This window comes from Populus trichocarpa, chromosome 5 (genome assembly GCF_000002775.5).
Source record: "Populus trichocarpa isolate Nisqually-1 chromosome 5, P.trichocarpa_v4.1, whole genome shotgun sequence".
In the NCBI taxonomy this organism is placed as follows: Eukaryota; Viridiplantae; Streptophyta; class Magnoliopsida; order Malpighiales; family Salicaceae; genus Populus; species Populus trichocarpa.
The window spans coordinates 22014755-22144702 of record NC_037289.2 but is presented as its reverse complement, the minus strand read 5'-3'; the positions used below and the strand labels follow the sequence as shown (position 1 = coordinate 22144702).

Sequence of the window (129948 nt, the reverse complement as noted above, 5' to 3'; positions counted from 1 at the left end):
CTTTGATGCTCTCATTCTCTTTTTCTATAAATAGACTACTTGTTTTGTATTCTAAAAATCAAAAAGATATATATAAAAAAAATAAGTTTATCTTTTAAATTTTATTATGAATATATATATTCTTACTTATTTTTTATATTTCAATATGTTATCAGCACAATCATTAACTCCTATGTTAAGTGACTTATATCAATTTCAATATTTTTTTTCTTTTTATTATTGTTCATACTTTATAGAATATATTTGGTTCTGTAACATATTTTTTATAAATTTTCTCTCATTTTTATTCATCAAGATTTAAAGTTCCTGAAAAATCAGTATTGTATGTTCTCGAAAAATTATATAAATTAAATACAGTTCTTGAAGAACTAGTATTTCTAGAGAATTAAATAAATAGCAGTCTTAAAAGACTCATTTTTTTCTTGATTTTATTTGTCGCACGTGATAAAAAATCCGCGCGGCATCGGCTGGCGATTTTATCTTTGTTACGTTTGCTTTGATTGGTTCGTTGGAGTCGCCACCTAGTAATTTATTGAGGGCTACTAGGAAACCTGATGTACTGGTCTTGTCAGAGATTCACGGGTAAGGGACTGGTTGTGGTTAGGGAAGGTATTAGCACCCCTAACACACCCTACCTGAGGTAAGCTGCTTTGTAGACTTGATGTGTTTTAAAAATAAAATCTTAGCACAATTCTAAGGCTTTGATAAATCAGTTATTAGTTCCCAAAATATATATAGATACATGTTCTATATTTTTATGAGAAATACAACATGATTTTTATCTATCCTTTAGATATTTGTACATTAAAATATTAAATTCATTTTTTTCTTTAATTCAATAACATACATAAAAAAAATACACAAACACACACACACATCTCTTTTTTTATCATTGTTTTATCTTTCTTTCTTTTCTTTTACATCCACAATACAAAATACAATTCCGAAACAAATAAACAAAAGAATTACATTAAAATTACAATAACATAATCTAAAAATTACAAAACAGTCCCTAAAACTCCAGAAATTGCAGGGAAGCCCTTCTGCAAGCCAGAACAGTGGCGGCGCGTCCTTGCATGCGCCACCACCACTGGCGGCGCGTGAACTCACGCGCCGCCACGAAAAAAAACTCATCAACAGGGGGGCTGGATCGACTTCTTCCCTCTTTTTTTCCTCGCCGGCAGTGACCTGCAAAATCAACCAAAAACGCAACACAGCAGTTGATTTTAGTTGTTTTTCTTTGTTATTTTAGATCTGTTCTCGGGTTCTTCTCCCGGATCTGTCCCGTTCGGGTCTGCTGCTATGGATTTCATCTCCTCCTCTGCTTAGGACGGCGCTGCTAGCTGATGGTGGATCTGTGGCCGGGCATGGAGATCGGAGGAGAAGCTGTCGTGGCTGGCTGTTGTGGGGAGGAGCGGCTGCTGTTGTGGTGCTCGCTGGAGGCCGGCGTGGATGGAGAGAGAGCTGGATATGTAGGCTGTGGGCAGAAGCTGCCGCTGCTGGAGGTCGGCTGCAGGGCGATTTGTGAGGGAGGAGCTGGAGAAGGAAGGCTCTGCTGGGTGCTGCCGGATGAAGAAGGCGCCGCTGCGGCTGGAGAAAGGAACAGCTGAGAGAGAGGATCTATGGAAGGGGGAGCTAATTCGTGGCTGTTGTTGGTCTATGGCCGATTGATGAGTGAAGATCGGAGTAAGAGAGGAGGTGAGGGGCTGTCTTGAGTGGGCAGAAAATTGGAGATGGAAGGATGGTTTTGGGTGAAGAAGCTGGAGGGAAACGGTGCTGTGGGAGCTGGTGCTGGGTCTATATGGGTCTAGGAGGGCTGGGCTGCTGCTTGTGCCGGCTGGGAGAGGGGAAAAAAATTAGAGCTGGGGGCAGCGGCGGATAGTTTCTGTGAGAGAAGGAAGTGAGATTGGGGAGCCGTGGGCCCCTGCCCACGGCTGTCAGGAAGAAGAAAAATCTGGCCTCTCCCCCCCGGTGTGTAGCTGGAGATGACAAGAAATAGGGGTTCCTCCTTGTGAGGAGGGCCTGTTGTCGGCTGGAAAAAAGGAAAAGAAGTGGGGAGCTGAGTTCCTGCTTTTCAGCCGAAAGAGAGGGATCCAATGGTCTTGGGCCAGGGGGAGCGGCTGGTTGCCTCCCCCTCTGATATTCAAAATTCCGCAAAATATTGTTTGGACCTCAAACTTGATTCCTCAACTTTCCTTTTTTTTTTTTAAATTTGATTTTCTTTAATTTTTTTGTATTTTTGAAAACGAGCAATATCAACGTCGACTCAATGAGGAAAATCAATGATTTTAAAATTAACGCGTTAAAAGTTGAACGCGTTCGAAAGACCTTTGAAAATTTAAATTCTTTTTAGACGACGCTGAAAATGCTAAAAACGATGCAAATATATAAAAAATGTATTTTTTGGGTTTTCAATGTTTTTCGCTATTTTTGAATTTTTCTGAAAATTTATCAAAACATGGGTCAAAAATTGGGTAGCAACAGATGCCCCCTCTTTACAATGCTTACGAAGCAAAACTCCTCAATGTTTCGCATAGTAAGCTTTGTAAAGAAAAACTCTAAATGTTTCTTTTTTTTTTCGTTAACTTGAGATCCCATCTGGCGATCTCCTTTTTCAAAACCAAAGAATGTGTGTAGCTCGGTCAACCTGAAATCCCATCTGGCGATTCCCTTTAACCAAAGCTACATGAGATCCCATCTGGCGACCTCATTAAACCGAAACAAAGAATAAGTGTGTAACTCGGTCAACCTGAAATCCCATCTGGCGATTCCCTTTAACCAAAGCTACATGAGATCCCATCTGGCGACCTCATTAAATCAAAACAAAGAATATGCGTAACAAATGGTCTCATTGTATGGGTGACGAACCCCAGAAAAACGATGGTCTCATTGTATGGGTGACGAACCCCAGAAAAAAATGATGGTCTCATTGTATGGGTGACGAACCCCAGAAAAATGATGGTCTCATTGTATGGGTGACGAACCCCAGAAAAATGGTGGTCTCATTGTATGGGTGACGAACCCCAGAAAAATGATGGTCTCATTGTATGGGTGACTAACCCAAGAAAAAAATGATGGTCTCATTGTATGGGTGACGAACCCAAGAAAAAAATGATGGTCTCATTGTATGGGTGACGAACCCCAGAAAAATGGTGGTCTCATTGTATGGGTGACGAACCCCAGAAAAATGGTGGTCTCATTGTATGGGTGACGAACCCCAGAAAAATGATGGTCTCATTGTATGGGTGACTAACCCAAGAAAAAAATGATGGTCTCATTGTATGGGTGACGAACCCAAGAAAAAAAATGATGGTCTCATTGTATGGGTGACGAACCCAACTGAAAGATGTGATGTGACAAGTGTGAAAAATGAGACTTACCTGGCGAAGTCCTGAAGGGATGGTAGAAGAAGGGCCGGAAAACTTGGTGCTTCTTGATAATTCTTGATCGCAGGGTTTGAAAACTCGATGCTTCCTGATTGCAAGGTTGATCTTTTCATTTCTTTGAGATTTTCCTAACAGTAAGGTTTATCTCATCTTCTTCCCGTTTCAAGGTCACAACCATGGTTCTCTGTTATTATTAGCTCAATGATTCTCCCTTTTTTTTCTTTTTTTCTTCTTCTTTTTTTTGTTCCCCAATCTTGCTAAACTACATTGAGGATTTTTCCTGCAACAAAAATAAAAAATATGTGCAATGTTTTAATGTTAGATGACATGCATGCATCCTTACCTGATGTGAAATATAGGTCCCCCCTCTTTGATGATCCATCGTCATAGGGTGCCTTTGTTTGCATTCCAAAGCTTTATTGGTTCTTTCGATGCATTGGCTTATTCATGTGCTAGCCATCCACTCAGTTGTAAGTGCAGTGCCCATCCTGGGCTGTCCACAACAATTACTGCTCTCGCTGTTTATCAAGCTTGACTCTGCCCCCAAGTGTGGTGTTGCTTGATTCATCGTGAAGGATTTTCCCTCCTGGATTCTTCTGAGAATTATCCTCTGATTGGTTGTGTGCATCATGCCAACCCATCAAGATTGTTAATCAGTCATGAACTTGCCTCTAGTTGAAACAATACTTTTCAAGTATATGTTATTACCAGCCTTTTTGGAACTGTCAGGTCGTCCAGACATGCATCTCATAGCTTGCAGTGAAAAGTTCTTTGTTGTAAGCTCAATGTTCTTTCTCATGGATTCCTCTCAGCTTGTCAAATCAGATAGTGGAAAGAAATGTCTCGACATCATCAATGATGTTCATGTTATCACCCATATTCATACGGTGAAGCGCATCTTTGAGCTCCAAAACATATGGTCCCACAGTCAGTCTTGGTGGTGTGCATCTTTCTGACATTCATTCTAATGCAACTATGAGATAACATCTGTTATAGCCATGTTTCAAAGGGTAACCCCAAGATGAAGATAATAAAATGCCCTTCAAGTGCAGCGTTGCTCATCAATTGCTGCTGAAGTTCACTAAATCACTGACTGTCTTTGAACAACATTGCCCCCAGTAATGATCTGAATGTGCTTGTTCTGCTGATTAGCTTTCTTTAAACACCATTGTCCTCAGTGCATTGATTCATCCTTTGATCATCTTTCATTGCCCCCAGTTGATCTAAATACTGTTTGTTTTCCTACCCATGATCCACTGTATTACCTCCAAGCGGTCAACTTTTCAAGGAGTGTCGAGAAATGTTGTTGTCATTCTTGTCAAGGATTTTGCAAATTCGGTCGATGTTCTTGTTGTTTAACAATCTTTCTTGTTCTGGAATCAACTCTCATATTTCAAAGATCATGTCAATTCAAAGTCTAGTTGTTGAAATGAAATCAGAGAGATGTTAGTTTTTGAAAATCAAGTTTCTTCAGCCAAAGATCCAACACACGTTATTCGAAATATACAGTCCTTTGATTGTCATGTATTTTGAAAACAGAAATTGACCCGTTGTAAGACTAAAATGGTTTTTTTTCATGGTTCTTTGTCAGTTTTAATCTTTGATCTTGGGTATATCTTTTGATGGTCTGCGATGAGGTGACCTTCTGTGAATTTCAAGAAACAAAAGGCTCAAGTCAAAACTTGAGGATTCATCAAGAAAGATTGTTTTCTTTTTTTTTTAGCACCAATTTTATCAGCATGCATAATAACCAGTAGCTTAATCCATGAAGCTATGACTCTTATGGAAAACTCTTTAAGTTTTGAGATCGTCATTTATCGGTTCAGATTGCTTACTTGATCAAAAAGGGCTTTTAAAAGCACGTAATGCAGGCTATGGTTCATGGCTTATGAAAGAAAGGAAAATTCAGGCTCAAAAGGTGTTTGAGGGTTTCAAAGACCTAGGATCAACATCAACTATTCATCAACTCTCTTTCTCTTGTTGTCATAGTAGAGAAAGTGATATATAACCTTGTTAATCTCAAATATCGGAATTCTCTTAACATAGGTCATAATGCAAATCCAACTTTTCTTTGATGAATAACCAATCTCAAACTCTTTGAAGACATTAGAGGCTTTATCCTAGACATTCCAAAAGACATGAAGCTCAAATTTTTTTTTACTTTTGGCATTTACTGTGTCTTTCTTTAATTGAAACCTCTTTTGCCCCTCTTAGAATTGATAGGCATCCTCCTTCCATTCCACTCTTTCTTTTTTCTTCTTTTTTTCTTTGTTTTTTTTTACATAGCCTTCCTCAAAGATTTCTTGGATGGCCCTCAATCTATGGCTTTTTCCTTCTAGCCCTTTCTTAATCATTGGACTTTTGTTCCAAGCCTTTCTTTTATCCATTAATCCAATCACTGTCTTCAAAATATCTCTCATTTGCCCCCAGTGTAGGGTGTGATCCTAGTCAGGGTTTCTCTTTGAAAGAAAATATTTTACCAGGCTCAAAATGGGACTGCAAGGGATAATATTTCAAGAAATGTGAAAGGATAACAAAGATGGCCTTTTCTCATTTCAAGCAAGGTCGGTTAGAACCGATAAATTTTGACCTCGTCCAGTGTAATGATTTGGACTTGTAAGAATCATGATTCACGAGTCCATAACTATTGAATCCACTACATGTCATTATGCATACTGCTAAAACTTGCTATATGATGTGTGGTTCAGTTTCAGGAGGTATGAGTTCAAAATTGTTTGGTCACCTCATGTCATTTTCAAGCATCAAGTCATTTCTGCAATCAAAACACTTTTAATGTTCATGATTAAACTTTGCATGTTGGAGTTTGATCAAACATATTTTGTCAAAATACCCTTTGGAAGAAGCATCTCATGATTTCATAACAACAAAGAGACAACGAAAAGACATGTTTCGTTAAAGGGTGAGATGTGATCCCAAAACAAAATGCAGAATGGCAAAAATTCCATAACAACATGATTGACAGTTCAACGCCCTTCTTGGATCAACTATTCTGGCAATATCTGTGTTTTGCCAAGCAATTCCGATCACTCGTCATTCTGAGGATGTTCTAGCGACAATTTAGCCAATGACACCCTCCTTCGCAAATTCCACTCGTCTCCTGCTCACCAACTTCCGGACTCGATTCTTGCAATTGTTCAATTGAAATGGCTGAGGACCCCACCATGACATCACATCTCTTATCTGGATTATACCACCTAGAAAACGGTGGTTGCATGGGATCTGTCAGAGTCAGGAAAAAGTCTGGAATCTGGCAGATGCTGGTAAATAAACCCACATGGCAAAGGAATGACTATCTTTGGCAGAGACATTGGAGTAGTTGATGCTTGAGCGAGACTTGACTAGGCAAAATAACTGAGGTTTCTCAATTGAGAGTCATCTTCTGATTCAACTCTCTTCATAGTTCTGGAATCCATGGCAAAACCTTCAATCTTTCCTCTCTTTATAGCTTGTTCAATTCTTTTGACAATCTTCACACCATCATGTCAATCTTCCCCTGTTGTTGTGGTCGTTTGTGGATTGTTGGAAACCTTCCAACAGCTAGGTAATCTTGGTAGCACCCGGAGACTTGCAGCATTGCCACTGCCGACGTGTGGAATCACACATTGTCAAAACTGGAAGAGAACTTGATGAATCTAAAACTCCTTTGTCTCCTCTTTGATTCCTCACTGATGGTGCAGCAAACAGACACCTGTAGAGGGAGCTCTGCTCTGTTGAAGTTTCAATCTTCTTTCTATTTTTCAGCCGAGGTTTGTCTCTTTTCCCTTCTTTTGCATTTTCAAGCTAACACCGATGAGAGAAAATTATAGATGATCAGAAACTACTGCATCCCTTCTTGGATTCTCCACTTGCAGATCTACAAACAGGTTTCTGCAGAGAGAGCTCTGCCACGGTGAAGTTCTATATTTGCTCCTGTTTTCTAGCTCAAGTCTGGCTTTTCTGCCTACTACGGTGTTTCGATGCTGAAGCTGGTGGGGTAACTTTTCACATTTTCTGGAACTACTACATCCCCTCTTGAATTCCCCACTTGCAGAGCCATAAACGGGTTTTTGTAGAGAGAGCTCTGCCACGTCAAAGTTCGACGACTGCTCATGTTTTCAGACTAGGTCTGACTCTTCGGCCTACTCCAGTGTTTCAGTGCTGAAACTGATGAGCAAAAGTTTTGTAGCATATGAAAGTACTGCATCCCCTCTTGCATTCCCCATTTGCAGAGCCACAAACGGATTTTTGTAGAGAGAGCTCTGCCGCGTTGAAGTTTAATGACGGCTCATGTTTTCAGACCAGGTGTGACCCTTCTGCCTACTCCAGTGTTTCGGTTCTGAAATTGATGGGGCGAATTTTTGTAGCATATGAAAATACTACATTCCCTCTTGCATTCCCCACTTGCAGAGCCACAAACGAATCTCTACAGAGAGAGCTCTGCAACGTAGAAGTTTGATGTCTGTTCATGTTTTTCAGACCAGGTTTGGCTCTTCAACCTACCACAATGTCTTTGTGCTGAAACTGATGAGAGATTTTTATAGCATATGCACCTAATAAATCCCCTCTTGCATTCCCAACTTGCAGAGCCATAAACGGATTTTTGTAGAGAGAGCTCTGCCACATTGAAGTTTGATGACTGCTAACATTTTCAGACCAGGTCTCACCCTTCTGCCTACTACAATGTTTTGCTGGTGCCACTGGTGAGAGAAAGTTTTAAAGCATATGAAACTACTACACCCGCTCTTGGGTTCCCCACTGGAAGATCCATAAAGAAATATCTACAAAGAGAGCTCTGCAACGTAGAAGTTCAGGGTCGAATCATGTTTTTTTTTTTCGGGGTTTTTTTTTCATGTTTTTTTTTTATTTATTTTTTATTTTACATCTTGTGCTGTTGAACTGGAATTGAGCTCACAGTTGGGGTAACTTCAAATAAGGCTAACACACCATGCACAGAAGGCTAGCAGTTATTTGGTGCCATTGAAAGATGTGGAGGCGATGGACAATTAACAGGGCAGTTGACCAAGAACAAAAGTTGTCATTAGTTGCTGACTGAAGACATTGCTGTTGTTGTTCAGGACTGAAATGGAGAGGTGTAACTTCAATGGGACATGGACAAGCAGTGTTCCCACAGAAGACTGTGTAGACATTCCCTTTCCCTTTGATGCTCTACACTTGTTCAAGCAGATCTGATTCTGGCTACTTCACCTCTGATGCTCTCAACTTCCTTTTGACAATGAGCCTCTCTCCGACAACTTTCTTTGCTTCTATCATCTTTCTTCATTCGCGCGTAGCACAGCTTGTGTGGGAGAACCTATCTTTCAACCCGGTACATGCATGATAAATGTATGGACATGTAAACTATATGATGAACTCGCCCTTCGAGGGGTGACATATGGTCGTAACTCTTGTATGATGAAACAAGAATCTTGATTCTTGTCCAAGCTCTACAATGAAAATTTTCTGAGTGACGGCCATTGGGTCACCCAAAAGTCTTGAGTTCAAGATGCTTCAAGAAGGGTTTGCCCTGATGCAAAACAATATATACGGAGCACACATCCTAAAGGCAGGTTCTAATCTTTTTAAGTGAGACAAAAGGTAGGTTTACTACTTGGTCTCTAAAAAGGGTCTCTTGTTGTCCCAGTGATTGCCCTCATGGAGGCAATATGGGGGCTTGTAGGCAATGAGATGGCACATGTCCAACTATTACCAGTCTAAGCACTCAACGAAGAGTTGGGGTTTACACAAACTTAAACCTTGACTAAAAGTCATAAGGTAAGCTGCTAGTCCCCCTCCTAACCTGAAGCTTGTGTGTGCTTTAAAAAATTAAAATATGTGATGCATGAGACAATTCTACAAAATGCATGAATAAAACAAAAATAAAACAAGACAAAAATGCAAAAACATAAACACATCAAATACACAAAGCTTAGTCCAATATCGTCAGAAACAATACCTTCCCCAGTGGAGTCGCCATTCTGTCGCACGTGATAAAAAATCCGCGCGGCATCGGCTGGCGATTTTATCTTTGTTACGTTTGCTTTGATTGGTTCGTTGGAGTCGCCACCTAGTAATTTATTGAGGGCTACTAGGAAACCTGATGTACTGGTCTTGTCAGAGATTCACGGGTAAGGGACTGGTTGTGGTTAGGGAAGGTATTAGCACCCCTAACACACCCTACCTGAGGTAAGCTGCTTTGTAGACTTGATGTGTTTTAAAAATAAAATCTTAGCACAATTCTAAGGCTTTGATAAATCAGTTATTAGTTCCCAAAATATATATAGATACATGTTCTATATTTTTATGAGAAATACAACATGATTTTTATCTATCCTTTAGATATTTGTACATTAAAATATTAAATTCATTTTTTTCTTTAATTCAATAACATACATAAAAAAAATACACAAACACACACACACATCTCTTTTTTTATCATTGTTTTATCTTTCTTTCTTTTCTTTTACATCCACAATACAAAATACAATTCCGAAACAAATAAACAAAAGAATTACATTAAAATTACAATAACATAATCTAAAAATTACAAAACAGTCCCTAAAACTCCAGAAATTGCAGGGAAGCCCTTCTGCAAGCCAGAACAGTGGCGGCGCGTCCTTGCATGCGCCACCACCACTGGCGGCGCGTGAACTCACGCGCCGCCACGAAAAAAAACTCATCAACAGGGGGGCTGGATCGACTTCTTCCCTCTTTTTTTCCTCGCCGGCAGTGACCTGCAAAATCAACCAAAAACGCAACACAGCAGTTGATTTTAGTTGTTTTTCTTTGTTATTTTAGATCTGTTCTCGGGTTCTTCTCCCGGATCTGTCCCGTTCGGGTCTGCTGCTATGGATTTCATCTCCTCCTCTGCTTAGGACGGCGCTGCTAGCTGATGGTGGATCTGTGGCCGGGCATGGAGATCGGAGGAGAAGCTGTCGTGGCTGGCTGTTGTGGGGAGGAGCGGCTGCTGTTGTGGTGCTCGCTGGAGGCCGGCGTGGATGGAGAGAGAGCTGGATATGTAGGCTGTGGGCAGAAGCTGCCGCTGCTGGAGGTCGGCTGCAGGGCGATTTGTGAGGGAGGAGCTGGAGAAGGAAGGCTCTGCTGGGTGCTGCCGGATGAAGAAGGCGCCGCTGCGGCTGGAGAAAGGAACAGCTGAGAGAGAGGATCTATGGAAGGGGGAGCTAATTCGTGGCTGTTGTTGGTCTATGGCCGATTGATGAGTGAAGATCGGAGTAAGAGAGGAGGTGAGGGGCTGTCTTGAGTGGGCAGAAAATTGGAGATGGAAGGATGGTTTTGGGTGAAGAAGCTGGAGGGAAACGGTGCTGTGGGAGCTGGTGCTGGGTCTATATGGGTCTAGGAGGGCTGGGCTGCTGCTTGTGCCGGCTGGGAGAGGGGAAAAAAATTAGAGCTGGGGGCAGCGGCGGATAGTTTCTGTGAGAGAAGGAAGTGAGATTGGGGAGCCGTGGGCCCCTGCCCACGGCTGTCAGGAAGAAGAAAAATCTGGCCTCTCCCCCCCGGTGTGTAGCTGGAGATGACAAGAAATAGGGGTTCCTCCTTGTGAGGAGGGCCTGTTGTCGGCTGGAAAAAAGGAAAAGAAGTGGGGAGCTGAGTTCCTGCTTTTCAGCCGAAAGAGAGGGATCCAATGGTCTTGGGCCAGGGGGAGCGGCTGGTTGCCTCCCCCTCTGATATTCAAAATTCCGCAAAATATTGTTTGGACCTCAAACTTGATTCCTCAACTTTCCTTTTTTTTTTTAAATTTGATTTTCTTTAATTTTTTTGTATTTTTGAAAACGAGCAATATCAACGTCGACTCAATGAGGAAAATCAATGATTTTAAAATTAACGCGTTAAAAGTTGAACGCGTTCGAAAGACCTTTGAAAATTTAAATTCTTTTTAGACGACGCTGAAAATGCTAAAAACGATGCAAATATATAAAAAATGTATTTTTTGGGTTTTCAATGTTTTTCGCTATTTTTGAATTTTTCTGAAAATTTATCAAAACATGGGTCAAAAATTGGGTAGCAACATTATTTAATAAGTTTTTTCCTTTTTTTATATAGATAATGTGAATCTGACAAAACTTGAGTTTACCGCTCTTGATACATCTAGGAATAATTAACTGTTATGATCCTTGACGATGAGATTTATCTAAAAGCTATAAATCTTGAAAAGACTATCGAAGAAGAAAATAACACATGCAAGATCGCACAAAAACAATGATTTTCTTTCGTCATCATCTCTACAAAGAATTAAAAGTTAAATATCTCATAGTAATTAAATATCTCATAGTAAAAAATCATCTTATTTTATGTGTGTGTGTGTGTGTGCGCGCTCTTAATTTTACTATCCTTTTGGAGCTGCAGCAAAATTAGGAGAGAAAAACTATAAAAAATAGTTTTTTACTGTTGGCTGTTCATTTGGCTCTCTAAGATGCCCCAATAAAACAATATGAAGCAATAAATTTATAATTAAAAATAACATTTTAATAATTGAGTACGAATTGTTTTGGATTAATTGAAGAATTTAAAAGAGAGAATAAATTCAAATCCAATTTTTGAATACAAGGTTGATATACACCCGAAGAACTCATTCAACTCCTTTTGAAAGGTAAGAAAAATTTGTATCATGAGTTCTTTGTTCCCGTTGGATCAGACATAGTGCCTCGATCTCTCTTTTTTCTGTATAGCAGCATACATGATCGGCAAAGAAAAGTTAAAGATGCATGATCTCGTGCAGTGCATGTGATTGCAAAGACTGCTCTTGTGAGCTGTGAGAGATATTTTACACGAATTCCTCATTTGCATTTGCAGGATATTCTTTAATTGTTGTCAAAATTGAGCAAATTCACAACCCAAAACTCCATCACATGCATAACAAAACAGTTACATCTAAGGCATTTGCAACGAATCAAGCATGCAATAACAGAATTCATCATTTGAGAGGAGGGTATGCTGTCATGAAATGATACATCTATCCAAAAATTTGAGGCTTCACCATTATAACAAATTTATCATTAAGTGAAAGTTCTACATAAAAAGTTTCTGCAACAGCTGATGCTATAAAAAACTATGACCTTGCAATTATCAAATGATTCTGAAAATTGCACTAAAACAGAAAACTTGGATGGTTGGTCACTTACCTTGCCAGATCAAAAGATACCGCTCTTTGCAGAAATACATGCATTCCCCGTCTGCGAATTCCCTAGGAATCTCAATCAGGACAACAACTGGTAGACAAAAATGATATATTGCTGAACGCCCTTCTAGCATAGAAAATTAAGCTTCATGAAATGCAGCAAGAAAATCACATCAAGGGAATCAAGAATCCCAGTGTTTAAGATATCCTCTATGCATGGTCATAATGATGCAACTTGTATAACAGAACTTTTCCGGCAGCATTTCCCATGGCCATGAAACCTCCACCAGGACTGAAATCCAAACAACGGGGATAATGTATGGCGCTGTTTGCTGGAGGCCAGTTAGAAAAGACAGTAAATGATGGGACATGTATCAACTTTAAACTGTTCTTCTTCATGTGGGAACAAACGGCCAATATTTGAGCATCATTATTAAATTTCAAAAAGTCCACCTTGGTGGTCAAATTCTCGATTGTCTTGATAGGTTTTTTCTTCCCACCTAAAAACTCATCTCTATTGTAGATATTTACTATACCACTGTCTGAACCAGCAGCAAACAAATTTCTTGTTGGTGAAGTGCAGAGAGCTGTGCCATGAATACAACCCTCATCAACAGCCTTGTGGATGCAAGCCCTTGTCCTCAAGTCCCAGTGGTAGACCTGCCCATCACCTCCATGGCTCAGTAATTGCTGCCCATCGTCAGCAAAAGCTAATGAACGAACAGTTCCATTCATCTTTAGAGTCCCAACTAGTTCCTTTGTTTTGGATGACACCAGAAGGATATAACCTTCATTGCCCACAAAAGCAATCATACTAGAATCAGGGGAAACCTCAAAAACTTCCAAGCTCTTCTCCTCCCTTCCAACAAGTGGGCCAATTTTATCAACTTTAGCTTTTACTAAATCAAAGCTATAAAAGAACTTTCTTCTTCCAGCTATGATAACCTTAGAACCATCAGGTAAAAATGATGCCTTTCTAATGGGGCAATCATCAATAAATATACTTTGTATTTTGGTATTCCGTTTACCATCAATCTGAAAAAACCTAAGCCTCCGGTCTAATCCAGCCGCAAGTAACAACTGAGCATTCTGATGGAACTGAACCGAATTTATTGGACCATTTGAAGGATCCTCAGCATTTGCATCCACAAGTCTTGAGTACTCAAGAAGACCAGGCAACAGTTTTGCTCTGCTCTTCACCACAAGATCTTCATTAGTTCGGAGAATATCATCATAAGCATTATCATTCTTGTAACCACGAGCCAACACTATGCCATTTTCTTCATCGGACAGTTCATCATCGGACAAACCATCATTTCTAGACTGCGAATCAAGTCTGGCCCAATCAGTGCCTGGATTCATCTTAGCATGCTGAGCCCTTAACCTTGAAACATACTGAGAACCAGAAATCAAACTCTCATCCTCATCCTTCCTCAGTTTCCTTAATCTATTAACCTTAGCAATGTTAACTTTGGTCTTCTCCTCTTCCTCATCAAGCCACACAGCTTTCCGTTCCTCTTCTATATCGCTTTCCTTCATCAATTCCACATCTTCTTCATGACCAGGCTCTACACTGCCCACAGACCGGTCCAAAAAGAACGAAAGAGAATCCTTTTTCTCTTCCTCTTTCCCGAATTCAACAGGAGAGTATAGGGAACCAAACAAAAAGTTCTCCAACTTCTTCATTTCCTTTCCTTCTTCAATTTCCAACTGCTTCTCTAGCAGCTCATCCCTTTCTTTACGTTTCTTCTTTGTCTTTGACAAGACCAAATCAGATTCTATTCTACCCTCATCATCTTTATGCACCCCCAAAAAAGCAGGCTCATCAGCATTTGAATTATTCACCCCCAAAAAAGCAGGCTCATCAGCATCAGCATTTGAATTATTCACCCCCAAAAAAGCAGGCTCATCAGCATTTGAGCGCTTAACTCTATTTTTTGAGCCAACATTTTGAGATATCAAACTCATTTTTCCGTAAAATAAATCCTGATTGTGCAAAACAAAACCAAATTTCAAACAAATTAATTATCTTCAGCTATGGAGGTCATACACATGAATTCATGTATACTTTTTAACGATAAATACCAAAATCATAACCACTGCATATCTAACAATTCCATGAGATTATAAATGCACAAAAATCAAGTACCAAGAAATCCCTTGTACGTAAATTCCTGGTGGCATCACTACATGCACTCCTAAATTTACTAAAACAATTCGAGCAAGATCTACAATTCGAAAGACAAAAGAGACCCGTAAAGCCACGGAAGCTTTAATACAAATCAAATTTACAAGATGGGAAGCCTAGTTTGGGATTTAAGGGGGGAAGGGAATTGCAAATTAACTCGGGAAAACAGAGTGGGTTTCAAATATCAGGTAAAGATTTCGATTTTACCTTAAGAAGGTGAATGAAGCTGTCAGCTTCCACGAGTAGAGACGGCGAGGAGAGGCGGGAGGAGCTAGCTAGGGTTTAAGCTTTTTCAAAGGTTTAGGGTTCTCTGCTTTAAGTTCAGCAATTTGGTTGTTTGTCCGGGTTGACAGTTGAGTAATACCTGATTTTAATAATTAGGTGTGCCCGTTTCATTCCGTTCTAGATCATAGGCCTAGCTTCATTATTTTAGTTGAGCCCGGCCCATTTATTTTATTTTTTATTAATAAAAAATAAAATAAATCCTGATACAGATTTATTTGAGGGATCATACACCCCAAAGAAAATAAATACAAATAGGATCTCATGATAATACTAATGTGGGATGTTATTTTTATTAAATAAATTATTAATAATAAAATGAAAAGATATAAAAACCCATTTTGCAATTAAATATGATTTAGTTGTGAAGGAAAATAAAAGACTAATCAACGAGATCAAATTTGATTTACAATTTTATGTTTAATTTTTACTTTGTTAGTTCTATAAATCTTATCCTTGACTTCAGTTTAATAAAAAAAATAAAAAAAATATTAATGAAGGTTATGAAATGGGAATAGCAATAAAAGAATTAACGCCACCCTATAATTTTTTGTGTAACCCATCCTGTTGTGTAGGGAGTTTTTTTAGTGCAAGGTTTACAGTAAGGAGAGGATTGTGCAGGTTTAACCTTTCTGCACTATAATCACAGGCATGCATGGACATGAACCTGTGATGGTCTAATGAACTGCATGCTCGCATTTTAATTAATATGTGTTGTAGTTTATACAAGTAACATGAATTGAATTACTTTATAAGAGGAAATAAAAACATTAATATGGACGGTGATATATAATTAAGAACATAATTTTTTTAAAAAAAAATTCATCCATTTGGGTCTGGTCGCTAGAATTTTAGCTCGATACCAACCTCAATATATTTAATTATGTTGCCATTCCATGTATTTTTTTTCTGGTTTTTAATAAAGGTTACGCACAAACTTTTCATACAAATAATATTTTTTACTTATATTTTTTTTGTGTTAATGATACTATCAATTATCAACATTTTCACCATGCACAACAGCCAGCCAACTAGATCACCATTGCTAGCCAATAATAATAATAATAGCACATTAATTTCTCTACTAATAATATGTATATATTTCTTCATGAAAAAAATGCAAGATCTTGGTGTATATATTCAGAGATAGCCATCACATTACCGAGCAAAATTCACATCACATGCATTCCTGGATATTCAGAGATATATAGCCATAAAAGTCAAGTCACAAGCAACCAAAGTCAGACCAACCATTACCAAGCTATATAATTTCTAGCTAACACATGCACACACTACTCCCATGCTTTTTTTACATTGCATTTTAATTAGTTCTTTTTTGTTACAATATTAGATTCAGTTTTAAACCATTGTATAAGTTTTTTAGAAATTTAATGAATTTTAAGATCGGCTCCAAGTAAGTATACAGAGTAAAAAACCATAGATTAAAACTACCAATTTACTTCTTGTTTTTTACAATATCTCCGCTGGCTGTCCAGAAATTCCTCCTTGACACACTTATAGCTAAAAAAATAACCACACCAGCCAACCCATTGCCTTGCTGTATGTCAGGGAAGTGGAATTTTTTAGTGATCGGATGCTAGGCCTAATTTCCTGAGATGGTCGTGCGTGTCGAGAGGGTGTTCATCGAGTTTTGGGCGTTCAGGTTGCACCCAACGACCGTCGTTATTCCTTATCATACCCTTGTTCTCATCTTGCCTCCAGTTTGGTGGAACCAGATGATGATCTTTCAAAAAATCACATGCCTTGTTTACCAACGCAGGGTCCCTTCCACTTGCTAGTACAAATCTGTGCCCCTTTCCATGGTACCTGCAACACGTAAACCAAACAGAAATCAGTGAAATCTATCAGCTTTTTCCCAGGATACTTTCGCCTAAGTTAATTGTTTATCATCACTTTCTCCGTTTTGCAGATAAATTCAAAATAAAAACACCACTAACAACAAGACATATAGACAATAGCAACTACTCCAGATGAGATATATCACTGGGAAAGAACTTGGAAATTAATGGAATGGAAAACGTGTAATGCGTAAAAATTAGGTCAGTTGGGCTGCTCGTGATTTTAACAGGCTACCAGGCTAGAATTCCTGGCAAGGGTTAGACCTCGAATTCAAGTGTGAAAATTAACAAGTTGCTGAACGTGACTTGAACAGAATTGGAATTCAACAGCTTTAAAATCTACACGTTACACGCCTCATCTTCAAAACTGAAGTCCCTTTTGACGTTGTCCATTCGAGGTCGATGAATTGTCTCGATGTTGACTTTTTAGCTACTAGTCAACTGTTTTGGTTTCTCATAATTGTACACTGAAAGACTAGCTGGCTAAAACAGATTCAGATTATTGAAGCACTCTATCTGTTATCGGCAATCTTTCATTTTTATTACTGTTTGCCTGCTAAAAAATAGTTTTTTTAATTGGCTTCTTTAAAAAATAAATTCCTGAAAAGTAAATTATGTTTTTATATTTGGTAATATCATAAAAAATAAATTAAAAAATATTTTTTAATGTTTAGCTATGTAATAAAAAATGAGTTAGAAAATAATTTATTAATATTTTATTTTTATCAAGTTTATTAAAAGAATAAGAAAAAAATCTTACAAATTTAAAAGTTGAATGAAAATGAAATTAAAAAAAAATTACAAATTATCTCAAATAAAATAAATAATAATTAAAAGAATAAGAATCAAATCTATAAATAAAATAAATTCAATTAATAAAAATAAAAAAGAAGTAAATAACAATAAAAAAATAAAAATAAAAATTAATATAAAAATTAAATTAAATCAAATTATAAAAAATAAAATTCAAAACAAGAAAACAAATATCTAATTTCAGCAAAACACTTTTCATGATGCGTCTTCATCTCTCCCTCTCTATCGGGAAACTTGCATTCAAAAGAAAAGATGAAAAAATCAACATCTTTCATCCTAAGGGTCCCCTTTTTAATGCTACTAGCTATCAGTACTTGTCATCATCGTGGCCGCCATTGATGGCAAGTTACCTGAATCGTTAACAATGGCTAGCTAGAAGCAAGCAGATAAGAAATTGGCTAGGGGCATGATGTTAACATATCATCTTCTTTTATGCATCTTCCAGCCGAATCCTAGTTCTTAAAACAATAAATTGCATGCCTATAATATCAACAGAAGTGGTTCGGCACGTTATGACAACCTAATAATATCATGTAAACGTAAAATTTAATTACAAATTAAAGCAACCAACATTGAACTTTAACTTCATAGAAACAAAACAACAAAACAGAGAAGGGGTGAATGTCCCATTTGATAGAGAAGTTGAATTGATTTTTAAAAACATCTTTCACATAATGTTTTTATACAAGTTTCATGATCAGAAACCACGAAAGGTCAATAATCAAGGAATTTAAATTATTTATAGGCTCTTCCAGTAAAGAAATCCCTGTGGATAATATATTAATGTTGTTGATATGAGTTGATAGAAAAGGAAAAGGAAAAAAAAAGAATACCATGATGACCAGAAAACATAATCAGGCATCAACAATGAATAAGAAGAAGAAAAACTTACCCATCAAGCAAATGCAAATGAGCCTCCAAGTTATGGGCGCACGCCGGGTCGCTCGTTTGTTTCAAGAAAGGTGAGTTCCTGTGATCCAGAGCCAGCTCCACTCCAACATGCGAGTAAGCCCAAGGCAGCCCCTCAGCCAACTTCATTAACGGAGGCGGCACTTGTTCATTAAAAAACAATCCAGGTGATTTAGGCACCATATCCTGCACGTTAACCACCCTCAAAACCTTGACCCCCAATGACTCGATCCTTTCCTTGAACCTCACATTCCCGACCCGAGGACCTGAAAAGGAAAACACAGAAACGGGCAATGCCCGGCCATCTTGCATCACATGTAAACCCGTTTCCGCAATATCGTACGCGCTTAGAATAGCCAAAGCACTGCCTAAACTGTGCCCGGTAATTGTAATGCTCATTTCCTCATCGGCATACATCTCAGTTAACCTTTTCACCTCCGATAAAATCTGCTCTCTAGCTGAATATTTACAAAATCGACAATTCTCATCTTTGTCCGTGTAAAGATCCAAGAATCCGTATTCGACTTTGACAGTCGGATCCGGGCAGGGGATTTTATTACCATTGATTGGCTTGAGAAAGTCCATTAAGTCAGAAATCCACTCTAGATGTGTCACCGTGCCCCTCCACGCAATACTAATGTCACGGCGGCCTAAACATTTTGTTGTTTCATCGTCAGAAACGGCGACGTATCCAATCCAGTTGGCCTTGTTGCTCCAGACTTTAGGCCAACGAGATTTTTTGAAAAAATTCGAAAGGTCGATGTTTGATGTGGCATACAAGTACCTGGTGACCTCGTATCCATGGTGTGCCATTCCTAGTGACTCCAAAAACCTGCGACGTATAAATCTGCAGCTGCCACAATATTTTGAGAATGGATCAAAATCGAAAGCATCGTAGCAAGCTTGCGCCATCTCGCCATATCTGATTAGTTCCGATCGTAAGAGTGGGTCCATTGGGTCAAGAAGGCCAACCCAATCATCTTGACCCTGGATTTCTCTCCACACATCAGCCAGTTTTCGCTCTGGTTCTTTGGTGTTCGTATTGGTTTCGTGGTCTTGTTCCTTTTCGAGCTCTGTGATTATGGAAGTTAACGACTCGCTTGTTTTGGACAGGACACAAGGTATGGCACTGGTGGATGTTTTTCCTGTGATATCTATGGATCTTGATCGGCCGAGTTGAGAGTTTTGGCTTGGAAGTTGCACAGAGGAACATTTTCTGGATTGGAAAATGTCTTGTTTGAAAGGAAACTGAAGAGTGCTGGATAGAGAGAGGTTGGCCATTGTTGTTGAAAGGGAGGCCTGTGAAGCAAACTCAAGGTGGTCAATAAATAATATATATGCAGGGTGTGGCCTTCTGGGTACCTAACAATGACAAGTCAGAATAGGGCGTGGTCTGGAAGCCAGCTGAGTTGAAGATTCCAACTTAAAGAACTTGAATTGTTTAATGCACGTGATTCGCATGGGTTGCTCGGAGTCATGGCATTGGCTATTTTTATGTGGCTAGTTCATGAAAGTTCTGCCTAGGTGTGGCACTCCCGTCTTGTAATTGAAACCTTGCCTGTTTAGTGAGAGATCTACAGGCAGTGAGCAGCTGTCGTCTAGCAGGAAAGTAAGAAGTATATACTTATGGTCAGTGGTCAATTTTACTTGATTAAATTGATGTCGTTTTGCTTATAGTTTTTTTTCTACCTGCTACTGTAATTCTACCATGGTAGATCAGCACTCATATCATATCATATCATATCACAAAAGGGACTGGGGACACTTGCACGATAATGCTGGCTAAAAAACACTGCATTTTTCGGCCATCTTGATAAGATAAGTTTAAGTGAGAAATTAAAAGAAAAGAAGGAAAAAGATTGAAGAGTTACGTCATCAAATAAAATTCGGAGAGACGTTCTCTTCTGGATAATGACCATCCATTGCAAGAATATTGACTCAGCCGTAGGCCATGTTTGTTTCCCGGAATTTACTTTTTGGGAAATCACTTTTCAAACTTTCCTGTATTTGTTTGTCATTAAGAAAGTTGGTCAACGGAAAACACTTTCCAGTCAACGGAAACACTTTTCGGTCAACGGAAAATATTTTCCAGTCAACGGAAACACTTTTCGGTCAACGAAAAACACTTTCCAGTCAACGGAAACACTTTTCGAATTTGGTTTGGTTTTCAGGAAAGTGTTTTCCCTTTTGGCTGTGTTTGTTTTCCGGAAAGTGATTTCCGGGAAACCACTTTCCAAACTTTCCTGTGTTTGTTTGCCATTAGAAAAGTTGGTCAACGGAAAACACTTTCCAGTCAAAGGAAAATTTGGCTTGGTTTTCAGGAAAGTGTTTTCCTGGAAAATTTGGGCGGAAAACACTTTCCAGAAGTTGTGAAAAAATTAGAAATGTCATTATTTGCTGATTATATCAAATTTGATCCTCAAACTTTTGATTGCTATATATAATTTGTTTTGAATTTTTATTTTTCAATTTCATCTCTTGAAATTTAATTTTTATATTAATTTTGGTCCTTATTTTTATAATTGCTATTTGCTTTTTCCTTATCATTTTTTATTGAAATTTTTTATCTATCAAATTTGGTCCTCATTCTTTTGATTGTTACTTATTTTATTTGAAATAATTTATGAAATGTTAATTATTATTATTTTAATTTCTTCACCTTTTATTTTTTTTAATTTTTTAGATTTGATCTCTATTATTTTGATTATTATTTATTTTATTTGAGATAATTTATGAAATTATATTTTTTTTCAATTTCATTCTCATTCAACTTTTTAATTTGTAAGATTTGTTCCTCATTATTTTAATAAACTTGAGAAAAATAAAACATTAATAAGTTATTTTCCAGCTCATTTTCCATGACATAACCAAACACTGGAAAGTGTTTTCCAACTTATTTTTCATTACACTACCAAACATCGGAAAATACTTTCCCGGAATTCACTTTCCAAAAGAAAACTACTTTCCAGCAAACAAACGGGGCCGTAGCAAAGGACAACAGCGTTTTATAATCAATTTTAAAAGAGATAGTGGGAAAAATTAGGAACTCGACTGAGTTTCGATAGTGCTTACCACTCTCTTACATGTGGAAAGAGATAAGTGGTGGAGTGTGTTTGGAAATGTGTGTTTCTCAAATTTTGAAAATTATTCTTTATTTTTGCTTAAAATAAAAAAAAAATTACTAATATTAAAAATAAATTTTAAAAAATAAAAAATATTATTTTAATATATTTCTAAATAAAAAACATTTTAAACTAGTATTACTAATATAATATCAAACACACCATAAACCAGAATTTTTATAAAGTCAGGTACATCACATATTATTTTCTCGCGAGTCTTTTAAAATAAAACATCATGTAACATATTAGTTAGAATTCTAGCGGAAGTAGTAATCCTTATCTAAAAAGGAATAAAAAAATTTATGGTATACTAGTTAATTAAAAAACTTTATTGAGATAATTGGAATCTCATGATCTTTCTATAAATATAAAAGTTAATATATTTAAAATTCTACATATTTAAAATAATATTGAATATCAATAAATAAGAGCTTGAGAACTTAAATACTTAGCATTTTATGTTTTTTTTACAATTGATATCAAACTTAAATTTAGTGTTTTTTTTGTTAAATAATATATTTATCTTGTTTTATTTGTTAAGAGTAAAATAATATTTTCATCTTAACCTGTATATAAGCTTTTTGTATTTAGATTAAAGTAAGAACAATAATACAAATCAATTGAGAATCATTTCCTTTAATGTTCATATTTATTTTTATATTAATTGAATTATTTTAACTCTTTTAACAATTGATAAGGTAATCATTCAAATAACCCTCGAATGTAATGATAAAAATTAATTTGAGAACCTTGCGATCACATCTCCATATTACCAGTCTTGATTAAGTTGATTGTGTAGGGTTTTACTTGATCAAACTAACTATTAAATAGTTGCACCTAATTAAATAGAGTTTTATTTGTGAGGGTGGACTTTATAAAAGATAAGATAGCTGATTTTCAGTAGTATTATCATTAAAAATAATATTATTTCACTGTATATTTTGCACGGTGGAGCAACAGACTCCTCTATAAATATAAATAAAAGCTGTCAAATCAAGACAGTAAAAACCAATTACCTTATATTTTTTTTTTTGTCATTTAATATTTTATTATTTCATAGATAGATTTTATAATTTTATTTAATTTATTTTTGTTAATGATTTTTTATTATTTTTTATTACAACGTATAATCATTTTATTAAATAAAAAATGTATTCTAGTAAACAAAAATATTAGATACAACTTAATATATAATGTGATATCAAATATATTAATCTTAGTTATATATTTATCAAATACTAATTTATTTAATTATATATATAAACATATTATTTTATAATTAAAAAAATTATATTAAAAAACACATGTATATTTATTTTTTTATTGATATTTGACTTGCGATAAAGTACATGTCCAATAGTAAATAATCATCATTTCCAAGAATACAGAACTGTAAATAATATTGCTAGTTTAACTTGTTCTCACTAAAACCTGTCCTGATCCGGTGCGTCATCTGAACAGAGTTGTAATTAGCAATTTCACTCCGTGCCAAATACAATATCAAGAATACTAATTAATGGCTGAGATCCAGTTCAAACTTGTCTGCCAACTGTAAAGATGCCAAAAATTTCTTTGTATTTGTTTTCTTGATGCAAGAAAAGTAAATTAAATACATATGGATGTAATAAATTATTTTAAATAAAAAACAATAAAAAAATACTCCCACATTTTAGTATTGCTTTCTTTTGGTCAGTCCTCTTAAAGGATGTGTATGGTCCCCCGTCCTGTAAACCAGAGCCATCTCGTATCGTTTTCTCTCAATAAAACATCACTTTCTGCTAAGTTTTGATATGTTGTTTCCGGTTAATTTTTGTGATTTTTATAGTGGTTTTTATTTTAAATATTTTTTTATTAGAAAATATATTAAAATATTTTTTTTATTTTTAAAAAATTAATTTTGATATTAACACCTCAATACGATTTGAAAATACTAAAAACTATTAAAATAAAAATAAAAATAAAAATTTATTTTTTTAAAATGTTTTTAAAATGCACAAACAGGCTTTGAGTACAGTGCCCAGTAAGTGAGGTCAAGTTATGAGTAGTCGAATGACACCTGAGTCACTAGTAAGAGAGTTTATGACCATACAGAGTATGTTTGTTTTTGCATTTATTTTTTAAAAAAATTGATATTTTTTTAGTGTTTTTAGATGATTTTAATGCGCTGATATCAAAAATAATTTTTTAAAAAATAAAAAAACATTATTTTAATGTATTTCTAACTAAAAAACATTTTAAAAAACAACTACAATCACACTTTAAATATATCCCAGTCTGGAGGATCTTCTCTTAATTATCCATATTTATTTCTGATAAGTATATCTTTTATATAATTTTCTGATCCGTTCGAATCAACGACTTTGATTTTTTTTGCATTTTTTATCTGAATGAAATTGCTTTAGCTGGATATTATTCTCTGAACTGAATCGCTAAAGATTTTCTTGCATGGTCCTGTCTTCTAAGTTCCCACTCCGAAAACCGCAAATATGTAGTCAACCAGGCTCGTGCTGCATCTTGAAACCGAGTATTTTTGTACTAGCGTAGTGGAAGGAAAGAACAGAAAAAAAAAGTGTAAAAAATATTTTAAAAAATAATATAATTCAAAGAGTAGTAAATTACATCTGTAATTTGATTGGTGAGTCGTGTCCCTCGTGGGTATCGTATGTAACTTTTTAAAATTACAAAATTAATGGACTCTGAATTTAATAAAGAGAAAGGAGAGGATAAAAAGAAAAAAACCTTGAAAACATATTAAACTAATATGAAAAGATTTTAACGAGATAAATTCAATAATATTAAAAATTATTATCAATGATGACCAATATGAATCATATGAATAACTCAAAGGTAAGTAAATCCCAACACATTTTGACAATTCATATAACCCATTTAGTTTACTGTTTATGATTTTTTTTTATGTTATTGAATTCGTCTTGTAAAAAAAAATTAATGATATTGATAATGTTATTATTAAAGCTTTGATGTGTTTTTTAAAAAAATTAATTTAATTTTTTTTTTAATTTATAAAAAGAGATGAGAGAAAGAAAAATAATTTTTAGTCATTAAAAAAAATCTCAAAATTCAAACTAACAACGGACAGCCTTCGTAGCTAACAAATGACACCGAAGCATGATAACTTTATAGGTATTTGAACTAATGAATAAAAAAAGCTCACGGGCTCTTTTGTAATCATGTAGAGAGAACAACTCCAAGGGCTGAGTCCTTGTTGCTAGCAAGAGAAAGGTAGAGTTTGTTTTTTTGGCTTACCTGTATTTTTTTAAAAAAAAAAATTTGTTTTTTTTTAATTTTAAATTATTTTGATATACTAACATTAAAAAAATAATTTAAAAATGATAATATATTTTTAAATAAAAATATTTTAAAATACATCCTCTACTGGAATGTGAAATAAATTATCGTGGTCTATACTGCCATGTGTTAGATCATCGATCAATTGTAATACTGCCAATTGAGAATCATAAACAAGTAGATGCCAGCTTCAAGGCACAAGTAACAGTGACAAATGACCAATCCCGTAGCCCCAAACTCGTTTTTCTTTTTTTTTTAGTCAACACAAGCTCGTATTTCTTCGAGGCATTGAAGCTTTTCACAACTTAACGGTCCCTGCGATTTAAAATTGTAATGTGATTGATTTACGGGTATTTTGGTTGTGCAGGTAATTGTTGTTTTTAAAAATATATTAAAATAATATTTTTTTATATTTTAAATATTATTTTTTATTTTAATACATCACAACAATTTAAAAATATAAAACAATAATTTTAAATTAAAAAATAAAAATTTATTCAATCTTCATTTAAAACACAATAATAAAAAAGGGTCTTCCATCGAGGAGCTGTGCTATCCTTGGGGGTCCTCTTTAATTTCATCCTTGTGTTTAAAAAATTCTTTCAATTAAGCCCCTCTGAATTTTTTTCTAATTGCACGTGTGATCTCATAAATCTTCCCGTGCATCCATCCTCTAAGTTCTAACAACCATCAATTCGTGGATTGATCTTTCAATTTATTCACCTCTAACACACACACACACACACACACACACACAAGGGTACAAGGAAAATCATTTCTTTTATGTTTTCTAACGTCCAACGCCCGCAGAGGCCCCAGAGTCCGGACCACTGGTGTCAGGCCGGACAACCCAAAGTACGAAAAATTGTGTCACAATGATATGATATTGATAATTACAGTAACCTCATCCCGTGGGAAAAGAATTCTAGACATGCCTAATATTATTATTGTGTATTTTAATAATAAAATTACCTTTTTATTCTCGACTGAAAAAGTAGATGAACTGGACTTTACTGGAAAAAGGGTCTTTTTATAAAGTTAATATTTGATTCGTTATTTTTTTTATTCGGTAGCAATATAGTCTTTTATTTTTATTTTTTAATCATAATAAAATTACTGTATTAACCTTAAAAATTAAAAATCAAAACGTTTATTCTAGAGGTTTTATAAGAATTTCATTTTCAAATGAACAATGCAATACTTTATTGACCTTACCATCTAAATTTTTGGTTTGATAGTAATTTTATAGTGGTTTTTTTTTTGTTATTATTCTCTAGTTATAAGGGTATTTAGTTTATGTACAAAAAAAACAAAAGAAAAAAATTGTTGACACATGCTAAATACGCCTTAGACATTCAGCCATATTCGGGCAGCGTGTGCTGCTAACTATGGTGGTATTAGTTGTACTTTCACCGTATTATTTGATTCGTCACAACATTCTTTTTCTCCTTGAGCAGTGCATATGTGTTAGTTCAGTCTAATTTGGCGCAAATTTGTTTTTCTTTTTCTCCCTTCCTTTCTCTCTCTTTCACCTTGAATTGTGTGAAGAATTTTTAAATTTGAAAACATTATTTCATTTTAAAAATTATTTTTAATTTCATCAAACTTTAATTTTTTTCATCTCTCAAATTTGATCATTTTTTTATTGTTATTTTTTTTATTTTAGATGATTTATAAAATTGATTTTAATTTTCTTTTAAAAAAATTACGAGGAGTGATTGTTGGGGATCATTGCTACATCATGATCTGAAATCTACCTTGTTATTTCCACCTAAGAAACTCATATAATGTCAAGTTAATGAGTAATTTATGGAAGAGTTTGTGGAGAAAGATGAGAACTCGACTGAATTTTAACAATGCTTATCACCCCTAGATAGATGGGCAAATTGAGATGGTTAATCACAACCTCGACAACTTACTACGAAACCTTGTTAGAGATAAGCCAATATAGTGGGATACGACATTGACATGGGTGGAGTTTGCTTATAATAGGTCTTAGAATCAAACCACTCAATTGAGTCCCTTTAAGATTGTCTACGGACAAAATCCTACTAGAGTATTAGAGCTAATTTTTATTTCTCGTATTGGACGATTGAGCATCCAAACTACTAGTATGATAGATTACTTGCATGGAATTTGTGAATAGGTCAAACATATAATCAACGACAACAATACCAAGTATAAAGCTCTAATTGATACTCATCATAAGAGAGTGATGTTTGAGGTTGATGATTTAGTATGTGTGATCCTTATACGTGACAGGTTTATAGTGGGTAAGTATAACAAGTAGAAGGAAATGAAGATAGGTCTCTATGAGGTGTTGCAAAAGATAAATAATAATACTTACATGATTCGTCCTCCTCGTCATACAAAGACTTCTGATGGCCTCAACATCCAACACTCGACTTCTTATTTAGAAGAGGAACAAAACTCAAAGACGAGTACTCTTTAACTCAGGGATAATGATTTGGTCGAGCCTGCGATAACGGGTGACTCTAAGCAGTCAAGTGTGAGTTTGTTATAGCTATATGAGGATCTGCCTTAAATATATTATATGGATGGTCTGAGATACGCATTTATAGACTAGTGGGATAGGTATAGACCTAAGAAGAGGTTTGGTCGTGTCAGACTATGATAACAGCTCAAAAGGTCCATAACTTTTAATCTAACCATTAAATTATGCTCAAATTTTTACGTGAGTTTATGGAGGCCATTTTTCTTATAGTATTCACTGCATCGCTATGCAGACTATCAGATTTTTAAATATCAAAATTCTTGTCAAGACCCCTAGTTTTTGCAATTTTTATGGTTTCCATTGTTATTTTCAAATTTTATGTTTCTTTCATTCATGATTTCAAATTTTTGTTTTTGTTTCCTAGTTGATGTAGGATTTTTAACTTATTTAAGGCTTTATAAACCTCCCAATGAGGCAAACTTCATTATTATTATTCAAATGGAATAAACTTTTGAATTCAGGGCTCACATCTGTAGCACCTTGCACCTGTAAAAAGTTATGCTCTTTGTTTAATTGTTATCTTTAGCTATTGCCCGCATCACTTAGTCTCTATAGGGAACTTTTAGTCAATTTCAAGCAAGTCACCCTAAAGGACTTTCATCTCTGTCAGTCTTGTTTTCAGATCCGATCAGGGTTAAGTTTCTCATGTACGAGAATTTAAGTGTAAAGAAAAGACTTCTCACTTCCCTCGTGTGATATTAAACTCTCTCTCTTTTTCTCTGAGCATTAATGTTGCCAAGTATGTACTTCTTCCATATTTTTCTCGTTATATATCCTTTGTTTAACAATTAAAAATGAATAAAAATGATTTTTTTTTCTAGATTTTTTTTTCTATTTTGACATCAACACATTAAAATCATAGAAAAGCACATAAAAAAACAATTCGATGCCTTTTTATTTTCTTATGCGAAAAGCACTTTGGAAAAAATACTTTAAGAAATGAAAGCTACCACAATATCAAACAGGTAGTAAATAAATGACCCGCGTTACACTGCGAACTATATCAAATCTTTCCTAACGTAAAAATGATGTTTAGACAACACCAACATTTTTAAAATTAGAAAGAAAAATCTAAGAGTTAGGTCGCTGACCTGGCTAGATTGAATGAGCTTGGTTGATTTAATAATATGATAAAAAAAGTGTTAATAGTAAATAAAATAAAGAATAAAAATGGCAATAATTAACTATAAAAAACTAGTAGCCAATATCATACCCATGAGGAGAAGAAAAAAAATCCCGTTTTAGACTCGCTATCACTCCACCGTGGACACCATCGCATCACTATAAAAAGATCAATGAAATGATTCTAACATCATTATAAAAGGCTACACGATGACTCTGAAAGAGACCGTAAGTGCCACAAGAGCAATGACTCGAATTAAAGCCTGACAAAATATCATGAAATGAGCATCTCATACATATATCTAATAAATTAATTTAAAAACAAATTCATTTTAAAAAATTTAAATTCAATAAAAAACAAATAAAAAGATTCGAGATAACCTGCATCATTTTTTAAATTAGTGAAAAATCCTATAAAAAAAAGAAAAACAAAGCCCAATCTCTAATGAAATAAATGCTAAAGGATGAGACTAGAAAAAATGAGGTTAAAAAATAAAAATAAAAATAAAAACAATCTGGACGAATCTCCTAAACTTATGTTAAAATCTCAAACTTGCAACCCATAAAATCATAAATTTGGGCTCAATCAACAAGCTTCATTCCAAATTAATTTAACATTAAAGGATGAAAAAAAAATATAAATATAAAAATCTACCAAGGTAAAAAATAATAATAAAAAGAAATGAGGATCATATTTAATAGAAAAAATGATGATGAAATCCTAAAAAAAATCAATTTTAAAGTTCAATTCAAGCAAAACATATAACAACAAAAAGAATGGGGACAAAATCCAATATATGAAAAAAAAGAAGTATGAAATTAAAAAAATTATGTGAATTATTTAAAATAAAACAATTAATAATTAAAAAAATAATGACCATGTCTGGAAGAAAAAAAACAGTTGAAAGGATGCTTTGAAGATTTAAAGAGTTAGATGCTGAAATTGAGAAGGAAAAAGAAAAAAAAGATTGTCTATGCTGAATCAGATCTTGCTATCCACGCGCGTTGCTTAGAGATGAAAGGGCCACCAATACGAATCGAACGCTACCGCGGAAACTATTGTTTGGCCACCAAACACCTCTTATTGCGCTCTCTAAATAGTGCAGTTACACCCCATAATCTAGAGTCTGCGATGCACTTGCTAATTAGGTTTTTTTTTTATAAAATAATTTTTTATATTTATAAAATTATTAAATTGTCATTCAATTAAATTGACTGTAACAAAAAAATCAATATAAAAATTTAAAAAAACATATGGATGTTAGTTAAAATTTTTTACTTATAAAAGTAATTTAATCATTTTAATATGCTTGAAAAGTAAAATCGTTTTGTTTTTAAAAGTAGTTTTGAGTTGTTAAAATTTGAAAATAACGAGTTGTTTACTGTCAATATAGAACTGACGAATTAAACTTAATGAAAATATGTAACCAAGATTTTTTTTTCGGAGAGAAAAAATAATCACTACATTCTTCACATCCATAATGCATTCTGTCTTGATCTATAGTAAAAAAATGAGCCCTGTTAATTATTATTATTATTATTATTTTTAATGAGGGCGATGTGTGCATAGAAAATCCATACAACCCTACTCGTTGCTATCCCGGTGATATGATGCAAGGGCAATGCAATAAAACAACCACCAGAGGAGAAGCATCAAAAAAGGCATGCATGTCCAAAGTCCAAACCCGCCGAAAAAGAGCATAATCATAAACGGAGACAAAAAATATCTCCCACAAATAACCTACCATAATCGGAAACAAACAAAACGGACGCGTTTTACACCCGCCCACGAAGGCTAATACCGTCATTACGCTCACCAAACCTTCCTCCACCCATTATTTTATACTTTAAACAAAAATATCAAGGCGCGAAACCATGACAAATCTCCCGCCCCTTCTCTGACCAACCCTCTCTCTCGCTACCCAACCCCGCGCCTCTCTTACCTTTATTTCTCCGCCTCTCACTACCTCCCTCTCCCCGTTCTCACTCGCACAATGCACTTCGAAAACCAACCACACATTCCCCCAGCCACTCCCAGCGGCTCCATCGCCTCTTTTACCTCCATGGATACCCCCCACCGTGCCAAAAAACACCGCGGCAGTTACAACTGCGGCCGTTGCGGAGTCCCTAAAAAAGGCCACGTCTGCCATCTCCCTCCCAGCACCACCACCACACCAACGCAAACTCCCACTGACTCCTCCGTTTCAGTCTCCACCTCAACTTCTCGTCCACCGCCGCCGTCACGTCAGCAGCACTCGAATCTCCGCAGAGCGTTGTCATTTGATGACACTGACTTACGGTGTGAATCATCGGATATTGAAATCGATGAATCGGAGTTGGATCTGTTTGATTCAGGTTCTGGGAAGTTGCCGGTGAGCTGCATGTGGGAGATTTTGAGGAGGTTGCCGCCGGAGGGGTTGTTGGCGGCAGCTAGGGTGTGTAAGGGCTGGAGAGAGACAGCGAGGAGGTTATGGAGGGCGGCGGAGGAGCTTAGACTCACGGTTCCACCTAGGACTCAGCTTGTGTTTGTTGGATCTTTGTTGCGGAGGTGTACTGGACTCAGTAGACTCAGTCTTAGATCGGAAAGGTTAGGGTTTGTTTTCGAGAGGGTTCTCTTTCTTCAGATCTACATTTCATGAAGTGGATCGGTTGGGGATTATCGACATTTGGGATTTAATAACGAAAACGGGTTAAATTTACATGATCTAAACAAAATGCGATGAAGTTTTTAAAGGATTATTAAAAAAATATAATTAAATTGTAATTTGATTTATGAAGAGAAATGCTAAAATGATAATTAACCGTTTAATCTATGATTAACAATGAATTAATATAATCAAAGCACTGCTTGTTTGAGTTTTTTAAGAACAAAAGTTTAAACGAGTGTGATTTTCGATTTTAGCTGGCCAAATTTTAAGAAATTGTAGATGCTGTGAGTAGTTAAATCGATTCTATATCGTTGATTGTCGCAGTGATCTGGACGCGACGATGTTGGCTTGCATTGCGTTTTCTTGCCCTAATTTGGAAGTGATGGAGTTTTCTACATCCGAAACTCTAGTCAATAGGATTACAGGGTACGGGTTCTTTCCTACTTTTACTCATTATTGGTTGATCTGATGTGCATGGTTTCATTTTCTTTCTATTTGGCTGAGTCTTTTACTTTTCTTTTGATTCGCCTTTTGATTTATTTATTTAGTGATGGGTATTCATAGTGAGCCAACCGATAACTGGCAGAAAATGATTTCATGCTAGCCATGTTGATATACTGCCTGCTGGCGGCGGGCAATGATGTAAAAATGAAGCATTGAGTAATGGATTCGGGGCTGATTTGTGATATTGATCACAGTTTTACTTGGAATGGGATAGTAGGTCCAATTTTGTACATACTACTTTGTATGTCTTCTTAGTCATAGACTGTGATTAAGCATTTAGCTACTGTCTGCAGAAATTAAAGTGATGCGTAGACAATCATAGGCTTATAAGGTTTTGTTTTTGATTTTTAGGTCTTCCTTGCACAATCAGATTGCAAAGCTTTATGCTTTGCAATATGTTCCCAGTAGACTTCTCTGATTGTTTAGGAATATAATCAGTATCTTTGTTCTGTTTCCCAGTTTTTCAAATAGCATATTTGCTGGCTCGGGTCTGCATCGTATAATTTCTTGTTCCTCGCCCAATTAAATGTTATGTGATGAAAGACTGTTGAGAAATGACTGCTAATTGGATCAAATTTCTGATTTTTCTATGCAGTGATGAACTGGGTTGTTTTGTTGCTAATAAACGTTGCCTACGAAGCCTTAAGATGGAAGGGTGTTCTAATCTGGGGGGATTCGTCCTCTGTTCCTCTAGTCTTTCTACACTCTGGCTTTCAGATCTGTATTGCCTATCTAAGATGGTAATTTTTTTTTTATTTGTTTCATCTCACTTGATGTGACCAGTCTTCTAGTTTGAAGCTCTTTGTTGTTTAGACCACATAAGGGCATTTAAGGGTGGTCTTCTGTTGTTTCATGCTCATATGCTGTTTGGAAGAAAATATGTTGGCATTTAAGATGCATCAATTTTTACATATCCGTGGCTCTACTTTGTAGGTCTTTAACTGTCCCAATTTGAAAGAGATTTCCCTAGATTTTTCTCGCCAAGAAAATGAGAGTACTGATCTTATTGCTATGGTTGATGGTTTGGGAAGGAGTTGTCCTCGGCTGCAAAACATACATGTTGCATCATTTCGGCTTTCTCATGCCACAGTGCTTGCTCTCACAGCTGCAAACTTGAGGTTTGTCCAACAATCCTATTACCAGCTTATATTCTCCACAACAGAGTATCTTAACACCATGTAATGCTCATGATAGTTGTTAACACTATGAACTTCATAGAGTTTTCTACTTCTTTACTCTTTACATGTGAAGCTCATCTTATTGGATGCCTGCATATATCTAATACAACATTTTTGTGATAAATGTTTGGTTGCTCCATGATTTTAGGGGGTTGCGAATGCTTTCACTTGTTTTTGGAACTGAAATTACCGATGCATCTGTTGCTGCCATTTCTCAAAGCTATTCAAAATTAGAATTGCTTGATCTGAGTGGGTATGTTTTGGAACAAATGCCTATATAAAATGGTGAATTCCTTAAATCATTTTATTTTCAAGATAGCATTTTTAACACTACAAGTTGTTTTCAGGTCTAGTATCAGTGACAGTGGCATTGGAATGATATGCAATGTATTCCCTGGAACACTTTCGAGACTTCTTCTTGCACTCTGTCCCAACATCACTTCAAGTAATCTACATTAAAATCTCTCCATCTAAAAGAAACCTAGAATCTATATTTGCAACATGCTTTGGTCCTGCAAAAGACTTTTATTAATTATCTTGTTTTTTTTACTCCTCTCAGGTGGAATTCAATTTGCGACAGCTCAATTGCCTCTTCTTGAACTCATGGACTGTGGAATGACAATATGTGATCCGAGCTCTCAAAATCCAACCTGCGATGAAAGTGGTGATTTTGAGTTGCAGATGACATTTAAAAATAAATTACACCTTATATATCAGAAGCTTATCATTAAACATAGCCGGTTGAAAAAGCTCAGCCTATGGGGCTGTTCTGGCTTAGATGTAAGATTTTGGTATCTGAAATATAGTCCATGGTTGCATTGATTTTCTATCTCCTGCAGTTCTCAAAATGTGAGTTTAAATGCAGGCTCTATACTTAAACTGCCCAGAACTCAACGATTTGAATCTGAACTCCTGTAAAAACTTGCATCCAGGTCTAGAATTTTGTGCCCTTCAGCTGATAATTTTTTTAAGCTGTGTTGATTCTGCATTTTTCCTGTTAGCTACGTGTAGTTAACTTTTTTTTAATACTTGCATCCCCAGAGAGAGTGCTCCTGCAGTGCCCCAGTTTAGAAAGTGTGCATGCATCAGGATGTCACAGATTGCTGACTGGGGCTATTCAGAGTCAGGTGAATACTTAACTCTATTCGAGTTCAGATTTCTTTCTTTTTTTTCCTTATTGTACTGTACAAGGCTTGGTTGTTTTTTAATCTCCAAATAATTGATTATGTACAAACTGTTTATGATGTTTGATAGCAATCAATCTGGCAAACCAAGCAAGAAAGCTCATGCAACCAACTATAAATTGATTATAGTTAATAATCAGTTGGTTATCAAATAAGTCCTATTCTATATTACTGGCAGTCCCTTCACCACTTCATCTAAAATACTTTCAATATCCTTTTAATAATAACAAAAAGCTTTTGGGAATTGGATATAATTCCTGCAGTATCATCACGGGCATGGAAAGAGCTCATGAGTTATGCATACCTATGATGCCATTTGTCTGATTATTGATGTTACTTTTATTATCAGAGCTGAGTTTACTGCATTGGTCATATGTAGAACCCATCAACATTGACAGCCTCCTATGTTTTTGATAAGCTTCTGATGTGTCAGTGTCTTGCACAGAATACAATTGGAGTCGGTTGGCAATTTCCTATTGAGAATGTTTGGTATTTTTTGAAAAGCAATGTTTTTGTTAAACCTTTAGTATAGAGTCACATCATAGTTTGATTTTCGTACAACTTTCAGGGCTTTAGTTGAATCATTTAAGTTTCAGCTATTGTGTTCGTACTCTCTCATAATTGTTGAACATGCCTGCCTGCAGGTCAGCAACAATCTTGATGCAATGGAAAACCAATCCCCCCATAAACGTTTGGCTGATGGCTCAAAGAGGGTTAGGGTCCCCCTATTCCTGAGTCAGCAGGTAGGTTGGCGACCTTGTTTCATCAAAACTATATCATTCAACTGTCCAAGCAAACTTGTAAACCATTTTATGTAGTATATCAACATTACATATTATGATGCAACTATGCATCAACATTATGCTTTTCTTAGATTCTATTATAGGAAAAGTGGTTGTATGAACTGTAAATTTCTTTTGGTTCTTGAGAAAAAAATGTTTAGCAAGCTCTTACGCTAATGTTGCTTCTACGTTACAGCCATGTGATGAGGATAAGAAGCGGAGAAGAATTGGGAGTCGTCCATGCAAGGTGCTTGTGGACTGATCAACGTGCCCATCATACATGTTTCATACTGTACACATTGTGTAATCCTTACGCATGCTGTAATCTCTCGATTGCTATCCATTTCATTTGGCCATGTGTCCTGTGCATGCAAAATGTTTGCAGTCGTCCAGAATCATGGTTAGGGCCATCTGCCTTGTATATTGCCATTACCTTGATACCAGTCAATTGTTTCAAATTAAACTCAATACCGGGAAAGACTGATGACGACTTCAGAGTTCTTTCAGCCTCTCCCTTATTTAATAAAAAATCATGTTTCCATTGTTCTTGTCTAAGCTCTACTCTCTGTTGTCCTAGATGCTTTCCTTATTTGCTAGTTGAACAGATGATTAATAAATTCTGTCCTAGTAGGTGATGCTTCTGTCGACATGATTGTTTGAGATGCCTTGTAAAATGTCCCTCGGTGCTCTAATGATGACCTTCAGAAATTTGGAATTAAATCAATCTTGCACCCGAGAAGGGTTTGCAATGGAATCATCTTAATATTTGTTTAATTCAAATTAAAAATTATCATGAAAAAACTATGTCATCAATTAAAAAAATCTTTTTTCTTGATTTATAATGAAAATTAATTTTGTTATAGTACAAAAAAATGTAATTTCTTATCTTATTAAAAAATGCGTATATATAAAACAAATTGTATCATTCATGTATTTTCTTCATTTAAAAAAAGAAATTATTATTTTTGAATTTTTTAAATAGAAAAGTATTGCATTTGAATAAGTTCCAGTTTTTTCGTAACTCTAATTTTCAAAAAAAATCAGAACATTACCTTGTTTCTTTACAACTCATTAATCCTTGATATTCTGATAGTTTGCTGCCTCATTTTAATGAATGAGCTGTCGTGGAGTATTGTTCTAGCCGATGCCTTGCTGACCTTTTCTCAAGGGGGCAAAGACATCTAAAATAAAAATGGTAAAAAGAAAAAACTTGAATGTGTTATCAAGTATGCTAACGCTTTGCAAAACGAGGCGTACGTGTAGAAACCTGAATGCGAACGTGTTAGCAGCCTCTTTATGCTTAAGCGTGTTGTTCTTCCCACCTCTCATGATCTCTGCTCTTTTAGACTAGTCGTCCACCTTTAACATGCTACTCGACATCTCTCTCACCTGTCAACACCGTGGGTGGATTTTCACCGTAAAACTGGGATTTCAAATCTAGCGGAGGTCTAGGGATCCAGTTGAGATTGCCACTGCCAACCTCCGATCATTTGACTAGTGGTCTAGAATTAGAAGCTGTTGTTTTTTATATTAATAGGGTGTTTGATGGTGTTGTAACTTGCTTTTTAGAATGTTTTTTTTAATTAAAAATAACATCAAAATAATATATATTTTTTAAAAATAATTTTTAATATAATACATCAAAACTATCCAAAAATACTAAAATAAAATAAAATAAAATAAAATAAAATTTAAATTTTAATAAAAAAAACAAGTTAAAATTCATTACCAACACCGTAGTTAATACAACCTCCATGCCCATGGGTACTAGAATGGACTAGGTCCTCGTAAGCCCATGTAATCTAGACTCAGTTCTTGATATTTTGTGCTCTATTATTTTTTTATTTTTAAAAAACTCTTCTATGACCTCTCTCAAGAATTTGAATAATAATCTAACACCTAAACCTTAAAAAATAAACTACTATGAATCAGATTTCTATTTTCCCCCTTAAAATTTGTATTAAGAACTTGACCAGTCATATTAAATCTTATCATTTTCCCATTATTTTCTATTTTTTTGAAAAGTTAAGAGTTTTTTTCAAAGCAAGAACGATACCGAACAAGCTGCTGCTGTTTTTCCATCCATGTGTTCTCTATACAATTTTAAATTAGCTTTGCACTAATAAAAAAACGCTCATTTGTGATCTACATATATAACTTCGGTTGCAAATTCACTGCCACCTGAACAGATATTCGTGCATGGAGAGATTCACGAAAACGTCCCTACCCTAAATCTCTTGAGCAATATGAAACTAACATGGGTGATGTTGATGATTGATGAAGCAATATTGTTCTGAAATGCATCCAAATCCCAAATTAGGCTCCTAACTAATATCTCTCATTGATGTACGGATGGATCAATCTTCTTATTGGGTTCTACAAAAAGGATCAGATCATTGATATTATTAAAAAAAATTAATGTTAGGTCGATATTTCGGGATACGTTAGACGCTTATTCCTACAGCAAAACATACTGTTCTCCTTCGTCTCTCCATTGAACGAGCAGCTAGCTTTAAGGATTCGGATAATTCGCGATATGTTCTCTGCTTTGTGCAAAGCTACTGCACTGGTTCGAGAATAATCTTTTAAGAGTTGTTAAGAAATTAAAATTGCCATTGTCGACGGAGCTGCGTGGATTTCAGCAAAATTGTCAGATCCCACATATGAGAGGAAGAGAGAGATCAAGGAATTGATTTCCGAATCATCATTGTTCCTAAAATAAGAGCACTCCTAATATCATATTACAAGTGCCAGAAAGCATCGGCCGTGTATGATGTCGATCACAAAATTCGAATCAATGATCGATGAAATCGACATATATAGGGCTGGGACCATAATCATCATACTTCCACCAAACCTCTTTGATTCTCATCAAAGCACGTAGGGTACTCAACTATGTTACTGGCTATAGCTAGCTTAGAATTTTTTTTTTTTTTTTTGCAAATCGAGGTTTAAATGCTCGAGCTAAATGAAATTAAATGAGGTATAACAGACTTAGATTATAATATAAAATAGTATATAAATCCAAAAGAGGGCTATTAACAATCCAATATTCTTCGCTGTTAAGGGGGTTGCGAGATAAATCAAAGTTCGCCAACCAGTGCAGCGTTAGCCTCTCGGAAAGAGTGTTGAACCTTAACCTCTCAATTTCTACTAAAAAATATACGTGCTCTAGTTACTGTCCATTTTCTCAGCCTGTTTATAAAGAGATTCATTTACCGAAAAAGAGTTGGACTTTAGAATAAAATGAAATATTTCAAGCTCTCATGTAAGTTGAAGATCGGTAATACTTAGCTAGTTAGTTAGCTTGGAAGATCGAGGAAATTGCTTTCATACTATATGGAAGCCCAAAATAATAAATCAAGAAACTTGTACAAATGGACATGGATAGTTAAATGCTCCATAAACATGCACATGTTCTTGTTCCCTTCCTACAATAACTTCCATATGGGAACATTTCCTTCACTCACACCTATTCCTGCCCCTTGAGAATTACGTCTAACACTAAAAATAACATTTATACGTTTGTATGACTTGTGAATTTTGTAATAAATTAATGAATTTGAACACACGATGACTTCAAAAAAAAAAACATGGCTATAATAATGAATAATTAAGCAAGCCATTCAACTGAACAAGCAAGACATATGACCGAGTCTTTTGGAACATATTTAAGAGCTATATATTATCGTTCTTGTCCATGATAAATATTAAGGATCAAGTAGCATCTCGCAAAATTAACATTATTTAACAAACCACGTACAATTAATATTAATGCAGAAACACCCTCAACGAAGAGCCTGCTCAATCCATCCAGCGCGCTTTTACCATCTTAATTTTTGGTCCCTGCATGCGACCCTCGGGATCGAAGGAGCAGGCTGTACGTGGTGCTCACTACTTGAAGCTTCTGTTCTTGCATTTCTCCATGGCTCTTGGTGCTGAAATGAGAAAAGGCAAAACAAAACTTGTATTAGGAGGTAAACGAGAAGGAATCAGTTTGGTGTTATTTTTATGCTGTATACTCATTACCAAGTCCAGTCGCCTCCGTTCCTTTCATTATTCGCAGCCGCTTGCATGATTCAACAAACATGCTGGATTTAAGATAAAGTAAACAAAATGTTAGCTCTAATAAATATAGTTAATGAGAACAGGATGGTTTTTTCTGAGGTTTAGTACTGCTGCAATTGATTTATAGAACACTCTCTAAGAAACAATTCTTAGTTTTTAACGTTAAGGTTTTGTCGAGGGATCAATGAAGAACTTACTCCCATGGGACATCTCCGACGAGCATCCAGTCACCGTCCTTATCTTCATAAGTTGGAACATAGTCGGTGCCATTAAGAAGATCTATGAGCTTGCTTTCATTCAGGAAATCTTTCATTCCATGGGATCCACAGTTGCCTTCAATGCAAAACGATTTATGCAACAGATTATTACATATATAAAAATTGACACAGCTTCTATTTGCTAGACGTTAGATTTTGATGTTACCTATGGTGAAGGAACTGAACATTTTGCCCAAGGCATCAGAGAGCTCGTGGTAGGTCTTGTACATCTTCAGGTCCACTTTACGGAGGTAAGGTGCGCCATCCATGCTAACCTTCACAAAGGTTGCATTGCCCCCAGGAACCTTGTCAGTACTCTCCTGATCGGTGCTGCTTTTTTGGACAGCTAACATGTTCTTTCGGAAAGATCTGACTGGAGGCCAACCCACAACCTGTGCCCTAAAATTTTGTTTGGATGTACATGTCATGATGAGTTAAGCATATACCTTCGTTTCAAATCACCAACAGGATATAAGTAGAAGGGTTTAGAGGATTATCGAGGCTATGGAAAATGAAGAACGATGCAGCAAGCTGGTCATTAAACCAAAAATTAAATATTGGAACAAGGTATCTATGTGCTAATCACGAGTTAGGGAAAAAATTGGAGTGTGATTCATGCTAGGAGCTGGGTGTTAATTGTATTTTCCTCATGCAAGTGAATTCATGGAGTTCTATAGATACTGACAATGATTTTCTTATTTCCGGCACAGTTATTATTATCTTTGTTTTCCGATTGAGATCAAGCTACGTGGCTTGTTTTCTCTTACTTTTGGATTAAAATTAAACTATCATATCAAATCCAAGATGAATAAACATGATTAATTTTAAAAATGTGAAAAATAACAAATTATTTAACTATTTATAATTAAGGATTAATCTCATTTTGCCCTTTTAAAGTATATAATAATTACTCAAAGTTTGTTATCTATCAATAACCCTCTGAATATTTTATCTATTTATCAATAAGATCTTTTTTTTTACATAAAGTAAAATGAAAAAATAACCAACAAAGAAGATAATTGATAATGAATAAACTTTTAAAAAATATAATAAACTCATATACTTCACGGGGGCAAAATAAAATTAACCTTTAATTATATTAAAAATAAAACTAATTATGTTCTCTTCCAAAAATGATTAGTAATAATTAAAAATATGTTCAGCTGCTTTTTTCTTTCTTTCTTTCTCCTGTATATATGTTCAGTAATTCCAAAAAAATGTTCTCGTAATTAAAAATATTTCAGATAAATATACTTGAACTGCCTTAGCAATCTAGCAAAAGCAATTTAAGAACTCATGATAATATAATATTTTTGCGAGCACTTCTCCTTGAGCTGCACCTCGTAATACACAGGAAATAATGTTAGTAACAATTAAGCTTTTCCACTTGCAACAAATCTAGAATTATATGTCTTAATTATGGGTCTTTCCGAATCACCGAGCACCTTTTATTTATTTATTCACTCATTTATTTATATAGTTTTTCTCTTTTTTCACTGTTTACACAATACTTTTTTAAAAATATATATATTTACATTGTACTCGATCCGTGGGTTAGTGTCCACTTAGCATTGAATTTGCAACCATGTTTAGGTGCGTTTTCAAAATTGTGTTTGCCCCGGAAATATTTTAAATTAATTTTTTAATGTTTTTAAATTATTTTAGTGTTTTTTTAATTATTTTAATCTATTAATATTAAAAATAAAAAATTATTTTAATATTTTTTTAATTAAAAATATATATTTACAAGATACTTCGTGGTTTACTGTTTATTTAACATTGAATTTGCAAAACAGTATTTGAGTGTGTTTTAAAATTATATTTATCTTAAAAATATATTAAATTAAATTTTTTATTGTTTTTTAATAATTTTGATGTATTAATATAAAAAATAAATAAATTATTCAAAAATAAATTATTTTAATTTATTTTAAAGTGAAAATTATTTAAAAAAAACACAAAAAAAACATACACTTGTTACTCCTCTCTCTCTCATATATGTGAAATATGCTTATCAAACCTAATCATGGACTAGCTATAATTATGCACTAACATTAACGCAGAAAGGTTAGAAGAAAAAAATAGATTAGATCACAAAAGAAAATAACCAAAAAAAAACATGCAACTTACTTAGCTGGAGGTTTTGCTGGATCAGTGGCCAGAAGGTTCTTCTCCCTTTGAGTCTTCTCATGATTTGGATCAATACCCCCCTCCTTGGAAGAAAGATTGAGCTTCAAGTCCACAGTCTCAGAGAATCCTCTCTTCCTTGCGAACTCCCCTCCTTCAGTACCCCCTCCACCATTCCCTGGTAACCCTAGCCTTAGCTCTGTCTCCTCAAACCGCATCTTTGTTCCCTTCTCTACTTCCATGATGAGATTACGTTTTGCCTCAATAATTTCCTCTGAGAAACTGATCACTCCCTTTCTCTCTCTCTCTCTCTCTAAAACCTACTTTCTTTATTCTTTCTCTATGCTTATAATTGGCATGTAGTTGTGTGAGAGCTTGGGTTTGTGGTTCTTGGAAGGTATGAGAAATTAAGTGAAGGGTAAACTTTTTATGCAAGAAGGTTGTAATAATATATATGGGACCTTTGGGGAAGAGTTTTGGTGTTTAGGTTTCATAGGTATTAATGCACGGATTGGGGCATTTGTTTGAGTTATGGTTAATGGGAGTTCGACATGTGGAGCGTTTGTCTGAAACTGGTTTTTTAAACGTTTGTTGGGCCAGGTGACGACATGGTGATGTTTTAGCTTCCGATAATTGTCTGTGGCGCTGGTTTGCAGCTATTTGCCTTTTCCACTAGGCATTGGACCGCCTATTTTTATACCTCTTTCTACTGCCGTTCTGCGATTGTCTACAGGAGAAGCGATAGATCTCTGCAAATGTAAAATGAATGAGCCACCCGGAACCATTTCGTGGTGCTTAAAATTAATCTTCTATTTGTAGGAAAATAACATTTTCATTGCATTTCTAGAGATGTGCACAAATTAAGCAAGTTGTTGTGGTTTTCGAGTTTCAAAACAACCATAAACGTTATACGATAGTTCAAGTCAGGGCGTAGCATGATGACAAAAGGTTTGAGATATGCACAACAGGTCTCGAGTTCGAGTCAGGGCGTGCATCTCTTGTAAGAGCCTGGGACAGCCGAGGTTTTACTCACTCACCCGGACCCACAAAATACGCTTTCAGAGGGTAAGGTTTTCCCGAATCAAAAAAAAAAAAGTTATACGATAGCTTGAAGAAAAGGAAGGCCAAAAAAAGAGGATACATTAAAAATTGATTCAAAGGCAATTCATGTTAATTACCGATGCTATAATGCAAAGTTAACTTAGTTTAGAAGAGTATATAATGATTTCTAAACAATTTTATTGGCACTCATGCTCAAATTGAGAGGAAATTATCAAATTGTCAGCATCCACAGTTAATTGATTGTTGGATTTCATATTATAGAAACACACAATAAACAGAATTGAAAAGCTCTAAAATCTGAAAGTTCCTCTTTGATTCTTGGTGTCTATATCTGCAACATTATCAGTGTAGGGAAAAAATTGTTTAGCACAGAATTTCGACACAACAGAGGCACTAATGGACCGTAAAAGTCATCACATGGTACTTAGAAGGAGTGAAAAAAAGACAGTAAATCTCCAATCTCAAACTGGCAACATTCAAGAAACAATGGAAAATCAAGAGGAAATCTCTTCAGAATCAATTGGAATCAGATATTAAACATGGAAATTCCAGGTTTGCTCAACATAAATATTTATGGAGATCATTTGATCAATTCTTGATGTTGTTGGGAAATCCAGTGGTGTTTTAGCTTTATGGAATGACAACAATTTCAAAGTTGATTCCATAGAATATAGGGGACAGTGGATTGATATGTTTGGTGTGCATGCCTCAACCAAGTTCTCTTGTGTTATCGTGGGAGTCCATGCATCTACTTCGGTTTCAGAACGTCAAACCTTATGGAATGAGCTCACTCTCTTAAAATCATCCTTTGAAGTGCCCATTTTCCTAGTAGGCGATTTTAATGAGAATTTACACCCAAGTGAAAGGAGTAGTGGGAACTTGAATGTTTCTGGCTCAAAGGCAATATTTAAGTCATTTTTTTTCAAATTATGACCTGATTGAATATCCTCTTGCTAAGCATCATTATACTTGGTTTCGAGGCAGATCAATGAGCAGAATAGATCGAGATTTTGCACCTTCTTCTTCTAGTATTTTACAGTACCCTTCCTTGACTTTAACCACATATATATCCTAGAGGCTTGTCTGATCACTGCCATTTAGTTCTTGGTTAGATTAGTCATGATCAAGGCATAACAGTTGCCGATGTTCTTGGTAATGCTCGTGGTACGCCTAATCTTAGTTGGATAAGAAAACTACTGCGAGATTCTGATCAGCTTGCCATCCTAGGCCAACTCATAGCTGATCTTGAGGGGGTGGTCTTAACTGTTATTGCTGATGATATCCGACACTAGGTGACTGCATGAAAAGTCTGGAAAATACATGGTCAGGTCTGGAGGTTTGATTCATGACAAGGTAATGTTTTCAGATTTGTTTCCTTACTCTTCAATATAGTGTATGCCATATACCATTGATCAAGTTTTGTTTCAGTGGAAGTTTTTGTTCAAAGGGAGATTTCAATGACATGCAACTTAATTTTATGCTAGCCTATGGTATTTGTTCAGGGGAATCTGATTGCATAGGAATAATATATATAATACTTCAAGATAAACTTCTAAGTACTGTTAGTTAATTTCCAATTTATTTTACACCGCTTAGCGTTATGGTTGAAAACTTATAATCTCAATTTCAATTGTACATGCATGAATTTGTGTAGAGATTCAAAGGGCATTCTAATGTGGTCTCACTAGATGATATTTATTTTTATTTTTTCATTTACTTTGTACGGAACTCTTTTTTTCTATGTTATTGTCACAATGGCTCTAGTTTTCATATTAATACATACATACATACATATATGACAAAAGAAATTGGATGTAGGTGCAAAAACAGAATAAAGATTTGCAATTATTTGAGAGGCAGTAGTCCTTCAGCTGCGTGTTCATAGTCAGGCACATAGTTACTTGTGTGATGGCCGTGTGATCGATGGTAGTCTAAAATTTCATGCACACATGCAGGCCATGTTGACGATCACTTGCAAAGGGCGGAAAATGGACGAGCAACAATAAGATATAGCACTTGTTGCCAAGAACGTGCCAAGCACATTACGCTAGGAGAATGGGAAATTAGTGAATTTGGTAAATCTAATTACTAGCTACTACAGAAATGGTCTCGATCAAGGAACAAGAAAAGAAAAAATCAATTAAAGCAGGAAGAACAAATAAAATTAAATAAAAAAAATGAGAGAGTTGGAGCTCGGGTTGGTTGAGAGAATTAGAAGGTACGTGGGACCTGAATATGTAAAGACAAGCATGTGCTTAGATGCATTGGAGGGAGCCATGTGAACTTGTTTGGCTCGTGGGGCTTGTGTCGACCAAGTGTCAAACCCTATCCCATGTGCGCCGCTGCTGGGCATCCCACTTACCACTTCTTTAATTTGTTTATTTATATTATACTATCATGTTTTTATGCCTATGTATTATCAACCAACTATGTACATTTTCTGTAATTAACTAATCAATTCTCTACGTTCCTCGAAGGAAAAGCAGACATTGGATCCTATTTTATTTCGAACCGCCTTTAAGATCAACATCTTCGATCGATGAAGATCTGTGTATGGTTCCTATACAGTAGTAAGATTACTTCTGTAATATCTTGACACTTGTTTCCCCTACAGAAAATCATAGAGAAAGGCACAATTTTCAGCAATCATCAATCACCAATAAACGGTCTGTGATCATAATAATTATAACCCTGCTAGCTGCCGCATGTTCATCAGTTTTTTTTTCTTCTCGTTTTTCTCTAGGGAGACTGAATAATGATTCAATGATTATTGATCAGAGATGTTGTTACTTGTTAGGTTATGATCAGTGGGCTGTGGTTACATAAGAGACTAAATAAAGTATGGGTCAAATGGTCTCGATCAAGGCTATAGGTATGATCATATGCAGAAGTGCAGAGAATCCAAAAGAAAATAGTAACTGGTTATAATACTAATATGCATGGTGGACTACTCTTGGAGCTCTAAACCAGCTCCTATGGCGGAAAAATTCATCTTTTGAAACTAAACGTCACCTCGAGAGCGGATCCAAATTAAGCGTGAGTCCTGCTACATATATGCACGTACAAATTACTGGAACTAATCCCATTAAAGCATTATTGGTGAGCATCTATGAAATATTAGCCTGCCCTTCCCTTAATACCGCTAAAAGTAGCATAGGTTATTGTGATGGTGGCGTTTCTTTAAGCTTAATCACCTTATAAACAATTAAATACCAAGTTGAATCATTGCACCCTTTTGCATTGACACGCTTCAGTACTTGATGCATTCCGAATCTAAACTTTGGGAGATTTATTCCAGATTTTAGAAGGCTGCATCAATTCCAAATAAATCTTATGCATTGACACAATAATTCTTGGGAGGTCATGGTTCCAGGTGCTAAGGCCATGTGGCTACAAGAGCAAAGGCCGTATTTATGAATCAAGAATATCTAAAGTATATATAAATTAAGAATGCAGGAATTTCTCGCAATCTTCATATATAAATTAAAAATGTAGCTTGCGTTCCTGTTTCTCTTTGTTGGAAACACTGGAAAATCCCATCTACTTATTGATAAGGTTTTTGCCGTGTTTTCTAAATTATCTTCAAAACGTTCCCACCATAAGCTTTTTATGTGAAAACGAACTCCTTGCATCACCTAGTAGTAAGCTTCAAGCTCCAATTTGCAGTTTTCATGTTCATCTGCAGCCACACACATGTACTGCCAAAAACTCGTCGTTCCTGTGGAGTTAGATATATCACCGAACCACGTTAAATGTTGTATTTTTTCTATTACAATATTTATTGATAATTGCTGCACAGCATACCTAACTTGCTATGTAAGTACACGCATGAACGCGTCCTATTATAAATTCGCCTTCAATGAGAACAAATTCTCTCGGGCTGTAGGGACATATAAATGCATGCCTTTCAAGTATTAATTACATCTTAATTCTACCTGATAAACATTCGATCATAATTCATATCTTATGAAAATTCCTTTGGGAATGGTCATGCGGGAGAAGAAACTTGTGGTCATGTGGGAGGAAAACTTTGTGGCCATGCTTGTGGCCAACAATACCATTTGTTCTATACACGATTATCGGCTTTGAGTCGACGGAGACTGGTTCGTTGATTACAGAAAAAAACTTGCTGGGATAATGAATGATTAATGGTGATTTATTAGTCACATAGATACCAAGCATGACTTAACTGGGCCTCGTGATGCCGGAAATCATGTCTCACTGTTTGATATCAATATGGACCAGACCCTGGTTATTTTATATGAAAGAGGCCGAAACACCACTCACCTATACGGTAATTGTCAGTGTTAGGTTTGGGCCTCTATCGTCTTCAATGTTGGACTATTATTAGCCGTCCTTAATGGGGTCCAGAGTGGAACGAGCTCAGCCTCACGTGTAGTTCAACAACGCTAGTGGATAAACTCTTTCCTTCCGAGAAAAAAACGAGAGATTTTGAACATATGACTCGATAACTTTGCAATTAAAAGGTTCTTAACTCGTCATGATCATTGAACAAGATTAATAATTTATTTTTTAAAAGATTTGCAGACAAACAATGATTTGAACTCGGAGCTCTCTCTCTCTCTCCATCTCTCTCTCTGTGTTTTAAGATTTGCAGTATAATAGTGCTTTTTCTTTATATAGCTTTTCAAGAATTAATGAAGTGGATATCCACAGCAATGAAATGAAAGAGAGCATTTGTTGTGAAATTAAATTATCAGAAAAGAAAAAAAAGTCAGTGGTCAGAGTGTTTTGGGCAGTACAAGAGCAGATAAGAGAGGGAAAGAGGGGTAAAGACAATGGCAGTACAGCAACCTAAGAGCACGCCATAAAGCAAGAAGGATAAATAAATAAGACAACAGAGGCTAGAAGGTTTGCTAGGCTTAAACAGGAGAAAAGAAAGGCACCCATAGGAGCTTCTGTTCACTGATGGAGGATACAGCAGTCCACAGTGATTAGCGAGATGAGCTACAGGTCAAAGGCCACGCATTTTACTCTGAATCTGTAATTTAATATGTGACATGTGACATCCCTCTCGACTAAGCATGTCATATGGACATGTCGAGCGACATGGTGTGCGGGCGTGCGGGGCATTTGGACCAGACAAGGGAAACAAGCGGGAAAGAAGGGGTGGGTGGTGGCTCTTGCCTTTCTGGTGTTTGGGCCTTAGTTTCTTGTAGGCCCAATAGTCCAAATCCCAAAGCATTTGCTACCACGTGCGGCTTCAGGCCCACATCTCACAATCACCATTTAATACGTCACACGTGTGCCTAATCGATTTGAGATCTGAAATCCTTAGTATTCCTTGCCCATTTATTGCCCTTAAAGCTACCGGCAAGCTAGGGAGCCAAGGGATCTCCTTGCTATTTGGATTTTGGAGAGAAAAACCGATCTTCGGTTAAATAAATTATATTAAATTAATGTATCCATTAATAAATTATTATTTAGAATATGGAGAATAACAAATGATTGATCAATCTTGAAAAATATCATTACCACGTCAGTACTTTGTATCAAAATCTTGTATAATTTATTTGTTTCCACAATGTTAATTACTCAAGCAATGATTGAGTCACAAATATAACATGAATTATGTTTCATTTTTAATATAATATATTTATTGTAGCCAATGAACACTAACTCAAGTGATGATTAATTAGCCCTTTAAGTATTTAATTAATGAAATTAATTTTTAGTAAGATGAATTTTGTATAATTTAGAATGGTTTAATTTTATCCCACGTGCCCACTACAGAAAAACTGACTTTATATATTAATAATATTTTCTTGAGAATTATACTGAACGCTATTGTAGATATGTTTTATAATCGCTTCTTACACTTGCTATCTTTTTATATATGCGTTATAAATATTAGTAGATATATATATATAGTGTGGGTAAAATTATATCATTTCTTATTATATTTACTATCTTTGTTGTAATTGTCCTATAGTTAAATAAATGGCTCACAATATGTATAATGAAGAGAGTTACGTACTTGGAATGCTATTATATATACACAAAACAAAGTGTTTATCATAATTAAATAAATGCTATGATTTAATATTTTTTTATTAATATAAATGTTCGAGAGCTTATGTATGCTTTAATTAATTTTATAAATTCTAAAATTAAAAACTATATAAATCTTTAATATTTCTTATATTTGTAAGATATTATGACGTGAGAGAGGTGGTAGACCCCTTTTGGTGACTGGCATGGCTCATTCAACGAGTGATTAATTGGGCTTCAAATGGATTGCCAGCCGTTTTCTTAAAAGATTGGTTGGTTCCATTACCGGGACCCCTTAATTTGTCTTCTTCTCATCATCTTGCATGAATACCCTCCTCTCTGAGGTGGTTTTTCGCTGCGTGTGGCTATGTATTGGCACCGGCAAGTAAGAATTAGGGTGGCCGATTTCCCACCACACAGAACTGCCAGCTACTTTTTACTTGAGTGCCAGAATGAAGCTAGCTGCTTCATATCCCAGGCTGCTATCCCCCAGATTGGAAGCATTGCTCAAGATTAAAGCAAAAGGCACCGATTAATTAACTTTAATTTGAAGCAAATATGGACTAGAAAACGCCACCTATCTAGGTAGAAATATCATCATCTCTAGAAGAAAATATCAGATAAAAAACTTTTCCTGGGAGGTTTTTTCTCCTTTATTACAAGTTCATTTTGGATTAGGGAATGGAGCAATATCGAAAACATTGCCCATGAAAAGATGGAGGGCAAAGGCTAATTAATGATAAGAGCGAAGATATGATAATCCGGACGTCAATGCCAAGTTCAAGCAGTGAAGCTCTCCACTATATCGAAAGGAACATTAATAATTTGGTTGAAGAAATTGAAGTCGGTACACAGTCGGAGCATTATGCAGGGATATGCTTGCTACCAAAATACTTAATTTCAAACCTGCCAAGACAGCAGAGGCTGTATGTGTTTACACCTGTGAAGCTATAAGTATCATGACCAAAACAAAAAATTGTGGATGAGAATTACAAAAGTAACAATCAGATAGCACTATCGCATTTTTATCATACAGAGAAGCAGCAGGTTGAATTTGTTATACATTCCTATCGTTCAATTAATTGCAAAAATTGAGAAGATTTTGTGAACCATCTGGGGCTACTGGCTGGCTAGGCTTGTGAATTATGCACCACAAGATTTAGCCAACAAAAGATCTTGCCTTGAGTAGAGTTTCGTCGTGGGGCTTCCAAATATGCAGGCATTTATGTGTACTCCATGCCTGACTAGCTCGGAGATGGATTCAAAGTTAAAAAGGCGGCATCTTTCCTTGTAATATATGTGTGGTAGGCACATCTTGATGTTGAATTCCGTTTACCTACATTGCCTTGGAGTAGAAAGTAGAAGCCAAATTCTATTTTAACTATGCCTTTACAAAGAACAAGAGATTGGCATTTATTTTTGTACATTGAACGCCAAAATTCTGAAGAAAGAAATGATATAATTTCAAGTTGGAACATGAACCCTAAGCGTTGAATAATGATACACAGATTCACACATGAGGATGATTCATTCCAAAGTCATGTTACCGTTTGACAAATCCTCTTGTGAATTTGTCAAATATTGTCAATGGAGGCATGCATGCTACAATTCTAGATCAAGGTTTAACTAGTAGAAAATTCTGCAAATGCACAGTTCATTGCACTTTTTGACTCGAATTCCTCTTGTAGGTCATTTGATTTTTTTATTAATTGATAGTCAACTAACAGTAAACAGATTTATTCATGGTGAAGTAAGTTGATTAAAGGTAGACAATCTTTATAAAAAAAAAAGGAAAAAAAATAATGTATGACTCAGCAAGGCAAGAGCTGACCATGCCACATGTCATGTACCGTCCACAAGACCAAATCAAGTTCGAAAAAATTAGAGGTCCCACATTCACGTGGGACCCTCAGTTCACATGGGGATGTTCCCATCAAGCCCTCAAGATCCAACGTTCCTTGATTTGCCTCTCCAATAACCAAATCTCAGCCGTTCAGTCCTGGTCCAGTGTCTTCAATACCATCGGCTGTGCTTGTCTCTTCTTTGTCCCCCTCGCGAGCAACACCAAACTCCATTGTGCTTCTCATTTGACAAGCAGCCATATCTGTTGCTGACTTTCACTTAAATGATTCAGCTCCACGCGCATAGCTTAAGCGTGTTCTGTGAGCCCCACCTGGAAAACCCCACTTGGAAGTATATGATTGGTTTAGAAGGTAGAGCGTGTGGCTCAGGCTTGTGGGGTTATCATTTCTGATCGATGAAGTTCATGCACGAAGAGAACGAGTCACCTGGATATTGTCCCTTGTTAATCACCCCTATAAAACTATTCGTACATCCCATCTTTCTCATCAACGATAACCGTTTCATTTCATTTCAAGAATTAATTAGTTCTTTCAAGTTTGATTGATTGGAATATTCAAGAATTCCCCCTAAGCAGAAAGTGTCGAGAAGGGAAAAACACAGAGAAATAGAGATTATCTGGTTTGCATCAAGTTAGTGTTCAAGAATATTTGTGATAAGCAATGGAGAGGTCAATGGCATACGAAAGCGATCTAAATCTAAAGGCAACAGAACTGAGGTTAGGGTTGCCTGGAAGTGATGAGCCAGAGAAACCATCAACTACTCCTAGTGTTAGGAGTAATAAGAGAGCCTCGCCAGAAATATCAGAGGAGTCCAGGTCCAAGGGCAGTTCTAGTGTGTCCTCCAATGTCGAAAATGGTGAAAGAGACAGTGCCCCTCCTGCCAAGTAAGTTTTTTCACCTTTAACAGAATATTGATAAGCAACTATGATGTTTTGTGTCAATCTATCGGGCATGCATTAACATGGTTTATGTTGGCTAATGATGGCAGGGCACAAGTAGTGGGATGGCCACCAATCCGATCTTATAGGAAAAATTGCTTGCAACCAAAGAAAAATGATCAAGTTGATGGTGCTGGCATGTACGTAAAAGTGAGCGTGGATGGAGCTCCTTATCTCAGGAAGATTGATCTTAAGGTGTACAAGAGCTACCCAGAGCTCCTCAAAGCCTTGGAGAATATGTTCAAGCTTACCATTGGTAAGATTATATGCAATTCCCTCCCTCACAAATATGAAAACAGTACTGATAATGCATCACTTTTTATTTTTTTCTAATTTTTATAAATTATTATTATTGTATTGGTTCTAATGGGAGTCCATGCAATTTTTCAGGTGAATACTCAGAGAATGAAGGGTACAACGGATCTGAATTTGCTCCTACTTACGAAGATAAAGATGGAGACTGGATGCTAGTTGGCGACGTTCCATGGGAGTAAGCTCCCTCTTCCATAGTTTTCCTTTTACGAGAATTTGAAGTGCTTCGTATTTGTTTCCTTACAAATGTCTTACTCTTGCTGCAGCATGTTTATCTCCTCCTGCAAGAGGCTGAGAATTATGAAAGGATCAGAAGCTAGAGGATTGGGCTGTTGATAAAACAAAAAACAAAACTTGAAACCTGTCAACAAAAGGAGATATGGTGATTTAGGGGAAGAGTAATTTGGCTTTGGATATATTCTCCGAGAGATTAGGTCTCTTAGGAACAGAAACAAGTTGATCAGATCTTCTTTTTTTGGCTTCGGTTCTCCCTCCTTGGTTTTGGTTTCCAAGATCTGGATATGTATCAATTAAACTATAGAGACAGAAAGATCACACTTTTTTATCTGAATTATATATAAACGAGCGAGTCTCCAATATTCAGTGCTAGTTACAGAAAAAAATATATTCGTGTTGCTTTTACTTAGTAATCCAGGCCTTTTGTATTCTTAAAAAGTAGTGAAACCTAGTATCATCACACATGAGGCATAAAATTTTCGAAATCTATCTCGATCACTTCAAAAAAAAGGGTTGATTACCAAGATACTTGAGTCCTTTTTCACTAATGAAGTTCAGACGAAAGCAATTCCAACAAGGATCCATACCCTCTTCATATCCACAGGAGGTAGGGTTCTATCTAACACTAGCCCTGATTATGTATAACCTTGAGACAATATGTAGAATAAAATTGTGAAAGTGACCTTCAGCACTCTATGATCTGTATGATTTCGTCTATCAAATATTGTTTCCAGCATATTCAGGAGAATGGGGGTTAAGTCCAAGCAAAAACACCCGTTCAAGCACTAATATCCGAGATGATCATTTATAAAGAAGTTTGCATCCCCCTTCTTTCATACAGAAAACAACTGAAACTTGGTTTCCATGAATGTACAGAATAATTAATTGCAGAAAACTTTTCCTCCTATTGCCGGAGAAAGAATTCCGTCCAAGCCAGGTTGCTTCAACGGGCATTACCCAATAATATAAGCATGCATTACTAACATTCAGATTGAAATTTCATGTTTGTCAGACCCAGAAAAAAAAAAAGGGAATGCGCATGTTTATAGCTTGGCAAGCTTCCATTTTAGGTGGGTAACAAAATCGAACTAGATGATGTGAGAAACACATTTCAGTATTTCTAACTCGTCATCAACCATGACTAGAGAGATTGTTGATAGGAGTATAAAATTCTCTGATGCACTCCCATTCTAAATGATGGCTTAGGAAGACACAACAGAGCTGCTGCCAGCTCCAGTATTTCTGTATTATTAAAGACTTGCTACCTCTATCATACTTCACATATGATGAAAGAAAATTGCAATTAGAAAAACAGAGGCATCTATACATCATTAATGATTCTAAGAACTGGCTGCAATAAATACCAAATAAGTCATAAATTAACGAAAATTTCTTGTGTATGTTCTAATTAGAAGCACCACCTTGCGTGACAGAATGTGAACGATCCATACAGAAAATAAAGTAAGCAACATGGATACAGAATATAATATAATCGTAGATACAGAATCTGATCATAAAAGGGGGTTGATTTGGTAAAACCCACTCAAAGCAATCAAGCCCGGTCCTCCACAGATATCAATCCTTACTAGAAAAAAAAACTAACTTAAACAATACAAGATGCTAAGCACTTCTGTACATACATATAGTCAAACACAGCTAGACAGCTTGGAGATTTAAGCGATTGTGAAATGACTACCTGGAGGCTTGGAGAACAAACAACACTTTGGGACTGCAGTATTGAAGTACAAAATGGCAGGAAATGAATCTTACGATTATTGTTGTTGGTGTTATGGTTAACTTCACTTCAAATTCCTTGGAATGTTTACATAGAGAATATAACACAGAAATTTCATAGCTCTACACCATACTCCTACTACACTTAGCCCATGGTGGTAATAGATCAAGTTGAAACCGAGTTGGATGGATTGAGGTTCAACAAAGCACTCTAGCACAAACACTAAATAATCTCATCTTGCTTAGAAAATGCTATATGGTGCTCCTGAATAAATCCCCAGGGAATTACTTTTCCATGTTGGACATATTTCTCAATTCCAAAACAAAGAGCATTTTATAATGACAAGAATGTTAATTCATGTTCTAAATGGTTCAAAAGCCACAGCGAAACTTGCAACTCTTAGACAACATAGATTCTACATTACGTAATATACAAACAAAACCTATTTCAGCTCTTCCAAAAATCACATCAAATGAAGAGGGAATCACTTAATTAGGACAAGGAAATGAAATCATCACCAGACATTGAACTTTCATGCAACCTAGAGTCCTGATCTTGAAGAGATCCCATTTGTCCGTCCAATATAGCTAATTGGGACTTCACCCAAGGAGGATTGTACCTGCCTTCAACCCACAAAGCTTCTCCAGTGTCTTTGTGCTTGAAATCAGGATACTTTGGGTTCCTCTGCAAATCAAAGAAATAATGTTAATCATATAGGAATATATAACAGCAACCAATCAATTTCAGGTCCTCATTCACTATTAACAAGGGGCAGAGTAATTCAGGCCTCTTGATCCATTTGCATAAATGATTATGAAATATAACATAAACTAAATATGGATTAACAAAGCAAGATCCTAATGCATGAGGGAATTTTTTTTCCCAGCACATGCAGGCACAAAATGATCATTGCATCAAATGAGCACTCGAGAACTTTCTAAAAATAAATTGGCAAGAAGCACATGTATGCATGCATTTTTCCGATTCATTAGCCGAGACGATTACCTTATCTTTCCTGTTATCCCACCACTCCAAAGGATTAGCAAAAAAAGCTTGCCACCGTTCTTCCATGGAACCCATGTCATTTGCAGTGTTGTTACCAAACTTACTACCTGCAGGCAATTATATAGCAAATAACATTACCATCCACACCATAAATTTACATTCAAAATCTTGTTTCATAAGAGATATGTGATTTACCAGCTGCCGTGTTATTAAAGTCGGAGTCATATAATCCTCTTGAAGAGCTTCTTTCAATAAAATTCAGCTGCTGGACAACTACCTGCTAGAGGTTCGAAGAGATAAAAATCCATTTGGACCAAAAAAAAAACTAGCACAAAAACAGATATGACCATCACAGAACCTTGTAGTAGGTCTGCAGCTTCCCTTCATCATTTTCAACTGAATCTGTGATCAATCGACCAGACACGTATATTTGGTGGCCTTTCTCTACATGCTGAGAAGAAACTTGCGCCAAATCATCCCAGAATGTCAAATTGATCCTGCGAAACAAGCATTGTCGTTCTCATAAAATGTTTCTGAGGCACTTTATCTGAATTCTGTGAAGCATTTAGAACAGCGTGAAGCAAACTGCAAAACTAGTAAAATCACAGGAAAACAGGAAACAGATGTGTGACAGAATCCTAAGATGATTTTTTTGTTTTGTTGGCATGAAAGAATACTAGGCTACGCAATCGCAACGATAAATAATAAAACTACAAAATTGAAAATGTTAAATTTCAAGACACCCAACTTTATTTATGTTTTAGACATGAGCATTTCCTTACCAGGAGGTGTCATTTGCAGATTTCTTGACAGCAAGTCGTGTCCAGGCGACTACCTTGCCGGAGGGGAGGTGCTTGATTTCTACAGGGGTCCCAACGATCCCGATGAGGTGCACCGAGTTACAGAGCTCCTTGTTCCATTGAATCTCAGCCGGTTTAGCATGCGTAACCGCTTGACTGTACTGGTTATCTCTATAATCAGCGGAGCATTTCAAGCTGCGTTGGAAATGGGACCTCTTCGAGGAGGAGGTGAGAGGGTTCAGGGACAAGGCAGGAGTTTTGGTGTTTGTGAGGGGGGGGTTCGAAATTGAAAAAAAGAGGTTAGTTGCTGGTGATAGTGCTAGTGCTTGCTCTAAAGCCATTGATGAAACTCTTAGGTCTTAGTAGTACTTATGGTAATGGGTGGCATTGAAGCGGTGGGTGGGGTTTTGAAAGTGCCTGATTGTGCAAATGGGAGGTCTTTTAAAAGGTTTTAGTGTTTTGCAACAAAAATATATTTCAAGTGTTTTCGGCTCCTCTCTTCACTTTTGGATTCTGGCCATCCCCTTCTGTCGAGAAACAAAAATAAAAAGGGATGGGCTGGGATGGTATGGGCTGGTGTTAGTTTATGTATTGGAGTTAGGCTTTCTCATGGATCCATGCCTGTAAGGTTTTTCTTTTTCTATCGCGGACCATTTTTTAGCTTTTAGCATTTCACTAAAGCGCGCGGGTTGGATAAAGTTTTTATTCAATAAAAAAAAATGAAAACATTTTATATGTTTTTTACATGGAAAAATCTAAATTCTAGATCAAAAGGTTTACGTGTGCATTTAATTATATAAATTGAGAAACAATTAAATATCAAACTGAAACAAATAACCAATAAAAAAATAAAAATTTTGAAATGTCCAATTGAAAAAAAAAACAGGAAAAAAAAAAAGCCTAGGGACACCTAGGCCTCCAAAACAAAAGGCTCAGGCTTGTAGGTCTACGTCATTCAACGTTTCTGAACTTGTTTAATTTATTTATTTATTATGGGGTATATGACTTGTCATCCACCCCCGGATTTTAAAAAAAAATTACAAGCAACTTTACTGAGATTCCAACTACTAAAGGTTGTTGGGAAATCAAGACGAGAGTGTTTTACACCTGAAAAAAAATCAATTTCAATCCTATTTTACCTAAACAGCAACTCATTAATTCTAAAAACAAAATCCTATTTAAGGCCTCAAACAACAATAAAAAAAAAACTTGAAAAACTAAAATAAACCTCAAACAATAAAGCTTTACAAACTCATATTTACTATCTAATACAAGGTTAAATGCAAGAAAACATATAGAATAAACTTCCATGGATTAATGAGAGAGACTTAAAAATAAAAAAAAGAGTTTATGATGGCCAAACCTAGTTAACTCATTAACACTGCAATAACAAGATATTTAACTGTTTGATTAGACTTAAATTCTTACATGTGATTCTATAGGCATTTCTCCTCAAGATAGCCACCACATCACTAAATGGATCATTAAATCTTTTAGAATCGCATTTTGAGCATTAATGCTTGTGTTTTGGTTGATTTTATTATTTTCCCGTGTTTTTTTAGATTATATGTTTTAATTTGGATTTCTTGTTTATTTCCTTTATATTTTTTTTTATTTCTAGTTTTCTAGAGTCAGGGTTTTTTGACATGTTTTTAGGGTATTGTAAATCTTTTAATATGACCTTTGCCATGTATTTTATTTTTTAGAAAATAAAAACTATAAATTAAGGGTTCATATCTACAACTTTCTTCGCTCATAAAATCTTTTATGTTTTTTCTTGTAATTTTTGTGTTTTCATTAACCTACTTAGATTCTACATGCATTGTCCTCTCTTTTTTCTTGAATCAATAACAGAAAAATAAGAGTTTTTTCACAATCTTACTTTACCAATAATTTCCCATTATTTTATAAATAAATGAAACACATGAATAATATATATTTTTCTTTTATATTCAAATACTTTATAGCAAGGTAAATGACTAAAGTTATTTTTTTATATCTAGCTAGTATCATAAATTTAATTTTTATCATGAATACAATATAAATATTTTTATTTAGTTAAAACTATAACTTTTTCATGATCATTTTTATTTTAATGAAATAATATCAATATTTTATAATTATATCATCATAAATATAAAGTATCAAGACGACTTGTAATTTTATTTTTTTACAAGGAATAGTTGTAATATGTTTTATTAGTGAAAAAAATTCATTTTCATTCTCAATAAACAATTAAAATTTTAATTTTTTCATTAAAAAACTGAAAAAGAAAAAAATTAGAAATGTAAAAAAAATTGTTTTATGGCACCAAGCACACATTCTCAAGTTTATTTCCTCGCATGGTTCATGGGCCGGGCTTTAAACAACCCGTATCCAGTAACGTTTGTGCATCCAGATTTTAGAAGAGCAGGGTAGGTAATGGGCCAAACGAACTCGCCTACTACACGCTGATCGTCTTGTACACACACCTTTAAACAACCCGTTTTCTGGTAAATATTCCCCCCACCCCCAACCAAATCGTCTCCACACTCCACTGAGCTCAGCGTCCTCCGAAAATGCTAGCTCGTATCGTAGCCACGCGTCTCCTCGAGATCCGTCAGTCTCTCCGCTTAACTCCTCAGGTTTTTTCCTTCGATTTCTTTCTCTCTCGTTCTCTCCGCATCCAACCACTCGCCTCTTTTGATCTCATTTCTTTCCGTTTCTCTCATTTCTACAGGCATCTCGATCCTTATCCACTGCATTGAACTACGTAAGTACCACTCCTCGCTGCTACGAAATCATTGATTTTCTCTGCTTTTGATTCTTACAGTATATATAAGTTTTTAAATTACTGGTGTGCTTAACGAAATTGGGGTTTGGTGCAGCACATTGATACTGCAGATAACAATCCGGACCTTCCCTGGGAGTTTTCGGCCTCGAATAAAGAAAAGGTAATGTGATATATCTAATAACATGAAGATTTGCTCATATTTTTCCGCTGGTCTGTGTAAATGTATGTTAATTAAATGAAATTTCATCTCATTTTACATTTATTTCCTGTAAATCGCGATCCTTTATGCTCTTAAACTATTAGCAGTAATCAGCGAGACAATTCTGAATTTAGTGTATTATAAGCTTTGGCCTGGGTTATTTAGAAACTATCGGGAGTGGTGAGATGAATAGCCTTGTTAAAACTAGAGCCAGGTCACGAAGGTAATAAATTCGTAAAGTTGCCAAATCCACCATTATAAAGATGCTACAAGTCTGGTCATTGAAATGGGAGTAATAGGTTATAAATGCAGGCTCGGAATTAAATGCATTGTGCATGACATTGGTTGGTTACAGGAGACTTTAGCAGAGATGATAAGTTGTCGGTATGTGATTGGCGATGCGGCATATCATTTTGTGGGACTTGCTGGCTACCTTTGCTATATCTTCTTTTCCTCTTTGGGAATAGGCTAATCTCTTTAATGAATTTTTATTACTAGGAAACGACCCATCAAATTCACATTTTTCTATAATCTATGGTACGCGGTTCTACAGTGACAAGAAAATGAAAAGATGTGATCTCACAAGAAGTTGTGTTCTTTCCTTTTGGCATGCTGATGCAACTACCTTTTTTTAGGAGCCAAAACTCTGCATTACTGGATGATAGCGGATTATTTGCATTTAATGGAAGCAATTTTGTGACCATGCTGATAATGATGTCATCCTTGTTACAAGGAAGAATGAAAACATAACATCAACAGCTTATACCTAGAATTCTGTATACCACAAAGGCAACTATTTACATTCTTCACTTATGTTGGGAAAAAAACACTTGCCAATTCACCAAAAACTTTGCTATTTATAAGGATGCAACTTTGTTTCCTTAAAGCAGCAGTATGAACCCAGCATAAAGTGGCTACTAGATGTGAGGGTTGCACTATTAGTGTCAATGGGTGAGGCATTAGCCGTGTATTCCTGTACCGTGGTACCAGGGGCAGTCAAGCAAAGTACACATGCTGGCTCTTATAACCCTGGAATCTCGATTAAATAGTTTGTCTCCTGCAGATCTTGAATTCTCAATAGAGAACTTCCTTAACCAAAACATTGATAGTATCTCTTAGCAGATTTTCTTTTAATGTTTAGATGTTAACATTTCATTGTTCTTAACCTCTGATGTCAGGTTAAAGAAATAGTATCTCACTATCCATCCAACTACAAGCAATCAGCAGTTATTCCTCTGTTAGATCTTGCGCAGCAACAGCATGGAGGGTGGCTCCCTGTTTCAGCAATGAATGCAGTAAGTGGACATGATGCTTGAAAATTAATGATTTTAATTCACATTATAAACTTCTAGTAGTAATTTTGAGCTAGTTTAGTCAAGAGCAGGGAACTTAATGGCACATTTGATATGTTTGTGGTAAACAAATTATTAGTGGTTAGAGTTGGATACATACACATCATTGCACCTTTCTGTTTTAGTAAAATGCTATATAGTATCAGATGATGTTGAACAGTTTGTTGGTTGCTTGTCTGTTGTTGAACCATTTAGGGATTACATTTGGTTTGAAGCTGGGTTAATCTGGTCTCAGTAATCTTTTTCTTCTTTTTTTCATTTTCTCAACATAAAGTTTCCAACGGCAATCAAGCTAAAATAACCCTCCAAAATCAGGTTTTAGCATTATTTTCATGTTTAATGTGCTATGTTGTCATTTAGAGACAGATTCCCTGATGGTAAGCTAATGGAGAGCTAGAGAATGCATTTCTTAATCACTGAAGCATTTGGATAGGAGTGTCCAAAACTCAATAACTGATCATATTCTGTCATATCAACTAGCTATAACCTTGAGGGTTGGTGGCCTGGTGGGTATGCTCCTCGCTTTGTCAAGCATAGTTCGATTCCCAGGCCAGGCTATGAGGATCTATTTTCTAATAATTCCCTAGTCCTGGCCTTGATGGTTGATATTCACACAAGCTAGCCTAGGGATACCATCAAACCAAAAAAGGGAAAAGAAACCATGCATACCCATATGTTTTCTTGAAGGTTATACCTAATATTACTGTATTGTATTGGGAAAAAAAAAGCTAGTAGAATAGGCATTTAAGCTACTCTATTTAGTTTGAGGGTATTCTGTGCTTGGCACTTTGAACAGTATTCTTGTTTCAGCAGGTCCAACTTTCTCTCCGTCCCTCTGTTCTTATTCCTAGAGTAAAACATTATATGACATGCAAAAGAGGTGGTATCTTGAACATAAATGGATAGATTGGTAAAAATTCAAGTTGGCCATGAATTGTATCATTTGACATCAAATAGTATACAATTTATCATTCTAAGTTTTAGAGATATCTGGATTATTCTGTTAATATAATCAGATCTTGTTTGGCCAACATGTATTGCCAATTTCTTTTTGTTAGTTTTTAAACTTTTTTGTTGTAAGTATCAGATTTTCAGATATCTTCACATGGCTAAAAGAAAGCTAATCTCACTGGAGTGCAGACCAATAAATGATTAACAGTATCCAAATGTTTCGTGGATCCTCTAGGTGGCTAAGGTTATTGAAGTTGCTCCTATCCGTGTGTATGAAGTCGCAACATTTTACTCAATGTTCAACAGGTCTCCGGTGAGAAAATATATCTTTTTCTACACGTTGCTTTCTCTTCATATACCTAATGCAAATTGCGGCTTACTGCCTCTTTAATTGGTTTTTCAGGTGGGCAAATATCACCTATTGGTTTGCGGCACAACACCATGTATGATACGAGGTTCACGGGAAATTGAAGATGCATTACTGAAACACTTGGGAGTGAAGCGCAATGGTGAGTTCCAAATAACATGCTTGGCTTCTTTCACATTACGGTGGATCTCATGCTATGTAGAATTTGACTTGAGATTTGGAGAATAAGCCCTGACTTTGAACTTTTAAAGTGCAGAAGTAACCAAGGATGGCCTTTTCTCTGTTGGAGAAATGGAATGTATGGTGAGTATTTCTTCATCCATCTTTATTAAAATGAGCACTGTTTTCCTTGGGTAGTACTTGAATCAGGACTCAATAATTGGAAAGAACTACATCCATGCTGGTAGCTCCAATGAAATTTTTGGAAAATGGATTTCAATGTGGTAATTACTAGATGTACTTGAAATCTTCAATATCCAATTTAGCAAATACAAAAAGTAAAACTAGCACCAGAGATTACCGGTATTTTGTTATGGATTATCCGGTTCTATTGTTACACATATTACTGTTTGAGCGCTCCTATCCAGTGTGTTAACTGCATGCCACTCGTTGCCACACTCATGTAAGGGTACTAAAAGAGATCAAATGCAAACATATTGATTAGCTTAGATTGTAAAGTCTCTTGCCATCTTAGCATAGAGATCGAACCCATATCTTGCAAGCAATTGGGGGTCAAGGTGAACATGAATGGAGAGATACAGGTCTTTTATGATACTCTTGACCATCTTTTGTTATCAATGCATTGTGAAATATCAGTTGTGTCCTTTCTGCAGGGATGTTGTGTAAATGCTCCTATGATTACAGTGGCCGATTACTCCAATGGATCTGAAGGATATACTTACAATTATTACGTGGGTCAATTATAATCCCTTTGTTTCCTTAAAAGTTGAGAATCTGTGTATTCAGATGATGTAAAGCTTTATGAATTTTATGTTGGCTTTCATTTTAATTGCAGGAAGATGTTACTCCGAAACGAGTTGTTGAGATAGTTGAGATGCTAAGAAAGGGGGAGAAGCCACCGGTAAGACTACCGGGCAGGGGATGAATTCTAATCCTTACTTTTTCCTGGGTTTTTCTCTCTCTCATTTGATTAGCATTATTATTGCTGTAAACTAAATTTTTGTTATGCATTCCAGCATGGCACACAAAACCCAAAACGCATTAAGTGTGGACCAGAAGGTGGAAATACTACTCTGCATGGAGAACCAAAACCTCCTCCATGTCGGGATCTTGATTCCTGCTAAAGCTACGGTAAATGTTGTCTCAAATAACACAAAGCTTGGAGTTTTTCAGGCCTACTTGAGTTCTTGTTTTGTTAAAGCTTAACCATTTTTTGTATTTTCTTACCAGCATGGTTTCTGGTGGATGTTTAAATCCATACAACCGCTTATTTTAAGTAGTGAAATGGTATACAGATCATTGTTGTCCTTGGATTCACATAAATTCTGTAGGTGGTTGAATACTTGCCCTCGTATGGCGGCCACTGAAAATACAGTTTGTTGTTAACGCAGGGTATGCCAAGGTTCATAATAAAATGTTATTCTGAAACTATCTCTAAGATGTTTCTTCAGCACTGCGAAAAATAAAATAAAATCCTGAAGATAGCACGAGTCAGATTTTGTTGATTCTGAAGAAAAAGGGGAACCCAGATTTCCCGAGTTTACGTCATCCAGAGGTCCATATTTTTTGACACGAGGATCTGTCGCTTGTCCGCAAGCATTGTATCTTGATTTCTGAGCTATCGCAGTGCCCTATGGTAGCCAACTGGGTACGCCCATGGGATGGCTGTTTGTTCTCACTGACGTTAAAATATCCTTTAGCTATAACGGACGCTGCCTCTCCTGCATCTGGAGCAAACAAATAGTATAAACGATCCTAAATTATTATTTTGTCAGTTTTGCTATATCGACATATCTCCTCCTTAAGTGCTGATAGCGTGACTCTGTATTTGATTGATATCTATCCATTTTCGTTGTAGGATATGGAGATGCAGATGACCATGTTAGGTATGAAGCGTGGATGACCAAAATTCGGATATAGAACGATAGATATGAACACATTTGTAGAAGTTGGATATAACGTGCAAGTGGTGGCTCGCTTCATCCGTCGCAGTTGACCAACCCTCTTCTGGTTTGGGTCAGAGACGGATGGATTATGGTCAACGAAGGAATTGAGAACTGAACCCGACAAGCTCTGTAACCACAACTCTTTAGTTCCAACGAGGAACGAATGCTGCTGACTTCAATCTATCTTGTTACCAGCCGTGGGTGCGCATCAGATTCACACGCATCGAGTGCGAACACCGTGTGGCGTCGCGGGGAAAAAGACCAACAAACATCTCATTTGCCTAAGCATTATATCATCATGCTACGCGGAGCTCCGCAATCTTCTCCCACTTAAATCGGAGTCCTCTTTAAGAAATCTGTTTCCTGTCCTCCAAGTACACATACGTACTTGGGAGTCGGGACATCCTGAACGAGCATTTTATGATTCCATTAGAAGATGCCTTCGTTGGCTCGAGGCCAGCTAGCAAAGTAGCCGGTTTAGGAACAGCAGCCTACCCAAATCACCCTTTGGATCTCTCTCTCTCTCTCTCTCTCAAATGATTCAATCACCATTAATGATTTAGGAGGAAAAGAAGTCAAATGACCTTTTGAAACACCACGCCCGCACCCTCCCTGAACAAAGTAGCACTGCTATCATTTTCTGTTGGACTTGAAACACCCAGCATATTGAAACAACCAGACATTATTCAATTCTACCTTTGCATTCCATTTACGCTGAATACACTATTACAATAATGATATATTTATATAACCCGTCAGTCTTGCCTCTTTTACAAGGTCCCACAACCCACTACGAAAAATTAGAGCCCCATTACAAAAGCGCTTCCATCATTTTCCACTTCCCCACCACTGATTCCAAAAGAAGAGCATATCGAGTAAGCTTTGAAAATTCTCCTCTCACTTGGACTTGGCAGGACAACAAGGGCCTGCCTGCATTTTTTTAGGCATTGACATCGAACCCCGTTTGAAAAAAAAAAGGCTGGAAAGAAAAGGCAAAAGCAAGAACTATGGCATCTGACTTTGATTGCAATTTGAAACTAGGGGAACATTTGATTGTGGGGGTTGAAACGTGACAAATAAGACGTGGGACCCTAAGCATTTGGTGACTTTACTCTTTTAGACAGGACCATGGGATGCTCCCCCCCTTTCAACGGTTCTATGATGGGGGATTTGTTTCTGGCTTGACAATAGTAGTGGTATCTGGTGGTTGTGTATGGTAAATGGCCGTGGCTAGTGAGATGGGCATGATGCAAAGAGCCTTCGATTGAAGAAATTGCATGGCAGCGCCAACATTTTCCTCCATTAGCTTAGCTACCTGCCGTTCAGTGCCATCATTCGACCACTTCTCCCAAGCTGGTTGGTTTCTTCCTCCTTCGCCAGTTTCATCCTATAATTAAAAAGAGCAAGCTCAGCTGCCTGAATGCTAAAGTGAAGGAAGTGAATTATCCTCCATAAACACTATCTTTTCTTTATTACCTCAACTGATGATAGTGGGATGTCCGTTACAAGTGGTGCGACAGCACCAGCTCCGCCCAGTCTACTCATGCTTAATACCTGTTAAGTTAATGACGAGACATTATTTAAAAAGAAAGTTTCCTAACAATTTGGTGGCACTCCATTTCCCAATTAATGAGGTATGCACTCAATAAGACATTGAATATTCAAAATTTTAATTGCACAACATCAAATATTTCACCTTTTCCAGGCAATCTTCATTTCATAATTTTGTCATCTATTGTGGAGGTATTATCAATCATCAAAATTTATGAGCATCCAAATCTGCCCCAAGGAAAGAAGACATAACTTGCTACTAATTTTTTCATAAAAGTACCATCAGCAGTTCAAGGCACAAAAAAACTTGTTTCACATTTCAGAAATTTAAATACCAAAGAACACACACACACACACCACAAGAGAGACAAAAGTGAATTCATAATTTGGTGTGGAAATGACCATCATTATTCTAAACAAACAACTCACACCACCAATAATTTGGCATAAAAGTCTGTTTGGATTAGATGAAAGAAAGGAGTTGCTAAAATCACTAATTGGTTCGGCTATCATTAGAACCTTGACTGAGATAATCAATTATTCACAAACATAAAATAAAGTAAAAGGGGGGAAGGAGTGAATAAAAAACCCACAAGAGAGACAAAAGTTCATTCATAATTTGGTGTGGAAATGACCATCATTATTCTAAACAACTCACACCACCAATAATTTGGCATAAAAGTCTGTTTGGATTAGATGAAAGAAAGGAGTTGCTAAAATCACTAATTGGTTCGGCAATCATTAGAACCTTGACTGAGATAATCAATTATTCACAAACATAAAATAAAGTAAAAGGGGGGAAGGAATGAATAAAAACCCTCTAGACTCTTCACAAACACAAGAATATTAATGTTCACCACAAAAAGATCAGCTGGATAAGGATTGTGAAACTGAAACTGGAAATTTTGGTATCATACCTTTACTTGAAGCCTTAAAAACTTCACATAATCCACAATTTCATCAAGCATGGTGGCTCGATCCGTCTGTACAAATAAATTATGCATAAATTGAGGATTGATTGAGAAAGAAGCAAACATTATGCTTAGTGAAACTTCCTTTCCTCTAGTCAACCAAAATCACTCATTCTATAGCCATATTCCGAGAACGTGCACCTATAAATCCCCACCTACAAACTTGAGGAATCAAGTTGATGAAAGCTTACACGCCATATATAAAAAAAAGCCTTTTCTCTTCCCTTCTAATACTTATCACAAGTCCATTTTTTGACTTTCAAATACGTGTTTCATTCTCAATTACAGCACAGAAATGACTGGAAATCTAAACCAACAATTTTTTTTAACTGAAAACAGACCACAGATTTGTGACAAGGATGTTGTCATAGTATTTAAAATCATTAACGTCGACTCACACAAGCCCTTCTACTTTTTGAAACAACTTGATTTAGGCAAAGAACTATTAACTTGGTTGAAAAGAAATTGATCTGTACTTCGTTAATTATTCAAAGTTTTCCTTCCAACAAAGAGGCAAGCACGAAATGCGAAATAATTTTCCTACAATATGGAAAACAAAACCCCATTCTGCAAGAAAATTATGAAATGACATAAGAGAAAAGACACTGACCTTGTTGACACTAGGAACCAGCTCCTGCAATGCCCTGATTCTTTCGGCTATTCTTTCTCTGCGCAACTGTGCCCAAAAGGGAAAAAAAAGATCAAGAATGATGGAGCACTTTCTAAGGGGAAAGACAAATGGAATCAAAAGATAAGAAAAAATGAACTTATGAGCCAGCGCCTCAGTCCTCATCAAGTCTTCAAATACTTATCATATACACCAACATTTCGTTTTTTATACCAACTATAAAGGTTGAATTAGTCAAAATCACATGCTAACATGCCCATCCAAAGAAAATAGTGTAGGAATACTTTTCAATTCAACACAATATAATCCATGTCAAAACCTTAAGATAAGTTGGTTCCCAGCAGGATTGATAGTAATGACTGAACTAGTAGATTCTAAACCTCTAATCTCAGTTTAGATAACCCCCTCCAACCAAGCATCAGTCCTGTTGACAGTTTCATAAGATCATAAACATCACACAGATGGACTTCTTACTAGAATTTTCTTTTTTTTTATTGAAGGCCTTTTTACCAGATTTTTCCAAAGAGAGCGGATAAGATTCATCATAATAGGCTTATAAACACAGTATTTTAGCCATGTTAATCACCAACCAGCTGTATTTAGCAGCCCCAAAATACTTGCATTGATTGTTCAGTAACAACACACATTAATCAAGCAACAAAAAGCCTCCTTTGAATACAATTGCCAAGCCATCATCCAAATAACATTTTTAATGAACAAAATAATTTGAACACAAACAGGAACCTATATTTTACTCCTTAACAAGAATGTTAAAGTTGCAATCCCTCTACTCTTCTCATTTTACTTTATACTCAATAAGGAACTACCAGTGTCTATGATTTTTCTAGAGACATCTGTAGTCTTGACAATATTGCATTATTTCTACGGTTACCATTGTAGTGCATGCTACATTAACCTATTTCCATGGTTCCATTGCTGCACATTCTACATTAAGCTTACCCGTTCAGCAATACTGTGTGGATCTGTGGCTTGACCTCGTCTAGCCCGTACCCTTGGGCGCATTGCTGGTGGATGCGGTGCTATAGCAACCGTTGTGGGCATTGGTTGACCATGAAAAACCTGCAGAAATACAAGAATCTCATCAACAAAGACCGAGATTACAGGAAATATATCATCAACAAAGACCAAGATTACAGGAAATATAGCTATTTCACCAGCACTGCTACATCCTCCAATCCCAACCTCATAAAGGTGCAAAAGAAAAAGAAAAAGAAACCAAATATGTGTGCATGAAAGAATAAATTTCCGGACAACAGCTAATCAAGTGAGAAAAGTTAAACATCAGACATAAAAAATCAAAGTTATTGTGAAAACACCAGAAAAGAAAAGCGGCATTAAGTATAATTTGGCAATCACTAGAAAATATTGACCAGGTGCTTATTGGCATAGATTGGCAATAATTTGAAAGATCACAGCACATAACATATGACCACACATTGAAAGTTTTCACCACAGGATTGGACTAGAACAAGGTGAACCCAGGTCACAAACTTGAGAGGTGTATCCTGACCAGCTATGACACTGTTACAATTGTTGATTAGATGAACCAAAGAAAATACATGATTCTTATTAAAGCAGAAAAACTGATTCAGTTGACATCATCTGAACACTTGAGTGGATTTCACTCGAGCAAAATCGAGTTTCTTCTGTTGTCAATTTCAACTTTTACACGCATTCCCCGCTCAACTTTTCCTTACATGCCAACTCCAAAGGCTGATGATTTTGCTAGTTAGCCAGTTGTCCAATCCAGTAAAACCATATCCCACCACACCCCAAATTTTTGACTTCCCAAGAAATCATTTTTCAACTCAAAAATGTTTTTACCTGTTGCAATTTCAAATCAAATCAGCCAGCTACAATGTTTAGCTGGAAAACACCAGAGTCTTTCTGCTCCAGCACCCCCGATGCAATTTCCACTATATTACATAATTTTCCTTACTGACCATAGTCATACAAAAAAGTAATTTTCAATTTAGAGCTAGAAAGAAAACTACAATAAGAAGCATTTGTATTTAAGTGTATCGTAGTAATCAGTCTTAACTACTCAAAAGAACCGACAACAGCCAGCTTTGTATTCTTTTCCTTGTCAAAATACACACATCTTGGAATCTCACAACAGTAAACTCCAAAGATCAACCTACTTTGACGTCTCTATATGAATTCTTTTTCCTCCTCCCTCCCTCTCTCTCTAGACTCTAATAGAAAGAACCAGAAACATTGAAGACATACAAGCAAAGATTAAAATAAATAATAATTTATCTAGAGAAATTAAATTGGTTTTTGAATCATAGATTAATTACCATGCTTGCCTCAGTTTTGCATGTCTTAAGTTTCTAAATTAATAGTTTTAATAAAATCAGAATTTCCTTTTCTTTTTTTAATATTTTCGCTCCAACGTTAACCAAACTAACACCGAAAAAAAAATAAAAAACTTTCACTCACATTTTTCGCTCTACCATCAACAATCTCATCACGGAACCTTTTTCCACTCCCAGACGCCTCCTCGGGCTTCAGAAACCCTCCCTTCCCTTGCTCCAAGCTAAGCCCCAAGGGAAAGCCGTGAAACCCGGCGCTTCCTCCTCCAGGAGCACCGCCAAGGTCGGAGATGTGGCCGGAACCATCACCGGAGCTAAGCTGAAGCATCATAGAAGCTTGAGCAGCAGCGGCGCCAGCCAGGCCAGCATCGGCTCCAACCAAACCGGCTTCAGCCGAAGCAAAGTTAGGCATCCCGAGGATTTCCTGGAGGAAATCGTCGGTTGGAGGTTCGGTTGGATTATTGGCCATTTGGAGTTGGACTCGGAGGAGTCGAAGTGAGTTGAGATAGCGAGTTGGGGATACAAAATAGCATCAATTTACATGCAAAATCGTTTTAATTGAGAGAGTTAAGGACTGTTTGGTTACCTTCTTCTTTCTTTCTTTCTCTCTTTTTCTTTATAGCTAAGTACTTCGGCTTTCAAGGTTTCAGCTTTTCGCTTTGCTTTGGTTTGCTTTCTAATACTAGCACAGGTAGCCAGTGACTAGTGAGGAGTACTGAGAGCGGAGAGACAAGGCGAGACAAAAAGGAGAGGCTTTTATCCTGCTTAAAAATGTTGTACTTTATGTAAAAGGGATCGCATTTCCTCGAATTTACATTTCCAGCCAATGGTTATCCTTTCTGTTTGGGGTTTGGGATTATTGAGGAACGGTGTCGTTTTTCTCGTGTTTGTGTGCCCAAATGGCCCCTGCCCAGCAAACCACCTCCCCAGTTCCTTTATGGTGCAAACGTCCCACGGTCGGAGGATATTAAAAAAAATAATAAAAAACTGAAAGCGAAGGTGAAATCACCGGGCATGCATCACTATTATTTTACTCTTTCCAAAAAAAAAAAATATGAATTTATTATTGGAGGTAATATAATATTTTTCTAGTGGCAACCAGGAACATTTTCTTTTTTTAAACGATAATAGTGTAATTACTTATTGGATTATTTTTTATTTATATTATTTAAATTAATGAAATTTATTAAATTTAATCGAAATAATAATTTGAGTCTTAGATTTTTTTAAAAAATATTTGCATTGCCTTAAATTTTTTTATATTGAAAAAAAATTGAACGACAGGACCCTGTCTAGTTTTTCTTTGGTATGTGAAAATTTATGAAGTGTTCATAATTTTTTTAAATTTGGATGAATTAAATTTCATTATATCTTTAGTTTGGCATCGCCAGAATCTTATTGCTAAACTAAAGAAAGAAAAAAATGATGCAATATATAATTGAATTTTTGTTTTAAGATTTATGGAAACATAGGTTTAGCTCCATGGTTCTTTCTTAAATCCACGCCTTACCCCTTTCAAAGTTTTTTTTTTTTTTTTAACAAACCTTTCAGAGTTTTGACCTTGGACATTCCAGTAGAAATTCCAAATTCAAACCGTCTGGCGTCCCCTTAGTCATAAAGCAACTACAATTTATGACTTGTAACGGACTCTTTGTTGAATTCCACCTGATATCGTGATATTAGAATTTAAGGTTTTGTTTATTTTTGTATTTTAAATATGTTTTGAAAAAAATTAAAATTTTTATATTTTTTTGTTTCAAATTAAATTTTATTTTGGTGTTTTCAGATCGTGATGATATCAAAAATAATTTTTAAAAAATAATTTTTTATTATTTTAATGCATTTCTGAGTAAAAAATATTTTAAAAAACAACCACAACCATATTCTTAAACACACTAAAAAAAAATTGAGGAAAAGCTCACTCTTCACGGGTAACGTTGATATATACCATAGCAAGTCAAAATATACAAAAGGAACCATCAATTTTTTTATAAAATGTTTTACATATTGTTCCTGAATACGTACCGCACCCTCTTTTCTTCTAGTGTGTTTGGTTAGAAGTATAGTTGCGATTGTTTTTCAAAGTATTTTTTACTCGGAAATAAATCAAAATAATATATTTTTTATTTTTTAAAAATCATTTTGAATATCAGCACATTAAAATAATTTAAAAATATTAATTTAAAGTTAATAAAAAATAAAAAAAATTAATTTTTTTTTAAATATTTTTAAAACATAAAAACTAAATTATTAGTAATTTCTCATTTTGAATTTTATGCTCGGCAATAAATGTGGAAATCTATACCCTTTTGCAGGCCTGTTCAGTCCAGGCCAGCTTATGCGGTAAGAGCTGGCCAGGGCCCAGGGCCGATATCAATAGAAAATAAGAAACCACTATGTCAAAAAGTTTAGAAAGAAGAATGCTGTTCTCTGCTCGCAAACAATAATGGACAGGAGAATGTACAACGAGAATAAGGGCAGCAGTGTGGTCTTAGTTTTTTAAAAATATATATATTAAAATAACTTTTTTTATTTTTGATATTAATGTATCAAAAGTCAAAACTACTATAAAAAAAACTAATAAAAACCTATGTTATTTCAAAATAAAATAATTTTAAAAATATAATTTGAAACGTAAAAATAAATAGATCTCGAACTTGTTTGAAAGTGTGATAAAAATTATTTTTTAAATATATTTTGTTTGGAAATACATTAAAATATTTTTTTTTAATATTAGGAAAACCATCTTAAAATACTAAAAATATATATTTTAAAACTAAAAATATTTCAAAATCACGGAAAAACTGGTCACATTCGAGGGGGAAAATCTGACAAACAAGAGAATAGGGAGTAGGAACAGAGAAAAGATGAGCGCTCTGTCAAGAATTCGGAGACAATTCTGTGCACCGCACTACCAGAATGGGCCGTCAGAGATCAGAATGTTATTTCACCACCTTGACGGCGGGCACAAGAATTAGTTTTAGAGTTGAAGTATCACAATTTGGAAAACATAGTAAATAAAATCAAGTCGGATAGCCGCACACTGCAGCACTTGATAAATTATACTTCCTGTGCTGCTCGGCAAGAACACTCCCATAAATTTAAACAAAACGCCCTCCATTTACATACAAGTCAACAGAAATGACAGCGACCGTATACAAGAAATAACTGACCGTGCAAGGATGCATGGATAAGGAGCCCTCTTTGCAAATTTATGAAGCATGTACTGGAGATGTAAGCATAAATCAGAGTCACATGCAACAACAATAAAAACTGCTATTAAGCATATACAATAGGTTTAGGTAGACAAAATAGGAAGGTAAAGATGCAGCTACAGGCATGAATTACCTGGAACAAAAACTTAACGAAGTAAATCAAAATAAATTATCAAACTTGATTTTTAATAAACTTGATGTTGAAGGATAAAAATAAAAAATAAATAAATTAAAAAAAACAAAAAATAACTCGAGTTAACCCGGGTTAATCTGTCAAACCCGCGATCCAGGTTATGAGACTATGATGACCCAATAGAAAAACAATTAAGACAAATTATGAAGATTAATCTCCAATAAATCTAATATTGAAGGATGTAATTGAAATTGAAAAATTAATTAAAAATGACAAAAAAAACAATTCGAGTAAGCCCGGGTTAACTTGTCAAACACGTGACCCGAGTCACGAGATGAGAATAACCACATAAAAAGCAAACCGAAATAAAATCATAAAATTCAATCCCCAATTAGCTCAATATTTAATGATGAAATTAAGAAGAAAAAAAAAGTCAAATAGAAAAGGTAGGAAGAAGTTCAAGTAACCCATGCTAACCGGTCAAAATTGTAATCCGGATTATAAAATTAGGATAATCATAAAAATAAACTGAAAAGGAATTATGAACTTCACTCTTTGATAAATATAATATTGAAAATTAAAAGTGTGTGTGTGTATATATATATATATATATATATATATATATATATGAGTACAATAAAATCTTCTTTTCTTTTGGGGTTTTTTGGGTTCATATTCCTTACATGATATAAAAAATAATACTCGCACACATTTAAGGCTGCATTTGGGATCAAGGTTTCGCAATCGCAACCTCAACCCTAAATAGTGCCTAAATTCAATAAATTGTTAACATAAAACTCTACCCGTATAAAACAGCACAAATATTTAAAGGTTAACCTATGACGAGGAGGTTTTGAATCCAATCATAGCTTGTTTTTTTAAAAAAATTAATTATAGTCATCAAACATGACTTGATTTGGTGAGTCAAACTTGATATCGGCTAATTCAAAGTCTAATTTGGGTTGAATTTATTTGAATGATTTGGTGGGACAACTTGTAATCTATTTAACTTGGTCAAACTTAAATAAAACCCGATCATATCAACATTAAAGATTTTTTAAAAATTATTTTTATTTAAAATAATATTATTTTAGAATAAATCTGAATTGATCCGGTTATCCATAACCTGAGTTTTAAATTGGATCAAAACCCATAACAAGTTTGATAATCGAGGTTTCAACATTTAATTCTACTTTCATTTATAAAACATCGAAGGCAAAGGATGTTGAAACAAATTTAGTTAAAATAATGTTTGTTTCTTATAAAATATTTCAATACTAAAATATTCTTCTATAATTTTCGTGTGAACATTATTTTATGACATTTAGCACCTCATGATGAAAAAAAATTACAATGATAATATAATAATGATGTGTTATATATGGTGATGAATTAGTGATGATAAATGAATGATTATTATGATAATAATAATAATGAAAATGGTTGAGTAGAGACAACAGGAGTAATAAAGTGATGAGTGGCAATGCAAAAATGGTGATAGTAATAGTAATAATGAGATGGTGGTAGTGAAGGAAGTTGAAATAATTTGATAATATTATAAATGAATTACTATTTTTAAAATATTTATACTGCATTTATTTTATGCAAAACATGCTTATGTAAAATATTTTTCTAATTTTTTGATGTTTGATTTGATTGAAAAAATAAGTTTGATTTGATTGAAAAAATAATCAATAAAAAATATTTTATAATCAAATAAAAAATATTTAAAACACATGAAAACCATCTCTAGTTCTCGAGAGATAAAAATATTTTACATAACTATCTTTGTCATCAAACCTTGATCTCACCGCTACTTAATTTCAATCATGCTCCTTGTAACACTTATTTTTTATATATATAGACCAAACACGAAAAATAATAGGAGATTTTATTAACATTTTGAGAAGCCTGGATTTAACTAGCTTAAGAAACCATTGAATGCCCAAAAATTCATGTGTCATGAAACATGGTTGGGCTTAGCCCAACCGTTATAACAATCACAGAGAATATTCTAGGGTGAATTATTCATTGAAATTACCCCACATCTTTTATGGTGTATTCAATGATCTCAACTTCAAGACCACGCATGCTTTTTCTTGGGCAAATTTTTTTGGGGGAGAATATCGACTTTTCCTGGAATAAATACTGCACAAAGTCTCCCGGGGGTGTTGATGGAGGACCCTCCAAATATCAAGTCGGTACTAGGTATTTTTTATATGGCAAAAGACATTAATGGAAGTATTAATGAGCTTTTATGAAGATAGAGAAGAGGAGAAGGAAGAAGATGGAGAATTCAGGAAGAAGAAGTCGAGAATGTATTTTGTCTCAGAGTATAAAGTTGTTTTTTTCCCACTTCCTATCTATTCATGCTTCCTTTTATATTACCTGACTTGACTTGCTTTATGCAACGTAGGAGGGATAGAGATGTAATCTTGTAATAGTAAAATAATATTATTCTACTGCTCGTGCCATCACATCTAATTAATATAAGTATAAGTTGTTTGTTCGTATTTAATGGTATTATGATGGGCATCATGATTATCAATCTTGGCTCAGGGTATGGGGGTCTCAGTGTAGAGTGACCCTTCAGCTTCACACTCAATCTAAGGGATGTTGGACTTAATTCACGCCCCAAGCTCAAGAGATAGCTGGGTGTGGACGCGTCCTCGCCCGGGCCCAGTCGTGGGACTGGGCGTGGACGTGGAGTTCGACGCGGTCGCATCCGGACCTGATCATGCAACCAGACATCCGAAAAGACATAATCTCATTTTGGGTTATGACTTTCCCGTGTTATCTCTTAAATGAGGTTGATTTGAGAAATCATGACCCATCACCTAGCCTTAGAGAAAAGCCAAAGTTATAGGCTTGGTGTAGAGAAAGAGCCCAATGCTATGAGTTTAGCTTGAAGGAATAGTTTAGTTTTTATAGGCTCAATCTAAGATTGAATTATACTTTCCTTGCATCCTTGATGTATAAGAGTTCTATAAAAATCCATCATATTTTTATTAATATTAATACTGCATAAGGGATACATTATAACAAAAATATATTTTCATCACAAAAAAAACCTTTTACAGGTTTCCAAATTTATCGAAGGGTCTCTAAATTTATCAGATAAGACCTTTTACAGGTACTGACCATATAGATTTATCAAACACTAGGCACCAACCACCTTGGTTAGGGATTGAATTGGATTGTCAGAATCAAAATATTAAGCGATTATCTAATACATAAACATTGCCCCCAAACTACTTGAATTTTTTGAGATATTATAACATATATAGCCAAAACAATGAAACATAGTAAAATATTCTTTTTATCTAAAAACAAGTTATTTTACATCAAACATAGCCTTAATAAGCTAAAAATATTTTTCTAAAAATAAACAAAGATTGAAAACTAATTATAAAATATTTTACCTTGACTATTTTTTAAAATATTGTACAAAAAATTAAGCACAAATAATAGTGGAACCATTCTTTTATAAAACATTTTACACAAAGTAAATATTCCAAACTAAATTGTCCCACTCTTCCTAACTCAACCCTAATCAATTAAAAGCCTGGTTAGTATTATAATAATAGTTGTTTTTCAAAGTGTTTTTTGTTTTAAAATATATTGAAATAACATTGTTTTTATAAAATTATTTTTAACATAAATATATCAAAACAATATGAAAGTACTAAGAAATAACTTGAAAAAATAAAAAAATAAAAAATTAATTTTTTTTTAAAATATTTTTAAAATATAAAAACAAAAAACAACATGGTGTACTAAAAAACACTTATGAATTGAATTTCTAACAATGGCGATGCTTAGCGTAGCCTCTGAAAAAAATAAACTCTTGCAACATGCTGCGACTGAAAAAACAAAAACAAAAAACAGCAGGACCCTCAAACCTCATTCCCTGTTTCTCACTCGCTATTGCTGTTTATGCTCTAAACGAATCAGATCCCACCAACCCTCCATCCGCCAACCCCTACTCCAGAGGTATCATGCCTTGGATAAGATTAAGTCATGTAATTACTCTTTGTAAAACATTGATCATGTACATGCATATACACACTAAAGAATCTCATCAATAATCCTCAAATACATGCACATACACTTCTTTTGAAGAATTCATTGAGATGTGCAAACGTCACCTTCTTCACCCCCACCGAACATCACTCATCACATAAATGAGGATACATTCTTATTATAAGATTTCCAAAAACAAATTAAAATAAGTGTTTAGTATTGAAATAATGGTAATTTTTTAATTTTAAAAATATATTAAAATAATATTTTTTTAAAAAGTTATTTTTAATACCAACAAATTAAAACAATAAAAATATACAAAAAAAAATTTAAGCAAATATAACCTTAACTTTTAAGAGCAACAAACAACATAAACCAGATATTTCAAGAATACACACACCAGTAAATATTCACATGCATAACATAAACCTGATTTAAATTAGGTTTTAAGTTCAACCGGAAAAATATTAACCCGGTAAAACAACCTAGTTAACATAGTCACCGCAGCTGTGAATTGTACCTGGACTGAACCGAGCCTTAACCACTGATCGAACCTTTCCTTTTTTGGGCCACATTGTATATCATTGTCGAATAACTAGTTGTCACGTTATCTGAGGATTTGAACAAGACCTGATACTCTTCGAGGTTTCCGATAACCCAATGTGAACAAGGAGCGCTGGTGCCTATATATTCTTAACAAAATCGAATCTCTATTCACCATCCAAAACTAACCCTTATTAAAAAAACTAGAAAAGCCATATCACAGTACAGCCCCTTAGGCCCGCCCGCCGGCACGCCAAACCTTTTGTGTCAAGATAGCCCTCTCGCTGTGCAGTGCGAGTAATGGCTGTTGCCCTGAAATCAACCCCTTCCTTCCTCCAACTGAAGAAACCGGAGACCTATTTCATCGTTCGTAATAAACCCCCTATCGTTTCAACCAGAAGGTTCGCGCCAATGGCGTCTCTCACTGCAACCCGAAGTCTTGGTATAGGAGAAACATTCTCCAATCTCAAGAAACAAGGCAAAGTAGGTACCGCTCCCATAGTAAATTTTTGTTATATGAGGGTTTTGTCTTGATAGTTGACGTGCATTTGATATATATATATATATATATATATATATATATTATTTGAGTAGATTGATTTTGCTTGACATGTTGAATGGGGGTTGACTTGGATATTGTTTGCAGTCTTGGCAATTTACTCCATTAGCGGAGATTAAAGTTGCACAGAGGAGTCTCTGTGTGTTAGTATCCCTGTTGAATCAAATATTTCTACTGATTTCTGTGTTAGCCATGTCATAAGTAAAGATGGGAGACTAGAGGAGCTCATTTGTGTTATCAATTGATAATATTAGAAGATGAAACAACTTTTTACATAGGTTGGATTGAAGTATTTGTGGGGTTCGGGTTGCGAGGAGGGGATTGGATTAAGAGTTTTGGTCTGGAAAATTTATTTGGATGGGGGAAACTGGCGAGAGGAAATGTAATCCATTTCTCATAATGTTGTTTTGATAAGGGTGCTTGTGTGTGAAGGTGGCGCTCATTCCATACATCACAGCCGGTGATCCTGATCTTTCAACAACGGCAGAAGCCTTGAAGTTGTTGGACGCATGTGGATGTGACATAATTGAACTGGGTGTTCCTTACTCTGATCCTTTGGCAGATGGTCCAGTTATCCAGGTATGATTATAAAGTGGTTGCTGGTTGGATGAATTTTCATATCCATTTTTTAATAGGAGTCTCTTGATTTAGGCTGCAGCTACACGCTCCTTGGCTAGAGGGACCAATTTCGAAGCAATCACATCAATGTTAAAGGAGGTAAGGCCATTATACTACGATGCTATACTTCTACCATGCTGAGACAGATAGAATTGGTGGATTGGTGGCACTACTGAATTTTTTTTGAAACTGCACAATTCCTTTTGTCATGCTATTAATTGCTTAGATTGCAATTAAGCATAGTTTGCTTGAGCATATGGTCATAGGCAAGTGAAGAAGTGACTGCCCATAGAATAAGCATATAGTATCCCCATTTACAACTTTGTTGCCAGTTTCTTTTATTATTTGAATTTCCTTATATTGATTCAACTGTTGACTGCACAGGTGGTTCCCCAAGTATCGTGTCCAATTGCATTATTTACATATTACAATCCAATTCTAAAGCGTGGAATTGAGAAGTTTATGTCCACTGTAAACGACATCGGCGTGCATGGTAAATGGAAGGTTTATTTTGCAGCACCTAACTGCCTATTTTAATGATCTTTATCATGCCTGAATGATGTGGGAAACGAGGATCAGTGTGCGCATTACTAGTAGTTTTTTTTTCTCCGTTTATTTTTTGTGAGTTCTGGGTGATGTACAGCATTACTATATGCATAAACCTATATTGGTTTTGCAGGACTTGTGGTCCCAGATGTTCCTCTGGAGGAGACTCAAGTTCTGAGGAAGGAAGCTGTCAAGAATGGGCTTGAACTGGTCTGTCTCACTTCATATTTCAGGATGATGTATTTCCATTTTGTCTATTAATACTGCATGTCCCTAAGGAGTTGATATAAAGACACTTCATTTCCTTTTGCTTTGCCAAAAAATCTGAAAACATGTATACTAGTGGCAATTGATTGTAGAGTTGGTGATAGTGTTATAAAAAGAAAAAGGACCCTTTGCTTTTCTCTTTGGAAAACATAAGTTGTTTGTGATGTATTTTTAATCTAAATCAACACCTTTACCTCATTGTTATTATGTTGATGGTGTCTGCTGGTTTTCATTAAAAAAATATTTTTGGTTGTGTGATAATTGAAGCAGGGTACCTTTCGGTGGTGAGTATTGGTTTTCGTGCAATTTACCTTTTGAATTGTCAAGCTTATATGTAGAGTGGCTCGTGAAAGATAAGCATCTACCATGTGTTCACTGTATCTTACTTTGCACCTTGGTGATGCACAGGTACTTCTTACAACACCCACTACTCCAACAGAACGAATGAAAGCCATTGTTGAAGCGGCAGATGGATTTGTGTATCTTGTAAGAGCATTTTAGGAGTTAATTAATCTTTTGTCTTAATCTTAGTTGAGTTCTGATATGAACAAAGATGAAGTACTCAATGGTTTGCCATCATTTTTGACATCTCCATTTCTTCTGAATTGCTATCTTTTGTGACATTTCCATTTTTTCATTAATTATAGGTAAGCTCAGTTGGAGTTACTGGTACTCGTGCTTCTGTAAGTGACAGAGTTCAAACCCTTCTCCAGGATATTAAAGAGGTTTGTCTTTATAATCAGATTTCTTTCACAGGGCCCTCTATTGATAGGTGGCATTGAGACAATTATTGACTCCTTCAGGATGTCTTTTAGTAAATGGCATTACACATCCCTCATTTCAATCTTCGTTTTATGACAGACAACAACCAAACCTGTAGCTGTTGGCTTTGGCATATCAAAACCAGAGCATGTCAAGCAGGTTTGTCTTCAAAACCTGTAGCTGTTGGATTTGGCATAATGTAACTTGATGCCTATAGATTGTCTTAATGCCGTGTTAGTTTGGAATTTCTTTCTTTTGTAACAGGTAGCAGGATGGGGTGCTGATGGTGTCATTGTTGGTAGTGCGATGGTGAAGTTGTTGGGTGAAGCAAAATCTCCCGAGGAAGGATTGAAGGAACTAGAGAGTTTCACCAAATCTTTGAAAGCTGCGCTTCCTTGAACACAATTTTTTGGGATGAAATGATAGCTTGTAACTCATATTTTCAACAGCGATATGCATTGAAATTGAATAAAATGAATCATGTTGTTTACCAGCATGGACGTTTCCAGTGTCTTCAACACCTCAAGCACTTTATATAAGTTACTGCCAGGGTTCTGTTAATTCAATGGAAAATCCACGAGTTTTTCTATCAACCACTGCTGAGTTATTAGGATCTCAGCTTTGGCTTTCATCCAGCTGCATTGCCATCAGACTCAATATGAATTAGACAAAAAATTGTCATTTTGTGTTTTCGGGGAGGGCAGGGCTATGGCCACCATTGATAGAAAATCTAGCAGTGTGCAAGTTGCTTTTCACGTGACATCTGGTTTATTTGAATATTTTGCATGCCAAGGAAAGATAGCGTAAGAATGTAGTGGCGCAGATTTGAATTCATCGTAGGATTGATCTACATTTCAAACTGCCTCAACGTTTCCATTCCTTCATTACAATCCATCTAAGCTCATTTCATTCTTCTAGCATAAGCGTGTGCTTAGAAGACCTGTGCACCCAGAGCTCTGATGTCAGTGCAGGCAGAAAGAGCCTAACAAAGAGGGCGAAACATTCAGCTTCATCCCAAGAAATCTCTTTTGGATGGAAGTTCATCAATTCATGCCATCAAAAGTTCAGAACATCAGATTTCGGTTTGACATCAATTCCGAGCAATAGTATTATTCCAGAAGTGAGGTTTAAGTGTTTCATGGTATACAAGGAAATGGATGTACACTTGGATAGCGAACTAGCCGAGTCCTCGGTTGATAGGGACGGAGACAGGTTGGTGATAAAATATAGGCATTTTGTTCAGGACTAGTTAAGTCTAGTCACGACGCTCCAAACTAGCAAAGCTTATCTGCGTGCGACCATACTTTTTGGCTCAAAGTTTGGGGTCTTTCCTAAAAGAAAACAAGATAGCCCCCATCAAACCAAGAGTTGGTGTCACCTTACGAAATCCGACGTGGCAAGTCTCATGCTACAAAAGACTAGCTGCAAACTTTGCAATGGTAAAAAAAGGGTCAACAGATACCAACTGCTTGCAAATATTTATATTTCAAGTCATTTTAGTCTGGGTTTGCCACAACATACCGTGAGGTGAGGAGCATTAAACAAAGGGATTCAATTATGTAGCACAATCAAAGCTGTTCCATGTCACTCCTAAGAATGATTTATTCTAAGTATTCCATGAAAACACCCCCAAATTGCAATTACAATATACTGATCAAAACAGGAAGAGAAGGGACTAAATCAAGCAGTAAATGAGAGCTATTCCACAATATACAGCTGGGGGAGGACAATAAAGCACTGAACAAACAATGAGCATAAGCTTCATGTCTCTGCTCAACGCCTTCCAGATGCCACTGATTCTGCAGAAAAGAGGTACTTCACTCTTGAAAGAACTGAATCCTGTGTTGGGTCATAAGGATGGTCTTTCGAAGGAATCTCCAAAATCGCTGGAACTGGCTTGTTGTAGCTATCGACCAAAAATCTTATCATGTTTGCAACCTGAAAAACAGAGGATGAAAAGGTTACCTTTTAATTAAAAATTCCCAAAGCAAATCAAGTGCATGGGAAAAAAATGCTGAATTTTTGTGTGTGTGTGTGTGAGAGAGAGAGAGAGAGATCAAATAACTAATTCAATGAAGGGGGTAAAGAGCAGTGAAATTGAAAAACAGACAGAAGTCACAGACCAATGCACTAGGGCAATGCTGAATCTACAATGGTGCGGTGCCCAGAACAGATGTGGAACTAAGTGAGCTATTCATTATAGCACCACCCCAAACAGGGTATTGCATATTTGATCAAAATTTCATTTGTGTTCTTTAAGCATCCAAATATTCAAACATGTGAAGACGTAACTGCTCCAACCTAATACCAGATTAGCACTAACAATTTAATCAATGTAGTCCTTGACAATTGTCACAGACTTACAGTTCCTCTATGCATCATAACTGGAAAAGATGGCTTTGAGAGACTATTGCTTCCATTAACATTGAACCAGAACAGGAAAGAAAGAAAGAGCTATCGTGCGACACTTATGCTTCAAATGCAAAAGACTGGAGCATCTTTTGAACTAATGAGTAGTTAAATGTTAAAGGTTACAAGTATTCAATAAAAAACAATATAATGAGCATACATATCTTTACAAAATCATGATAAATTAATTAAAATGACCACGAGTTCAAGAAACAACTTACAAATTGACTTATCAACACTATGGCTATATCCTCCCTTGTCGTGAACTCTTTAAATGCATCTTCAATTTGTTTAACAGTTGTTTCTAAGAAGCATAATGAAACATTTTCATAAGCAAAGGACAATAGCATCAGCAATAGCATTTCTGAAAAGAATATCCACACTGAACACAACTCTCTATTTGATGGGTTAAGGAAAGAGAGAAAATCTGAATTTAGAACCTGTCAATAAATGTTCCAGCCTTGGAAGAGGATCCCAGGCATTATTGGCAATCAAACCAAACATTATCAAATCAAAGTTCTTTTGTAAACGGTAAGCTCTTTCATTCCAAGAATGACATATAAAGTAAAGCATTAACTTGGAGCTTGAAGAGTGAGCTGCAGAGGACAATTCATTTAGACATGATGGACTTTCCTGTATTGGGGATATGACAATTTTATGTTTATGAACCTATGATTAACCACAGGCTTTCATATTGCCCCTTTCCCACCCTTTTAGCAACTGGTTATGATAAGCATCCCTGCGGAGTTCATAATAAAAAATTGGGTTTTACGGCGGTCCTTCTTCTTCTTCTTCCTTTTTTTTTTTTTTTTTGGGGGGGGGGGTGGGTTGGGGATGGAGTAATGTGATATGGAAGTAGAATCACTTTGAATAAAATTAGAACAAAAAAAAAAAAGGTAGAAGAGGAAACAAAGCAGAAGGATATGACTTTGACATCAGTTTCAATAATTCACCATGAAGAAACCAAAATTTTAAAAGAATACCCTGACATTTATGTGACAGGTATATAATGATATAGTTACATTCAACCACAAAGATGGATTCCCTCAAAGAATTGTATCCGCCACAACAAAATCCTAGAAACATGGTATCGCTCAAACATTTAAATTTTGTTGGGTCCAAATCCAGTGCTTCTCCTTGCCAGATGATGAATCAGAAATTCTATGTGGTTTCGTACTTCATCTTTTAGTCAAGCAACCCCTCATATGCTTATTCATATATTTGGATTAAATTTCAAATGGGATATCCACATCAATACAGAAAGCACCAAAGAAAATAGTTAATCATGAAACTGGAGATTGGCATAACCCATGTTCAGATAAAGATGCATCGAAAGCGAAAAAAGGCATTCAAATTTCAAGAACATACTGGAATCCACGATGAGGTAATTCGTCTTTCTCCGCAAATCAACATTACCCACTCCAGCCATCAAAAGTCCAACAATCGTGTCCTACATCAAATTAACATACTTGAATTTGTTAAACATCTCTCTCTTTTTTCCTACAAAGGAAATCGATGAATCCTCTCTTACCTCATCGGCAATCATTGCAATGAGTGCAGAGTTGTTGGTCGCGATTTGAGCTCTGTTTGCCATTTAAGATGAATGATAATGCAACTACAAAACAAACAGTAAAAAAGATGCAGAGGAAAGATCCATTATCATTAATCATAATTCAGCAACCAAACATGCGCTATTTTAAATAAAATAAAATAAAATAAAAAACATCATAAGACAGCGAGAACCGCTTTGTCAATTAAATCTAGTACCTTTGGATTTGGATTATTCTTCGAGTCAGGGCGGTTTTCTTGAATCGAATGGAATGGATCGCGATATTAGAGAGAGAGAGAGAGAGCAGGAAATTATGGTCTGAATCTGGAATTAAGATGTGAACAAGCGAGAAGATGTTATCCCACGCACCGTATTATGCTAGTACTCGATACAGCTCACCACCCGTTCTCGCTGTTTTTAATAAACGGCGTCGTGGCTTCAAGGTGCTCCGTACCAGCTAGTTTTCTTTTCTGCTACCGCTGCCTTTTAACACGCACGGATCATGTGGTAACGTTTAAAGTGGTGTTTGGGATAAATTATTTGGTTGCAGTTTTTATTTAAAGTGTTTTTTTATTTAAAAATATATTAAAATAATTTTTATTTTATTTTTTAATATAAATATATTAAAATAATTTTAAAATAAAAAAATATAATTTAAAATAAAAAATATTTAAAAATCCTAGTTGAAACATGGCCAAACACCCTAAAACTGCAAAAAATAAGCAATTGGTTGTGAGAATATTTCATAACAAGCAATTAATTTTATTTTTTCAATAAAAAATTTCAAAGCAACCAAGTTTTTTTTTTAATTTGAAGATATACACATAAAATAAAATTTCTAAATGATATTAAATAATACTTAAATGAATAAATATTCGTTAAATAAAAAATTTAACTTGAGGTTTAAAACTAAGTTTAGAGTTATTTTTTTAAATGATTATAACAAACGAAATAAAGATAATGAGGACGGTTTTGATTGAATAGATAAAAATAAATTTTTATATTTTTTAAATATAAAATGAGTATAATGTATATTTTTTTTATTCTTAAACACTAATTAAACATTACAGTATAATAAGCTTGTCTTAAACTTTAAAATTTAGATTTAAAGATAACCAGTTTTTCATATATATATATATATATATATATGCTTATTCAGCATAGATTAGCTTAAGAAATTGATCATGGCCATTTATAATATCTAAAAATTCATCATGTGATGATGATTTCCTCGCTGTTTCTGGTGGTATCAATGAACCCCTACGATAAGTAAAAGAGAGAATAAGTTTACGCGCACAAAAAAATCTCGAGAGAGGATCAGCACAGAAGGAAGAAAAGAACAAACAATGAACAGTGTGTTCTCAGTCGACGATTTCTCCGACCCGTTCTGGCCGTCTCCTCCTCCGTCTCCACCATCAACAGCTCCGGCGATGAATAGAAGCGAATCGGAATGGGCGCTAGAGAAGTTTCTACAAGAAGTCTCCGCGGCCTCCGTATCCAGCGATACCAACATCGCCGCTCCTTCGGCGCTTTCTCAATCGTCCACGTCATCGATACCTCCTGAGAATGGTGAGGATGAGGTGGTGGAGATCACAAAGCATCCAAATCCTCATCCGCAGCCGTTGGGTCGCAATCTAACGAACCCGATTGATTCCGATGAGTACCGCGCTTTTCTCAAGTCGAAGCTCGATCGCGCTTGTACTGCCGCGGCCATGTCTAGGGTATATGCATACTGATTGAATTGTGTGCACATGCTTTACATGTGTTTTTGATTGGTAATTTACTGAAAAAAACTGCAGGAATCCGATGTTATAAAGCCGGAAGATTTCTCTTCGTTACTGGAAGATCAAAGGCTAGCTGCTGGAAATGTTTCTTTGGGAACGCAAGCTTTTCGTAAGATTTTTGCCTGCATCTTCTTGAATTGTTTATGTCAATTGCTGATTGCACTTAGCACGTTTGTAATCAATACTGCTCAACTGATAATTTTTAAAAAGAACAGAACAGCAAGAACTGTTAATAATATTCTTTCAAAGATCATACATACTCTTAATTTTAATTGACAGCGGTAAAAAAGCCCCTTGGATTGTAACATGCTTGACTGGTGAGAATTGTTTGAGCTATTTGTGTTTTGGCGGATATGGTATGCACCTTTAGGAGATAAGCATGTAGTTGGAATCAAGTTCCTTGCACTTGAAGGGCGTCTTGCTAACTACATAAGCTCAGAAACTAGAATAGAACACACTTTATATTGCATCCACAAAACCCCTGATTTGTGCGATGTACATTTATCAGATAACTTGATCAAAGTTGCGAAATGCCTTTCTCTCTGCTCACTTTCATCCTTGTTTGTTCCCTTGTACTCTTAAATGTTCTTCACCTAATTTCTACGAAGTCATATAAATTAGAATTGTTGTATGTGGTGCTCTCATCTTATGCAAGATTTGCGTTTTAATTGCTGCAAATCTCTGAATTGCACCCAGAGGGATTTCATGCTTCAATTTTCTTTTCATTCCTCCGAAATTCAGGTCGCGGCAATATCTTGTTTGACTTTTAACCATTATAGGCACTGGTCATGGCATCTCAATGGCACAAATTGGGGCAGATGGTGGGTCACCTGGCATTCCAGCTTTACCCACTGCACAGAAAAAACAAGAGGTCCAAACCAGGCAAACAACCAGTGGGTCATCAAGAGAAGATTCGGATGATGATGACCTTGAAGGAGACACGGGAACCAATGAAAATAGGGATCCTACTGATGCAAAACGCGTGAGGAGGTATCTTCTTATTTATTAATATTCTTGCTTGGTCTAAGAGGTTCCAAGGACAATTTATTGACTTTGTATTCTTTGCTCATATGCCTCCCACTTCTCCCTATATTTTGCATTTATACGGGCAAATATTATTTTGAGGGATTCACACATTAGTGCTTGAGTTATTGGTGAATCAAACTTTGTTTTAGGATGGGAGCAGAATAATTGTCAATGCTTTCTAATAAAATCAGAGACAGCCTCACTAAACCCGACCTAACTGCCTCCCTGGGGGATTTTGGGGTGGGAGGAGTCTGTCTCTTAAGTTTTGGGATAAACAAATTCTCACTGCATGCAAGTTTATTATTGTCTCAAAAAGGAAGGACTTTCACCAAACACTGTTGATATCTTGAAAATGACTCAGGATGCAGTCGAATCGAGAGTCAGCTAGACGCTCTAGAAGAAGAAAACAAGCACAGCTGAATGAACGTGAAACACAGGTTGCCCAATACTCTTCTGTGGCACTCCTGTGCCTTTTAGATTATGATTCTTTATTAAAAACTGAGTCTATTTATATGATATCCTAAAGGTTGGTCAACTAAGGGATGAACGCTCTTCTCTGCTATCACGCTTCACTGATGTACATCAAAAGTGTGATGCTGCTTCTGTTGATAATAGAATTTTGAAGGCTGATATTGAAACCTTAAGGGCAAAGGTAAGTAATTTGCTTCACCTATTTAGCTGCTTTAAGGATTCCTGTTGTTGTTTGAAATCGCTTAGTAATCCACTTTCAGACTCCATGCTACAAGATCATGATGTTTGAGAAAATGAAATCCTTATAAAATCATCAAACATGCATCATAGGATGTCTCATAGAAACTAATCACATCACATCATGGAAACTTCTGTCTCCATGCAGAGCACACGAAATAGTTATGCATGTGTGGGGTGACAAACTGCATCGGGTAAAACTTCTGTCAGAGTATGCCCTCCTACAAAGTTCAAGAGTCATAGCAACAATTTTTACAAGGTCAGAACAAGCGATTTGCATGTGCTTTGTTTCCGGTGTTACTATTAGTTGCCACAGAGTTTGTTAGTCATGTGTGAAGTGCATTGGTGTCCTAGTCTTAAAACAGCTCTATTTATTGCATTTGTTACCATGAGCTGCTATGATTTACTCCGTTGAAGAAATTTACCAAATTTCTCAAGGGCAGCTATTTTATTCAACTTTCCAGGTCAAGATGGTCGAAGAACAAGTTAAACGAGTGACAGGTTTGAACCCAATGCTTCTACCAGGGTTTAACGTGCCTAGCCCTGGGATGCCATTTGTTGGTGGCCAGGTGGATGCATCTACAAATGTTGCTGTACCAATGCAACCAAACCCCCACCAATTCTTTCACCAGCCAGTTCATGGTATTACCTCTGCTGCTCCACATCTCCAAAGACTAAACAACAGCTTCCCTAACAACTTACTTCCTCTCGCCACAAATCCACAAACTGACAATGGAACCAGTAATAATGGTGGAATGGCTTCAATGAAACTCACAGCTGGTGGCCGAGGTCTGGGTGCCATGCCTTCCACACAACAGGTGCAAAAGCAGGTCGGTTCTACTGGCGGTCCTGCTGGGGCCGTGCCTATGTGTGACTCGGGACTTCCTCATGTGTTCGGAAAGGATGGCAAAAAGAAATGAATCGGGTTTTGCCCCTTCCATTCTGGTGGTTTTTTGGAAGTGGGGCATGCAAAGTTTATCTCGTGGTACAAACACGAGTTGAAATAATTCTGACTTTCAAGACATGCTGGGTTTTCTGCTTATAGTTACAAATAAACCTTTTCTACTAGTAGATCATCCTATTTTATTTTTTTAATCTAGACGCGGGACATGTCTATACAACATAGGGTGTCAATGGGAGCATTGCTTATAACGATCTCCATTCAAGGGGCCGTTGTAATTATCCTTGCATGTTAGATTTTGAAGATGGAAGACATTTCATTAAGGCATTAAAACTTATTTTCCTCATGCAAGTGTAGCAGTTCCTAATTTCTTCGCTTTCCCACCCGAAAGTGGATTTCAAGTTCCCTTTCAGCAACTGGCTTCGTCACAAATAGTGGAGCCGGCTCTGGGTTAAAAAACATCAGCTTCCAGGCTGTATATTGTTATTTGGTAGAAACGATAGGATAGAATACAAAAAATATGGTAACATCATCATTGCCATCCCTGAAAAATAGCAACAATGGTCGTCAATGAACTATCAAAAGGCCCACCATTGATGGATGTACGCCCGCCAAGCTTGGTAAAAAGTTGTGACCATCCACGCAGTTCAAGAACCTGACAACTGCCAAAGGCAAACCCACTCTTCCAAATTTCCTCTGGCAATATGCTAGAACGGGTGGCATTTTGAAAGGACCGTCAAAATTTGAAAAAGAAAGGGAAAAAATGAAACTAAATTTTAGCATGATTTCGCATCAAAACATGCACTATGATAAAGATGCATAATGAACCACAGAAGGGTGCTCGTTGCAATCCACGCAATGCAAATTTAGTGAATATTGATCTCCTAAGAACTGTTCATTGAGCACGTCATGGCAGAATTTTTGTACCAGATTGGATGCCTGACTGAACCTTGCTTTGAAAATGGGCTTCCAGCCTGCATAACGAACGTAAATATAATAAAGTTGGAACCAGGAATTGGGGGAGGAAATAAAACAGAGAGCACAAGTGTATGAGCATGCCTGGTTGCACACTTATAATAAATGGTATCAGGTGAGTTGTATGTCCGTGCATTGGCACACATCCTCTTAACATCAGCAATGAACATCTCAAGTGTTACATAGTATTGTTCTGACTCTACCCTTTTTGACATCGTCTTCAGATCTGCAGGCACAGTGGATAATCATGACAGAATCGTACATACGATTCAATTTTAACATTTTTTTTTTTCTTTTGTGAAATTCTCAATAAAAGGTAGGAATAAGAAATTATTTTTTCATACCAAATTATGCAGTAAATTCCAAAACAAAGATTCAAACACTCTAGCCAATTATCCGATGTTATCAAAATGCTACAAGCAGAGTTGTACTTGTCCATATAGATCAACTCAAGTACCAGACAATGGTCACCAGAATGAAACTTCAACTGAGTTCTACAAGCTTAAAACAGAAAATGTTACAGTTCTCAATTATCTTCGTGACTGAGCTTCAACATTTTGGTTCTGTTACAGTTGTGATCCATGCTTCTAGAGATTTTTTATAGCATAACAAGCATGAAGACACTATACATGTCTTATTTTAACAGTATACATGCCTGTCAATCAGAGAATCATCACAAGAAATACCTTGCCAGAATGAAACTGAAAAATTTGATATCTTACCCATGGGATCCTTGATGATGTCATAATAATCAGGGACATCACGAGCATCAACTGGTTCCTTAAATGGCCAAGCATCCACATGGTCATGCATTGACTGCTAACACAAAATCCATGCAGTAAGAATCCAATGAATATGACATAGGCAGGAGAATCACTGTTCTAGTGATTTTCAAACACTGAAAAAGGAGAACGCATAAATATGAGCGAAAAATATTGCAAATCCAGAGCATTAAGGATTGGCAGATGTGAAAATCCAAAGAATATTAACAATAGCAGAAAAATCACTATTTTGCATGAATTTGCAACTATAAAGTGATTAGAAGATCAAGTAGAACATTATGAGGAGCAAAAAACAATTAATATAGAACAACTATAAAGTGCTTGACAAGTCTTCTATGGTAAAAGCAGCACAATAGTTTCCCAGTCCACAGGATCTTTATGTCATTGACAAGATTCTATCAGATTTTGACCTCTAACAAAATAAGTAGTTAATTGTTCCTTTGTTGATCATTTGAATACTATTACCACCAGTATGTCTTACTTTTAGATAGCAAGACGGCAACAACATAAAGCACATAAATTTGGCACAGCAATCCATCAACAACCTTCACATTGAGTTGAGCTTTTGAACTTAACATAATAAAACAAATCAACTTCAAACACAGGCATCCAAACAGACACATAGTCTCAACTCGAGGATATCAAAGTTTCAATCAGGGCAATTTCAGCCACAAGCATTTCCATTGCAACCATGTCATGGCAACACTATCCTAGCAGTATTCTGTTCATTTTTCAACAACATATGGTGACCATTAAAGATTTCTGGAAGTTTCATGACTGGCTGCCATTGTGACAGAAATCAGTGTCTGAAAGAAATCTCAAAACAAATGAAAATGATGAAGAGAAGAGAAGTATTTTGGGACTTGCCTTTAAAAGTGAGCGCATAAATGCAGTCAAATGTTTTTGATTTGTGGCACTATCCGTAGCAGTGTTTAATGTTCTGAAACGTGAATGGCCCCATTGATCAAGAGTCCACCCAGCCTCCCCTGTTATCACATTCAAAAAAAATCTCATTCTCAACATTCCAAACTTCCAATTATAATTATATCATATAATTTTCAAAAGGTATGTACCAAGTGTGGCAAAAGAGTGTTCAGAATTAATAAGAAGTCAATAAGCCAAGTTCAAAAACATACTCAAGCCAGGAATATCCTCGACTTTGATGATTTTCTTGGGAATACCAGCTTCTTTCTGAATGAAAATTAGTACACAGTATAATTTTAATCCAATGTACAAACACAGCACTAAACTGTACTGCTAGATAGAAATTGTGTACAATCTAGAAAAGGAACCTATCAAGTTATAGGATAAGAAGCAGTAGATTGCTGATGGCACATACCTTTTGAAAATCAATTCCAGGATAGATGATATGACAATTGGATAGCTCTCTTATCTTTTCATCAATTGCCTATCATCATAAAAAAAAAAGATTACTGAAAGTGCAGGGAGAATCATCAGGATAATAAATTCTGAACTTGTGCACAGAAATTACTACTGTAGGTGATACATATGGAGTGGAGTAGTGATCTAAAAGGTCCATGGCAGACTGGCAGCACAGCAAGTCTGACAGGAAGCCACATGCGAGAACCCTACAATATGATAGATAGATAGATAGATACTATTGGTGTTCTGCTCAACAAGTTCTAGATTAAAGAACCTCTTGAAAGGCATGTACAGGAAAAATAGTTTCCAGAATAGGCAACACAACTATGATAAATCCAACTAATTACAGTCTATAAATGTATTCACTCAACATCCCGAGAAGCTTTGGTTTAGGAACAAGAAAAATAGGGCAGTATTTCTCAAGGTCGTATGATAAAAATCTTTGAAGTTAAGATGTAAAAAGTATATGATAATAATAAAAGAAAAACCTATCAGGATCAACGAAAATGGAAGCACAAGATTGTGATCTTTACAAGTAAAACATATTGAAATGGTCTCTTACTAGAATTAGTGCGTCCGTTTCAGAAGCATCGTATAGACATACTGGTTTCATCGTATCCAGAAATCACCTAGTAATCTCGATCCAATAATTCAATTTTAGATGCAACTTCAGGACACGTGTCCTTATTATGAAGTTTTGGAATGAATTATAGAAATTGATGAAGCTTCTGAATCAGAGGCAACATATTCAGATTGCCTACTTTAAACAAAGAAGGCCCAACAAGCTGAGCATTTAGAAAAAGAAGATAAACTGCTCAAATGGATTGTTTGACCATTTATCTTAATTCATGTTCCAGATACTGACTTCCAAATATTATGATCTAACTACATTATTTCACAAAGAAAACATTGACCAAGTAGACTATCATCTCACCTGTCTCTGACGACGAATCATGGTTGATAAGTCAGTGTAAGGAAGTTTTTGATCAATCTTGCATTCCATTAAGATACCTCCATCATAGTCTTTAATATACCTGGAATTCAAATGAATTCATAAACAGAGGGGCAGTGATAGCTAAAATGATGGGATACACCCAACAAGGCTAACAAAGGGGAAAAACAAGTTCGTGTGATGAACTTGAAACTTCTTCATTTTAACATCCCCCCCTCTCAAACCACAATTTCAGTAAAATAATACAAAGCAGAACTGTACTTGAAGCCCTGCCTTTATCCAATCCCCTCCCCTTCATTTTTCTTAATAATACTGGACTTTGTAAATTAACAATACCCTTGCCATCGATCTTTCTCCAAGTAAATCTCTTTTGTGAAACCCTACATGTCAATAAAAGAACACAACATTAAGAAGGAAACCAGTGTATTTCAGAAGGGTATGGCAACAAAACTATCAGAAGTAAGATTCGAGTAATAAGTGTGCAGAACATCAAGAATGAGATTGACACGTATTATAACACAGCTGCTTCCATAGATCAAACTGAACAATTATATAGTAACATCTAACAAATGAGCAATTCATGAAAAAAATGAATTGTGAAAGTTACAGAACTCAAGACAAGGGCCAACACTATCAAATCTTGCATTTCCATTGAAGACGAAGGTTTAACTAGAAATTAGCTACTATCTAAACAGTATTTGTTACTTGATTCAGCTTTCATAACAAAAAATACAGGGAGGATTTTGGGCATATCTTATAAATCAACAGGGTATTGCAAGTCCAGTTTGAAACAAACAATAAATCACCACAGCAAAAGACTTATGCCAGAAATAGAAAGCCCACCTGCTTGATAAAATAACCAACAGCATTATTGTCAGCATACGTCAGAAAATGTGTTAACCCATCAACATCACGTGCATGCTGCTTTAAGTGATTCATCAATCTCGTGCCATAACCTTTTACTTGTTCATCTGCGGTGATTGCACAAAAAGCTATCTCCCCAAACCTCTGACTGGTTGGGAAGGAAAAAGGTGTTACTAAGGTAACCAACGGCACTAGGATAAAAGAGGTTTCAAAGATGAAATCACAACAAGATGAAATAAAATACTTTCATGTAATGAATGGTTATTGGTACACAGGTGCATGAGGGAAAAGATACAAATATGCAATCCACATTCAATTATTTAAGCTTAGCGCTATGGTTACATGGACAAAACCAAACTCCAATCATTTGCTTCTCATTATACCAACTTAACAGGATCAATCAATCATTCATTCATCTTACAAAATTGTGATTGCAGTTCAAACAAAATGCTAAAAAGCAACAGATGACCCTCGCCTTTTCCCAAGTCAGTCAGGGAAAGTATCCTAATTAAGCTCGTAAGTTCTACTCCACCTAAGAAAATATAATAATACAACAGTGCGCTTGAAGTTGGAATGAGTAAAAAACAACACGAATAATACGAATTTGAGCCTAACCTGACATATGGACGATAAGTGATACCACCAACCACCTGATTGCGTCTAATAATCATCACAGATTTGTGGCTTCTGCATGTTGTATTGAAAAAGATACATGAACACTTTTGTGCCATATCAAAACGATCCATATCATAAAGATGACAAGGTTTTAAGCTGGCTGTCAACCTACCACAACCCTCAATCAGGGCTTGGGACCAGCAATCCTAACCTAAGCTAGCATAAGGGGAGTTTCGAGAATGGTTCAACAATGAAAAAAAAAATTGGTATTGGGCCCTTCCCCACAATTTGCATGCTCAAGTGAGTGATCATAATTATACAATAACACCCTAGATGTCTTATTCAAGGACATGGAAGTAGTTCAATGTTTTGACATTAACATAAACTATCAAGCACAACTCTCCAAAATGGTATCACATAAGGATATTGGGTTCTGCTTACATGCATCCATATACAAATCTGGTGATTGTATACATAGGTGAGTGGATTGAGGATTAATTTCCATTACTGGACACATTGTCAATCTAAATGATTATATCTTTAATAAACCAATTTTGGTTCTTAATATTGGTGCAGGCTGTAGAGTAATAGTAGTTACCTTCACAATGAACTGGAAGTTTTCTCAGCTTACCCGAAAAGGAAAACAAATAGTAGATGTTGAGGGATTCTTGTCATCTAATCTCTGCCCACTTTTTAAAAAAAGTTGTTTATTGTAAGCACTTCTAAAGGATTTCATAGAATTACCTATCCATCACAAGTCGAACTATGTACTCCTTGGGCATGTTAGGCAACTGCCTCGCAAATATATTCTTCAATCCTATCAGCCTGAGAAACCAAAGGCAAAGGCAAACATTAAAATCTTCACCATAACTAGAGTTTGTACAGAGGTAACAAACCCCATCAAACAAGAAATGAACAATTAAAGATAGCACAAGAGTATTCATAATTAAAAGATGAATCCAGCAAAAAAAAGTATATGTGTTTAGGAAAAGAGAATAAGGTACCAAACCATATGCTCATCAACATCATCATTTGAATAACACACAAACTTGAGTTTTCCTGCTTCCTCCTGAAACGCTCGAATCAATCAATATCAAGTCCCGTTAGAAAATATCTCACTCATAGTTTCGTTTTCTTTTTTGTAAAGGCCATGTAAAAGAAGATTAAATTTAGTTACTAGTAAACAATTGCAAGCAATGAACTTGGAAATATGCACGGTAGTCAAGAATCTCAAAGAAACTATAAACCATACCTCTCTCTTCAAACTCTCTTCTCTCGCGCTATAAGCTCCACTAGCCTGCAAATTTTCCGTAAATATTTTAACAGAATCCTCCTTCACCACAATCCCTGGCCCAGAACTCCCCGCTGCAGCAGGCCCCACTGCACCAGTCCCTGTGTGCCCACCGTCCTTCCCGCTATCAGAATTTTCAATCTTGACATTCGTGTTCTCCATTTTGATCTTCGTGTTCCGGCTGCTGCTGCCAGCGGCGTTAGTGGTCTCGAGGCGGGCTGTGGTGAACGTTCTCATGGAGGAATCGTTGTCGAAGTCTTCCTCGTCATCGTCGAGGACGGTGTCGGAATCTTCAGCGTCATCGGAGTCAGAGTCGGCGCCGCGAGCGGAGATGCTCTCAAGGTCGTCGTTGGAGGTGAGAGCGCCGTCGCGAGTGTCTGCGGACAGAGAAGACGGAGCAAATGGTGGCAAGTGGTCGTCGTACGCCGCCGCAGCCGCGGCGAGTTTCCGTTTGTGGATGGAAGAGGTTGCAGAGGCGGAGGCCGAGGCCGAGGCCGAGTGCGAAGGAGACGGAGATTGAGAGCTGCGAGAGCGATTAGGTGCAGTTAAGTGAGAGTGAGTGTCCATAGAGTTGAGTCGGTTCAAATTTGATGATTTAGGTTTTCAGGTTTGCAGTGGAGAAGTTAGGGATTTTTTTCACTTCCGCATTTGGACTCTTGGAGGGAGACACAGAGAGCAGCGGAGTTTCAGAAAAACGGTTAGTAGTGAACGGACACTTGACGTTGATATACAGGTACCATGTCCAATTTTAAAGGTTTCTTAAGAACGACGACGTTTGATTAGTGGGCTTTTGCATGGGCCTTACATTCCCTTTAGCCTGAAAAATTGGATTTTATACCGGTATCCCAAGCACTATAAAATATAAATGCATTCTTCGTTACCAGGAGTCTGGATTAACCCCCACGACACGATAAAGGCAGCTCAATGATTATTATTTTTATATTTCTTAAATAATACAAGAAGATAAGAGAACTAATCGATAAAAATAATCTGATAAACTTGGGTTGCGTTTATTTGGCGTCTTAAAATATAAAAAACAGGTAGAAAAAATAAAATATTTGATTGAAGAAACGGGAACTAGAACATAAATATCACAGTGAATGAAAGGGGGGCGAGATATGTCTTCTCTGTCATAATTAACTTATGCTCCGACTATGAGACTTCACAGTGAGGCGCAGTAACATAAAATTCTTGTACCATACAGTATACTTTTGTGTCCAAGAAGCATCCTGAGCACTTGGATAATTTGCTTCGACGAATTGTCTGGACTTGAATATAAAACGGCCATTAAGAACGAAAATAGAACAGCAGCTTTCTTCTTCTTTTCAGTGCAAACGAGTTGTATTGTGGCTGTACAGTCAGTAATGCAGTATCTAATTGAAATGACCATCTATGGCTCATAGGGCTATACTTTTCCAGCATTTGTATATAGAAACTACACCTGTGATATAACAGACAATTGAAGAGACGAACAGATCACAAGAAAGTAAATGGCCTGGAAACAATGGTGCAAGAAATGATACGAGTGCACAACCATGCAAACCTCATTTCATCATCAGACTCGTCACAATCTTGAGATCAAATGTTTTCAGTAACCAAAAAAGAGAAAAACAAGATGAAGAATGGGGGGCTTTGTATGTGAAAAAAGAAAAGCTCACCCAAAATGATTGGAGCAAGATTATGCCAATCTAAGGCACCAGATCGCAATTCATTTAGAGTCCGTTAAGTATGATGTTGGCGATTTCTTTTCAAAGTATTTTTCATTTTGAAATGCATTAAAATAAACCGGGCTTAGTCTGTTCTCGGCCTATGAGTACCCCCTTTAGGATTATTGTACAAGGGTAACAGCCTCTGTGACCCATGTTTCCTTCTACCATAACACCGCCAATATACCACCAAAATTGCTGCCACCAAACCAAGTGGAATTGCCCATCTGCATTGAAACAAAACAGATCAACAAAAGAAAGTGACAAACAAATGGAGCAGTGCTCATGAATTACAAACTTATGGACCGGATTCTTCTTAATATGCCTGTTTATCTTCTAGCATACTGCTCGACATGGGACATCATTCAAAATACAATTGAAAAATGTAACTTTTTTTTTTTGCAAGTATTGCTAGGGCTCGTTGTGTTGTAAAAGGAATACATGATTAGCACAGCTTTCAACTATAAACTATGAAAATATGTTTGTTTTTTATTGCTTCTGATCAAAGAGCAAAATCACACAACCTAGCAGAAAATAATGACGGTATAGTTTTAAGATAACATTGAATTTTGTATGGCATCGAGTACTATCTTTAGATACGATGTAATTCATTTTTCTTGGTGCAATTGAGGAAATGTTGCATTACCTGTCCAAATCAAGAAAAGGGCTGTAAACAAGTGTTTCCCAGGTTGCGACAATAAAATGCCAAACTGGGTTGTAATAGAGAGACTCCACAGACCAAAACATCCTCGTGTAGGTCTCTAGGAAGATAAAAAGTATCCACGCACCAATTTCTATCAAAATAAACTTTATAATAAAGCGGCCCACTACCACCATGACAAGGGAGAACACCACCAACCAATTGAAGAGCCTGTGGTTGTATTCATTTATAAATGAAGATTTTGATTTCCCCATCATCTGATGATCCGCATCATACATTCACAATGCACTAGTCAGTAAACAAGTGAAAAGGAAAGCACACATCTGCACACCACATGGAACTATATTGAAACAACTTATTGATAAAGCATTTGAAAAATCTATTTCATGATTCATAGAGAGATTTGTCTATCAGGATATATTTAGAAGGTTAATTCACAATCTTAACACTAACACTAATTCAGATTTCCATGTCCCTTCCGTTGGCAACAACTTTGTTTAGATTATGAGGTCTCCATATTGATAATTATGGCATGCATGCTATCAATCAGAAACTTATGACCAAATGGCATTGAGTTTGATTTCCCGTTTCAAGATTCCCTCCAGCTCGAACATCAATATCTACAGATACAAGAAACAGAGCAATAACTGACGCAATTAAAATAAATTACAAATAGCATGCCTAACCTTCATCATGCGAAGCTCGTAATTTGCCTTTGAAGGTCCAACACACTCCTGCTCAAAATTTTGGTTGCATTGCAGGAAGCCTGCATTGAATTTTGCCATGGAAGGAAGTCTGAGAACCTGAAGCTGGTCCATTCTGTCCTCACATCTAGAATAAAGTGCCTCACAGAGCTTTGCTGATTGATATTCATTTGCCATTACGAAATTCTTATAAACCTAGACAGAATTTCCATAGTAAAGTACTTCAGGAGTATTAAGAGTATTGCGACTTGATAGCCTTAAAAAATATTTTACATGTATTTATATATTGTTGCTCTAGAACCAAACTCTAAATACTGTTGGTTGTTAAATGAGACACTGAGCACATGCAGCTTGTCCAATGCAGGAGACTCAACAGAAGTATTTGCTAAAGATTTCATCCAGTTTATGGTGTGGTGGTGGGGTTCTGGGACTTGGATTCAGTTTGTTTTTTTTTTCCAAAAAAGACAACATGAGAATTCAACACTTCAATCAAGTAACTACTTCCAAAAAACCATAAGCAGAGCCATCTTTCAACTTGTTCGTTTGAATTGTCAAAAGATTTTGGAATCTAAAAGACAATTTAACATCCATGCAAATCGGATTCAAAGTAAATTTACAGATTCATAAGTTAATTTAAGGAGAGAAGACAATTAATGTAGGTGATAAAACAATCAATACCTTCTCTATTTCTTCATCCAGCTGCATGACAGATCTCTTTGCATGATGACGGCCAAAATGTTGTTCATCAAAAGATTTCATTGCTTCCCCTTTAGAGTTTTCATGGACATTTTGCAGAGATTTCTCAGAAAGTGGTAAGGGTAACTTTGCCATCATTTCACTGTATAGCTTCAAACATCGCTCAAGAATACCCTTATTGAAAACCTCCACCAAAGAGCCTGTTGATGGGATCTCCCCTTTATTCAAGGCTTCGAGTATCTGAGAATTGCAAGATCAAGGTTGAGGAATTGTCGATAATACTAAATCATTTCCCCATGCTGTGTTGTGGGTTAGATCAATTTTCTTAACGTAAAAAAGCATCCACGCATTGTTAACATGTTGTCTAGTAAAATACAAAATTAATCATGAACTCAAAATATGATACAAATTGAACGACATTTTTTTAAAATATTGATACGGTAACATATTGGATGATATTTTTTCAAATTTTGAGACAACACATATTGGATCGACCCGGGTTAACTAATCAAATCTACGACTGGTACATGAAATTGTGATAACCTTATAGAAAGCAAATTAAAATAAATTACAAAGCTTAATTCCTAATCAACTAAATGTTAAAAGAATGAAATTGAAAAAAAAATATTATATTAAAAGACAACAAAAAAAACTACTCATATCAACCCGAGTTAAAATGTCAAAAACTTATAACTCGGCTCATGAGATCAAAAAGCTCATGTCAATCAACTCAATGTTAATGGAAAAAATCAGGAAAAAAAACAAAAAAAATACAACCTAAGTCAACCCAGGTTAGCTTGTTAAACTCATGACTTCAGTCATGAGATTGAGATAACTTCATAACAAAAAAATAAAAAAATAAAAATGAAGCTTTATTTCAAACAAATCCAATTTTAAAGGTTGAAATTGAGGAAAAAACAACAAAAACAAAATCCATAAGACCAAAATAACTCCACAAAAAGTAAATTGAAAAAATTTACAAAGCTCAATTCCCAAACAACCTAAATTAAAGGATGAAATTGAAAAAAAAAAAATTGAGTTGTTGGAGGGTGAAATTTAAAAAATATATATATTCAATTGAAATGAGATCCAAAAACAATAAATCAAGTCAATCTGGGTTAACCTACTAAATTCACAACTCAAGTCATGAGATTGGGATAGCCCCATATAAAATAAATCATAAACAATTATGAAGCCCAATTAAAAAAAATGAAAAAAAAAATATCAACCCGAATCAACCTTCTAAACCGCAACCTATTTCATGATGACATAAAACAATTATCCCAAGAGTTTACAAACTAAATTGACAAGGTCAAACTTGAAAAGAAATCCACAAAGAAACCCAGAAACATCTCATATAAAGCATGAAGTTATTGTTTTCTTGTTTTAATTATTTTCCTAGTTAATTTTGAATTTTAATTATTTGTTTCCTACTTAACTTAGAACTTTTAATTTAATTAGTATTTTACTATTTAGGAATTATAATGCTAGATGGATTTATTAATTAAGTTTTAATTAGAAATCCTTTTTTATAAAGGATTTTAATACAAAAATAAATAGAAATGTCTAGTTTATTTTATAGAAATCAAGAATGTTATTCATATTCAATAAAAAATACAAAAAAGTTTTTCTAGATTTCTCTCCAGTTAGGTCTATAACATTAAAGCTTGAAAACTCTAATTGTATTTTCACTATACACCGCATCACGTTAAATTAGAATAACTCATAACAAGCAAATCAAAAAATAATAAGCAACCTATATATCTTCGTTATATGTTTGTCACATGAGATTGGAACAACTCATAAAAAATCAAAAACTTAAGGCTATAATCCCATGCCATGCATTCAGGACATCAGCCCATTGACAACATTAAACACATCTCATATGGATGGAATAGAAAACACACTGTGAGCTTATAAGTTAGAAGGTCATTTTCATAATTAGTTTGACATATCAAACTATTCAGTAACTTCATCGGAATCATCTCTCTTTGACTCTCTTTTTTAGTACTTTTCGCAACGCAAATGTAGTGGCAACTCAGGGGTGCAGCTCATAGTGTGTTGTCTGTTAAATGAAGGGTGCAGCTCATAATTAGGCCTGTTAAATGAACTCAATTTCTTCTTCACACCCCATTCCCCCCACCCCCATAAATCAATTGCCCTCATGTGACGCTGCAGTTACAATATATGATGTCTAGCAACTCCAAACAGAAGGCTCAATATAAACAAAGTTACCTGCTCCAAGAAAGCTACAAACTCCTTTCCATTTAGAGTTCTACCCTGCACAATCTTTGGACGAATAATGCTAGCAACAAGTTCTTTTAACTGATCTCTCTTCTTAACATACACAAGATCAAGCTCACCATCCTTCATGTCACAAAGCTTTGTTCGCAGGAGATGAGGCTGTTGGTTCAAATTCAGCACAATTAGTAGAGAGATTAACTAATCTACAGTACATTAAGCCCACTTCATGTGCCTAGCACACATCTAGTACACATAATCCCATTAGTATGAAAAGGTACTTCAGACGAATTGCGTGCTTTTGAAATTATATAGGTGGTTAGTACAATTCTAGTAACATAGCAATGAAAAGTAATGTGAATGGGCTAGGACTTGAAGAAATTAATGGACAAGGTAAACACATACTTGTGGCAAGCTGAAGGCAGTGCTGTTATCACCCATGATAGCCAACGAGTCTCGGATCTGATTAACCTGATAAATAGAAAGAGTGAACTTCTGGTTCCAGAATCATGCCAGTTCATTGACAATAATTGGGATGGTAAGTGAAATCATAAAAAATAAATACCTGGTCAATATTTCTGTCCCCTGCATTAGAACAAGAACATGGGATTCAAAATTGTTTAAAGAATGCTGTAATTACACAGTGAATCACACATCTTCTACAGTTCTATGGCTAGGAGAAAAATCTAACCATCATTGTTAGGAACGTGTTGGAGGGCTTCATTCACCATTTCTTGCACTGACTTCCCTTCTGAGTAACACCAGAAACAACATGAGTTCTCTCTAAACGCACAATATGAAGCAGACAGAACATTATAAGCAATATAAGTAACCCAACTAAAACATCTACCAAATCAGAAACTCATCCATCTATTTATACCATTATCTTGAGGAAATCGGATAAGGGTCTGGTGGGGCATAAGTAGAAACTAACAAGAACAATTTAAACATAAAAAGGACAGCGCTTTGGCATGTCTGAAACAGCATTCAGTGAAATCAGCTCACTAAAAGACCCAGTCCAATTGCTATATGAACTGTTGCAGTGTTATAGAATGAACCAGACAGTTATCATAATCCTACTTCAACAAACAACTTTAAAGACAGGCATTTATGGACTTACGTAGAAAATCACGCTGGATAAGCCACAAAAGTTTTGCAGGTTCAAATGCAACATCTTGGCCCTGTGAACAAAATGGTGACTCAAATACAAGTCAGCACCAAGGATTTTTATTAAAAAATAACATACAGGAGGAGTATAACCACAGTAGCTTATAAATTACCTTCACTCTATTCTCCGAAATTTTCAGCCAACCAATAAAACGAGTTAGTATTAGTAGCGTATAGGGTGCATAAAAGAGATACAAAAATTATGGTCACAATTCACAGAATTTATTGGTGATCTGGTCTAACATGTCGAACTCAGAAGACAGAACTGCAGACCTTCCATAAAATTCTTCAGCAAGCTCGACAGCAAATGACAGACGAGATATGTCAGCTTCTCGGATCTGAGAGCACAGCAAGATAAATATACAAGTATTACCAACTAAAATGATGCAGGCTTTAAGAAAAATGGCCAGTAACCTAATTTATAAACTAGAGCCTCAGACCAGATGGTAAATAATCAGATATGATAATCCTGCCACCTGTAAAACAAGGTCTAGAGTCTCATTATTTCTTCCTATTGTTTGTTTAGTTTTGACAAAAGCAAGTTGACATTCTCATAATTGACTACTTCTCCTTAGTTTAGTTTCAACAAATACTAGTTAGGCATCCATGTATCCCCTTATGAGCTTGTTGAAGAAATGAAAAGATGCTGGTATGAAGTTCAAATTTGGGCTACTTAAGAGGGGAATGGAACTAAAGAAAAGTGGATATGATGTCTCAGGGCCACAGGAATCAATCATTCTTTTATGAAGGTAAAAGATGTTTCAATTCACTTCATTCTTCTTACTTGAAGGTTGAAACAGGCCAATATATTCATGTAAAAACAACAAAATATCCTGTGAGATAATTGTTCAAAATGATTGGGATTTCAGGAACCTAGGAGGGAATGTGAATGGCTTCATAACAGGATTGGTTGTCCTATTCGAAGAACAGAAAAAACTTATATCTTAAATCTAACCGCAGATAACCAAAAATGATTGTGATAGTCAATCCTCCCACCATAATATATATATGGTGCTTGGGGGTGTTTGGGAGTGTGGTAGCGGTTGCTTTTCAAAATGTTTTTCGCTCGGAAATACATCAAAATAATGTTTTTTTTATTTTTTAAAAATCATTTTTGATATCAGCACATCAAAATGATCTAAAAACACCAAAAAGGGATTAATTTGAAGCAAAGAAAAAAATAAATAAATAATCATTATTTTCAAAAGCGCTTTTAAAATGCAAAAACAAATAGGCCCATAATCCTTTAGAACCATAACATGATTGGTGTGGTCAATGCTCTGGCCAATTCACTCGGATATATTCTTCTCCAACATAATTTAGATTTTTTGTTTCATTGCATTCATTCTTCTACAAATTTATGAAAATACATACTATATCCCCTTTAATTTTTCATTTTGACAATGTGTGAAAATACATATTATTTCCACTTCAATTTTTCATTTTGGCAATGCAAAGTCTCAACATTAAATAACCACAATTTCCCTCGAAATGTATAGATCATCAAGAATATGACCATCCTTAATCTTTCAGTCTTTGATGAAAAATTTACTCCACGAAGGAAATCTCAAGTCCATAAAATTTACATAGCCATAGAAAGTTCTAACATATCCTACACATCTAGCAAATCACGCTTTCCTGCTCTCACACCTAAAGAATCATTCATATATGTTTAAAACTAGAATTCATATATGCTCAAAACTAGCAGTTACGAGACCAAAAAACTAACCGTCTCAGGCAGATTATATATAAGCACAGAGCTCAGAACAGTTGCCAGAGCAAAAATCCTGCAAAAGAAAATGTCAAAAAGAAAACATATGCATAAGCCTTCTATCTCCAACTGCGAATTCAAGATTACACGATGATTTGGAATTTACCGATCATCATAGACATTTGACTTCCCAATACTTTCAAATCCCTCTGTATCAAGGTAAAACACAGAAGTTTTTACTCCGTTGATATCCAATTCAACCGGGGTTCCCCAAACCCAAATCCCTTCAAGAAACAAAAGACACATTATAAATGACATCTAAACAAAAGGTTGCACTTTTTCAAGAATCAAACTCAAATTACCTTTGGTCTTTGTGTCACGCATATGTCCAACACCAAAACCTGATGAAGGAAATGTTTGTTCAACCAATTTAAAATCATTTTATACAGTGAGTCCCATTAAAAATATATTTAAGGATATACTAATTGTGGTTGAAATAGCACCTTCATAACAAGAAAGTGAAAGAAGCTGATTGAGCAGAAAAGATTTTCCAGAGCGATATGGACCGATTACCTGATTATACAGCCATAAATGTAAGACATAAAAAAGGGATGAATAAAAGAGAGCAAAACTTTCTTGACATGGCTGTGCAGATTACAAGTATATCAAATTGTAAGTATACAATTAGCTACAGCGATTGAACAGTTGCAGTCATGCTAAATGAGCGCTTCACACAAACTTGTGCTTAAAGCATCAAAAAACTCATTTTAAACACCATTGCATATCGGTAACGCTTTGTAAGATTATTTATAAACAAAAAAACTTGGGTTTTCATCTGCAAATATTAGGTGTAGAGAAGCATGTTGGGCATACAGCAACAGCAGCAATAGGGTTCGTTATTCGTTTGATAGCTTCCAATCCTTCACTTGCAAGATGAAGTTTCGTGTGATTAGGATCAGGTTCAATGATAGGAAACCTGTGGTATACAGAAACAGCGACAAGCAATGGGTATGATGAAAAATATCAAAAAAAAAAGTAATCAAAGTGAGGCAAAATAATGTGAAGCGAGGGACAGCAACATTTGCAATGCCATTGACTTCATTTGACAATTTCAATTCCTGGAATATTTGCTATTCATCAAGCAGAACAAGCTCATGGGTACAGCGATGAGAAACTAAAGTCACACATGCTCTTCTGGGGAAAAAAAATCATCCCAAACTCAACAGGATCGGGTCAATGTCTATCTTAACTATGAACTAGGCAGCCTTCAATGCGTATCCTCAGTTTTGTCTCCTTTCATAGTTCAACTTAAAACTGCTAGCACTAAATGTCCTCAACTAGGAAATTTCCAAACCTAAAGGACATCCTTTCTAGCAAACAGAAACAAAGTGATCAAATTGTTTAGCTCATCAAATTCATCACTCACTACATACGTAATACCAGTTTGATTTCAGTCGCATTAACATGCCACCCAAGAGAGATCATATGCTGAAAAAATATACGCAGCTCCAAAAGACACGAACTTTACGGTCATCAAACAAATTACCACAGGAAAGAACCACCGACATGTGATATATTTATTACCAGGGATCGTTTCCGTAAATTAAAAAAATTATAACTTCATAGAACATTAAAGCACGAGAATTCTCACACTAAACTAGTCAACTACAAGTCTGATAAATAGATACAAATTAACAACAAAATGTGCAGTTGCAGCATTTTGAAATCACTTACGCTCGGTTAAAATTGTCAATTGAGAGAGACCCGGATGCGAAAACGCAAAGAAAAAGCCAGTAAAACAAAATCCAACGAGAAATCTTCATAATTTAAAATTGCTGGAGATCGTTTTCGCTTTATATTCCAAATGCAGCAGCAAAGTCAAAGACCTGTTTGTTTATATTTTACTGCTAAGAAACTGTAAAAAGACAAGAGGGTACGCAAGGAAAGAGAAAGTCCAAGAAGGGTTCTTCTTCGAAAAAGGAATGAGATCTTGAGAGAGACCATGGAGATTGGTGTACGTTAAGAATCGTGGAAACACATGGAGGTGGATTTCGCATCGAAGGAGGAGTGTAGGGAAATTGTTTTGCAGTGAAAAGCAGAGGATTCGTGCCCTCGGTAAGAAGCAATTTTTTGTCTGAATACAAAATACTGATATATTTTTTTAAAAGAGGTGAAAATGTCCGACCGTCAACCAGTAGTCAAAATTGGATTTGTTACCGCAAACCCAGTAAAATGTTTTTATTTTAAAAAAATATATTAGGATAAAAAAATAAGTTTATAATTATTGTTCAGTAGTAATTTAAATAATATAAAAAAAATATAACAATATTAAGTAAATTGATAAAAAAAACAAAAAAGAGTAAAAATAACAAACTTAAATTTATATGCATTATCAAATAACCTAACGTTAACCTATGTCGTACCCGACATCGCGGCGGCTCTAAAATAAAAATCTTGATAATTGGAAAAAGAACAAATTTCTAGCATCTTGTTCTTTTAGGAAAAAAGTATTGTCTAAGGAGTCGTCACCTAGTATTACGGTCACTAGGAACCCTAACTGGTCATTAGAGATTCTATGGCTCGGGATTGGTTACGTAAAAGGGAAGATATTATCACCCCTTAAACGTTCTGCCTGAGGCAGACTGCATTACTAGTTTTGTCTTAAATTGCTAAATGTTTATTAATTTATGCTATGATAATTTGCTTATAATATTCCTGACTCTGACGCTAGTGAATATTCACATAAAAAAATTATTTTTTTTACGCATGCACATATTTTTTTTATTTTCTAGCTAAATAAAATAAAATACAATAAATAAAAATAATATAAATTTAAACCGGTATTTTTATTCCTGACTCTGGCGTCAGTGAATACACCAATAAATTTATATTATTTATATTTATGCATACACATTTTTTATTTTTTTTACCTTTTTTACTTTTCTGTTTTTTTATTTTTTATTTTTTTATTTTTTGGCTGGGTCCACCTCAGCCCACATGGGCTGGGCTAGACCCAGCCAGCCCAGCCCGGCCAGTGGCCCGGCTGGACAAAACAACAGCACGCATGACGCGTGCGGTGCAGTAAAAGGGTTAATTATAATTCAAAGCTACCATGTCTAATGAATTAAATTGCAGAATGGGAAAGGATGAACTTACCTGGTCTGGTGCTTGATGACGAAGACGAAGCTGTGGGTGATTGGTGCACTGGTTAGGCAACGCCTCGTTCTTCCCTTCTGTCCTCCTTTGCTTTCTCTCCTGGTCTTGGTTTCTTGTCTCGCTGGTAACTTTGAAAACGAAAACGTAAGGAAGACTGGCCTGCTGAACGCTTTTCTCCTTCTTTCTTCTTCGTTCTTGTCATTCTGTGAATGGTTTGTTCCCGTGCTTCTGGTATTTTATTGATCTTCTGTGCTCCTTCTGGTATGTTTCTGTTCGTTTGTTATTTGCGGCTGCAGAAGTTATGAAGGAACTCTGCCTTCCCTTTCCTCTGCTTCAACCTGCCCCTGTCTTCCCCTGAGTTTTTTATTGTTCGTCTTCCCCCAGTATTTCCCCCAGTTCTCGGTTGCTCTCCTGATCTCTCTTTTTTTTCTCCTATTCTGGGTCTCCTCTTCTCTCAGTTTCCCCCCGTTTTTTTTTAGTCTCTCCCCCTTTTTAGTCCCCTCGGTTCTGCCCTTTTCCTCCCTGTTCGTTCGTCTCCTCTGTTTCTTTGAGAAGAAACCAGGGGAACCAAAGTCTGCTCTTTCTTTTTTCTTTTTAGTCCCACTCCCCTTGTGATTCCTCTCTCTGCGCTCTCTCATCTTCTCTGGCTTTATAGCCAGAGAATACCAACCATTTGAAACGGCTTCAAAGCCATTACTGCCAGAAACGGCTCCTGAGGAAGAAGGCGAAGAAGGCGATGAACAGCTTCTCAAAACGGTGCCGTTTGTGCGATGGGAATGACCATTTTCAATCTGGTCACTGAAGTTCTAAAATCGTGCAATCAAGCCCCTTTGTAAATTGTAATTGGACCCCTGTATTTCGGCGCTTTTTACACATTGATCCTTGGGTTTTAATTTCTTTCAAATTTGACAAGAATCAGCCCTATACTTTGATAATTTTTCAATTAAGTCCCTGTTTTCATTAATTAAATTAAATCCAAGTCCAATTAAGTCTCAAGATTTATCAATTCTCCAATTAAACTCTTAATTGGATTAATTAAATTAATTACAAGCTCAACTAAATCTAAAAACTTATCAATTCTCCAATTAAATCGTTGATTGGATTAATTAGATTAATTCCAAAGTTTAATTAAACCCCAAAACTTCCAATCATGTTGTCTTTAACCCAAATTCTAATTCATTCTTCATTTATTTTATTTTTACTTGTTTTTCATCATTTTTTTCAAAAAATAAAATAATTAAAATAAAAGGGTCAAAAATTGGGTTATGACAACCTAATTAAAAAAACTTATAAAAAATAACAAAGTAAAACTCTAAAAAAACAACAACAATTTAAAAAAATGATAAGGGTGAAATTGAAAAATAATTATAATTTAATAGATTATTTGTATATAAAAAAATAGTAGGAGTGAGATTAATAAATATTTGTAATTTGATAAATTATTTACATATTAAAAAATAATAGGGTGAAATTGAAAAACAAATATAGAGGGCTAAGCCAATAAAATTAAACTACAAAAAAAAACAGAAACTTAAAAAAAAAACAAGCAAACTTGGACAAACCTCCTAAACCTGGTTTAATTTTTAAAACCTGCAACTTGTGAAATCTTAACTATAAATTTAATCAAGAAGCTTAACTCTTAATAAATTTAATTTTAAACGATAAAAGAGTGGGAAAATATTTATAAAAAAACAAAAAAAACAATTGAGATAAAATTTAATAAAAAAAAAAACTAATGGGGGATGAAATTTGTAAGGAAAGCATTAAAAAAAAACAATCACAAACAAAATAAACAGCAATTAAACAAATGGGCATCGACTTTAAAATATATAAAAACTGTAAAGGTGAGATTGAAAAAATTTGTAATTTGATAAATTATTTACAGATTAAAAATGACAATGATGAAATTGAAAAACATTTGTAATCTTATAGATTATTTGTAAATTAAAAAATAGTAGAGATGAAATTGAAAAATATTTTAAATTTCATAAATTATTTATATATTTAAAGATTGCAAGGGTGAAATTGAAAAAAACACATAAAGAGCTCATTCAATAGAATTAAACCACAAAAAAAACACTGAAAAATGATAAGAAAAAATAAGAAAACACCAACTAAAAAAAAATCAAAATTGGGTGAATCTCCTAAACTTAGTCTAATTTTTTAACTTTGCAACTCGTGAAATCCTAGACATAGATTTAATTAAGAAGCTCAACTCCCAGTAAATTTAATTTTAAATGATGAAATCATTGAAAAGATATTTATAAAAAAAACAATATAGAAAAAATTTGATAGAAAAAAAAATCAATGAGGATGGAATTTGCAGGAAACTTAAAAAAAAACGATTTCAAAAAACATGAATAGTAATTAAAAAAATAAGGATTAAATTTCGAAGATAGAAAACCCAGAGGGGTGAGATTGAACAAAATTGTAATTTAATATATTATTTATAAATTTGAAAATGGGAAGGGTGAAAATAAAAAACATTTGTAATTTGATATATTATTTATATATTAAAAAATTTATAGAGGTGAAATTGAAATATATTTGTAATTTGATAGATTATTTATATATTTAAAAATAGTAGGGGATGAAATTAAAAAATAATAATTTGATGGATTGTCCATGGATTAAAAAATGGTATTGTGAAATTAAAAAATATATATATCATTTTATACCTTATTCTAAAATTTTTAAAAATAGCAATAAAAAACGACATGGATCAAATGTGAAAGAAATAGAAATTGAAGGAGATGCTATGAAATTTTATAAGAAAGTATAAATTTCAAGGATGAGAACGAGAAAAAGAATGAAAAAAAGAAAAAGAACTGGTCTCCAACATCAAACCAGCAGTACTTTTGATACATACGTCACATCACCGAGTAAAGGGCGCTGGGATCTTCCAAACACCGTTTCAGAAGGCGGTGTTAGGTGACTGAACAACCCTACAAACAATGCTTGAACGGCACAGAGGCCATCAACACGCTAGCCAGCATGTTTTTTTAAATAATATTTAATACATGCCAACTACAACAATACATTCAAGCAACTTCAAAATCTACAACAAAAACAATCTAAAATGACAAAAAACCCCATTATTCAATACCCCCAAGTAAACTCGAGCGAATCTTCAAAACTTGGTTTAATTTATAAAACTTGCAATCTGTGAAATTATAGATATAAATTTGGTTACAAAGCTTAACTCTTAACAAATTTAATTTTAAAGGATGAAACCGTGAAAAAAATATTCATAATAGGATAGAAAAGAAAAAACAACGGAGAAAAAAATTGATAAAAAAAAAACCAAAAGGATGAAATTTGTAAAGAATAAATTAAAATAAAAAGATCCCAAATAAATATAGCAATTAAAAGAATGAAGACCAAATTTGAAATATAAAAAAATCCAAGGGATGAAATTGAAAAAAAATTGTAATTTGATAGATTATTTATAGATTAAAAAATGTTAAAGGTTAAATAGAAAAACATTTGTATATGATAGATTATTTGTTTATTAAAAAAATCACAAAGATGAAATTGAAAAATATTTGTAATTTGATAAATTAATTATATATTTAAAAATAACAGTGATGAAATTGAGAAAAAAATATAAAGGTCTAACCCGATAGAATTAAACCACAAAAATAAAAAAAAAAACCCCAAAAAAATAATAAAAAATAAGAAAACACATGCTTTAAAAAAGAAAAAAAAACAAGCAAATTCGTGTGAATCTTCTAAACCCGTTCTAATTTTTAAAATTTACAACTTATGAAATCTTAAACATGGATTTAATCAAGAAACTCAACTGTCAACGAATTTAATTTTAAATGATGAAACAGTGGAAAAGTATATATAAGAAAAATAGAAAAATAAAACACTAGAGATAAAATTTGATATAAAAAAACTCAACGAGGATGAAATTTGCAAGATTAAAAAAAAAACGATCCAAAACAAAATATATAACAATTAAAAGAATGAGAATCAATTTTTTAAAAAAGAAATCACATGGGTGAAATTGAGAAGCATTTGTAATTTAATAGATTATTTATACATTAAAAAAATAATAGGGGGTCAAATTGAAATATATTTGTAATCAAATAGATTGTTTACATATTTAAAAATGATAAAATTGTAAAGAAAATGTAATTTGATAGATTATTTATAGATTAACAAATGGTGAGGTGAAATAAAAAAAAATGTTATTTTATACCTTATTCTAAAATAAAAAATAGTAATTAAAATGATAGTAACCAGATGTAAAGGGAATGCATTGAAATTTTACAAGTGTGAAGCAAATTTCAAAGCCGTGAGCTAGAGGAACAAGGAAAAAAAAAGAAACGGTCTCTGGCACCAAACCAGCGGTGCTTCTAACACATGAGTCACACTACCATGTAAAAGGCGTTGAGATCTTTCGAATACCGCTTCAGAAGATGGTATTGGTGACTGAACAACCCTGCACACGCCGCTTGAATGACATAGGGGCCGTTTACATGCTAGCCAAGATTTGTTTTTTAAATTATATTTAATACATGCCAATTACTACAATACGCCTAAGCAACTTCAAATTCTACAGCAAAACCAATTTAAAATGACAAAAAACCCTCCTTTTAACAAAGTTATGTTGTTGTTTTTTTCACAAATAGCATTAAAGTAATTGCATTATCTTGGAAAAAATAAAAGTACAAAAACATCATTGAGGCAAAAGCATTGAAATTTTTCATTATAAGGACATAGTAATAGTTTTATTGTGCATAAAAAAGGGATATGACAAATATAACCTTGCACAATATGTTCAAAAAAATAATGTCATGGTGAAAAAATAATACCACCTCTGACTCTGAAGCTTAATGTGTAGAATATGCGAAAATAATAAACTTATCTATACTTGTCAAAATTACGCAAAATTTTCTTTCTTTTTCACAAATCAAGGATTTGAAAATAATAAAAATAAATATCTATACCAAAATCAGATTTAGAAAAAACATAAGGGACTAAACAATTCAAATTTTAAAATTTGGAGGACTAAGTTCTACTCTTCGCTCCAACTTTAAACACACCACCTATTTTTGCCTCCTTTTCGGTATTGATCATAAGTCATTAAATTTTATCCCCAATCAACAAATATAGAGTAATTCACTATTAACTCTGCAACCAAGGACTTAGTTGATGAAAACAAGAAGTTAAGGAACTAAAAAAAAAAAAAAACATTGCTCCAACCCAAAATTCATCGTGAGTGTGCGAAACAATGTGCAACACCCACCTCCGTTTAAGTATATTTGTTAGATCTTGAGCTCCGTTTGTTTACGCGGTAGAGATTGCGTTTCAATCAAAACGCAGGAGCCAAGCGTTTGGTAATATCAAAAACACTAAAAATGACCGGTGGGATCCGTGCCAATTCACGTTTTGAACGCGACATTGGCGAAGCAGATCCAGGCTGCTTTTTTAAATTTTGTATTCGCGTGCATAGTGCAATTCACTTGCACTGTGCACGCAAACAGTGCAATTCACTTGCACTGTCGCGAACAGTGCAAGTGAATTGCACTGTTCGGTTTTTTTTTTTTTTTTAGTGTGTATAGTTTTTGTATATTTTTTTTATAAAAAAACTAGCTTTACATTGTCATGTAAACAATATTTTTTTTCCTGAAAAACTAGTATAGAGTGAATTAAATTCACTCGCACTGTAATATCAAATTAATTTTATTCATGATAGTATTTTATCTAATTTTATTGCACGCTCAAAAAATTATAGAAATTGTAGTTCTTGTCGAATAAATTTTGTACGTAATGGAATTGTAGATGGTTTAATGACATAATAAAAAATATTTTATATAAAATATTATTTATTTCATGAAGTAATAGTAATAGTTAAATCTACAATATTTAAATTAAAAATCATCAATTTTAATATATATATTTTAATTATTTTATAACCTCAATTTGAAAAGCATTTTTTTAACCAAACACATTAAACTACTTTTTCTTCAACCTCAATTTTAACTACAGTTTTAACCAAATACCTATTTTTTCAAACCAACCTCAACTAAAAGTATTTTTATAAAATAACTTTTTTTAAATCACAACCACAAAAGCTATTGCAATACCAAACACACACTTGCTGCGCAGTACCATCCACAGTGGACTTGATTTAAAAGCTCTGGACTAAAACCATACATTTCTAAAATCTCATGATGAAGTATGATTTACTGCCCTGTAAGAATAACTTTCATTTATGACGTGTACAAAGACACTGAATGATTTTATGTTAAAATTAATTTACAGAAAGCACTCTCTCTGGTCTTTACTAGGAGTAGTTTCTAAAAAAAAACAGTAAAATCTTAAAATATAATTTATTTATGTTATTTTATACTATTTTTTTAAAATTAACATAGTCAACAAGAAATACTTTAACAAGAGAAAAACTTGAGTAAATAACTTTTTTTTTTTTGGTAAATCAGTATCACTGACAGCCAAAAAAGATTTCCTTAATCACGTCAGCCCCACTGCCACGTCATTATAATTAGGGCAACCATTTCTTTTTCTGGGTTAGCGGGACAGCCACACCATTTGAATTTCAAAATTCTTGGCCTTTTATTTTTAATAAATAAAAAAACACAAACACGTTTTAATACAAAACACATCTTAAAGGGTTATTAGAAAGTATAATTATAATTGTTTTTAAAATATTTTTTGTTTAAAAATATATTAAAATAATATATTTTTTATTTTTTAAAATTTATTTTTAAAATAAATATATTAAAATAATTTAACAAATATATAAAATATTAATTTAACAAATAGTTTTTTAATTTTTTTTTAAATACAAAAATATAGCAGTAGGATCTTGCTTTTCTGAGCTAGTGGTTGTTCGATGAGTAATAAATGTTAAGGCAGCCTATGCTGTCATAGTTCTGACAGTGCTAGGATGGATTGTCTCAGGCCAACGCGCTTTGCAAAGTTCCCGGACGCCAGTTACAATAAACACACCACTTGACACTTGTAACTCCCTACAACTGGCTGGGATAGCAACAGCTGTGCATACCTTTGACTAACTGTTCTGTATTAGATGGTGTTTGGGAACGTGGTTTAAGTACTTTTCACTTAGAAAAGTGTGTCAATAATATTTTTTTATTTTTTAAAAATTATTTTTAAAATCAACACATAAAAATAATTTTAAAATATAAAAAATATATTACTTTTAAAAAAAAATTCAAATTTTATCGAAAATGCTTTTCAAACGCTCTCAAGTGGGAAGAGTGATTTTTATTTTAAAATATATTAAAATAATATATATATTTTAATATTAATATATTAAAATATTAAAAATATATTAACTTACAAAAATAAAAAATAAATTTTTTTTAAAGTATTTTTAAAACACAATGCAAAATATCAAAAGATATTTTTTAAAATAATTTTTATTTAAAAAAATATTAAAAAAATAAAATTTGAAAATATTCATAATTAGGCGCCCATCTTTTTACTGTTGACAACTAATCTCTTCAATCTTCGATTCTACTCTATGTTAGAACATTTCTGTGAATGCTATTCTGATCTAAGTGGTCCTATTCTTTTTCCCGTGTTAGGAAGCATTACTCCTCTTTTCATTCCAAATTCAAGAATACGACCGATACGATTGATTGGTCTGTGTGCCTCTCTTATTACTTTTTTGTATTCCCCTGCTCCTCGGTTACAATTCGATCCTTCTACGGCCAAATCTGCCGATTTTGGCGGACCGTGCTCCACCCCGGTGAACTCATGCGGTGTAGACATGCCCAGAGGCTAGAAGCGAAATCCGTTCACGGTCCGTAGGACCACCACCATTCGAAGGTGGGCGGCCCGCCCCGCCTAGAACAGTCATGTTTGACTGGGCTTAGACACATTCGCTCACTTACGCTGTCCCCCCTCAGCTCACCCTAGCCCCGGGCCTTTTGCTCTTCTAACGTAAGCTCCAAGGCTTCACAGTTCACACCAAGTCTTCACTGACAAGAGTTATTTTATGCCACATGCTTATACTTTAATTCTTAAATTAAAGTATTAATATTGAAAATAAAAAAGTATTAATTTGTTTTACTACTATTCCTTAAGAAGGAATGTGACCCCCATCTAAAACAAGGGGATGTAACATTTATCAGTGATTGTTTTTCTTCTTCTTCTTATTTTAGTCAAGTGCCCTTATTTATTATTTGAAGTGGACTAATATACCCTTACTTTTACCAACAATAATATTGCAATTGTTGTATTTTTACAACTTATTTAAATAACTGAAATGTATTTTAATGGCTTTATCGATCATATTAGTAGAATTAATGATAATTAATAAATATTATTTAATTTGTTGGTAGAATATTTATTATCTTACCAGTAGTTTTGATTTCTTACAAAGTTGAATTTATTATCGATCTTGTAGACTTTAAGTTATAATAGTATAATAGTAAATTTGTTTATTTTTTTTTATAAATTCCCTGCACAAACTAAACACAATAAAGATATATTACTTAAGTTTTTTTATTTTTAAATCAAATATAAATATCACTAATTAATTCTCAGTAACTATATTTTAGGAAGACATTAATTTAAAAATCAACACATGAAGAGCTCTCCTGGGATTCTATTTGAATAAACGAATTCCCTAGAGCGAAGATCTGGCATTAATTGTCGGCCTCTTTCAGGCATCTCCTTTAATTCCGGGTTTCAAATTATTCTTATTGATTTTACTTACATGAATTTAACCTTACAGGAAAAGCCCAGCAGCATGCCTGGTATTCTTAATTTAAATAACTAGCTGTCCGCTGTCGTCTTCTCCGAGAGCAAGCCACTGGTGTACATCACCGATCACCACCACCACCAGATGCAAATCAGACGAAAAAAAGAAAGGAAAAATAATGGTTAATTGATCTCTCTTCGAGAAGAGGTCCTAATATAACGTCAGCATGCATGTCATCGTGGAGAATATATCATTGTTCTGTTCTTAATTTTTAGGTTAACCCTTAACAGCACGTCATATAGCAAGCGTGGAAGGGATAAAATTTTCTGGAACAAGCCAGGCAAGCAGTGAGTTAAATTAGCTGGCATCCAGCCAAATGAGATTGATCGCAAGAAATTAAAGCGATCAACATCATGAAAAATTACGACCAAGGTGTGGTAGTTGAGAGCTGGGAGGGTACTAATAACTACGCAGTGCATGTGTGAACCATTTGAAGATATTTTTCCAGAACAAGAAAAGTTCCGTAACTCCGTATATTTGTGTTTCCAGAAACAGACGCTAAAAGCTAAAGTTGAAGGCAAGGAAAAGCAAATTAAGCAGAGCAATATCAAGGACCATTTTAGAAAGCTAGTCCCAGCGCCATGCAGGAGGGAGAAGAAGCCAACCCTGCTAGTCTGCTGCCACATTGAATACTGGCCGGTGAAGGATTTTAACCTCGCAAAGCTGTAATTAGCTAAGATCTCAAATCTTCCATGTCAATCAGTGCATCATTATCATTTAAATAATTCATTTTTATAATGGATTTCATAGTTTGAGGAGGTAAGGAGTCAAAAAACTACGTACGTGCGCTTCCACTCAGTTCATTCTGCAGTCCATACTCCAAACTCCATGTGCACGTGAATGTTTACTAATTATCCATAGCATTTCGTTTCGCTTTTCTTTTGTTAAGACTTAGCCCACGTAACGTTTCCTTTCCCTGATGAAAGATCCAGGATTGGGGTCCCATGCATTAGGTGCTAGTCTGTTATTATTTTTATCTTGTACTAACGTCATCCGAGAAAGAAAAAAAAAAAAAAACAGATCACGCGCTTAGGCGACGTCGTAGTAGTGTATGATTTAAAATTGTTTTTCATTAAAATAAATTAAAATATTTTTATTTTTAAATAAAAAAAAACAGATCACAGGTACGCTGATTGCTGAACCTCCACTTCCCAGCCAGCGTTCAAAAGATCCTTAAACCTAGTTATACGAAATAATTACGTATCATACCATCGTAGGATAGCACACACCGTGCCGCCCCTATTAAAATTTCAGAAGGTAGGTGTAGCCCCACATTCCGATACCCATTCCGATATCCATAGGCAGAACAGCTACCTAAATTTCAGTCTACATTAGCCACAAATCCAACCGACCAACCACCACTACTGCCACGAATACCCACATGCTCCTGAAGCATCCAAATTCCCTTTGCTCGCCCCATTCGTATTAACCTTAGCCGAACCTTCCTTTGGTCTTGTCCAATTCAAGCTCCCACACTTTTTTTTTTTTTTAAATCCTGGGTGTCCGGATCAGCTTATACGCATCACAACTAATTTCTAGATCCACTGAATATCCTATAAATTTAATAAACAGGTAAGACATCACAAGGAATGACAAACATGCACGTAACTCAAATCTAAAAAACATAAATAAGAAAAGCTCGAATCTAAATAACAAAAACATCTTGCCTCTATCACTAGACCACAAGCCTCGGTGCAGCTCCCGCACTTTAGTCACATGAAGAAGCCAGCATGGTTACCTTAGAATTCTCGATGCCCTGAGCAAAAGACAAATGACAGTTATAAACTTATAATAGAGATTGGGGAAATTGATTTGATTAACGTAATTTTTTATGTCAACTAATCAATCAGACTAGCGGTCTAATCATTGACCGAGACAAAACAGTAACCTGATTAATATTTTTTATTGCAAATCAATAATCTACCTTATTATTTTTTTATTCTTTTAAATAAAGACGTGGTTGATGTATCATCGTGTTTCATTTATGATATTTTTGTCTAAAATGAGCAAATATAAGGTGATGATATAATATTCTGCTACATGCGTGTGTGTGTTTACACACACACACATTTTAAGACTCATAATCTTATCAAACCCGAATTAATATAGAATTCATAAATTTTCTAAGCCTTATATTAGAAAATTAATTTATGTTTTTTTTCTTGTCATCTTTAACATAAAATATTAATATTAATATTAATATTATTTATATTTCTATGCCCTTAAATATATAAAAATATACAAAATAACTTATCACTTATCTCTTATTAACAATGTGTAAAAAATATTTATTCTTCATTAAATAATAAATAATATTTATTATTTTTTAATGTATATATTATAGATATTTTTTCTCATTAATATTATAATTAAATAAAACACTCCAATTCCATTTCTTCATACAAAAAAATTCATGAGTTATCCATGAATCTTTTAATGAAAAAAAATTCATATTTATTTATAGAGTTTCTCTATAATATGACTTAAGTTTAAATATTAAAGTGTTCTCAAATCTATTAAAAAAAACCTTTTATAATATTAGCTACAAATTATCATAATTAATGAAAATAAATTAGACTGGAACAAAAAAGATTAAGACTGCTTGATATTTTTGGGGACGGGGGATCTATTGCTGTTATTGGGCTTAGCTTGCATTACTAACTACTATATAAAGCCACACATGCACCATCCCCGATTCATGACATTTACTTGTTCATCTTTCGTAAAAAATAACTAGCTAGTTTTGATTTCCCAATCCTCAGTAATCTGTTTTAGAAACAAAACTGAAGAAGAAACAAACCCAAGTTAAACCTGAAAATAACACTTTCCACTGATCTCACACCATGTTTAGAATCACCATAGCATCAAATGATCTTCCAAAGTTCATCGCCAACCGCCTTAGTCTCTTCACCAACTTCATTGCGCCAGTACTTCTCTGCTTAACCTTGGCAATACTTCTGCTCTCAAAAATCTTCAAGTCAAAACCTTCACGGAAGGTTTTTTTATTAGATTTTGCATGTTACAAGCCTCCAGCCAGCCAAATGTGGAGCAAAGAACTCACAATGGAAAGAGCCAGGCACCACTTCACCAACTTGTCAGAGGAAGCTTTACTGTTCATGGAAAAAATTCTGGAGAAATCAGGGATTGGTCCGTCCACCTACTTGCCAGACGCATTTAGAAGCGAACAACCGAACGAATGCATGGAAGAGGTGAGGAAAGAGAGCGAGATGGTGATTTTTGGTGCTGTGGATGACATATTGGCAAAGACTGGAGTGAAGGGCGAGGATATAGGGATAGTGATAGTGAATTGTTGTATTTTTAATACGGTTCCATCTCTTTCTGCCATGATAATTAACAGGTACAAGCTAGGAGATAAGGTGGTCAGCTATAGTCTTAGCGGGATGGGTTGCAGTGCTGGGCTCGCAGCTATAGGCCTTGCCAAACAGCTGCTCCAGGTTGGTCTATTTTCTACTCTATATATATTTATGGATGGTTCTTACTATATGCTGCCCATGGTTTCTGTTCACAACAATATACGATACTTAGCACTGGCCTGTGCCCTAATTTTTTTTTTCCAGAAAAAAACATCCAGCCCAAAAATTAGATTAAAGACTTGGGATAATCAACCTAAAACTAAAAGGAAGGGAAAAACTAAAGAAAGAAAATCCACTGTTCCATCTTTATTTCTGTTGATAAAAGTTTTTGATCTTTTGACTACAAAATCCAATTGCTAACAATTTCATGTCTAGCTTAAGGAGTAGTGAACAGATCCAAGAGGGCTCACGTGAGAAGTTGAAATTGTAAATTTGTTTCATTTCCACAGGCCGTGATTAACAAAACTCTCCTATCTATCTTTGTGGAGTCCTAGACTCCTAGACAATTGTGTTGTAAATTTCTGGGCCGAAACCTGTGTGTCAATCAATCAGACAGTCTGTCTTGCACGAGTTGCCTTACGTTAAATAACGAATTCTTTCTGTTGATGTGATTCTTGATTTAGTTAGCTTGGGATGCTTAGTGGTAACGATTGTAATGTGGGGTCAGGTACACAGAAATTCCTACGCTCTGGTGGTGAGCACAGAGAACATCACCGGAAACCGCTACCTGGGTAAGGATCGTTCTATGATCTTGATCAACTGCCTATTCCGTGTTGGTGGGGCAGCCGTCCTCCTCTCAAACAAGCCATCGGATCGCCATGCTGCCAAGTATCAGCTCATCCACGCCGTCCATACCAACACAGCTGCTTCTGACCTATCCTACAACTGCATTTCAAGTGCCGAAGACGCAGAAGGACTCGTGGGTGTCGCAATTACCAAGAGTCTCATGCCAGTAGCCATCAAGACCATTGAAGCCAACTTAACCACACTAGGCCACCTAGTCCTTCCCATATCAGAAAAGATCCTTTTCATCGCAAATTACATTGCTAGGCATTTCAACCTGGAAAAGATCAAACCGTACGTCCCTGATTTCATGAAGGCCATTGACCACATCGTCACTCACGTTGGTGGCCAACCTGTGCTCGATGAAGTGGAGAGAAGCCTGAAGTTAAGTAAAAATGATATGGAAGCTTCAAGAATGACTTTGTACAGGTTTGGCAACACTTCTTCTAGTTCAGTGTGGTATGGGCTGGCATATACTGAGGCTAAGGGCAGGATTAAGAAAGGTGATCGTGTGTGGCAGATTGCATTTGGATCTGGGTTCAAGTGTAATAGTTTGATCATGAAAGCAATGAGGGATGTTGATCTTGAGGAAAAGAATCCTTGGAGTGATGAGATTGATGGGTTTCCCGTAGCCCTGATGAGCTCTGATGGGACCTTTCCATTTGATTTTAAACCATCCAAATAGATATGATCATGATGACAGCGGGCCGGATCGGAGCCCATTAATTATTGCCAGTTTAATTTGTCCTCACCTTCGTCCCCTTTTAAGGTTGTTGGGTTTCATTCCTCTCGCACAAACGTGTTCTGCCTCGTAGCACTTAAAAGTTTGAAATTGCCAAGGTTGTTTTGTTATCAATAAAATAAAAGTTTCTTTTTTTTCTTATTTATATTTCTTGTTATCATGGAGTTACACAGCGACCCTGAACCGGTCTCGAATCCAATTTTTCACTACTTGTTTCGGAAAATATCTATAAATGGTCCCACACCCGCACTTAATAATATATATTTTCTTATTTTTTTATATTAATATATCAAAACCATTAAATTATTAGCATATTAAATCATATTTCTCCACGTTACAGGATCAAATCTTCTATACACAGCAAAAAAAACAATAAACTAATCGATTTTTTGAATTTGATAAAGGGGGTTTTATATATTTTTTTTTTGAGGAAAAGTAATGCTAAAAAATAAGGGTATGTTAATCTACTGGAAATAATAAATAAGGGCAACTAAGTAAAAAGGAAGAAGCAATCACGAAGGATATTTTAATTTATGAATTGACATTTAATGATACAAGCACCGATCTTTTAGTGAGCTCGAATGAGGTGTAAGGTCCATCGTTTTGATATCGAATCCTGCATTCAGTGGAAGCATCATTAATTTTCAAATGGAACAACTTAAAATATATTTTAATAATTAATTAATATATGCTGTGTAATTTGGTGATAGATTTATTATTTTACCAAGTAGAATTAATCATGCTTTAGTGATATAATGATGGGCTAATTAACACGGAAGATTTGAGATTTTAGCTAATTACTGTTTTGCGAGGTTTAAAATATGGTGAGCGGACTAGCAGGGTTGGCTTCCTCTCACTGCTGCACGGCACCGGGACTTGTGCTTTCTAAAATGGTGCTTGATGCTTCGCTTTTGCTTGCCTTCAACTTTAAGCTTTCAGCGTCTATTTGTTATGACACGAGTGAATGGGGATGCCCAACGACCATAAACTGGCCTTGAATTTAAATTTTCACTGCTTGTTTTTGGAAAATATCTATAAATGGTCCCACACACGCACTGCATAGATATAGGTACCCTCCCAACTCTCGTCTATAGACTGGCTCTATTCATAAATTTACAAGATGGTGATCAACCTTGGTTGTTTGGATGCCAGCTAATTTAACAAACTGGTTGATTTAGTATTCATTATATTTTTTTTTTACCGTTACGCCTAGGGGCTGGAATAATTTTTTTTTAATCTTACAAAAATATAAACATGTTAGGGAAGTTAAAATTTTGATGTATAATGAATGAAATACTTTTAAAATATTTAAATTGTATATATATATTTTTAAAATATTGAGACAACGATATATTAAATCAACTATGGTCAACAATAGATAGCCCGTGAAACTCGCAATCTGAGATGTGCGATCATGATAAATCATGGAAGCAATTTTGAAACTAATTAAATAACCCAATTAATTGAACGAATCAAGCAAACATGAATGAATTTTCTAAATTTCAGTTAATCTTTTAGAATTGCAACATGTGAAATCCTAAACTCAGGCTCAATCATGAAGTTCAATTTTTAACTAATTTATGTTTAAGGATAAAATTTTAAAAAAATCAATTTAAAAAACTTGTCAAGGTAGAAAAATAATAATAAAATGAGGATCATATCTGATAGATAAAAAATAAAGGATGAAATCGCAAAAGAAAATCAATTTTATAAATCATCTCAAATTAAAAAAAAACCAGTAAAAAAACCGAGGATGGAATCTAAGATATGAAAAAAATTGAAGGATGGTAAAATTAAAAATAATTCTCAAATTGGAAAAAATTTATAAGAAAAATGCAATCAAAACATAAAAAATATATATATTTTTAATATTTTTAATTTATTCTTATATAATTTCATCACATTTATCTATGTTTTTTTTTAATCATATATAAAATACTCAGATTTTACTTGAATGTTTAATTTCAATGGTTTTTTTTAAATGAATAATGCTTTTAATTTACAAAATATCTTGATATTAGATTGGTATTATGATAGTCTATTTTTTTTTATCATGTTATTATATAAAAGATACTTTCAAAAAACATAAAGTCAAGTTATTTGTTTTTAAATTTAATTAACTAATTTGATGAGAATATCAAAACAAAATATTTCTATAACCTAAATATATTTCTTACATCTAAAATTTTTTAAGTCCAATACGCGACAATAGCACGGGGAATAACCTAGAATTCAGTCAATTTACTAATTATTCATAGTACCTCGGTTCGCTTTTCTATTGTTAAGCGAGCCCATGTAATGTTTCCTTTCCTGATAAAAACATCAAGGATGGTGGCCACATGCATTAGGTGCTTGTCTGTTGTTGTTTTTCATCTTGCACTAACGTCATCCAAGCCAAAACAAACAAACAAACAAATAAAATCACACGCTTAAGAGCAATGCTACTCCAGTCATATTTTGACATCGCATGTCGGTGAGGCCCCGATCTGGTGCATGACTAAGATGGTGCACCTCGAAAGACAAAACTAATCCACCCCACGGTTCCCTCTGCGATGAGAGGACGCTGATTGCTGAACCTCCACTCCTCAACAGGCGTTCAGAGGATCCAGAAGCTAAAATAGTAGCAATACTAAAATTTCAGAAAAGAATCCCTCCAGTGTTTCTCGTGGACCTGAAGACCGCTGATTGGGCCTTTCCATATGACTCTAAACCATCCAAAAAAATATGATTATGATGATAGTGGGCTGGATCGGAGCCCATTATTTGTTGCCAATTTCATTTGTTACCCCCCACCGTCCCCTTTAAGGTCGCTGGATTTCATTCCTGTCGCAAAAAGCATGACAGTTTGAAATTGACAAGGTCCTTCTGTTATCTCCAAAAGCTTATGGGTATCTAAGCTATTACATTGACACCGACTGAAATGTTAGATTCGAAGACAGATCAAGGCTCGGCTTAGCGTTGTTTGCACGCTATTGTTACGCAATTACATTAACACGTGTGCTACAAATGGAAGCCGTTAATAACAATACTCGCCATTATTGATAATAAACAGAACCACCACTGTCTACTTTCTTTTGCATAATAGAATCGCCTTGGTTTGTATAGTTTTGCTGGATGAATATTATTACTTTTATACAAAAAATCAGTCGATTGTAGCGTTATAATTACACTGGTGACTCAAATAGTAATCCTAGACCAGTTAAGATTGATCAAGTCAAACAACAGATTAGTTTTTATAGAATTCTTAAGTGTTCATTGTTGATAAATAAACGACTGACAAGTTTATTTTGATCATATCAAACAATTGAGTAGTTCATGTAAAATTTTAATTTTAACATATTAACCTAGATGAATTCTTAGATCTTTTATCTTAGATTTTATCATATAATTTTTTGATTTTTTAATTTTTTAAATGCATGCATAATAAAGTGTGTTAGTTTATTTTAATTATGCTATAAAATAGGGTATAAATATTTACATGAGTATTAAAATGAACACTTAATCTAAGTTTTCACTTTGTTTTTTTCTTGGACTTCCTAATAAATATTTTCATGAAATCTATTATGCTTGTTGACATATTCTTTGAATAAATCTGTTTAAAATTTATTTTTAACAAGGGATATTATTAATTTATTTTTTATTTTATTATTATCATCAAAATATATAAAAAAATAAATATTTGGCTTAAAGGTTAACAATAAATATGTATAGATGTAGTAGTGTAAATAAATAGTAATATACTATAGTCAAAACAATGACTTGATAATGGAATGGCACTAATTATATAAGTGATGGTTGTCACCGGCGACATCAAAGCAAACTATATGCAAAAATAGGTAAAGATAAAGTTGTTACCTAAATGTATTCGAAATAAAAAACCCTTACCGATCTTTAAAAGATTTAAGGTAAGATAAGAGATGGATTATATAATATAAAATATAAAAATTATTTTATATATTTTATTTAAGACAAGTTATATTGTTGATTTAGTCCAAATAATAAGTAATTAATGGGCATGGGCCTATTCTAGATTATATACTCACGCTCAATAAGCCCATGTAACATCTTGTTGATTTAGTCAAAATTCACTCACAACGTAATAAAAAAAACAACACAAAAATCACATATTAACATAATCTAAACTTGTATTTGTCAATTTAAATACCCCATCATTAACATCTAAAGATAGAAGCTGATAATAATTGATGTAATCCTGATTAAATACTTAAAATACATGACATCTTATACATCACAACAATTATAAACAAAAAAGAACAATAAATAAATCTTGAGGGGTGTAGTTTACTAATCAGTCTCTAGATTTGCTTCTTAAAGATCACCGGTTCGAGTTTCACAAACCTCAGGGTCATTGGACGCTTACATGGTCGTTAACTTCAGGACCCGTGAGATTAGTCGAGGTACACGTAAACTGGCCTGAATACCTACATTAATAATAAAAAAAAAAAACTACAAATATGCACTCTCTTTATTGTTTGGTCTTCTTTCTCTTTATATTTGTTTTTATACTAGTAGTACTGTCATTAACTGGAGGTGAGGTGAAATGATGGTGCACTGTTTTTGGTCGAAGTGGAAAAAGTTTGTCGGTTGAAGAAGAAAACTAGCGAAGGTGGCTCGGGTTGGAGAAGAAAAATGTTGGAGGTGTTGGCTACTATGACAGGTGTTGTTACCGACAGAGAAAAAGGTTCTTAATAGTAGAGACATAATCTGTGGGTGGTGGTGCTAGGGTGATTGTCAAAAAAGGTATGGTGGCTAGGGTTTTTTTGACAGAGGAGGGAAAATATGGGTTTTTTTCTTTCTCTTTTTCTTTCCGCTTCTCTGCATGTTTTTTCATTTCTTTTTCTTTATTTTCTTTAATTCTTTCTCTTTCTCTATCTATTTTGCTGCACCCCTTTTCAATTTCTTTCACTCCATTTTGTTCTTCCCTAAGATCCCCCCTCCCCCCTCTTATTCAACCCCCCTCAAATCTTTTTTTTCTACCAAGTTTTTTCTTCCCTCAAATTTTTGCTCTCACTTTTTTTTGTGGACACACCTCCTCTCCCTGATTTTGTTATGGGTCCCCTTTATTTATACCCCTATGTATAGTTTGTTTTTTTATTTTGTATTTGGTATTGCGGTAATTTTTATGATTGTAGTTTGAAAAAAGTTATTTTATAAAAAGTACTATTTATTGAGGTTAGTTTGGTATTTCTATATGTTTTGTTAAAACTGTGGTTGAAATCGAGGTTGAATAAAAATAGTTTAATGTGTTTGGTTAAACATGCTTTTCAAATTGAAGTTATAAAATAATTAAAAAAGATATATATTAATATTGATGATTTTTAATTTAAATATTATAGATTTAACTACCATTATTACATCATTAAATAAATAATATTTTATATCAAATATTTTTTATTATTCCATTAAATTATCTACAATTTCATCATGTATGAAATTCATTTGATAAGTACAATAGTTTCCATGGTTTTTTGAGTGTGCAACAAAATTAGGTAAAATATCATCAGAAACAAAATTAGAATTGCGATTAAATTACACAAATACTACGTCATCATGCGATATTCTTCTAATTTATGTAGTGTTATTAAATAATATTAAACACTAGTTTTTCGAGTAAAATATAATTTTAAAAAAATAATTTTTTTTAATATGAGTAATTATAATTATGGCATTTTTAACATAACTAATTATAATTATGGCATTTTTTTAATATAAGTAATTATAATAATGGAATTTTAAAAAAATAATTTTTTTAATATGAGTAATTATAATTATGGCATTTTTTAATATAAGTAATTATAATTATGGCATTTTTTTAATATAAGTAATTATAATCATGGAATTTTAAAAAAATAATTTTTTTTTATATATATAATTATAATCATGACACTGTTCACACGAACAGTGCCAGGTGAATTAATTCATCTGGGCACTGTTCATTTTTTGGAGTGAACAATGCCTGAGTGAATTATAATTCACTTGGTTTGCAGTCTCACGAACCGTGGTTTCAATTAAAAAAAAACATGGATCCCATATGAAAAGTCAATTACATTTTAATATTACTAAACATATGTTTACGCGGTGAGCTTTTAAAAACAGAAGCTATCGCGTAAACAAACACCCACAGTCCTCTCATCTTCTCTCTCTCTTTTTTTTTTTTTATGATTATCTCTATACTTTTAAGTTGCTTGGGGAAGGGGGTAGAAATTTTCATATTAGTCCCTCATCCAATACTAATATGAAAAGTAGATATAGACTGTTCCATTATAACTCTAATTATTAACGAATATTTATTATTTTAGCACGCCCTGCATTTAATACTCCATATCTAGCTAAATAAATTAAAACCCCAAATAAATAAAAAGAAGTAATATATATGCTACAAATATTTAATTATTTCTTCTTATCAAGACTTGCTTATTGTAATGGGAGCCAAAAACAGTGTTTGATAATTGATTGTTATAGATTTCTTGTGCTGTACTTGCAAAAATTTAAGACAAATAAATATTATTTTTGAGATGTAGAATGATCAATGAAAACTATTAATTTTAAAAATAAGTCCAATGACATTTTTTATCAATTAATTTAATTTTATAATTCTCCTAACCAGCAGCGACAGTGATTTCCCGAAATAGCCTTTGAAATGATTGGCTTCCCTTGGAACGAAGAAAAAATAATGGCATCACCAGAACCACAATTTAGATCATGACTTTTATGGAAGAGGAAGCGTAGCTTTAAGAGTTCTGAAAGGTTCTCCATCAAGCAACGTCAAAATTGATGGCTGGGTTAATTCTTTTACTGTTTAATAACGTCTTTGGCAGCCGGCAGCTTAAAATTTTGCTTTTTAAAAAATATTTTTTAATTATTTTAATACATTGATATTAATAATAATTTTTTTAATATATTTTCAAATAAAAATTATATTAAAAAATAATTGTTATTACAATACAAAACACGGTATCCCACTTGCTTTATTTGTTAGTTCCCTTTATTCAAATTTGAAAAATTACAACAAATCTGCCATGATTGAAAGGAAAAGAAAGAATGTAAAGACAGTGGGAGATGGTTTTTCTAGGTGTGAGGTCAAGGTTTGGCTCTTTCAGGATGAACCAACTTTTGCCTAACAGGGAATTAAAAGAGAATAGAACGTTTTTTTTATGATTACCTACTGTTTCTTTGGCTCCTTTCCTTTTGCTGGGATGCCTCTCACGGATCTTGGCGGTGCTCTACAGGGTTTGACCTTGCCATATATATCCTTCTCAAGGCACATATGTATTATTTTCTTGCTTATCTGCTTAATTTAAACATGGAGAGATTGGATGCTCAAGATTAATGGGCTATTTATCAATGAAGAAATTTGCAGTTTAGCCGAGGGAAAAAACAAAACCCAGTTCCTCGACAAGGAGAAAAGGGAAAGTCTTTAATCAATCGATCTTGGGCAGGCCGTCCGTCCGTCCTCGGTCCCGTTGTAAAGCTGAAGGAATTAGCATCTATTCTTTGGATTGCTTAAATGCTTCAACTAAGACTCAGAATCATCAAATCTGCATTTTATAAAGGTTGTCTCTGTATGTATATTCGGTGGCCATGGACTTTCAAGCCGGCCATCCTCTCGTACAAGCAATTAATATTCCCTACTTTGGAGCTACCTTGGGCTGCAAGAAATAGCGAGAGCTTGGATTCAGATTCCTAAAGTAACAGTGCTTCCCTTCTGTCAATTGTCAGCCATCAAAAGAAATCGACACCGAATAGCGAAATCATCTACTCTTTCATCCTCCGAATAGATAGATGACTATGCCCAGTCCAAGGGCACACTCTATTTACAACTGTTTTTAAACACAGTCCGTCCAACTAAGATCTAATCAGAGCTAAGTTTTAAATTAAATTTAGTCAAAATTAACCGACTCGTAATCCAATTAAAATTTAATTTGATTATTGTATTTTTTTAAATAATATCTTTTTATTGGCAACGAATTGATAAAGGTGGGATTTGAACGAGAGATTTCCCCCCTCTCATTTTTGCAAGAATACTAATTAATTAAAAGCTAAATATTTGAAAAAAACATTAAATAGTACTCTAAATTTATTGTTAATTGACTCATGGACATAAAAATATTAAATTCTATATTAGTTAGTTCTGGGAACGTATGTCAACCCCACATCACTGGCAAGTAGCATATCATATGCATGATATATACCATTGTACAAAAATAGCATGAAACGACAGCAGAGATTAAAGTTTTTGGTTGGTTTTTATTCAGATTTTGAAAGGCATGCCAGCAGGAACAATCTTTTAAAGAAATTAACATATTTAATTAAAAATATTAATGAAATAGCACAATTAATTTTTTTTTTAACCAAAGCCGTCTAAAGATGAAGGATGACCTACCTATTTTTTGACAACAAATGTGGACTACTTGTATTATCATTGATGATTTTTTTTGATATTGTTGGATTCTTGTTAATTTTTTTATGGTGTTGGTGATATCATAACTAGAACTTTAAAATATTTTTATTGATTTTATTATTTTTTTATTATTTTTCTGTGTTCATTGGATATATATATATATATATATAACTTATTTCTGTTTAGAATAACGATACATTTTAAAAAATATCCAATAAACAGAGAAAAATAATTAAAAACATAATAAAATCATTAGAGATATTTATATATATATATATATATATCTGTGATACCTCTTAAAAAAATGCGCTGGAAACCAAAAAAGGCAACAGGAACATGTGTGAAAAGTTAAAAGGTACGAACCAAACAGAAAATGCAATGAGAATAGTGTGATGATAACTTTTCTTTTTCCAGTGGAGGTGGTCCAAAAAAAGTGACAGAAAATGCATTCATAGCACGAAGGAGCAGCACTGGTATGCGAATGCTATATATCAGTTGTGAAACTCTCGTATCCTTCGCACCACCGACACGAACCAGTCAACTCTGGTACCCTTTTTTGTAATATTTAATCTTCTATTAATTAAAACTGCACTAATTACTAATTTAATTTAATTGATTCACCTAGCATGGCATTAATTTACTGGATGAATTAATGCATCGAGCTTTTCCTTAATCCTATTAAAGTAAAAGGGTTAGCTGGATTCTAGGGTTAAAGGAGGGACGGGACACTCATTAGAGTAATTACATTCAGAAATTACTAGTAAATATACTGTAGGAATAAAAAAAAGGTATGATATAGACCTTATGATAGCCAGCTTGCTCACTGCAAATCCTTCATTTGGACATGATATCATGTTTCCATTTATGAGATTTGGTACGTAATGTAGAAGTGGATGGTAAGATTATGTTTTCATTTATGTTCTAGCTAGCTAGGTTATAGATTGAACTTTTCTTTTTTATTTTTAAATTATTTTAAAATATTTTTAAAATACAAAACTAAACGAGCTCTTAAAACATATGCATATATCACCGTAAAAACTATAAGGTGTTTATCAGCGTTACTTCACAGTTTTTAAAATCATAATTACACTGGATGCATGTGGAAGAAGTCAAGAAACATATATTACTTTAGAAAAGTTAATTATTATATATAATATATGCATTAATTCCATCACCTGTTTCATGCGTAAGCCTGCGCATGTGCTTCTGCTTAATTTACCCCCCTTTCCCCCCCTTTTGAACCACTAGTTTTGGTGTTACTAACTCTTACATTTAATTTAAATTACATGTGACATATATATCACACATTTTAAGTA

General features: G+C 34.9%; 14 protein-coding genes across 24 annotated transcripts; 6 read left to right on the top strand and 8 right to left on the bottom strand.

Moving 5' to 3' along the window:
- Positions 1 to 12355: 12355 nt before the first annotated feature.
- On the bottom strand, positions 12356 to 15082 carry LOC7476885 (U3 small nucleolar RNA-associated protein 18 homolog). 2 transcript variants are annotated; one of them, XM_052453181.1, is made up of 3 exons: positions 14915 to 15082; positions 14379 to 14505; positions 12356 to 14339 (listed from the first exon to the last, which is right to left on the bottom strand). In XM_052453181.1, exons 2-3 carry the CDS (start codon positions 14485 to 14487, stop codon positions 12730 to 12732), a joined length of 1719 nt encoding a protein of 572 aa, XP_052309141.1. In that variant the 5' UTR covers positions 14488 to 14505; positions 14915 to 15082; the 3' UTR covers positions 12356 to 12729. The 2 variants fall into 2 exon arrangements, with proteins under 2 accessions (XP_052309141.1, XP_002306819.2); XM_002306783.4 differs by having other exon boundaries at positions 12356 to 14505.
- A 1328-nt stretch (positions 15083 to 16410) lies between these two features.
- LOC7454324 (phospholipase A1-Igamma1, chloroplastic) lies at positions 16411 to 20053 on the bottom strand. Its single transcript, XM_002306782.4, has 2 exons — positions 18554 to 20053; positions 16411 to 16816 (listed from the first exon to the last, which is right to left on the bottom strand). The coding sequence occupies exons 1-2, from the start codon at positions 19849 to 19851 to the stop codon at positions 16573 to 16575; spliced, it is 1542 nt and encodes a 513-aa protein (XP_002306818.1). The 5' UTR covers positions 19852 to 20053; the 3' UTR covers positions 16411 to 16572.
- Positions 20054 to 30351: 10298 nt separating this feature from the next.
- Positions 30352 to 35489, top strand: LOC7476884 (F-box/LRR-repeat protein 17). The gene is made up of 11 exons (XM_002307590.4): positions 30352 to 31225; positions 31611 to 31712; positions 32386 to 32530; positions 32724 to 32908; positions 33117 to 33221; positions 33316 to 33413; positions 33528 to 33748; positions 33834 to 33900; positions 34010 to 34095; positions 34797 to 34895; positions 35131 to 35489. The coding sequence occupies exons 1-11, from the start codon at positions 30633 to 30635 to the stop codon at positions 35194 to 35196; spliced, it is 1767 nt and encodes a 588-aa protein (XP_002307626.2). The 5' UTR covers positions 30352 to 30632; the 3' UTR covers positions 35197 to 35489.
- Positions 35490 to 38516: 3027 nt separating this feature from the next.
- Positions 38517 to 41884, bottom strand: LOC7454323 (auxin-induced protein AUX28). The gene is made up of 5 exons (XM_006383624.3): positions 41390 to 41884; positions 39426 to 39658; positions 39200 to 39335; positions 38964 to 39025; positions 38517 to 38872 (listed from the first exon to the last, which is right to left on the bottom strand). Exons 1-5 carry the CDS (start codon positions 41626 to 41628, stop codon positions 38829 to 38831), a joined length of 714 nt encoding a protein of 237 aa, XP_006383686.1. The 5' UTR covers positions 41629 to 41884; the 3' UTR covers positions 38517 to 38828.
- An 8852-nt stretch (positions 41885 to 50736) lies between these two features.
- On the top strand, positions 50737 to 52181 carry LOC7476883 (auxin-induced protein 22D). Its single transcript, XM_002307589.3, has 4 exons — positions 50737 to 51206; positions 51311 to 51516; positions 51651 to 51750; positions 51839 to 52181. The coding sequence occupies exons 1-4, from the start codon at positions 50983 to 50985 to the stop codon at positions 51906 to 51908; spliced, it is 600 nt and encodes a 199-aa protein (XP_002307625.2). The 5' UTR covers positions 50737 to 50982; the 3' UTR covers positions 51909 to 52181.
- A 432-nt stretch (positions 52182 to 52613) lies between these two features.
- LOC7454322 (protein OSB2, chloroplastic) lies at positions 52614 to 55803 on the bottom strand. 2 transcript variants are annotated; one of them, XM_024600656.2, is made up of 6 exons: positions 55332 to 55803; positions 54908 to 55046; positions 54745 to 54826; positions 54550 to 54656; positions 54063 to 54228; positions 52614 to 53090 (listed from the first exon to the last, which is right to left on the bottom strand). In XM_024600656.2, the coding sequence occupies exons 1-6, from the start codon at positions 55688 to 55690 to the stop codon at positions 53080 to 53082; spliced, it is 864 nt and encodes a 287-aa protein (XP_024456424.1). In that variant the 5' UTR covers positions 55691 to 55803; the 3' UTR covers positions 52614 to 53079. The 2 variants fall into 2 exon arrangements, with proteins under 2 accessions (XP_024456424.1, XP_002306816.1); XM_002306780.4 differs by lacking the exon at positions 52614 to 53090 and having other exon boundaries at positions 53859 to 54228; positions 55332 to 55802.
- A 2000-nt stretch (positions 55804 to 57803) lies between these two features.
- Positions 57804 to 64155, top strand: LOC7476882 (NADH dehydrogenase [ubiquinone] flavoprotein 2, mitochondrial). 5 transcript variants are annotated; one of them, XM_024601410.2, is made up of 11 exons: positions 57804 to 57973; positions 58069 to 58101; positions 58217 to 58282; positions 59500 to 59616; positions 60860 to 60937; positions 61028 to 61133; positions 61248 to 61294; positions 61825 to 61902; positions 62007 to 62072; positions 62188 to 62302; positions 63030 to 64155. In XM_024601410.2, the coding sequence occupies exons 1-10, from the start codon at positions 57908 to 57910 to the stop codon at positions 62293 to 62295; spliced, it is 765 nt and encodes a 254-aa protein (XP_024457178.1). In that variant the 5' UTR covers positions 57804 to 57907; the 3' UTR covers positions 62296 to 62302; positions 63030 to 64155. The 5 variants fall into 5 exon arrangements, with proteins under 5 accessions (XP_024457178.1, XP_024457177.1, XP_024457176.1 ...); XM_024601409.2 differs by lacking the exon at positions 63030 to 64155 and adding an exon at positions 62563 to 62938; XM_024601408.2 differs by lacking the exon at positions 63030 to 64155 and adding an exon at positions 62402 to 62478.
- Positions 63800 to 69349, bottom strand: LOC18099657 (transcription factor UNE12). Its single transcript, XM_006383622.3, has 6 exons — positions 68731 to 69349; positions 67228 to 67347; positions 66250 to 66315; positions 65586 to 65651; positions 64594 to 64671; positions 63800 to 64504 (listed from the first exon to the last, which is right to left on the bottom strand). Exons 1-6 carry the CDS (start codon positions 69070 to 69072, stop codon positions 64274 to 64276), a joined length of 903 nt encoding a protein of 300 aa, XP_006383684.1. The 5' UTR covers positions 69073 to 69349; the 3' UTR covers positions 63800 to 64273.
- Positions 69350 to 76572: 7223 nt separating this feature from the next.
- Positions 76573 to 79765, top strand: LOC7476880 (tryptophan synthase alpha chain). Its single transcript, XM_002307587.4, has 9 exons — positions 76573 to 77000; positions 77509 to 77655; positions 77728 to 77793; positions 78079 to 78187; positions 78374 to 78450; positions 78916 to 78993; positions 79155 to 79232; positions 79369 to 79428; positions 79534 to 79765. Exons 1-9 carry the CDS (start codon positions 76818 to 76820, stop codon positions 79666 to 79668), a joined length of 933 nt encoding a protein of 310 aa, XP_002307623.1. The 5' UTR covers positions 76573 to 76817; the 3' UTR covers positions 79669 to 79765.
- A 961-nt stretch (positions 79766 to 80726) lies between these two features.
- On the bottom strand, positions 80727 to 83738 carry LOC7454320 (V-type proton ATPase subunit F). The gene is made up of 5 exons (XM_002306777.4): positions 83446 to 83738; positions 83210 to 83293; positions 83047 to 83128; positions 81900 to 81982; positions 80727 to 81207 (listed from the first exon to the last, which is right to left on the bottom strand). Exons 2-5 carry the CDS (start codon positions 83270 to 83272, stop codon positions 81043 to 81045), a joined length of 393 nt encoding a protein of 130 aa, XP_002306813.1. The 5' UTR covers positions 83273 to 83293; positions 83446 to 83738; the 3' UTR covers positions 80727 to 81042.
- Positions 83739 to 84378: 640 nt separating this feature from the next.
- Positions 84379 to 87992, top strand: LOC7476879 (light-inducible protein CPRF2). Its single transcript, XM_002307586.4, has 6 exons — positions 84379 to 84948; positions 85027 to 85120; positions 85791 to 86001; positions 86399 to 86474; positions 86564 to 86689; positions 87210 to 87992. Exons 1-6 carry the CDS (start codon positions 84574 to 84576, stop codon positions 87663 to 87665), a joined length of 1338 nt encoding a protein of 445 aa, XP_002307622.3. The 5' UTR covers positions 84379 to 84573; the 3' UTR covers positions 87666 to 87992.
- A 105-nt stretch (positions 87993 to 88097) lies between these two features.
- Positions 88098 to 95231, bottom strand: LOC7476878 (histone acetyltransferase GCN5). 5 transcript variants are annotated; one of them, XM_024602009.2, is made up of 14 exons: positions 94470 to 95230; positions 94222 to 94286; positions 93962 to 94042; positions 93218 to 93289; positions 92582 to 92750; positions 92075 to 92118; positions 91721 to 91820; positions 90743 to 90811; positions 90540 to 90594; positions 90271 to 90389; positions 89344 to 89437; positions 88706 to 88847; positions 88574 to 88620; positions 88098 to 88353 (listed from the first exon to the last, which is right to left on the bottom strand). In XM_024602009.2, exons 1-14 carry the CDS (start codon positions 95073 to 95075, stop codon positions 88214 to 88216), a joined length of 1803 nt encoding a protein of 600 aa, XP_024457777.1. In that variant the 5' UTR covers positions 95076 to 95230; the 3' UTR covers positions 88098 to 88213. The 5 variants fall into 5 exon arrangements, 3 of the variants coding, with proteins under 3 accessions (XP_024457777.1, XP_024457778.1, XP_024457779.1); XM_024602010.2 differs by lacking the exon at positions 93218 to 93289 and having other exon boundaries at positions 94470 to 95231; XM_024602011.2 differs by lacking the exons at positions 88098 to 88353; positions 88574 to 88620 and adding an exon at positions 88966 to 89122.
- A 241-nt stretch (positions 95232 to 95472) lies between these two features.
- LOC7476877 (uncharacterized) lies at positions 95473 to 105529 on the bottom strand. The gene is made up of 16 exons (XM_052453179.1): positions 105129 to 105529; positions 104268 to 104370; positions 103898 to 103967; positions 103757 to 103795; positions 103561 to 103678; positions 103413 to 103470; positions 101950 to 102021; positions 101637 to 101697; positions 101208 to 101267; positions 101082 to 101101; positions 100922 to 100987; positions 100511 to 100678; positions 98258 to 98515; positions 97562 to 97774; positions 96861 to 97132; positions 95473 to 96441 (listed from the first exon to the last, which is right to left on the bottom strand). The coding sequence occupies exons 1-16, from the start codon at positions 105215 to 105217 to the stop codon at positions 96300 to 96302; spliced, it is 1809 nt and encodes a 602-aa protein (XP_052309139.1). The 5' UTR covers positions 105218 to 105529; the 3' UTR covers positions 95473 to 96299.
- Positions 105530 to 118002: 12473 nt separating this feature from the next.
- LOC7476875 (3-ketoacyl-CoA synthase 20) lies at positions 118003 to 120351 on the top strand. The gene is made up of 2 exons (XM_002307584.4): positions 118003 to 118766; positions 119353 to 120351. The coding sequence occupies exons 1-2, from the start codon at positions 118155 to 118157 to the stop codon at positions 120151 to 120153; spliced, it is 1413 nt and encodes a 470-aa protein (XP_002307620.3). The 5' UTR covers positions 118003 to 118154; the 3' UTR covers positions 120154 to 120351.
- Positions 120352 to 129948: the final 9597 nt, after the last annotated feature.

Excerpts from the sequence above, each read along its gene's own strand:
- LOC7454320 (XM_002306777.4), bottom strand. The coding sequence starts at position 83,272 with ATGGCAAACAGAGCTCAAATCGCGACCAACAACTCTGCACTCATTGCA. Across the intron at positions 83,129-83,209 it reads TTGCAATGATTGCCGATGAG|GACACGATTGTTGGACTTTT; the intron begins GTAAGAGAGGAT and ends AATTTGATGTAG. Across the intron at positions 81,208-81,899 it reads TAGTGTTGATAAGTCAATTT|GTTGCAAACATGATAAGATT; the intron begins GTAAGTTGTTTC and ends TCTGTTTTTCAG.
- LOC7476879 (XM_002307586.4), top strand. The coding sequence starts at position 84,574 with ATGAACAGTGTGTTCTCAGTCGACGATTTCTCCGACCCGTTCTGGCCG. Across the intron at positions 85,121-85,790 it reads TTTGGGAACGCAAGCTTTTC|GCACTGGTCATGGCATCTCA; the intron begins GTAAGATTTTTG and ends TAACCATTATAG. Across the intron at positions 86,690-87,209 it reads TTGAAACCTTAAGGGCAAAG|GTCAAGATGGTCGAAGAACA; the intron begins GTAAGTAATTTG and ends TCAACTTTCCAG.
- LOC7476882 (XM_024601410.2), top strand. The coding sequence starts at position 57,908 with ATGCTAGCTCGTATCGTAGCCACGCGTCTCCTCGAGATCCGTCAGTCT. Across the intron at positions 61,295-61,824 it reads TTGGAGAAATGGAATGTATG|GGATGTTGTGTAAATGCTCC; the intron begins GTGAGTATTTCT and ends TCCTTTCTGCAG. Across the intron at positions 62,073-62,187 it reads GAAAGGGGGAGAAGCCACCG|CATGGCACACAAAACCCAAA; the intron begins GTAAGACTACCG and ends TATGCATTCCAG.
- LOC7454324 (XM_002306782.4), bottom strand. The coding sequence starts at position 19,851 with ATGGCCAACCTCTCTCTATCCAGCACTCTTCAGTTTCCTTTCAAACAA. Across the intron at positions 16,817-18,553 it reads CATTTGCATTTGCTTGATGG|GTACCATGGAAAGGGGCACA; the intron begins GTAAGTTTTTCT and ends TACGTGTTGCAG.
- LOC7476875 (XM_002307584.4), top strand. The coding sequence starts at position 118,155 with ATGTTTAGAATCACCATAGCATCAAATGATCTTCCAAAGTTCATCGCC. Across the intron at positions 118,767-119,352 it reads TTGCCAAACAGCTGCTCCAG|GTACACAGAAATTCCTACGC; the intron begins GTTGGTCTATTT and ends ATGTGGGGTCAG.
- LOC7476878 (XM_024602009.2), bottom strand. The coding sequence starts at position 95,075 with ATGGACACTCACTCTCACTTAACTGCACCTAATCGCTCTCGCAGCTCT. Across the intron at positions 88,848-89,343 it reads CATCATCAAGGATCCCATGG|ATCTGAAGACGATGTCAAAA; the intron begins GTAAGATATCAA and ends CTGTGCCTGCAG. Across the intron at positions 88,621-88,705 it reads TATTATAAGTGTGCAACCAG|GCTGGAAGCCCATTTTCAAA; the intron begins GCATGCTCATAC and ends TTCGTTATGCAG.
- LOC7476880 (XM_002307587.4), top strand. The coding sequence starts at position 76,818 with ATGGCTGTTGCCCTGAAATCAACCCCTTCCTTCCTCCAACTGAAGAAA. Across the intron at positions 77,001-77,508 it reads ATCTCAAGAAACAAGGCAAA|GTGGCGCTCATTCCATACAT; the intron begins GTAGGTACCGCT and ends TTGTGTGTGAAG. Across the intron at positions 78,994-79,154 it reads CAGATGGATTTGTGTATCTT|GTAAGCTCAGTTGGAGTTAC; the intron begins GTAAGAGCATTT and ends CATTAATTATAG.
- LOC7476877 (XM_052453179.1), bottom strand. The coding sequence starts at position 105,217 with ATGAAGATTTCTCGTTGGATTTTGTTTTACTGGCTTTTTCTTTGCGTT. Across the intron at positions 103,968-104,267 it reads ACCCTATTGCTGCTGTTGCT|GTAATCGGTCCATATCGCTC; the intron begins GTATGCCCAACA and ends CTGTATAATCAG. Across the intron at positions 103,471-103,560 it reads TCAAATGTCTATGATGATCG|GATTTTTGCTCTGGCAACTG; the intron begins GTAAATTCCAAA and ends TTTCTTTTGCAG.
- LOC18099657 (XM_006383622.3), bottom strand. The coding sequence starts at position 69,072 with ATGGCCAATAATCCAACCGAACCTCCAACCGACGATTTCCTCCAGGAA. Across the intron at positions 67,348-68,730 it reads TTGATGGTAGAGCGAAAAAT|GTTTTTCATGGTCAACCAAT; the intron begins GTGAGTGAAAGT and ends GTATTTCTGCAG. Across the intron at positions 65,652-66,249 it reads TGGTTCCTAGTGTCAACAAG|ACGGATCGAGCCACCATGCT; the intron begins GTCAGTGTCTTT and ends TTATTTGTACAG.
- LOC7476885 (XM_002306783.4), bottom strand. The coding sequence starts at position 14,487 with ATGAGTTTGATATCTCAAAATGTTGGCTCAAAAAATAGAGTTAAGCGC.
- LOC7454323 (XM_006383624.3), bottom strand. The coding sequence starts at position 41,628 with ATGGAAGTAGAGAAGGGAACAAAGATGCGGTTTGAGGAGACAGAGCTA. Across the intron at positions 39,659-41,389 it reads CCAGCAAAACCTCCAGCTAA|GGCACAGGTTGTGGGTTGGC; the intron begins GTAAGTTGCATG and ends ACAAAATTTTAG. Across the intron at positions 39,336-39,425 it reads GTTCAGTTCCTTCACCATAG|GCAACTGTGGATCCCATGGA; the intron begins GTAACATCAAAA and ends TTTGCATTGAAG.
- LOC7476883 (XM_002307589.3), top strand. The coding sequence starts at position 50,983 with ATGGAGAGGTCAATGGCATACGAAAGCGATCTAAATCTAAAGGCAACA. Across the intron at positions 51,207-51,310 it reads GACAGTGCCCCTCCTGCCAA|GGCACAAGTAGTGGGATGGC; the intron begins GTAAGTTTTTTC and ends TAATGATGGCAG. Across the intron at positions 51,517-51,650 it reads TATGTTCAAGCTTACCATTG|GTGAATACTCAGAGAATGAA; the intron begins GTAAGATTATAT and ends GCAATTTTTCAG.
- LOC7476884 (XM_002307590.4), top strand. The coding sequence starts at position 30,633 with ATGCACTTCGAAAACCAACCACACATTCCCCCAGCCACTCCCAGCGGC. Across the intron at positions 31,226-31,610 it reads CTCAGTCTTAGATCGGAAAG|TGATCTGGACGCGACGATGT; the intron begins GTTAGGGTTTGT and ends TGATTGTCGCAG. Across the intron at positions 33,901-34,009 it reads CTGTAAAAACTTGCATCCAG|AGAGAGTGCTCCTGCAGTGC; the intron begins GTCTAGAATTTT and ends TTGCATCCCCAG.
- LOC7454322 (XM_002306780.4), bottom strand. The coding sequence starts at position 55,690 with ATGGCTTTAGAGCAAGCACTAGCACTATCACCAGCAACTAACCTCTTT. Across the intron at positions 55,047-55,331 it reads TCTGCAAATGACACCTCCTG|GATCAATTTGACATTCTGGG; the intron begins GTAAGGAAATGC and ends CTTGTTTCGCAG. Across the intron at positions 54,229-54,549 it reads GGGATAACAGGAAAGATAAG|AGGAACCCAAAGTATCCTGA; the intron begins GTAATCGTCTCG and ends TTTGATTTGCAG.